Raw genomic sequence first — 141,245 nt, forward strand, 5'->3', positions numbered from 1 at the left:
TTTCTCTCGTCTCGAATCTCTTTAACTTCCTACTCTCCGTCGTCCTTAAGGTCTGGCATCGGCATTACAGACAAATCGTCTCCTTTTTAGCTGTACCACGGTTCCAACATTGATATAGGAAATACATTATATAAACGATCGTACTTATCCGGGAGTACCAGACGATAAGCCAGCAATCCGACTCGGTTTAGAACACGAAATAGACCGATAAACTTGGATACCAATTTCCTCGGTAACTTGAATCTCAAATTCCGGGTTGATAATAATATTAAACTTCTATTCTTAAACTCCTTTTTCGTATACTTCTCGTCGTAATATCGTTTCTGGACTGCCATAACTTCAGCCCAATTTTGTTTTAACTGTTTTCTCAGCTCAACAAGTCTTTTAATTCTTTTAATTATACTGGGTATCCTCCTCTCTTATATATCACCCTCGATATAGCGGGAAATCGGAGGTTAATAACCTATTAGTACTTTAAAGGGACTTATCTTGATTATGGAATTGACAGCACTGTTAACAACAAATTCTACTTCTAAAAGGAGATTTGCCTAGGTAATTTAGTTTTAGCATACGAAGCAACGGAGGTATTGAATGAGTGTTTAATTTACTCGCTCCGTTTACCCGTCAGTTTATAGGTAAAAAGCGGTCGAAAGCCGCTTATATACCTTTTGCAGGTAATACAAATCGCTTTAAAACTATAATATAAAAACAGAACCTTAATTACTGACGCAACTATTAATAGGGCTATACTTAAATTCAATCTCTTTATAAACAAGCTCTGCCAATTCTTAGCTAGTGATAGTGGTGGATACTAGGAAGAATCGGTTTATCTTCGTATACCGATCGACAACTACTAGAATTACGTCCTTCTCGGAGCCATTAGGACTCTTCACTATAGGAAAACCTACGATGAAGTCTATAGTGATTTCACTCCAAGGTCGTATAGGAATCGGCAACGATTCGAGCGATCTATACGGCTTATACCGTCTTATCTTATTGACTTAGCAGGTATAGCAGGTTCTACAGTAGTCTTTAACATCTTTAGTCATACTATACCAGAAGTATTTTCTTTATAACAGTTCGAAAGTCTTTTCGACACTAAAATAACCTACTAACAGATCGTTATAAAAAAGCTAGAATAACTTCTATTTAACGGCTTGCTCTACTAGGACAAACAATTGTCCTTAATACAGTAATTCTTACTCGTATCTAAATGCCTATTCGGGCGAAACTCTCTGGTTTCGGGCTGGACTTACCAGCCTTTCCTTGATTTTCAGAGTCACCGGATCCATAGCTTGTAGCTCTAGGATCAATTCTCTTATAGATTTCGATAGTTCTACAGTATAAACTGCTTCCAGTCGAACGTACTCTCTTATATATTAACAAGTAACAATCTATTCCCGTCTAAGCTAATCGGCTTCTTAGTAATCCTAAAGTCCTAGTAGGTAAATACTTAGCGATCCTATAGTAACTTCTGAAGGACAATCCATTATTTCGAGTTTCTAACTAGCTAGTTTACCAGGGTCCTATATACTGGCATCTTCGCCATTCTCTGGTACACAGTAGGCTCTCTTAACTCCTTCTGCAGTCGTCTTTCCGACCTGGGTACTAGCTGATTTACTAGGGTTTCTTGTACAAGCTAATTTACTCTCTTCTATGCAATAGGCAATCTTATTTCTTTCCGCGATCAGCTTTCTAATCCGGTTTACCCAAGCAATTTTACTCTCAAAAGTAGGCATCTATTCGAGTCTATTAGGACGTTCTTTATCCTCGTAATCTAGTCTTCTCGAGGGGCCATTAGCCGGATTTCGCTTCCTAGGCTAATACTTAATAGTAAAATCAAATCCTACTAGATATATATACTATCTAGCCTATCGGCCGTTCAATCGGTTTTACTTTATAAACCTTTATAGGTTATTGTAATCCGAAAACACAGTAACTTTATAGCGACTCCCTTCAATGTAGTATCGCCAATACTTAAAGGCTTCTACAATAGCTATTATCTCCTTATCAGGAGTTCTATAGTCCTAGGCCGGTCCAGAAAACTTCGCCGACTAGAACGCAATAGGACGTTTTCGGCCCCCTTTCGGGACCTACGATAGGACAGCTCCTATTACAAAGTCAGAGGTATCTGTCTTAATAATAATAGGGAGTTCGGGGTCGAAATAATACAAAACTAGCGTATCTTAAAATGCTCTCTTAAGCCGCACGAATACCGTACGCTCTTCGGCCTCTAACCGGAGGGTTCCCGGTTTTCGTCCGTTCTATAACCCCTTTAGCAAATTACTCAACGGTAATATAATCTCCGAATAACCTCGAATAAATCGACGGTAAAAATTGTAAAATCCTAAGAAAACTTAGATATCTCGATAGGACTGTAGTTCAGGCCAATCTTAAATAGTCTAAATTCGTACCGAATCTATACCGATACCTTCGGGAGTTAAAATATAACCTAGAAATTCCACCTTATCCTAATAAAATAAATACTTACTGGGCTTATAGTATAACTACACTTGTCTCAGGTAATCCAGGACTCGTCGGAGGTAAGTTATATAGGTTTCCCGGTCTAGGGAGAAAATTAAAATATCATCTAAATAACATATACAACAATTGTCCAGTAGCCTGCCTAAAGCAGTCTGAATATAACTTTAGAAGGTCGTAGGAGCATTTATTAGGCCAAAAGGCATAATAAGATACTTAAACAGACTGTATCGGGTACGGAAAGCCGTCTTCTATTTATCTCCTTCTCGGATGCGAATCCGGTAGTATACCTCTTTCAGGTCCAACTTCGTAAAATACTTTACTCCGGATACTCGGTCTAAGAGTTCTAAGATCAATAGTAAAGGGTACCGATTCTTAACCGTTATCCGGTTGAATCCATAGTAATCTACATATAAGCGTAGAGTACTATCTTTCTTTAGGACAAACAAGACAGGACTTGCAGCTGAACTCTGGGATAGACGAATACGGCCTTTCGCTAGGTTTTCGTACAGATATTCCTCCAAAATCGAAAGTTTATATCATAACAGAGGGTAAAGAGGTCCAACAGGAGGAACAGTATTGGGAAGTAGATCAATAGCATAATCAGTACTTTTAAAAGAAGGTAGAATATCTACGTTACTAGAGTTCATAACATCCACAAAGTCTGAGATTTCAGGAGGGATGTCTTTAGGTTTTCAGGGGGTATTCTCCTCTTCCTCCTCCGGAAAAAGCGCCTCCGATACATCTAGATACTACATCAAGGAGTAAATACAAGCTTCTCCTCGACATGTTTTTAAGAATTTCTTCGGGTTTTCAATCCGAATATACTCCGATTCCGTCATAAACCACTATAAATTCCCTTCTAGGTATAACAAGATCTTATAGGATATTAAACTTGGCATCCTAAGAAGAATAGGGGAATCGTTTATAATAAGGGGGTAATTGATAGCAGTATAAGAAATACATATTCTTTAAGTAATTCCTTAGCAGTCTGTCAGTTCCAAAGGAACTTCATAAACACCAAATGCTTCAACGATATAATAGTCTATAAACCGAATATAGGGTAATTGCATCCCGATCTATCGGAGTTTCCTTTACTTTACGAACTCTAGACTGACAATATCAATCTCTACTCTAGTATCGAGATCGACTATAATGGATTGAGGGGTATAGTTCAACAAGGTTACAGAAGTATATATTCGTTCTTTGACTAGAACCCCTAGTGCATTGTCTTCACCGACGTAATCGGGGTTCACATCCACCGGTATCTGCCGTTTCCCTACCGATTTAAGCACGATCCCCTACCTCGGCAACTAGGGTACCTAGTAGCTTTATTCACTGATACTCCTTTTTATAGGCAGTTGTTAGCGAAATGGATATTACTACTATAAACAAAACAAGTCAAAGGGTTTCCCTAACTATCTATAGGGTTCAGCTGATTGAAATGAGATGGAGTTGATATAGGGTAGTCATTAGGTTTCGTATATAACGTCGTTGACTACACATTTCATTAGTGATAACGGGATAATAACGCTCTTCGAGGATAAAATGACAATTTATAGGTTAAAGAAGAACGCGATAAAGGAGAAGAGTAAGAAGGATTTCGGGACGAATACTTAGGGGCTTCCTAAGGTTTTCGGTACTAGAAACCATACCAAATTTGAGTAGCGAGTTTAACTATCTCTTCCCGAATCTCTAGCTTATTATAGACGTATAAGTCGATATAGTTGCTAATTACAGACGAAAGCTTCGTATAAAAGATAAGAGTATAAGCCTTTTCGTCCTACTTCGGGAATTGGGCCTTAAGGGATTCCAAGTACTAATAAAAGTCCAAAGGAGACTGGTTTTCTCGTTACTTAGTATCATTAAGCTGCTTTATAACAGTAGATTCTTGATCTATAAGATCTCGAATACAGTTTAGTATCCAATCTTCAAACGTTTTCCAGTCGTTTTCGGCCTCTTATCGTACATCTATCGGAAGATTGTTGTAATGACTATACTATCGATTGCGAGGACGTTCTTCTATTTAATCCAAGGCGAAAAGGATCCAGTTCATACCCGTTTTGAACCGTTTCGGGTCTCCCATAAATACTCGCTATAGATCTTAGAGCCATTCCAAACGGCGTCGATAGGTGGTGTTATCAGGGAACTGAATCAGATGCTTTACCTTAATCGCCTTTCGGTCCTCATCATAGTCACTAGAATCTGCTGAAGGAGAACGATATCGCCTGCGTTTCGGTAAGGATTCGCCTAGTGAGATGCCTAGCTTCCGAAGTAAACCCTCTTCTTATTCTCGCAGTTGTTTCAGCGCTTCTAGTTGCTATATCCGAAGACGGGTTGATTCCAACAGGTTATCATGGTGAGGAGCTTGACGTGGAACCCGGGAGTCCGAAAGGGTATGCGAAGATATACGAGGTCGAAATCCTGGTGATTCCGACCGATGAAGGCGCACAGGATTTGTGGGTGATTGGGGGGTGTTTTCCCCTGGACTCGACTCTGCTCCCAGCTCACGGGAGGTACTCATCGTAGGTGCCATCTCGGCCAACGGTAGAACAGAAGGATCAGAATTGTAAAGGGGTTGTTCTGGGAACACGTTGAGGGAGATAGACCACGATGTCTTGATACCGAAAAGACCTGGACCAGCGGGCGATATCTTGGTGAACAGCCTCCTATCAATTACACAGAGACTGATCCTTGCGGATCAGAAGTGCCCCGCGTAAGAGAGTTCCCTCACAGGGTTCTTATCTATCCTATATCGTGACATCATCCAGCATCATTCGGCGGGTCCTCCTGACCTTCGTCTGGAGACTCTCGTTACAGACAGTTCTATAGTATAAACCGCTTCTAGTCGAGTATACTCTCTTATATATTAACGAATAATAATCTATTCCCGTCTAAGCCAATCAGCTTCTTAGTAATCCTAAGGTCCTAGTAGGTAAACACTTAGCGATCCTATAGTAACTTCTAAGGGATAACCCATTATTTCGGGTTTCCAACTAGCTAGTTTACTAGAGTCCTATATACTAGTATCTTCGCCATTCTCTAGTACATAGTAGGCTCTCTTAACCCCTTCCGCAGTCGTCTTTCCGACCCGGGTACTAGCTGATTTACCAAGGTTTCTTATACGAGCTAATTTACTTTCTTCTATATAATAGGCAATCTTATTTCTTTCTATAATCAGCTTTCTGATCCGGTTTACCCGAGTAATTTTACTCTCAAAAGTAGGTATCTATTTAAATCTGTTAGAACGTTCTTTATCCTTATAATCTAGTCTTCTTAAGGGGCTATCGGCCGGATTTCGCTTCCTAGGCTGATGCTTAATAGTGAAATCAAATCCTGCTAGATATATGTACTATCTAGCTTATCGGCCGTTCAATCGGTTTTGCTTTATAAACCTTTATAGGTTATTATAATCCGAAAATACAGTGACTTTATAGCGACTCCCTTTAACATAGTGTCGCTAATGCTTAAAGGCTTCTACAATAGCTATTATCTCCTTATTAGGAGTTCTATAATCCTAGGCTAGTCTAGAAAACTTCGTTGACTAGAACGTAATGGGACGTTTTCGGCCCCCTTTCAGGACCTACGATAGGATAGTTCCTATTATAAAGTCAGAGGCGTCTATCTCAATAATAACAGGGAGTTCGGGGTCGAAATGATGTAAAACTGGCGTATCTTGAAATGCTCTCTTAAGCTATACGAATACTATATGCTCTTCGGCCTCTAACTGGAGGGTTCCCGGTTTTCGTCCGTTCTATAACCTCTTTAGTAAATTACTTAACAGTAATGCAATTTCCGAATAACCTCGAATAAATCGACGGTAAAAATTGCAAAATCCTAAGAAAACTTGGATATCTCGATAGGACTGTAGTTCAGGCCAATCTTAAATAGTCTGAATTCGTACCGAATCTATACCGATACCTTCGGGAGTTAAAACATAATCCAGAAATTCTACCTTATCCTAATAAAATGAATATTTACTGGGCTTATAGTATAACTATATTTGTTTTAGGCGATCTAGGACTCGTTGGAGGTAAGTCATATAGGTTTCCCGGTCTGGAGAGAAAATTAAAATGTTATCTAAATAATATATATAACAATTGTCTAGTAGCCCGTTTAAAGCAGTCTGAATATAACTTTAGAAGGTCGTAGGAGCATTTATTAGGCTAAAAGGTATAACAAGATACTCAAATAGACTGTATCGGGTATAGAAAGCTGTCTTCTATTCGTCTCCTTCTCGGATACGAATCCGGTAGTATACCTCTTTCAGGTCCAACTTCGTGAAATACTTTACTCCGGATACTCGGTCCAAGAGTTTTAAGATTAACGGTAAAGGGTACCGATTCTTGACCGTTATCCGGTTGAATCCGCGGTAATCTATATATAAGCGTAGAGTACTATCTTTCTTTAGGACAAATAAGATAGGACTTATAGCTGAACTCTAGGATAGACGAATATAGCCTTTCACTAGGTTTTCGTATAGATATTCCTCTAAAATCGAAAGTTTATATTGTAATAGAGGGTAAAGAGGTCCAACAGGAGGAATAGTATTAGGGAGTAGACTAATAGTATAATCAGTACTTTTGAAAGAAGGTAGAATATCTATATTACTAGAGTTTATAATATCTATAAAGTCTGAGATTTCAGGAGGGATGTCTTTAGGTTTTTGGGGGGTATTCTCCTCTTCTTCCTCTAGAAAAAGTGCCTCCGGTATATCTAGATACTATATTAAGGAGTAAATATAAGCTTCTCCTCAATATATTTTTAAGAATTTCTTCGGGTTTTCAATCCGAATATACTCCGATTCTATTATAAACTACTATAAATTCCCTTCTAGGTATAATAAGATTTTATAGAATATTAAACTTAGTATTCTAAGAAGAATAGGGGAATCGTTTATAATAAGGGGGTAATTGATAGTAGTATAAGAAATGTATATTCTTTTAGTAATTCCTTAGTAGTCTGTCAGTTCTAAAGGAACTTTATAAACACTAAATACTTCAACGATATAATGGTCTATAAACCGAATACGGGGTAATTATATCCCGATCTATCGGAGTTTCCTCTACTTTATGAACTCCAGACTAATAACATTAATCTCTACTTTAATATCGAGATTGACTATAATAGATTGAGGGGTATAGTTCAATAAGGTTGCGGAAGTGTATATTCGTTCTTTAACTGGAACCCCTGGTATATCGTCTTTACCGATGTGATCGGGGTTTATATCCGCCGGTATCTGCCGTTTCCCTGCTGATTTAGATGCGATCCCCTACCTCGGCGACTGGGGTACCTAGTGGCTTTATTCACTGATACTCCTTTTTATAGGCAGTTATTGGCGAAATAGGTATTACTGCTATAAACAAAATAAGTTAAAGGGTTTCTATTACGGGACCGGCTGAGGGCACAGCCACGGGTACGTGATATAAGCAAGTGGTATACAGTGTTCAATTACAGAGTGATTGAACTGGCGGATCTTTTGGTTCATTGGCAAAGTAGTTTACTACGCACCCTCTTACAATTATTCAATCACTCCGTAGGTGCACTGGAGGTCCTACATTCAATTCGGCTAGGTGCCGTATATCGGCGGGCGAGATGCCCTTGAAAGTGGCGATTGACGTTAGGGTTCCCCTCCTTCGTTAGCGCTTACAGTGACGTATAATATAGTGGCAGCGCGCTTCGCCCAAGGCCCTGCGGGGTGTACGTGGTTTAGGTTCCTACCTACGGCGAGTTATACGGATTATTGGGGGTCTGACACTTGCCTACTATCCTTAGTAGTCGGAAGCCGCTGCGAAGGAGCTCGAGGGCGAGCTCTTCTAGAGGGGAGGATAGTTGTTACGGGACCGGCTAAGGGCGTAGCCCCGGATACATGATATAAGCAAGTGGTATATAGCGTTCAATCACTCTGTGATTGAACTGGCGGATCTTTTGGTTTATTAGCAGAGTGGTTTACTGCATACCCTCTTACAGTTTCCCTGACTATCTATAGGGTTCAGCTGATTAAAATGAGATAGGGTTAACGTAGGGTAATTATTAGGTTTCGTATATAGCGTCGTTGACTGTATATTTCGTTGGTAATAACGGGATGATAATGCTCTTCGAGGATAAAATAACGATTTATAGGTTAGGGAAGAACGCGATAAAGGAGAAGAATAAGAAGGATTTTAGAACGAATATTTAGGGGCTTCCTGAGGTTTTCGGTACTGGAAATTATACTAAATTTAAGTAGTGAGTTTAACTATCTCTTCCTAAGTCTCTAGCTTATTATAGATGTATAAGTCGATATAGTTACTAATTGCGGATAAAAGCTTTGTATAAAAGGTAAGAGTATAAGCCTTTTCGTCTTACTTTGGGAATTGGACCTTAAGGGATTCTAAGTACTAATAAAAGTCTAAGGGAAACTGGTTTTCTCGTTATTTAGTATTATTGAGTTACTTTATAACAGTAGATTCTTGATCTATAAGATCTTGAATATAGTTTAATGTCCAATCTTCAAATATTTTCCAGTCGTTTTCGGCCTCTTATTATATATCTATTGGAAGATTGTTGTAATGACTATACTATCGATTATAAAGACGTTCTTCTATTTAATCTAAAGCGAAAAGGATCTGGTTTATACCCGTTTTAAACTATTTCGGGTCTCCTATAAATACTCGCTATAGATCTTAGAGCTATTCTAAACAGTGTCGATAGGTGGTGTTGTTAGGGAACTGAATTAGATGCTTTACCTTAATTGCCTTTCGGTCCTTATTATAGTCACTAGAACCTGCTGAAGGAGAACGATATCGCCTATGTTTTAGTAAGAATTTGCCTAGTAAGATGCCTAGCTTCCGAAGTAAACCCTCTTCTTATTCTCGTAGTTGTTTCAGCGCTTCCAGTTGCTGTATCCGAAGACGGGTTGATTCCAATAGGTTATTATAGTGAGGAGCTTGATGCGGAACCCGGGAGTCCGAAAGGGTATGCGAAGATATGCGAGGTCGAAATCCTGGTGATTCCGACCGATAAAGGCGTATAGGATTTGTAGGTGATTGGGGGGTGTTTTCCCCTGGACTCGACTCTGCTTCCAGCTTACGGGAGGTACTTATCATAGGTGCTATCTCGGCTAACGGTAGAACAGAAGGATCAGAATTGTAAAGGGGGTTGTTCTGGGAACACGTTGAGGGAGATGGACTACAATCTCTCAGTACCGAAAAGGGTTCGATCAGTGGGCGATAGCTTTATGAATAGCCTCCTATTGTTATTAACTACATAGAGACTGATCTTTGCGGATCAGAAGTGCCCTGCGTGAGAGAGTTCCCTCACGGGGTTCTTATCTATCCTGTATTGTGACATCATCCAGCATCATTCGGCGGGTCCTCCTGACCTTCGTCTGGAGACTCTCGTTATAATAGGGAGCTGCTTACGCTCGTCGATACCTTCTATACCTGGTCTCAGTACCTCCTCTACACCTAAATCCCGATTATAGTCTTAACAGACTATCTTAACCTAGAGTACTGGAAGACCAAGAAGAGGCCGAGCCAGTAACAGCTACGTTAGAGCGACAACTTAGCTATATTTGACTTCGTTATTAAGTACCGCCCTGGTGTTCAGAACCCTGTTAACGGTCTCTTATATAGGCCAGACTATATAGAAGAGGAAGAAGTAGACGAAAACGCTGAGAACCTGCTACTTCAACTCCTATAGGATAGGGTCGAACGAAGGCAATAAGAGAACCCCGGTCCTTGCCCTATTATCGCAGTAGTCCGAGGACTGCTCCGACTATGTCCCGAAGCTGCGTTACCGCTGTGTATAAGGATAGCTGAAGATGAAGAAGCTATTGAAGAAGAAAAAGAAGAGTTTAAGAGGTTACTGCTAAACTAAGAAGGCTAGAGCGATATAGTTATCTAAAAGGTCTAGGACTATGGTAAGAAGCATAGCTATAGCTCTATAGATGAGGACGAGGGCGTTATATCTAATATTTATAAGCAGATATACGTCATTAGTACTAGCCCCTCTAAGGGACTGTATTATAGTTATTATACTACATTCGGTGTCGGAGGCCTCTACCGTCGCATAGGGAATGACTCTTATAATAAGGCTATACCTAATCACCGTATACCTATTGTAGGCACCTCTAGTACTAAAAACGGAGATCACGGGACCTAGACGAAAGGAGGGTAGCTCTCTTTAGAAGAGTTATTACTTAAAGAGTAACAGAAAGATCAATAGCTTTAGTCGGACGCTCGGAGGAAGTAGTACAGTAGTAGCGAAGGCTCGTAGAGAAAAGGAGAGGACGGGCTCGTCCGTTACTAAAGCAGAATATATATTCCCCTCTCCCTTAGGTACGAGCTGATTAAGAGCTATCATGATATACTAACTACGGGCTATAGAGGCTTTAGGAAGATGTAGGAGTGCTTAAGACGTAACTACTTTTGGCCGTCTATAAGAGAGGATATAGTAGTATATATTAACGGCAACTATATAACCTGCTAATATATGAAGCTACGTATATACTGCCCTTACAGCTTGCTTACAGCGCTGCTGGTATCCGACAGACCGTAGTAGATGATTATAGTGGACTTCATTATAGGCCTACCAATCTCAATTGACCTTCGGATAGGCAAGGTGTATAACACTGCCCTAGTTATAGTAGACAAGTTTATAAAGTACGTTCTCTATATTGCAATAACTACAGTACTTACAGCAAGTACCTTCATAGAACTGTTCTTCGACTACATCTACCGGCCCTTCGGACTTCCCTAGTCTATTGTATCCAATAGGGGTAGCCTGTTTATAAGCTCCTTCTAGAAGACCTTATATAAACTCTTGGGTATCAAGCGGTGCCTAAGCACCGCGTATCACCTGCAGACTAATAGGCAGATAGAGTACCAGAACCAAATACTCGAGTACTACTTGTATACGTTCTATAGCTACAATTAAGCAGATTAGGTATATTATCTATGCCTAGCGGAGTACGTCTATAACAGTTCCTACTATATAGCGATACAGTCAACCCCAGCCTTCCTTCTCTATAGGTTCTACCCTCGAGATCCCCCGGACCCTATAGCAATTCCTAAAAGCGCCGTCCCCGCTGCGGATAAACGAGCGAGACACTTATCAGCGAGCTATAGGAAGATCTACGATATCCTCGTCGCTACCAATAAGAACTATAAGAAGTGGTATAATTGCAAGCGGGAAGACAAGGTATTTGAGGTTGGCCAATAGGTCTAGCTCTTAACGAAGCACCTCAAGTAGCGGCGCCCGAATAGTAAACTCGCAGATAAGTATCTAGGGCCCTTCAAGATCCTTAAGATTATTGGCGATAGGAAGATAGTATACGAACTAGATCTACTACAGCGTTACTATATCTATCGAGTCTTCTCAATTACCCTACTCGAACTATTTAAAGGTAGTAAGGAACAAGCTCGAAAGCAGCGTAAAAGAGTCGATATCGGGTTAAAGGAGCAGCATTACGAGGTAGAAGCCATTATCGACTATAAGGGCCTAGCAAGGAATAGGTAGTTCCTAATTAAATGGAAAGAATATCCGCCTAAAGATAATACCTAGGAACCCAGGGAGTACCTAGATAATAGACCACTATTAAGGGCATACGAGGTAGAACTAGCGAAAGCGCAGAGGTAACGTAGGGTATAAGTACGTAAGGGTATACCAGGGTAAGGGAAAAAGCTTCGATTTATCTAAAGGATATTAAAAAACCTACGAAAAGCTATACATTAGTAGCGCTCCAACTACTCCTCCTTACTCTCAACCTCAGTATCCTCCTCCTCTATAGGGGCAAAATGATCAGCGATGTATGAAAGTAGCTCCTCTATATCGCCCAAGCGTTTCTAGATATTAGTTAGAACCGCAGTCTGCACTTCTAGCAGCAGAGGGAGCTCAGGAGCAGCGTCCGAGGATATAGGCAAACGACCAGTACTATTAAGAGAGGTAAGTAACAGGCTTTCAGCAACCCCACTAAAACGGTGGAGGCGTAGTATACAACTAACGCGCTTAGTACTGGTATAGTGGGCAGCGAGATCGGAGGAACGGGGTACGGGAGCAGTGAAATCCTTGAGTATGTACAGGGCGGTATTACCAGCTTCTTAGACCTCGATTGCGAGAGTATTAGTCTAGACAGGAAAGTACTATTAGCATAGGGAATATATAGCGAGGAAGCAGAAGGAAGAACTTATAGACTCGCTAAACTAGAGAACTCTATACGATCGAAGGTCTCTATAAAGCGAACTATAGTAGTTAGAGCATCAGGAGGAACCTAGAAGGATTAGATACTGCTACCAAGTGCTGTAGGAGTAATATAAACTAAGGAGGGAAGACCTACCGGCAGGTATATATGATTGTAGGACGCGTAGCGGGAGTAGCGGGCGCCGGAGTTCCTCTAATTCTTGCAACTGGCAGAGGGACCCTTCTTTAGTATACGGTAGAGGCACGTACGGTAGCTGCGTACAATTAGCGGGGAGCTAGCGGCAAGGAGAAGGATATTTATGGGATAATACGGCGGGCGCCTTCGATAAACTTATCGTAAGCTTTAGGGGTGCTAGTAACGACCAGGGAGGACAGGAGAGTATCGTCTTCGACCTAAGGGAGTAGGTTAGAAGCAGCGAGAGCGTAGAAAAGAAGGATCTAACCTACCGGGGAACCAGGGGACGCCGGAGCGACCTTGGACTTCTTGGAAGAGCTAGGAGGCTCTTTATTATCTTCGGCCTAAGATAAGGTCAGCACGTATAAACCCCCTGCTACAGCAGCGAGGGCACTATATATAGGGCGTTTATCCGATATAGCGGACTAAGCGGAAGGGGCGTAGAGAGCGTAGTAAGAGTAGTAGAGCGAGAGTAGCGTAGCGAGAGCGGTGACAGCTACTATAACCTACTAACAAGTCAGTAGACTAGCCTATAAGTATGTAGTACAAGCGATAAAGGAGCGTAGTAGGTACAGGTAAGAAGGAAGGAGATAGAGGAGTAGGAAAGGCATAACCTACGAGTACAAGACTGTAAAGAAGAAAAGAGGAAAGGAATTAGTAGGAGGGAAGGCCTATTTATACCTAAGGCCAGGGCTAGGCCCACTTTTCCTAGGACGAAGTAAAATTCGGTATAAAAAGGATAGCGAGATGGTAGATCGAGGATAACTACTAGGAACCTGGATAGAGTTGCCTCTACGCTACGACCATATAACCTAGGTGCAACTCTTCCGTATTACCAACTCCGACTTCCTTCTCTTAGTAAAAATTTAACCCTACCTCTAAGTCATTAACGTTGCGTATGCACTATTATTAAGCCTAGTAGGAGGGCAATAATAGGCAATTCCATTAACTACTGTGCGACTCGACGCGGCGATCCCGACGTGCTTGCGCCCGTAACCCGTAGCGTTAGCGCACCTGTAAATTCCAAGGACTGTAAGCGCCTGCATGACTAGCAGGTATAAGAGCTAGGGAAAATGCAGTAGTATAGGCGAACCTTCGGTTATTGGCACCTTGGGCGCTATACGGGAGGGGCAACTACGCAGCTCGCGCATACAGCTAAGGTGACCGGAATTCGGGCGGTGACCGCTTATAAGAGTATATGGCCCGGGCGGCTCCTGAGGGCAGGAGCCTGGAAGAAGGGAGGCTTTGTGAGGACCGGCTGAGCGGGGCCAGTGTAAGGCGCGGTCCGGAAGCCTCGGAGCCGCAGTGTAAGCGAGCCTTAGAAGCAATAACGGTATTAAGCTGGAATGGTATAAATAGCGTGTCAGATGAGCGTCGAAGGAGCGCACTAGCAAGGAGAACGATAAAGCAGTAGAGCAGGGAAGTAAGCCCTAGCGATACTATTACGGGCATAAGAAGGAGGGCGGGAGACAGAGCTTAGGGGAGAGGCAGAGTTCAATGAGACTACTACTCAACCCCTAACGAGCACTCTGCTCCTACGTTGCACGTGCACTGCTTGTACCCAGACACTCTGGTCTTACTACCCTTGGATCCTTGATCCTCACAGTAACATCATATTACTTATCGAAAGCGATATTTCTTCTACCTACGAATAGGAATTCTTAGAAGAAATATAATTTAAAGATTACCTAGATAGTTAGAAACTCGACTACTATATACTTAGATAGTACATTCAGCATTACATCAAGAAGGTAATACAATGTATTAGAAAGGCTAGATTTCTACTATAGCTTAAACAACTAGAGGAATCGACTACTATATACTCGAGAAAAGTAGTGTTAACCCTAAAAACACTAAGAACAGCTTTCTCAATATAATACAATACACTGCTACTAATAAGAACAATATAATTATTACGATCAGTAAGTTATTATAAACAAATCTATTGAACTGAACTAAATCAGAAAAGCTCTTCTAGAGATCAAATGCTAGCTATACTAAAGACGATATCACTACTAGAAAACCCTATTCAAAAGATATCTCTAGTATTCTAAACCTTTCTATTAGCAACTATATTAGATCCTAAAGTACTACTACCTATAAGAACAATATCAAGGTAAATACCTAGTGAGTTTCTACTAAGCGAATACGAGAGTAATCTCTGGCTAAGTAGATCTAAAACCCTGTTAACAACGATAGAAATCCTGTCGAGACGGACACCCTTGTCGTCAATAACTACGATCCTATAGGATTTAGAGGAACTAAGAACTTTGGCTCTAGCTATCGACAACAATAAGCTTAACCGAAAGGTTATCGAAATCGTTATAAAGTTACTTACTAATAGACTCTGAGATTTAAAGCCCATTACTCCTGACAGCTCTAGCTATATATGAGGGTCAAGGACTTAAGGGTAGTAGAACCAGAGTGCCTGGGTACGAGCAGTGCATGCGTAATGTAGGAGTAGAGTGCTCGTTAGGGGTGGGATGGTGGTCTCATTGAACTCTGTCTCTCTCCTAAGTCCTGTCTTCCACCTCCCTCTTTATACCCTACGATGACAGCGTCTGGGCTTACCTACCCTGCTCGCTACCCCGTCATCGACCTTGCTTATACGCTCCTTCGACGCTCCTCTGACGCGATATCCTCGCCCTTCTAGCCTAGCGTTGTTGTTGCTTTTACGACCCCGCCGGCGTTATGGCTTCGAGGCTTCTGTTCTGCGCCTACGCCGACCTTACCTAGCCGGTCCTCACACTATATCCTAACTTTAAGCACTCAACCTATATAGTTAGACTAGAAGATCACCGACATCAGTCTCCTTTAAATTGATATCGACCCCGAAAAGTATAGTGAGTTGGGGAAAACAGTCCCCAGAGGGCAGGGTCCCTCTGATCAGAGGGACACAGCTGCTAGGATGGTACCCAGGGGCTGGAACTTGCCGTGGGCCCATTTTTCTTTCGCACCATAAGTAGGGCCGTCCTGGCCATTGCTCCTTAGACAGGACAATCAATTCAGTACTTTTCTTCACACTTGTTGCAAGCTCAATTGACGAGCTCTCCTTGCGTGCAAAGCGATCTCCCTCTGATCAGAGGGAGCTCTATCTGCACATGTTGTTTTGACCTTGTTTAGGCTGCAGGGACCCGATTTGTGGTGGTGTCGCCTGGCCTGTCTTGTCTATCTTGTCTGTCGGGCATTTGGCCATCTTTGCCCTCCCCCTTGTTTTTGGTGGGTATGTGGGTGTAGATGTGTGTTTCTGCACTATTTCACTATGTATATCGCAATTGATTTAATTGACTTTGAAACAGGATCAGGAGATTGAAATCTAGGTCTACGGAACTAAACTGTATAAAACCTAACTCTATGGAACTAGATCCAAAGCATCTATACTATATTGGGTCAGACACTAATCCGGATCGCTGTGATCCATAACAGATCACAGTGATCAATATCTATGCTCATACGACAGTTTTGTATCTCTGTACCTAGAACCTAAACCTGAAACTATGGATCCGGATCACTGTGATCTGATGCGATCAAACGTGATCTATATGCCTGGACCTATATCCGTAGATCTAGATCCCAGTAGTTCAATATAAGGAAATAAGGATAAGAGGGAGTTTCGCCTTCGTCTCTAAATCCTGTAGTTAAGGAAGGAGTGACGTCTAACACGTACATACACACAATCAAAACGTACGATCAATTGTACTTATTTTGAAAAAACGCTTTGCACTTGAGACTTGAACCCTGAACCTCATCTTTACCAATCTTCCTACCTACCACTGTACTTGCCGACTGTGTTCTCTATTGCAAGAATCTCTCACTCTCATAGGTTAAGTAGTTCTATCCCAACCTTCCGCTTCTCACCTTACCCTGTACTAGATAAAAAGGAGGTCTTTGCCTCTTGACAGTATAGCCTTCTCCATAGATCTCGAGCTATCTATAGAGTACTAGATTCTCTGAGGTATAGCTATCATCTTGGAGGCTGATATTAGTTAGGTTTCTAATAATCAGCTAAAACAACGAACTGAGAAAAACCGTTAGTATTCTAATACGGAAAAACTTAAGTGGCTAGAACTTAAGATCGAAGCTAAGAAAAACCTAGGGTAGAGCGACTACCTAATAAAAGCTGAAAATAACTAGGAGCTAGTAGACTTTTAGAGGTCCTGAGATGATAGGGTTGAGGGACAAAGGCCTATTATTTATAACTAACTAGACTTTATAGAGCAGAGGAGCCTGAAATATCTGGTACAAGTGTAGATGTGTATTTCTGCACCATTTCAGTAGTAGTAGTGTAACGAGAGCCCTCTGGGCCAGACCAGGGGAACCGGCCGAATGACGGTGGACGATGTCACTGTACTAGGGTAGATAAGAACCCCGTGGGAAACCTTCTCACGCGGGGAACTTCTGATCTGGAAGGATCAGTCTCTGTGTAGTCAATGACAATAGGAGGCTGTTCGTGAAGCTATCGCCCACTGATCGAACCCTTTTCGGTACTGAGACATCGTAGTCCATCTCCCCAAATGTGTTCCCAGAACAACCCCCTTTACAAGTAGAGACGTCTGAGGAAGACGATTCCGAGTAGTTTCAATTGTTTTGAGCTGTTTTGGTAGAATTATCATGGTTTATGTTACGTAGGTGCGATTTTGTGGAACTTTCGGTGATATAGCACTTTCGCTGATAATATACGTTATGTTTTTATAGAATTATTACTAACTTTTTGTAATACAAGTCTGAGTTATATATCTAGAAGGTATAGTCTATTACTTATCTATTGCTCGGCGACATTGGTTTTATAAGCTAGTTAGGTACTAAACGCTGTTTTTTCAAGATAGTTAAGGAGGAGATTGCTGCTAATATAGCAGGTGAGGAGACCCTTGCTCTGAAGATTGTCTTCAAGTGTCTAGGGTAGCTGGGGCACTTCTCTACTTGCTAGCGGCACATGTCAAAAGGATCATGTGCCAGAGGATCAGGATCACAGGATCTAGTGCAGGAGTCAAACCCATGTACTCTATTGAGCTAAGGAAGACTGGCAGCTAACTGCGCCACTGTACAGACGTCATCCTGTACGTGTATCTCGTCTATAAAAGGAGTAAGCTCTCCAGCAGAGATAGAGGCAGGGGGAGACACACGAGCACACACACGAAAAACACAAGACAAGACACACAAAATCCTAAACTGTCATTTCCCAAGATTCAGAGGTGCCGTGTTTCCGACAGCACATACTTCATTTTTTAGGTTAATATAGTTTTCAAGGTCATTTACCCTTCACCTCAAAATGCTTCGGTAGCAGGGGTAAGGTCCTATAGCCAGTACAGAAGTGCCTGTCGGACTGTTCCCCAGGCTCGTTGTAATATGACTTTTCGACAAAGATCATTGCTGCACGTAGTAGAATAAGTTGATCTATTTTACCAAAGACTCTTGAAAAATCGTGACTTACATTGAGTTGAGGTCAAGATCTAGAGCAGCGTCGAGTGCGCCAGATTCCCCGACTAGCCCAACCACGTACCAATCAGCGAGAGACAGAGTTTCCCATCAGCATGGAAATTCGGATTGAACCGAAAGTTCCCGCTTCCAGCCGCCCGGAAATGCACCAGTTGGGGCTTCCAGAGGAAGTTTTTGGTATCAATATCGAACTCGAACCTATCATGCTTGTACGGGGTGTCGCTTGGCCCAACGATGAGAAACTTGAGTAGGTCGGGGCAACCCTCGCCATACCGGATATAGATATCTTCCGGCAGGCTTGTGTATAGAGTTGCAATCTGTGCAAAGAGCTTCTTCATCTGGCTTTGGACTCTCGTCATGTTTAACGTTGCCCGTGCCGGGACGCTAAAGTGGTAGCTTCCGAGAAGGACCTCGTCAGGCACCGTATCATGACTTTGATCCCCAGGTGTTGAGAATTGGCTGGTGTCACCTAAGCAGAGATATTCAAATACATATGACATTACATGCTTATAGAAATCTATCACTCTGTGAAAGCAAACTGAAAGAACGTCACTTGGCCAGAGGCATGTCCTAGGACCAGTGTATGATCATGAACCGCCGCATATGTTACCCGATATCGGCAGGAAGCCAAAGAAGGCTTTTTCCAATTCTTGTGACCCAATGCATCGCTGATGAAGAGAAAACCACTGGCTGGTTTCTGGTCTCCAACGCTGCTTGACGGCATCTAGGTTTGAGGCCATACTCCGCAGCCCTCGGTCTGTCTCGAGACACTCGCTGTCCGGCAAGAACGCCAATGCACTGATCCGGCCACTATGTCCCTCGAACGTCTGCCGGTGCGTGCCGGTCGCTGTATAAGTAGTAACTAGTATAAACAAAAACCGACTCCTTTACCATTCCTGGGCGGCCCTTCCGCAGGCGACTGCACAATGGTATCAGTTTCGCCCAGTCCCGTCGTCGCATCCCCAACATAAGGATCCCACTCGGGCGGGCCTCCTAGATCCTCTAGATCTCCCCCTTCTCCCCCTTCTCGCAAGAATTGCGGCAGTTCGTTTTGACTACTACTACTGCCAGTTTGGTACCTAGTAAGTTCCATGCCGGATGGCCGCACCCCCTGCAGCTGTTTGTTGTTGTTGGCCTTTTTCTTCTTCCGCGGAATGAAAATGCCCGGTTCGTACGTGACGCTGACCTCGTACCTGACCAGAATCATGCCCCATGCCTTCTCGATGATGGGCCAGAAGACGGGCAAGGCGGCGCACATGGAAGCCAGGCTGCTCTCGATCACAGCTAGAGCAGTCGGTGTCGGGCCGTTCCAGCTCGGGTCGCTCATGGGGTTCGGGACCGGCTTGAGTAAATAGATGAGGCGCGTGATGGAGCATAAGCTGACACTTTCGGGGGAGCCAAACAAGTCAGGATTGATTCGGCTGTGGGAAAGGTTGGCTGCAACAGGGGAGCAAAAACTCACACGAGGCCCAGTCCAAAGAGGCATATCAATGCAATGCGGGATTTTTGGTGGGTTTTTGGCTTAAATATCAGATGCAAGGGCAACAGGAAGATGATGAGGTCAAGCAGCGTCGTGGTAACAGCCTGGCTGATGTGGAAACCCAAGGACTGGGAAAGGTTGGGAGATGCGAAGCCCCAGCAGTGCCGCGGTTGGTTAGGAAAGGCCTCCCACAGAGATGCTACGGGAAGGCATGGCACCCAATTTGGAGCGGTGTAGAATAGGCCCCAGACCACGGTGAAGCTGATAAACCACTTGCAGAAGCGTCGTCTACGCGAGTCTTGGTCGAAAATACGCAGGTACTGAAAGAGGAGGGCGAGTTTGATGAACAGCAGGGCGAGGGGATATGTCACACAGCCAACGTAGAAGACCTTGGAAGAGCGTGTCAGAAACAAGAATATGGTATGGGCCGCTAGTATCTAACCGACGGGCATCGAAAGGAGCATAGAGGGCAGTGTCGGGGCATGGTAATATACCTTCATGAACTGTTTCCTCTCATCAAGTGTCAAGGTGCCAAAGTGTCTGCCCATGCCGACATTCTGGACTGTAGTGTGTATTAGCCGTCAGTCTGAGCAAAGTACCAAGTCTTGGTGAATGCAGATCATCGGGACGGAACTAACGAAGGCCGAAGACCACAGAGCAGCCGGTTGTTGACACCTGTGATCAAGAGATAATGATTATCAGTGAATAGATTCTGGCAAGACAAAGGTCGTCACTGGAGAGTAAAGACTGTCATACCAATGCCAAGACAGTGAAGACATCGTCCCACCATGGAGAGTTCAGAATGACAAGACGAGTGTAGAGTCTAAGTAGTGAGCATAGCCAAGCCAGGGCCTATTCACATAAGTGTCAGCATCAGCCAGGGAGTTTGTCGTGCGCTCATCCGTACCGTGAATGTGACAGTTAGTCCGATGGCGGCTCCGTGGTGGTTGAGCAGCGGGACATGTTCGTCCGGGGAGGAGGGTGAAATGCCACCCTCTCCCCCGTTGCGGGCAAGCAACATGGCGGAAGAGCGGGCAATTGCCGATCGCCGCTCGTGGGTGACTGCGGGGAGCGAATTTGAAGTTTGGCGGATGGACTCATCAGGCTCCCGCGGTGGTGGGGTGTGGGGGTATCTATGGCCTCTCTCCTCCCTCGGGATCGCTAATGACGGGGGTTGCAAGCTGCAAGCCCCTGCTGCAAGCCCCAGGAGATTAGGAATCCCTTCCTTCTGGCGGGAAGGTCGGGATCTTGCATTGTTGCGCAAAGCCGCCGAACCTGGTTCCCCCCCCCCCCCCCCCCCCCCCCAATTTCGACAGGGCTTATTCCGTACTCGTACTCTACCGATAATGCTAGAACTTTCGGACAGTACCTGCCAGCATGGGCGGAGATGCTCTCTTTTGAACTGAAGAGGAACTAATGTGTATACATAGGCATGTATCTTATTACACACCGGGCCAAACAAACCTCAATGATCTGTTTTCCGACTTTGGGACGTGAGATTCATTTTTGTTCGTTGGTACTTTTTGCAGGTGATGTGTCTCCTTGTTGGCGAAGCTTTTGTCCACTAGACCAGTTCTAGTCAAAGCTAGTGTACCAAGAGGCCGGCCCCGTTCGTTCGCCGGTCCGAGCGATCATCCCCACAGGTTTAGTTCATGGAAGTTGTGGCCCACGCTAGCCAGAACTAGTGCAACCCCGATCCAATGGGAAATAAGACTGGGAAGATGAGACTCACTGTGGAAATCATCAAAGTCTGTGCCCGAGACAGGGGAGGACGCCTGCCTGCACCGTTATACTAGTTCGAGCCTAGTACTAAATGGAGGCTGTCCAGGGGGCGAATAGCCTTGAAACCTCGTCGCGGTCAGATCCAAGCACCTCGTAGTTGCCTGGTTGGCTTGGAAAAGGGCACGCCAAGAAGTTTTCAAAAGTCGTTTGATGTGGGCAGCTTGTCAGATCCCCGACGTTTTTCGTGGCAAGATAGAGCTACCTGATAATCGGGCTTCTCGCACAGCTTGAAGGCGACCAAACGGGCAACAGAACAAGCATTGTCCGTCAGATTTATTCACTGACGTATTTCGCTAACTATAGCTTTCAGCTCGTCTCCAAGCTTCAATTCGAACTTTTTTTAGTATTAAAACAATAAGGATCTAGTGTGCTATCCTTCTTCTATAATACTTACCTAGTAAAACTTTTCTTAGGTTTATACTACTGAAATGGTGTAGAAACACACATCTACACCCACATACCCACCAAAACAAGGGGGAGGGCAAAGACGGCCAAATGCCAGACAGACAAGACAGACAAGACAGGCCAGGCGACACCACCACAAATTGGGTCCCTGCAGTCTAAACAAGGTCAAAACAACATGTGCAGATAGAGCTCTCTCTGGTCAGAGGGAGGTCACTTTGCACGCAAAGAAAGCTCGCCAATTGAGCCTGCAACAGGTGTGGAAAAGAGTGCTGAACTGATTGTTCTGTCTAAGGAGCAATGGCCAGGACGGCCCTACTTATGGTGCGAAAGAAAAATGGGCCCACAGCAAGTTCCAGCCCTCAGGCACCATCCTAGCAACTGTGTCCCTCTGACCAGAGAGACCCTGCCCTCTGGGGACTGTTTTCCCCAACTCAGCAATTGGGTATAGATGACGCAACAATGGCATAGTATAAGGTATGCACGTGAGAACTGAGATGTACAAGCAGGACTAGAATAAGCAATGGGCTAAGGGTTGTAGCGAATAAAGCACCAGAGACGTAGTTAAAACGTAGTATATAGTAAATAAGACGCTATCGAAGAGGGCGTACAGGAAGATAGAATGATTATAAGAGGAGAAGAGAGGTAGAAGGAGAAGAAGAGGTAGTTTAATATAACGAGTAAGGCTCCCCTACAGTATTGACAAACGTTTTATATTTAGATCTCGGCTACGAACTAGACTCTTCAGTGAAGAAGATGCCGGGATTTAGTTGTAGCTTCATTTGCCGGGCACAACATGCGGGCGGCCAATTACCTGATAGCAGACGACAAATTCCAAGCACTGCCACACGGGTGAAAGGCGTCCCAGGCCGCCACCGCTCGTCTCAACGAGAGGCTCAATTACAACGGTTCATTTATGGATAGTTAAGTGCCGCTTGCCTGAACTCTAGATTCCCTCAGTTCTCAGCCCCGTGCCCAACATGGAGCTCGTCCCTAGTCGACAGTGTCAGCATGCTGACTGGTTCGCAACCCAGGGCACCTCGATCGAATTTTGCAAGAGCTGCGGGCTCGCTCTGCTTAACTCCGCGGATCCGGGAGTCGAAAACATCTACGCAAAAAGCCAAGTCCAGCCACGTCCCGGCGATACCTTTCAGCCTGTCCAGCCCTCACTACTCGGCATCAAAGCCTACAGATATCTCCCTCTGGATTTGGAGAACGGGCGATACATCCGTGTTCTTGTGCTCAAGGCTGGATGGCCTGACGAGCCGCTCTGCTGTGCGCTGGAACACGTCAATCTACAGCAAGATCCCGTCTACGAGGCACTGTCCTACACGTGGGCAGACGAGTCGGGCGACGACTCCCTCTGCAGGTCGATTCAGTGCGGTGACGACGGATTAATCGCCATCACCAAGAACTGCGAGGCGGCTCTGCGGAGCCTGCGAAAGCGGGATATACATCGCCGGTTGTGGGTGGATGCCGTGTGCATCAACCAGTCCGATGTGCTGGAGCGAAGCCATCAGGTCAAGAACATGATTGCCATCTTTCGGGCCGCACTCCGCGTTGTGGTCTTTATCGGGGAGGGAAATGTCAAGACCAACCGACTCGTCGAGTACATTAGCAGAGACTCCGGTGGGGAGCTCCCCAAGCTTTGGGATATCGTCTCGCTGTTCCAGTGCCGATGGTTTCACCGAATCTGGGTCTTGCAGGAAGTAGCTGTGGCCAAGGATATTGTTGTCATCTACGGGCCGATGCAAATGACGTGGGCGGATATGGTGGAGCACGGGAATCTCTTCCTGAAGCTAATGGCGGCGAGACGCCATCTCGCGCCGCCGCCGCCAATGCTTTCGTATGGTCTGCTGCAGAAGAGCATGCCAGGGCATCGTACCACGAGGGTAAGTTCCTCCTGTTTAGCTGTGCTGGATGTCGTATTTACACATTCCGGTAGAAGTTGGATCTCCTGTCGTTGCTTCAAATCTCCAGGAACTGCTCCTGCAAAGACCCCCGCGACAAAGTGTACGCAATCACAGGCCTTTTGCGAGATGAACGGACGCTGCCGCTGCAAGCAGACTACTCACCTTCGACTACGGCTGCTTGGGTGTTTTTGCAGGTCGCGGCCTGGCAGATTACCACTTCGAAGTCGCTTGAGATCCTTTTGCACGCGGAGGGGATCTCGGCAATGGGTATGCCCTCATGGGTACCGGACTGGACCAAAGAGTCACCTAGGTCATTCCCGGAACAAATACAAACGCAGGGGCCCTTTAGCTACCATCCGCCCCTAATCAAATCCGGGAACGGCGACCTATTGTCCTCTGTGACGAAAGTGGACTATCCACTGGACTGCTTGTTGGAGGTTGTTGCGTGGAGTTGTGGGAGGATCTGGACGGATTCCGTGATATTCGGGGAGATAGGCCTAGGGGCGCCGGATACTACCATGGCTCGCTGGTTGCTGGATTTCTTGTATGACGGCCCACTTCCGAATTGCAATCAACGTCTAGAATTCTGGGATAAAATCCTCGCGGCCTATCCCTCCGCTCGTAACTCAAAACAAAGGATGCGGGAGACTCGGCGACCCGAAATCCCACCGGCTTTCGGGGGGCTTTGCCCCAACTGCAGTGACGCAATACTACGGCGCAACCACCGTCTATTTTATTTCAGGGAGACGACACTCTGAAAATGCCATTGTGACCAGTCATATTCCTTCCGTCACTACATGGAAGATGAACTCAAGGTGTTTATCGCGAAGCTTGCCGGGCACGGTACCAACCGCAGGATGTTCGGCACACCTCATTCTCTTGGATTCGGTCCAATGGAGCTGGAAGACGGGGACGAAGTCTGGATATTGCAAGACGTCGCGGTCCCCCTGGTACTCCGGCGTTCGGGTCGTGGCTACAAATTTATCGGTGGATGCTACCTTCATGCAGCAAGCCGAACTACGGACGCATGCTCTCTCTGTGGAAGAGTTGCAGACCGATGGCATGAATTGCTACTCCAAGGGAATGATAGCCAATTGGTTGAAGCCTGGCGGCCTTGGCTCCGGTGGCAAACATTGGAACTCCTCCAAATCTATTAGAAGAGGACGAATGCTATTAATTAGCAGCGTGTAGCCATCTGCATGCCTGCGGCAACGAATTGCAGACTCACCTGAGGATCCCCCCGCTATGTATTTCCCCACTTCAACATCCGTCTTAACTTATCATGTACCTTGGGGCCTGGATCCCAGGTTCTATAGACACACCGGCAAAGATCGTAGGTCCCGGATTCTAGGACACTATATATTTAGAGTGTTTATCGGGAACTTTGCAGAGCTAAAATCCCAGATCCCAGGGGCTGCAGCCCGCTTTACGCCAGTTATACATATCTTAAGGAAAGGAACACCTCGCTCAACAGTATAATATGGCGACTGACTTGTTTTGGGGGAGTTTTCCGTTGTCGCAAGAAGCCTGTGTCCAGCTTTGATCTGGTGAACGCGTTTTCTTAGCCCCGGGGGGGGGGGGGGCTGGTTCGGCAAAGAGAAGAAGCCCATACCTTACCACGGGGATGCCAAGTTGCGGACGCCATCACCACTGGGACTCCCAATGGGCCGCATTCCTTGGGTTGCCAAGAAACTCCAGACCACCAACGAAGCCTTCCTTGATTAAAGATCGAAGTGATAGGACATCAAGGAAACCCTCCAATCTTGATTATAGCTGCTGTCGACCAGCTTTCGAGAGGGGATACAAGCGGTTTCGCATCCGCTACTTTATCTGGAAGCCAAGGTACGGACATTGCAAGGGGCCAACGAAGCACTTTCTAAGCGCCGATGAGCCAAACGGACATGTTTACAAGGCGATGGGACTATTGATGGAAGCTAGGCCAGAGATATAATGACAGAGAAGTGCGCGGTTGAAGAAGGACGCGTCGGAAGGGGGGAATTGAAAGGGTGCCAAAGAGGCGTCTGACGGGTTTGCGACTCTGTGGTACCTGCTGCAAGACTGGGTATAATCCAAGGACATGCCCGGAGGCTAGAGAAAGAGATACTAGTTTAAGTGATTCCGAGTACTAAGTTACAATTGATTTATTCTGGGTTTGGTAGACTTTTAGCGGTTTATAGTGGTGAATTCCTAAAAAGGTGTTCCACTCGATGGTTTGCTCTACTTTGATAGTGGACTACGTTACCTGCTAACTAATAATTGTCTTATTGCCTCAAGCTGATGCTAAACAGTAGACATTAAGGTTTCTCGCAACGCTAGAGGAGAAGACGATTAGGGAACTTGGTATGCCTATAATTATGCCCTCGGAGTGTAAACACAACTGCGAGCCCGTGTATCACAACACCAGCAATACCACTCATATACTCGATGCAGAAGGCGTTGTTAGGCAGTTGGTCGTCTGTATGTCTTTCCTCGATAAACTTCCATATTAAAGCCAACTAAAAGACCCATATCAAGAAACATGCTATCTCCTCTCGCGTCATAAGCGTCAGACGGGCATATGTAACTCACCGTCTTATACACTTCAGATTGTTCTGGTCGTGACAGCAGAAATGCGAAGTGGAGATCGTCGTAGTGGCAAGGAAAGATGTTCTAGTGACAACCAATAGAACCACCTATTTCTCCGACCGTGAGAATCGCCGCACCAGTGCAGCATCGCTACGAGGCAGTCCAAGTAGGGGAAGGCTGTGCGCTGGAGCGGGGTAGGGTATTGCTGCGGCGGTCTGGATAAGCCTGCTGGCCACTTGTTGCATGCTGCCGGTAATATCGCTTTTCTCATCAAGGTGACCATGACCATGATACTACGAGACTGCCAGAGTTGCCCGAAACTTCGGTCAGCTCCCTTCTGTGTCCGTTCAGTGGTGTGATACTTAATTTTTGAATAAGCATGTGTAATCCCGTTCCATACTGCGGCTGAGTCTTCGGACTTGGGCCTGTTCGGTGTCGGTAAACCACCGGCCTGTGCAGCACACAAGGGTGCCCGAAGAGTTGGTTCTCTAAACAGGAAGTATTTGTGAGACTACAACTTTCCAAACCAACTTGGTCGAAAACTCTGAGCCGATAGTATGACAGACATGAAGTGAGCGCCGAGTCCCTGGATGGAGGTGGGCCGCACTCCTAAAGACGGGCGGGTTGCACATTGCATGTGGACCACAACGGTAGAAAATGAGGCATCCTTCTGTAATTCTCACCGGTTAGTACCAGGGTCTCCCGCAGGGGAGTGGTGTAGTGGTTGCTAGATCTGCATCGATAAGCGCCGAGCGATCCGTGTCTCAGCCAGAGTGTAACTGCAGCCTTTACCTGGTGCGCTTTTTGAGACAGTTACTCGGTATAAAAATATCAGGCATCCCCATCAACTTGCCTCAGTGGTATTCCCTCAAACAAACGCAAGAACTAAAGCACACCCTTTGATCCTGTCTTTCAAAGACTTCATTCAAAATGGAGTTTACCCTCGCCGCTCTTCTATTCGTCCCCCTGGTGCTCGCCCTCGGCAGCGAACCGCTGCCTGAGAAAGAGACCTCCGACAACTCCGTGGCCGCGGGCGTCGCTCAGTCCAATATCCCGAAGGCGGATGCCCTCAACGCCGCGGCCGTTTGTCCTATCAACTACCCCTACCTTTGCCCCACCGGCTTCTGCTGCCCGTACAGCACCTGCTGTAGCCTGGAGTGCTGCTTGCCGTCGGCGACGTTCTGCTACAACGGGCTGTGCTACCGTTAGATCACCGCCTTGTGCTCAGAAACGGAATATACCAGGCGCAAATGGTGAGATGCTACCGTCAACCCCCCTTGTGTTGTTCGCGACTAATATTCTTATAGAGTGAAGTTATCATTCCGTATTCGGCGGGTTGTTGGATGTCACTCCTTTAAGAGGATTACGCTCTGGTCGCTATGTAGTACGTCTGGTTTCCTAGAGGCAACGCTGCAGTCGGGGCAAACTTGAAAACGGGCAGGGTTCGTCAGGTGGATGTGTGCATTGTCGGGCCACTCTTTTTCTGGGACGATGCTAGTATTCAGCAATGTCACTATGTTTGAGTCTTACGGCCATCCAAACAACGCCGCATATTTCCAACCGAGACGACCGAGAACGTCCGACATCCCAAGCTTATACCTGGTAGCATGGCTAATCCCCAATAACTTTATAATAGTATAAAGATGATGAAATTCTAACTATCCCAAGCTAGCCCATCATTATGGCAGCCGGATTTGGCTAACATGCCTAAAGGGACCCCTTGGCGACAAATAGCATGACCGCTCGCTTAGCTACATACCTCCCTGGAAACATTTGTATTCCCACCCCCCAAAGACCTCCAGTTATCACTGCGTGTCAAGTTCGCCTTCTCCGAAAACCTCTCGGGCCGGAACTCGTCGACTGCAAGACCAAACACGTCCTCGTCAAAGTGCGGTTGCCGGTACGGAATCATGAGCCGGTTGCCCTTGCGCAGCACCTTGCCGCCGATGACGGTGTCCCGAGTGATAAAGCGCACTGAAGCAGAGTATGCCGACATGCGAATCGTCTCGTTCCACATGGTGTCGAGGGGCGGGCAGCGGCCATCGTGCATGTGCTTGGGGTCTATGGTGCCGTCCGAGTGGAAGGCTGGCTCGGTTTCAGCGCGGATGAGATCGATGAGGGCGGGGCGGTGGAGGAGGTAGGTAAGGAGCCAGAAAGCGGCTTTGCGAGTGTTTTATCGCTTGATGGCGCGCTGGATGCGGCATCACCGTCCAATCAAACAAACTCCTCCTCCTCTCCCAACAACAGCCCTGTCTGCCAACCGGCCTCCGCTATCCCTCACAAGAAATGATTTTTACTTTCGAGATATCCGAGCTAGTGAAACCGAAAAATAGAATAAATGCTACCGTTTGGGTGTGCCGTATCCTGAGTCTCTCCTCCAATCGGCATACCTGGGATCAATTCTTCCAGACTTCGCATGACGCTGCTCGTGCAACAGCTCAGACCATGTATGTTCTCCATCCGAGCAAGTTGAGCTTCAATGTGACAAGTCACTGGCCAATCAAATAATATCAAACAATGATCCTTCGATGACTAATGCTCGGAATCTGCTATGAATTTCATCGCGTCCGGCACGCGCATGCCCGCACCTTTCGTCAGCATTTTGTGCCAAATTTTCGCTCCCAGCAAATGAACCTCTGCGATGGCGACTGGGCTAGATCTCGACTTTTCTTCGACAAGGCCATTGCGCTTTTGCTCAATCTGTGGGAAACCATTCGATCAAGGTATTCCCCGAGCCGTCAGACTCTGCCCTTCACCGCCTAATGCGGATGACCATGCACAGACACATCGCATGCCCGACACGAGAAATACTGTCAACGAAAGGCTGCCGCAAACTTGGCGGCCAGGCCAAAGGCGTGCCATGCCTGCCGGAAGAACAAAACCAAGTGTGACTTTCAGCTACCCTGCTCGCGATGTGTCACCAAGCGCACGCCTTGCTCATATGGCAAAGACAACTTGTCCGCAAACGGTGGAAATGACATTCCCCTGGTCACCGAGAATCCCGGTTGGCCTGAGATTGAGATACCAGACTTGGCAAACTTGGCCCCCATGACTGGGTTTGTCACAAGCGAAGCGCCGCATGGAACGTTCCTCCAGAGCATCACCAACCTTGACGGTTCCGTTCCTGCTCCTGAGGTTCCAAGTAACTCGCTTGTAGGACTTACTCCACTCTTCCCACTGACGCCTAGCTCCGACTGCCGCTACACCCCCGACGTCAATGTCACACTTTCGACGCTGGAATCTTGGTCACAGCGCTACATCTCTACCAGTTGCCGCCAGCTCATCATCTCGTTAACCCGGGCATTTCCACGCATGATGGTCAAGCCCCAGAGTCTGCCGCCATTCGTCCACCGCGTTGGCTGTGGCCTGGAGTACAACGACCATGAACCGTGGCAGGTGGTTGTAGGAACAGCACCTCCCGCGTTCGCCCCACTGAGACCGTTGGCCGCCTGCGTCAATATCGCACACGTATTTGCCTCGCGGATGCCAAACTCGGAGGATTTCCTCTGGCAGACAATTGAGGCTGAACAGCAGCGGATCCGGGATGCCGTAAGTCGGTACACAGATTCGCGTTGCGCGATCTAACTTGTCGACAGATGCCGCAGCTATCCCCCGGTGAAACCTTGGCATCAATACAAGCCATGGTCATATATACGATTATGCGTTTGATGCATTCGGGGTACCGGTATTTTATTCTGAACCGCGAAATGCTACGGACGATGAAGGCGAGTTTGCTTTTGTATCTAATATGATTTTATCTAATTGCTCTCACAGGATCTGTCCCATCGATTCGCCCAAGTTCACCCTAGCCCCTTTAATCCACCACACGTCCGAGCCACTCGGCCAACTTGGGAGGAATGGATCTATGAAGAGACAAGGCGGAGGTAAAGGCCCCATCTGTTTCACGAGCTGGCCTCAGCTAACACCGCAGACTCGCCATCGTCTGCTTTCTCATGGCATTAGTTGTTGGCTGCGAAGCGTGCGATGTCATTCTCAACCCATACGCGATTCCCCTGCCTGGTAGTAAGGCGCTCTGGGAGGCCAGAACTGCTGACGAATGGGAGAGGGTTTATGATGAATGGTGGGCTGAGCTCAAGAGTGGAAAGCCACGACTAGATACCCTGGGTGACCTTATCATGGCCAAGCACTCCTCGGGGAGCTCGCAGGCATTGATGCACGGAATATTCGGGAGTGGCATGGATGATGTTCTTGACGATTGGCATGCCAACCTGGACGGGCTCGGGATGATGCTCGCTGCAGTATTGGCCGGGCTGTGATTGCTGTGCCGCATGGTTGCAAATCATGTGCTGATTCCCTCGGCAAATTTGGCCGGCCACGCAAACGGTCGCTTTTTGAGATGTCAGCGGGTGAGTCTCGCACCCGGGTCGGGGCTTGGCACCGGCGAATTTGGCCGAGATTCGGGTGCCAAGCCCGGGATTCGGTCTCGGTCTCAAAATCAATATTGGACACAGAGGACAACACCAATGGATTTCTAACGGTTACACATACCGAAAATAGAGGTTGATGCCTGAGGAGATACGTATAGCGCAGGAGCAGGAGGGTATAAGTGCGCGCTTGGAACCCGGTTGAAGTGGGAGCCCCTTGACTCTACACCCTTAAGCCTTACCATTTGTTATAAACACGCAAGACACGCAAGCCACATCCACAATGTCCACAGCGAAGAACCTCGTCGCGGTTGTGACCGCCTCAAAGTCACCGCTAACCATTGAGGAGCGTCCTATCCCGACCCCTGGACCGAACGAAGTCCTCATCCGCAACGAGGTCATCGCATTGAACCCAATTGATTGGAAGCGCTGGGCCTCCGGTTTCCTCATTCAGTCGTACCCAACCATTCTTGGCCAAGACGTTAGCGGAGTGGTTGTCGCCGCCGGTCCGGGTGTGACGGGCTTCCAACCCGGCGACCGCGTCATCGCCATCGCCGACGGCATCCACACTGGCGCCGTCACCCACACCGCATTCCAAAACTATACCGTTGCCCGCGCAAACTGCACCGCCAAGATCCCAAACAGCATCAGCTCCCTGTCAGCCTCTACAATCATCACGGGCGTCAGCACCGCTGCCATGGCCCTCTACGACGTGCTAGGCTTTCCGCTCCCCGATCTCACCGTTAAGCCGGATCAAGTTACCAAAACCGGCGAAGGCATCCTCATCTGGGGCGGCGCCTCGAACGTCGGGACCATGGTCATCCAACTTGCCCGCCAGGCTGGCATGACTGCGTTTGTGACTGCCAGCGCGAAACACTACGACCAGCTGCGCTCGCTTGGTGCCGACGTGCTAGTAGACTATAAATCCGCCACGGTGGTAAGCGATATCGTTGATGCTGCAAAGCAAGCCGGTATTTCCATCCCGCTCGCGGTGGATGTGATTTCCAAGCCTGATACGCTACAGCCATCATTGGAGATCTTGCTCAACGCGGGCGGGGGCAAGCCGTTGAAGTTGGCGCATACAACTAGCTGGCCGGAGGAGGTGCCTATCCCTGAACGCGTGAAGACGACTTGGGTATCTGGCGGTGATTTGTGGGGACGTCGACAGGACCTAAGTGCGTGGTTGTACCGGGAAGCAATCCCAGCGTGGCTGGCCAACGGGACGGTAGTTCCCGGGGCGTACCGGGTTATTGAGGGAGGTTTGGAGGGGTTGCAAACCGCACTGGAGGTGCTGATGGGCGGTGTGAGTGCGGAGAAAGTTGTTGTGAAGGTGTAATTTCGAACTGGCGATCGCTCCTGACCGCTATCGCCTCTGCTAGCCTAAATTACACCGAGAGAGACAAGGCAATTGATATCAAGACGGACGTGCTCTCGTGCCTATGTGGATTGATTGCAATCTCAGCATCCACGTTACGACGCTCTTCGCGACCTTTACCGAGCTGATTGTTGCGAACCCGGCCAAGCCTTGCATGATTGGCATATACATTAAGTTTTCCGATAACAAAACGACACTAATAGAAAAAGTGGCGACGAAGCCGGGGAGTATAACTTCATATTTTCACCCTACTTCCCTCCTCCTTACTTCCCTACTTCCCTACTTATAGTCTAGACACGTTATAGAGTATTCTAGGAATAGCTTCATTTATTAGAGCCAGATTCAGAACCGACTGGCCAGTCCGGACTGGCCAGTCTGGGAGGTAAAGCTCGGACCACTGACCCATTTTTTGCCCTTTTGAGCCCTCCTTAACAGCACATTTTCCACGCCCCAGCCAGACTGGCCACCCCCTCCCTGCTCGCGATGTATCGAAGTGGATACCGTCGTCGGCTCGCCCAGGAATGGTAAATAGTGGGCCAATTCTGCCCATTTTCTGACCAGTCCGGACCGATGGTGAGATGAGCGGTTTTGGGCAGACTGGCCAGTCCAGTGTGGGCCCAGTCGCCGTTGCTGTGGAAGCATGAAAGGGATTGTGGATGTCGGGGCAAGTGTTGAAGATGCTGACGAGAATGACTGTTGTATGGGTTTCCTACAGTAATATCAGTCCATACTGCATTGTCAATATGGATCAGACATACCGCAATGGGACTGTGGCTTTTGCGTATGCCGCCACGCTCGCCATCCACGTTATCCAAAATGCCAGATCGCCGCGCCTCAGTCAAGTCAATCCGACTACCCCAGAAGAAGCAAGAAAGCTAGCCACCTCTTTACTTGATGGCTCTGATCAGCGCTTCAGGGAGCTTTTTCGCCTGGATAAAAGCACCTTCAAGAGCCTCGTTGCGTGGCTTACAAAGAACGCAGGACTGCAACCATCTCGCTGTGTGTCATCTGAGCAGAAGGTTATGGTGATCCTCTGGATCCTTGCCTACGCGACGAATCAGCGTAATACTGCCTATAGATTTGGCGTTAGTCAGACAGCTGTATCGAGGATCGTTGGGGAATTGTTACCGATGCTTGTGTTGTTGCACAAGGCGTTCGTCAAGTTACCAGACGACGAATGGCTGGATCCCAGTATTGAACTGAACCCTAGGCGGAATGCCCTCAACGGTTGTATTGGTGCAATTGATGGGACGCATATCGCAGCGCATATCCCGAGGGATAAGCAGTCGCGATGGCGCGACAGGAAAGGCCAGATAACCCAGAACGTATTTGCCGCCGTCAGAACTGACTTTTCTTTCAGTTATGTCCTTGCCGGCGCAGAAGGCTCTATGAACGACGCTAGTATGTGCGCGCAGGCGTTTGGAAGGTCGTTCAGGGTTCCCAGGAACCGTTATTATCTAGTCGACGCGGGTTTTGGTAGTCGGGATGGTATTGTCGTGCCTTTCCCAGGTATTAGATATCATCTGGAAGACTGGCGTAACGCTGCGCGGCCGCCCAGGGAACTGAAGGAACTATACAACTTACGCCACGCGCGCGTTCGTGTAGTTGTTGAGCAGGTCTTTGGCCAACTGAAGAGAAGATGGAAGATCATTCGAGTTGCTGCAGGCGAATACAGTATCGAGAAGCAGGTACAGATCGTGTACGCCGTAACTGGGCTTCATAACTTTATAATCGCAGAGCAAGGGAAAGACGAATTAACTAGCAACTAGAGAGATCTAATGTCGTTAGCGAAGTCTCGAGCAGAATCTGTACTTGGGGGACGTAATCCTGATCAGATTCGCTGGCAGGCAGCTCATGCGATGTGGGAAAACTGGCAGCGATGGAAGAACCGCTTGGAATAAGATAGCGTTGATAGAGAGGTAGTTGAATCGAGCGAATTCGATGGAGTTAATAGAAGTAGGTAAAAGTGGTAGAAAACAGCGAATTCGATAGATTTGATGGAAATTGCTAAAGTACTAGAAAACAGCGAATTCAGCAGGGTCAAAGATAGGTAACTGTATCTAATAACTACTCTCCTCCCTTCCACTTTTCTATATACAACTTCTTTATCGCTGGACTCAACTTATTCCACATTACCGCCCGTATTGGATTCGCCTGAAGATACTCGATACAATTCAATAGTTCTTTGTCATCAATAACATCTGCAAATTGTGCCTGAATATCTTCAATCGCATGCGCAACGTTGTCAGCGCCAGGAAGCCGTGGCGCGGCCAGAACTGAAACCGCCTCACGAAACGTCCGCGCAAGTACCTGACTATTACGTTCTCTAACGCGCCTCTGTATGGATTGAGACGAGGGTATCTCCAACGCGGCAGGGCTGCTGTTAGAAATAGGCGTTTGATCCGGGTCAGTCTCGATTCGACGCCGTTGAACGGCTGTTAACCTTCGTGTAGGGACAGGCGTATGTGAAAGGAAATCGAGGTCGGTATCGGTATCGTTAGACTCAAGATCAAGACGAGTAGGATCGTCACGGCCAGAGTCGTCAGAATCTAGGTTCGTCGCTGCAGTTACCTGCGTATTCGCCACCTCGTCGACCTCAGCGATGAAGCTGCCGCTTGCGCGTTCGCGGAAGAAGACAGAGCGGTATACTGGGATATCGCCAAGCGGTAGCGATCTCAGCCAGTTTACACTCCTCGAGGAGGTATTATTCCGACGCGCAAACTGTTCCCAAGTCGCCTCAGATACAAGCGGCAAGCTAGTATCAGGATCAATCGAAACACCAGAGTATCCATCTACCAGCATCTTCTATAACTGGAAGCGTCTACGCTCGGTATCGTACTTTGTGCTGATGACCTTGGCATTCCATATAAAACGAGGCCATTCCTCCTTGCAACGCGCTGATATTTCCTCCCAGACAGGACGGTAATCTTTCTTCTTCGTGCTGTTGAAAAGCCCTCTTTTGCGACAGTCGTCAAACCATATCATCACCTGATCCGTCATGTCGCGACTGAACTGGGCCTTCTTCAGTGGAGTGTCTAAGCGCTCAGATGGCGTTACCCTCCTCCTCTTAGCTGCAGCAACAGGTATCTTGTATATGCCCACACGCTTTTGACTCGCTTGTTGGCTAACCGCCGGGGTTCGAGGTAGTACAGGGTCGTCAACGCTGCATTGAATAGTACTATCCTGATCGGCAGGAACAGTTGCCGCCGACGGCTCGCCTTGGAAAAGGGGGCAGGGTTGTAGGCAGTCGTTGTCGCTGATGTCGGTTGGCCCAGGCTCGAGGGTATCAAAGTCCACTGTACTAGGCAAGGGACTGTCGGCTAATACGTCAACAGTGTTCTTGACCGTTATCGTATCCTGTTGGCTTGCCATTGCAACGAGTTTTTGCTGGGAAATGGACCTTCAAGCCAATCTCGATAGACAGGGCAGCGGCTTTCGACATTGACGAAGTCTAACTACGAAGGCGGTGAGCCAAAAAGGCAGGTGGAAGACCCCTGAGCAGCCAAGACGCTAAAAAGCAGTACATCGTCGCCCAGACCCACCTCCAGAAGTATCAGACTGGACCAGTCCGGACTGGCCAGTCGGTTCTGAATCTGGCTCTTAAAGCATTTGGTGGTCCGTGCTCTTGAGAGCTAGCTGAGGTTACCGAGATCTATACTGAGCTCAACTTGTTATAGAGTTAGCGATCTTGAATATCAAGTTCGATTAATGTTAATCGTTGAGCCTTTAAGACCTTTATATAGCCTATAAAACGAAGATAGCTAGTAGTAGCTCTAATAGAGCTCTTAGTATTAGATAGCATCCCACTATCTAGATTGAACCTACTACTATATATACATTCTAATGCTAATGCTCTATCTCATAAGATAGCAATATCTAAGGAGGAATTTTAATGGCCATCGCAACCAGTCATTGGGGCACGCAGAGGGGAGTAGCGTCCCAGCGAGGTCACGGCAGCGGCAAAATCACGCCAAAAGTTGCGGGGCGTCTTTTGCTTTTGTGTGTCGCTGACGGTGCCGGGACCCCAATCGCCCACACTGACGACGCATGAAGTGTCCGACATGCGGCATATAGACCACCCTTTGCGGTCTAGGTAATATCCTATCCTGTTCGAGAAAACCCATGTTGCTACGGTGCTCAAGCTCATTTGAGTGCCATTCATATGACTTAATCATCACAGCAGACGACGAAACAGCCTTGAAAGATAAGCTAAAGCGTCTAACGATTAGTTCGACTGGGCCATCGGCCGTATTCTTGGAGGTGGCGGCAGTGAGGGTTTTATCACGCCAGCATCCTTGTTCGCTTTTCCAGCTTAACGGAAAAGGAGGACCATGGTTCACTACATTCGGCTCTTGCGTTGATACCTAGGTAGGCAGACTGAACGTGCCGATGTTTGCACTTGGAGGTTTCCTCAAACGAATGGCGCTGCCATCGTTTATGGGAAGCCATGTGAACCCTGGGCGGGGCATCGAGAGAGATTACCTGGGTAGCGTTCCATTGGAAACGCGGCAAGGTCGCGATAGGCGGGCGAGGTTATTCGAGCACCTTCGGGCTCAGGCAAATGGAGGATTGCTGCCAAGTGGCCGACAACTTTACGTCTTGGTCTACTCAATAAATTTTTACGCTGCTGCGCAGTAGTCCGAGCGCCAACCTGCTGGCTCCGCCACTCTCGCACTCCCATTGGTTTAGGTTTTGTCAAATGAACCCCACCGGGAGTCATGCCCAAACCACAAAACCGGATGGTGTCCCGGGTGGGTCCGGCTCGGGGTGCGCCAACAACGTATCGTATTTGAGGCTCTGCAATCTGTCGGGGTCTCCCTTCTTCCCCCAGCCCGGCTTAAATAACCGTCAACATCCTCCCGTCATTGTCTTCCAACCTGCCTGGACTTCTCCTAGAGCCGCTCCCTCCCACGCAAATACGCATTCCACTCATTCATCCATTCAAAAGCCCCGCTCTTATCTGCTCTTCTTTTCCTCACTTCTGTACATCTTGTCGGAGTCTTTCCTCTCCCCCATCCCAGCTTAAATACCGTCATTGCCTTGCGGTCTGCCTGAACCTTCCCCGGAAGCATCGCGGGTCGCTCACTCCCACGTACGCACACACGTTCCACCTCTTCATCCATTCTAAGGTGCTGCTCTTGTCTTCTGCTCGGGACTTTTCCGACCTGACTGTTCCCACTGAACCACCGCTGAGACCGCATCCGTCCTCCGGAGCCATCGAGCCCTTTTGCTCTTGATACAGGGCCACAATCTTCAATCGCATCTTTTTCGCTCTTCGGTCACGCCCCGGATCACGTGCGACGGGGTGTGATCCTCATTCGGCTTAACATCGGAATGTCCCCAATCTTGATGCCTCACCTCGGATACCAAGCAGCAACTTCCACGCCAGGGCAATGGTTGGCGAACCACTCGCACTTGCCGGCGAGGCAACGGGGCGGCTGTCCTCGGTGGGGATGAGCGGAAATCGCGCATCTTGACGGACGCGTCACACCAACATTTCGGAGTTTGGCGTGTCCGACCGGTCCCGATGCTCTTCCGACGCCTCAACGTGGTCAGACAGGATTGGCCGCCCGACTTGGCATTTCTCGGTCAGTACAACCAGCAATCCCTTCCTCCGGCCCTACAGCATGCACCTCCAGACACAACGTTGACACTCTCCTGCAGCATCGCGGGCTCATCACGAACTGACTACGAATTGGCGGTCCTGAGGCCTCTGACCATCCCGCAAGCAGTCACAACTGCGACGTAGGACTCGACTAGACCCGACTCCTTTCTTCTATTCATCCAGGCCCACCGGACCAATGCACCCCCTGAAATGAGACCGAGAAAGTCGATTCGGCGTATGGCGGCACCCTAGACACGTACCCCGGCAGGGTCTCGACCTCGGCGAATTTGCCCCATCGCCGGTGAAGGAGGGGCTCGACATTGGTGGCCTTTCCAACAACACTGTTTAAAGCTGTTCGATTCGATCAGCTTTCACGTTTGGGTCGCCAAATGCACGTTCGGAGTCGCGGAAGACGGGGCCCGGAGCTATTTCGGGCAGGATTCAGCGCCGCGTCCGCATAATTAGCAGCACGACACCGAGGGCACCTCGTTCACATTTTTCTCATCAAACGCGGTATGCGGGAGCTGCAAGCCGGGTGGGGTGGACTGTCTTGATTGACAAGTTGTGCTTGCGGCAAGCGGGAGAACTGGACAAAGCGAGCTCGTTGGATCAGGAAACACGTTGCCAAGGCGTCCCCCTTGCCCTGCAGCGTCAGTGTTATGTTGTTTTTGTCTCGATATGGCGGCAGCACAAGGGGCTCGTGGGCAGCTTATACCTCGGGTTTCTGCCCTTGTGGTTTTCCGACTGAGCTTTGCGGCCCAACAAACCTGGCTGGCTGGCAGCAATGGGGCTACCTTTAAATTCCCAGCAGATTAGCATAGCACAGCGCAATACCCTCACGTTCGAGGCTCAAATCAATCTGAAGCGGTATTGGTACTGCAAACACCACTTTTTTGAGATTATGAACAGATTTTGTTCCCGTGTCTTGTCCAAATTCACCGAGTCAATATCTCCCTCTGCCAGACTGCAACCGACCTCTCGATGTCCTCGCCGTACGCCCCTCAATCGGGCTCAGGGTGCGCAGAGTCTAATGCTTTTCCCGGTTGTCCTCGGGTGCTAACCACTCGCTAGCGGGGCACAAATCGAAGAGCAGCACGTCGTACATTCCGTCCAAGTCCTCCAAGAGTCGCCCCCTGAACCCTCGATCGCTCGCCGGCCGTCGGGTCTCCAGATACCTAGCTGAGCTGTCGACACTCGGCAACACGCTCGTTACCATCGCGGACGGCACGCCGGACGCCGCCGCTTCCGAAGCAGCCCACGAAAGGCGGATCGCCGAGGAGCTTGCGAAGTTGAAGGGATCATTACCCCGTACTTGACGCTACCCGCCCTCCAATACATCCTTCTCCAGGCCTCTATACTCTGGACATAACCATAATCGCTCTAAGCTACATCATCGGCGTTTTCCATGGCAACACACGGAGGGAATGGAAGAGCCATCGTCACGGTGGCGCGAGAGGAACCCGAGCAGAGCAGCTCCCCACCTAGGATACGGATAGACGGCGCATAGGGCTACAATGAGGCACCTAATACACGGGACGTTGTGAGAACCACATCCTCTTCTACCTCTTCGACCTTTCGTCGAACCCTTTGGAAACCTTTTTCGCGTTAGAAAAGTCCTGTCATAATCTCATCAGCATTTCGTTCCTGCTCTTGGTCCCAAAATGTCGTCCAGTCGATTCTCTTTCCGGTGTTCATGAATCCCAACTAAACTGTGCTATCAAATGCTCAGTTGTGCCTTTTTCCCAGAAGCGTTCATCGCCTCAGAATTGGCTTCGCACTTGCTTGACCAAATGTTCCTGTTGCCTCTTTTTTTGCTAGTCAAATCTATCCATGAGTTTTCCCCAGAATTAGCAGGCGCAATCATCATGGATCTACCCAATTCAGGGGTGATGTGTGGTCGTGGTGTTGTGGTTGCCCCTGGACGGACTTTTCTTCTAATTAGCGCCCCCTGTGCCGTGTGAGCCGCCCACTGAGCTTCCCGAGATGGCACATCCGTCCTGCTTACTCATCGTGTCAAAAGTAGACACGTGCACATCACATGTTGCATACTCCTTTCCCTCGCGAACCATCCTCCTTACACCGTGTCGACACTTCCGCAATCGTTCTTAACACTATGTCTATCATAGTAGTTAGGACAAACTTCCATCAAGAACCACCGGCGGGAGAAAAAAAAAAAAAAAAAAAAAACCGAATTCTACCTCGCCCAGTTGCCCTCCAAGCCGTTTCAATTTTTGTCCGGTTCCTTGACCTTGACGGAACCGTCGCAGCGGTATCAAACTTCTGAGGGTAGCTCCCCACACGGCATCGATAAGGGGTACCTCTCTGCGTAAGGGGGCCAAGCACAATCTGGGTTGTCTCATCTCGTTGTAGTCCCCAAAGCAGGTCACTGGATGACTTGTTTTTTTTTTTTTTTTTTTTTTTTTTTTTTTTTTTTTTAAATAAGCGCCCTTGAATCGGGGTGAGCGAATACTACCTACAACTTATTCCATAATATTTTCAGCAACAGCGTAGATCGTCGCGCTGAGATGCGCACTCGGCAGAATCGGGAGGATGCCCGCGTCTACGATTCGCCTGTTTCACCATCAAGTCAGCTCATATCCCCCTCTTAAGGCCAACTCGACTGGACCCAAGCAGGGAAAGACTTACAGCCCGGTCGCCCTATGCACCTTCAAATCCACTCTGACTACGCCTCCCTTTCCCTTGGCATTATCGCCGCCGTACAGCACGGATGCATTTACAACTGCGTGGCGGTGCTCCTCACGTAAGCCTCTAGGTCTTCATCGCTCTGTACCTCCAGTCCAGGAGCTGCCTCGATGGCATGAGAGTCCCTTGAGGGTCTCAGACTGTGGATTGTCTTTCGGATATACCGCAGGTGGATGATATGTAGCGTGAGATCCACTAGTTGGATGCCGAGCGGTAATCCAGTGTGGGCAGCTCCAGCGGGGTGAGTTGTGTTCAGACGGACAGTTCCTCGTGAGAAGGGGTGCAGCAAAGCGGCCGGGAGGCGGGTCCCCGTCGCGAATGCCGATTCCATGCTCGGAGCGTGCGAGTTAGCGTGGAAATCCTCGAGAGCGGGGAACTGGGCTCGGTAGCCTGCTAGAAGGGTAGGATCTGAGGCATAGACATGGAGAAGCTACAGAGTCGTATTGTTGGGGCTTGTGAGGGACCAGATTCGTGAGATGACGTTCGACAAGGTGGAGGGGGTTGTCATGTCTGGGAGGGAGGGCTAGATGAAGCTGTTGGACATGCCGAGCGTGTATGGCCGGTGGCGGGCGTGACGTTGAACCCTGCGAGGGCGGCGGCAGCAAAGGTGGTGTTGAATATGCCAGCCGGGACGGGGTCCGTGAACTTGGGCGTGGTGGTGTCACATCCGGCTTGGAGCTGCTGCCACGCGTCGTAGTCATGCCGCGATCCACGGTCAAGACCATCCTGTTTAACGGCACTGCTTGCACCAACGACTCTGCCGGCTATGACATAGGCCGTGGCGTTGCCCAGCTTGGGGCTCGGAGTTGAGGTGAGTTCCCATCGACTAGCGTACCCACCGGTCTCGCCCCTGACAAGTTTGGGCGGTTCAAATTGCCTGGCAGCGTATTCGATGTCGTCGTACTCCACAGCAAGAACGCTTTCTGTGTGATGGTTAGCTGTGTTTCCTGAATGGATCACGGTGGCGAACTCTCAGGGAACGCCTGAGACGATCTGCGACTGTTAAGCCGGCTGTCCCGCCACCGACGATGCGAAGTCGTAGGCATCGCGTAGCTCTGCTGCTTGGCGGTTCACGGTGTGGCCGGTACTAGAGTGAGGAATTGCATGTGCTGAGCCCGTCAAAGCGAGAGTTACAAGAGACTGGAGCTTCATCTTGGCCACCACTGCTGGCCCAGTCTATCTGGTTCAGAAAAATAATTCACGTTGACTATTTGACGTTGCTTATATCCATGTCGTGATTTTTGATCGTAATAGAGATCTACAAAGGGCAAGCCAATTCTTGTACTTCTTCCCTCTCCTTCAGATCGCCATCCTTAAACCAGGCCAAAAATATGAGCTGCAAAAAAAGATCATATGGGGATTTTGTCCAGTCTCGATACCAAACCAACCCTTACATCACAGGATTAACAGATTATTTGAGATATAGGCCAGGATCCGCAAGCAATATCGTTACTCTCGACTACCCTCGGAGCGGATAATCGGTACCAAATCCTCTAACTGTAGCTGAGGCAGATTTAACCAACCTGATCGATACTACCTCTACAACTGATAGGCGGATTTTGCTTGTAGAGAATATCCAACCCTATCTAATCTACCTTCTCGGGGAGATCTTAGATATAGATCCAATCTTCTTTACGGGCTATATCACTGTAAAGGGGTTGTTCTGGGAATACGTTGAGGGAGATAGGTCACGATGTCTTAATACCGAAAAGGTCTATTATATAGTAGGAGCCTAGATAGGCTAGACAGCTAAAATCTCAGGGGTTATGTAATCCCAGGATGCTGGAGCTTTCTCTGGGCACTAGCCTATTCCTGTCATATATTACTAGGCTTTTACACTCTTTAACATAGCAAGATAGAACACAACAAGATTTAAACTTTTTTCATTTTCCCACGCAACAAACTCAATCAACTCATAATCCCTTACCTTGTTCATAGATCATGCCAGTTTTCATGAAGTGCCTATCTCAGCGTCAAGGTTGACGCCCTTGAGGTCACCAGTTACGAGACTACGATGGAATCCCCTAACAGCAGTAGAAGGTCTAGCACACCTTATCTTAGGTAAAGCGGTGTAAGAAGAATAATAATAGATAGGGGCTTTAGTAACCATAACCTCACAAATTCTTGACTGAAGCTATTCCCATTAGAATAGCTGTCTGACATGTAGTTGGCTCCGCTCGGGCTCTGGCCGCTTTAAGCGGACCCGGTGAACTAATCTTGCTCACCCTGCGAAAGCTGGCCGCGAGCGAGGGTGAGCTGCTGTTGCGAGTCATCGCAGCCGGGGTACCTATGCTAGCTATGCGTACCGGTACGGTATCGGGTATATATATCACGGCCACCAGAGCCGGGTTCGACAGGTAGCAGTGGAGGATAATACACAGCGCCTCATTGGGTTTGAGAAACAGGCTCAGAAGGGACTTGCCATTGGAAGCGAATGAAGCGCCGGCCGATGGTGTTGGTATCAGTAGCTGGAGGGGCCGCAGCTGTTCGGCCGAAATGGTCGCCAGCAGGCCAAAGTGCCGGTCGGACCGGAGGGAGTCGTTGAATTGGGAGATCAGCTCCTGCGACGCTTTGGCGTATCAGTGATGGTTACAAGTTAGCAATAGCAAGTTGGCTCCGAGATGCGCGCATCTAAGATTCCGGACTGCATCGCGGGTTTGGCTGCCGAGCTTGTGGTTAATATAGAGTTGTGTTGGCCGGACTCCACCTGTCAGAAGCGCCGCCTACAGCGGAGATTGCCGTTTCTCGAACGACAACCGACCCTTGTCAAAAACCTAAATATATCATTGTCATAACTAGATTCATATACTAAGTCGCTACCTTTGCTAAGTTTTACGTTTATAGTTCGGCCCAGAATGGAAAACCGCCTTCTATTAACCTGGCGACGGTATTTTCGGCTCTTTAGCTTAGGAGGCGCGGGAAGCCGGACAAAAAGTCACACGAACGAGCCGATCACGCCCTCAACCTGACCACTGGATAGTAAAAGGTTGGAACGTGGGCGGGTTGACAACGGGCTGCCCATACGCATACTGGTTGGTGATCAAGGCACCCGACGCCGGGGTAAAAGCGTAGTTCACGATAAGGCCAGCGTTCAGATCGTAGTTCGTATTTGCCGTAAAGGAGTATAATGCCTGTGTCTGTGCTAGGAGGGTTGAACTTGGGAAGAAGGCATCCCCTGCCCAGATAGAACCGGGGGGAAAGGTCTTCCAAGGCGAACTCGGTCACAATGCCGAAATTGCTGCCACCATCCCTTAGCGCACGCTAGAGGTTCGGGTCCGTTATTGAAGAGGCTGTCACGATGCTTCCATTGGCGAGAACGACTTCAAACCGAACAACATTGTCGCAAGCGAAGCCCACTCTTGCAGTAAGGTAACCAAATCCGCCTTGAGAAGGCGTTAGCATTAGTCAACGTAGTTGGGGCCAGGAGCATGAGTTATTAGTCACTTACCACCAAGAGTAGAACCACCAACACCGACCGGTGCGTGTCGACCACCGGACACGGCGAGCCCCAACGGGTTGAGTTTTTCATAAACAGCGCCCCATGACTGTCCACCTCCAACAGTGACCGTCTTGCGGTCTAAAGAAACAGTCACCGAGTTCAGACCCCTCAAGTCAATCGTGACTCCATTTTCGATATTTGCGATGCCAGGAATTGCGCCGTGACCACCTCCGCGAACGGCGAATTTCCATCGCCGAGGCGCAAGCACCTTGAGAGCGGTCGATCCGTCCCGGGCGGAAGTGGCAGACAGGACGTATTCCGGGGTTATCATGGCCTCTTCCTGCGCCCAGTAGGAAGATATCGAGGCATTGTAAGCGCCTGTTTTTGGTAGCGAGACCTTTGACCTAAGCGTCGATGCAAGACTGCCGCACTAGAAGAAGTGGTGTCTCGTGAGTGTCTGGGCTTTTGAAGCAGACCCGAGGTAGGAACCTAAAGGGAACTATGGAGAGCATGGAGGGTATCGAATGCACACAAGAATGCGGCTAGGAGGCGCCGGATGTTAATGTTAATGCTGGAAGAGCCGGTGACGCCATGGAAAGGGGGACACATGCCGCCAGCGAGCCGTACGAGGCCAGCAGAAAGGCAAAGCGGTGCAACGCAAAAATAGGGACGTCCACGGGTGATGCCTTCAAGCAATTGTATGCTTGCTTGGGACATTTGCAAAGAATTAGATAAATATGTAGCCGAGGTTAAATATCAGCGAGGAAAAGCATATATATGTTTAATCCAGACTTAACCGTGCTCGGGGTTCGCGACGCCTCTGCCATGGCTGTTGCAAACGCGTTGGCACCAAGCAGGGCCGTTTGCTTGCAGGCACTAGAAGCTCCCGTGCCCCCTGAGCACCTTGGTGGTCATGCTCAAGCACGGGATTGGATAAAACTCGCAGGGTACCCCCGCAGCGGCACAGGAGCAACCACTGTTGCAATGTATGTATCCAAGGCTGGGTAGCCTGCCCGTCCAGGCATACCGGGTCACTTTCTAGACCTCCCGATCATGCCTTGTTCTCAGCTCCCAACTGCTGGCTTACAAAGGCGTCCCACTTGCCGCCCCTCCCCCCCCCCCTCCTTCCCCCCCCACCAACCCCCCCAACCACAACAGCCACAAAAACCTTGAAGACCCCTTGCATCGCTAGCTCCGTACGCCCTACATCAATAAGCAGTCGCCGATAAGCCAAGTAGGGGTCACTCGGAATTCCAATGGACCAGTGGATTATGTCCTCAAACCTTACAGAGGCGCAAAGCCTTAGCGGCGCAGGGGTTTGTGTAAGCACCCCGGGATCCCCGGCATCGATTTGGGAATATGAGGAACGCTCTAACAACCTTCTGCAGTGTTTCGCTTTGCTCTCGCTTTTGGGGGACAAGGTCGTCTTCCCCGGCAGTGGCGGCTACATCTCGTCAGTATCATCGTACTGGGCCCAGCAACAGGCCCACATCCAGCCGCTCTGCATTGTCACGCCAAGCTCGGCTGAAGATGTCTCGGTGGCAGTGCGCTCCCTCACTTCCACGGCGGAGTCACTTGCGGACCCTCAGGAGGCCTCTGCCTGCGATTTTGCTATCCGATCAGGAGGACACTTGCCCTTGGCCGGAGCGGCCAACATAGCTGGCGGCGTTGTTCTCGACCTGCGGTTGCTAAACAGCATTGAGGTGAGTCCCGATCAGGGCACCGCCTTGATTGGCGTCGGCGCCACTTGGGGAGAGGTCTATGCGATGCTCGAGCCGTTAGGTCTCAGCGTGGCCGGGGGACGGGTGGCTGATGTCGGAGTTGGTGGCCTGGTCACGGGCGGCGGCATCTCGTTCTTCTCGCCGCGCTACGGATGGACGTGTGACACCGTATCTAGCTATCAGGTTGTGCTGGCTGATGGCTCCATCGTGAAGGTTAATGCTGACGAAAACTCGGACCTGTGGTGGGCGTTGCGGGGCGGATCAAACAACTTCGGTGCGGTAACCGCCGTCTCGATGGACACATTCGACCTTGGCAAGATATGGGGGGGAAGTGTCTACTATTCCCTGTCTACCATCGACAAGCATCTTGAAGCATTTGCCGAGATAAACTCGCCGGATGCTTACAATGAATACGCCTCTCTAATTACAAGTTTTGGGTTTGCAGCGGGCCACGGAGCAGCCATCGTTAACGCCATTGAGTACACCAAGGCGGAGGAGAATCCGGCAGTTTTTGCGCCTCTGATGGAGATCCCAGCAATGCGTAGTACAATGCGGCTCGATAGCATCACGAACATTGCGATCGAACAAGGCTCATTTTCTAGGAAGGGCATGCGGTATTTATCCTCTCTGTTTGTAGCGTGGACTGCCACGAGACTAACCTCTGCTCAGCCAGCTGTTTGTCACGGTCACACATACCTCGACGTTGCCCATTCTCAAGTCGATATACACTCACTGGAACAAGAGCCTTGCGGCGATCGACACCGTCCCAGGCATCGTCTGGTCCATCTCTCTCGAACCGCTCCCGCCCGCCATCTATGCGCGCGCCGCCGGCTCGCGGCCCAATGCCTTGGGGCTTGATCAACGCTCGAGCGCACTTGTCGTAACTCTCCTGTCCGCCACCTGGGCAGAGGCGGCCGACGATGAGAGGGTGGAGCAGGCCGGACGCGATATGATGGCGGCCATCGAACGGGACGCCAAAGAGATGGGCGCGTACGATCCGTTTGTTTATCTCAATTATGCGGCACGCTGGCAGGACCCCATTGCTAGTTATGGAGAGGAGGTGGTGCGGCGGATGCAAGAGGTGCGCGATCGTGTGGACCCCAAAAGGGTGTTCTCACACCAGGTTCCTGGAGGGTTCAAGATTCCGAGCGCGATGAAAGAGTAGAGAGAGTATATGGGACCCGTAACTACCTGCTTAACCGTAAGTAAGATGGTGGTAGTCTAAGAGACGACCTAGCGCAGCAGGTTCCTAATTACTTCCCAAGGCTCCTGGACAGCTCGTCCAGACCTTGACCATTACTCATCATCCCATCCTTGAAAAGGGACATGTATGTTAGCGCCGGAGTTGCCAACCGGACAATTCAGGGAGAACGGGCACTTACGAGCATCGATGTCGGCATCCATCTGGACAAAAACTTGACGGTGCCGCTATTAGCCCCCTTCCACACCTGGACATTCTTGCCGTCGCCAACGATATCCTCGACGAGCGACTTGGCAAGCTCCTCAGGCGAGCCTCCCTTGGGGCCGACCTCCCCTTTTGCCCAGAGATTGATGGTGTCCCTGATGACGGCATACCGAGACGAGAATGGCAGAACAACGTCTGGCTCATTGGCATGGAAGGGCGTGGCTACGGTGCCAATCATGATGGTGACGACGCTGACATTGAACGGGGCCAGCTCGAGACGCAACGTGTCAGAGATGGAGTTTAGCGCCGCTTTGGCAGAGGCGTATACACCTTAATAGACCGAAGCATAGTCCCCTCAGTGTCAGCGACGGCGACGGCGAATGATGAATGGCAAGTCATGATACCCGGTTGCGCTTACCAACCCACGGAGTATTCACAGCGGTGCCGACGCTGCTGATATTCACAATACGCCCCTTGCTCGCAATCAAGAGGTCGGAGAACGCCTGGATGGACCTGACAGCACCCCAGAGGTTTGTGTCGTGGAGTCTTTGGGCATGCGCGATGTCGACGTCCAAAAGCGGCATAGTGTACCCATACCCAGCGTTGTTGACGAGAACGTCAAGCCCTGTGGTGGCGCCATTTTCGGCGACGGCCTTGACGGCTTCTCTGACCGACGTGTCGGAAGTCACGTCGAGCTGGAGGGTCGTGGCGTCGGGGAGTGCCGAGAGCTCGGCAGGCATTTTGGATGTGGTTCGGGCGGTAGCGTAAACGTGGTGCCCGTGTCTTGCAAGTTCCTAGACAATCGTGGCGCCGATGCCACCAGCTGAACAGCCCGTCACTAGGATACCCTTCTTAGGCGTCAACATTTGTGTATTCCTACAAATGAGATTCGCGTTGCTGTTGGGGAATACCACAAGGTCCAAGGGGTCTCGTCTTTGTAACAGAGCCAACCTAACTTCCTTAGGTGCCTTATTTCGGTCAAGCAACGCAGTTGGTGCACGAAATGTCGAGATTAATTAACCTAACACCTGTTGGCGATTGACCCAACGCCAGTTTGTGATGAAACACCACATTCGTGCTTTGCCGGCCCCGGGCATTTTAAAGTAGGGCCGGCGGATGGTCGCAACATCCTGCATCGTCATTTCCATTGTTGGCTGCAAAGAGTCGGGGATAGGCATTGGTGCGATGGAGGGAGAGTCATTTGTCGCGTAAGTGGTGTTGGCGTCCGCAACTTGACATCCCCATAGTAAAGCATGGGCTTCTTCTCTTTGCCGAACCAGCACGCCTCTCTAGAAAATGCCTATTGATAAACTAGCTAAGCCTATACTCTGGTGGGGCAGTGAAGACGAAGACTTGTAGATACACTGTGGTAAGTTTAGCTGGCTCCCTTTGTCGACAGCATTCAGCGCCGGGTCAACCGGCGAAAACGAAGTCATTATTGGAGTCAGCGGCTTCTCTGGCTAATAGGGAAGCATGAAGTTACGCCACAAGTGCCGACAGCACAATTTAACGCCGATAAGGGCGAAAGGATTAAATCTTAAAACTCATTCCTAACGTTTTACTTTATATCCTGTTATATCCTCGTATTTGAGATGGCAGCAAAGCCACACATTTTCCTCCTATTCTAACAATGGCGCCATTTGATCTGCCAGGTATTGGATGTCAGCGGTATTGGCATAGTTGGCATGTACGCCCGGCTCGAGTGCTTCGAAGACGGGGCAGCCGGGGACGTATTTGAATTGTATGCAGACGATAACGGCCGAGTCGGGAGTTTGCTCCCTCTTAACACTCGGAATCTCCCAAATTTATCGATGCTCTAGCCTATGACCGAGTTTCGTTGCGCTTTCCCGTCTTGGGTTCGAAGAATTGCAGCAATACCGGCCCAATTTCCCCCTGCGGTACATCTCTTTATAGTGCCTAATCAACTTCCCTATAGCCCGGAAACCCAATTCTCACTATTCATCCAGGTACCGGAGTGGCTTAGAACCTTGATCTGTCCGACTGAGCAGAGGTTCCGGTGTGGCACCGCACTCTAGAACTTTGATGCTTTCGTTCAGAGAGGGAACACCGGTTTCAGAAAGCCCAAGTCTAGGCGAGGCGACAAACTCGACAAACTGGAAGTTGGTATTGCGGCCCGCGGCTAGAGAAAGAGCTACAGTTCCTGACGACGGGGAATAATCGCTCAGAGCTGCGCTTGAAGCGCCGCTCTCCTGGGACAGAAGACCGCCTGCAGCTGACACATCCCATTCCCCACAGAGGATGTTGTCGAGATACAGCTGTACTCGGTGGTCTACTTCCACATATTCACTGTTTGCGGCCCGCATTTGCTGAACGTTGGAGGACTACTGGTTTTGCTGGGGTGGCTTCTCGATGGATGTGAACGATAGAAGTTGCTCGTGCAGCCTGTTCTGCAACAGTGAAGGAAATCGAAGTGAATACTCTGTGCAAATCTTACCTCCTAGCAGATGGCTCGTACGATACCACTGAGTCCATGCCAAATGTATCTGGAGTTTGCCTTCATCTAGATCAAACGGTAAATGTACCATGTTCTCAAACTATCCGACCGGGGGGGGGGGGGGGGGGGGGGGTTGTCATGGGGTAGAATGAATGACCCAGGAGGCGGAAAGAGCTTCGGGCTTAACCAAAGCTCAGCATCATCGCTCCATTCCAGCTCGGTTGTAGGGAGTCCCCAGTTTGCATCCAGGTTTTCCAGATGAAACGCCGCCATTTTGAGGGGATGTGTCTTTAGAGACTGGGATAATCTTTGCGTAAAATCGATGGTGGAGGTCTGGGAACGCCTGGAGACAAAGACCAGGCAATTCAGAGGGGGAACATTCTGCTAAAGGCAACTTGTGGCCCTCAATCCCGCCGCCCAGTGCGTGGACTCAACAAGGGGCCGGAGTAGCCCTGGCGTAACCTCAGCGACCATGTTCCCCAGGTTCGATATTTCAGAACCGGGCCACGAAAGCGAGCGATGTAGCGCCGTCTGGCGCTACCTTTGACTGGCCTCTGGGTCTTCGACGACAGCATGGCTAGATCTTTCGTCGGCGAGCCCGCCAAGCAGCAGCTTCGAAGCTCCTGGCTACCAAACCTCCTAACCCCAGAGCGCCGGCAACACATTTAACTTCGCTAAGTGACTTCGAAGACACACTGCACTATACTAACATGCTGTCAGTATGCAACTGCACGGCCGGGAATATCTTGGAGAGCTGTTGGCACCAGTGCAAGACAGCCGCTTGCCGGTGCTGCTGCAACCGGGACTACGTGATTTGCTAAGCTTCTAGGCAGCACGGTTGGGTGGCGAGACTAGATTACATGGACCTAAGCGCTAGGATGAAGACAAGAGAGATGCAAATAATGCTGTAGTCGTAAGATATTGGCTATTACCCTGCTACCACTCCCTCGTCCTACCTAATTAGTAGCGACCACATTGGCAACTGGCTTGACTGTATCTTAACTTGCGAGCTTTCTTCCCTCCTTTGGACCTTTCTCACAACCCCAACCTGATTCCACACATCCATGACAATCTTAATCGCGTCCCCACCAAGTAGCGCTTCAGCCGCGTCCCCGGTAGTGTCGGCAAACTGGATGAAGGTGCAGTTCGGCGGGACAATCCGCTCTAAAAGCACTTTCTACTAGATTCTACCCGCCTTTTCCCACGTATACCCGCCAAAGGCAACTGCAGCAAGGTGAAACGCGCGGTTGGGAATACCCGAGGGAGCGTATACGCTGCTATAATCGCGGTCCTTGATGAAGTTGCCGTACTTTTTCATCAGCTGGGGAATCTAGGCTGTATGTGAGGGCTGGAGGTCGCAACCCTGTCGTGGAAAGCAATCCATGCTTTATAAAGATGGAAAATTTATAGTATATATTATAATTGACAAGATAATAATATAGTTATAGAGTTGTGTCGTTCTCAATACCGCCGATGCTTAGAGCTTGGTTAAGGACAGAAATTCGAGCCCACCGGAACCTTAGGCTTATATTGCAGGCTGAGGTCGCTGGAACCTCAGGCTGTTAAGGAAGGTTTTGGGTCAGCTGATAGATTCAGGCTGCTTGATCGAATATAACCTAGCTCGGCGGCTAGGACTAGAGGCTGAAGAGGCTGAGGAAGAGGAGGAGGTAGTAGACGAATCCGAAGTCGAAGACTAAAAGCCTTCAGAGCCTTATAAGGTCTTCCTTTCTTTTGTAACTAATTGGTGTCTATCATTGTTGTTTCCTATTCTTTGTTGATGTAGGTTTTTCATCTGGCGTATACGGTACGGTTTTCACGAAGAGAAAACTACTAGCTGGTTTCTGGTCTTCAACGGTACTTGGCGTATTTAGGTTTGAGAAATATACATCTACACCTACATACTCATCAAAACAAAGGGGAGGGTAAAGGTAGGCAAATGCTAGACAGACAAGATAGACAAGACTGGCCAGGCGACACTACTACAAATTAGGTCCCTGCAGTCTAAACAAGGTCAAAACAACATGTGCAGATAGAGCTCCCTCGGGTCAGAGAGAGATCGCTTTGCACTCAAAGAGAGCTCTTCAATTGAGCCTGCAACAGATATGAAAAAGAGTGCTGAATTGATTGTCCTGTCTAAGGAGTAATGGCCAGGACGGCTCTACTTATAGTGCAAAAGAAAATGGGCCTATGGCAAGTTCCAGCCCCCCGGGCGCCATCCCAGCAAGTGTGGCCCTCTGATCAGAGGGACCCTGTCCTCTGGGACAGTTTTCTCAAATTCAACATGAACTCACAGCTTATAGTGATCTCCTCACCCGGCTCAATGTCGTGGGCGGACCAGACTGTGATGGTGAGGGTCGGCTCCGAGAAGAACCTGAACGAGCTGCGCGTTGTGTATCCATATTAGCCATCGCGAGGAGGGTTTTCTAAACAGCGGTATGGCTGGATGAACTCACTTTGGTTTGCACGCGTGGTTGATTCTCTACATGATGTCAGTATGCCAACCTATATACATCATCAGCTTACATCCGCAACCCCCTCTCAACCTCACTATCCTCTACCGAACCAAGTGAAGACAAAAGAAACTCACTGCTACGTCTGGAAACAGCGCTATATACTACCCCTTCCTAATCGTTACAGAAAACGAATTCGTCAACAACAAATTCTCCTCAACCGACATATCCTCATCACCTTCATGACCCCCCTCACCATCATCACCCCCCTCATCCTGGCGCGCCAGAGCATACGCCCTTCCCCTGATCCCGCAACTGCTGTACAGCCCTTCGCAGTAGATCTTGCTCCTCCTCGCGCAACAAATTGGCAGGGTATCTCTACCACAAGTACCGCGATATGATCGACTAGAATCAACCGATCCTTTTCTATCCACCGCGTTGCAAAAACGCCTTTACCCTTGCCTGGGACCTCAATAACACAATACAGCGGATTATTATCCAGACTGGTCCTAGCAAGCCTCTGCAGCGTAGCATTGTGTCTACGCAAGGGAAGATTATAGTTAGGGAAATCGACGTCCCCTCTCATTAGGGCAAGCGAAAGTCAGTTGTAGCCCGTTCTAGCCGACAACACTGAGCCCGTTGCCCAGGCGGTCGTTATTGGGGGCGGCGGTATTGGTGAAGACGCACCACAGCTCGTCGGCCGCTTCGAGACAGTACGACCGGTGTGTCTACGGCGCCTAGGCGGTCGGGTTGTCGGTGCTGGCGTGCTCGTCGAGGCAGTGGGGTTGTGTTGCCGGCCCTGGGGTGGAATTAGACAGCATTGGTAGGCATCATCTGTCATTGGTACACTTCCGCCCCTCAGTCCCCACGGCATGAAGGATTCCATCCAATCTCATAGAACGGAGCAGCCTGGTGACACACCAAGCAAAACCAATGCTTATCAGCAAAATGACCGTCTGCGGAAGGGAAGGGATAAAAAGCCTCATAAGGGTACCTGAGTAGTGTTCGGTCCGTTTCAGCCTGCGTCTGCGTCGGCTGGTTTTCCACATAACGGTACGCAGTCGCGCGGTCTCTGTGTGCAAGACTGGAGGCCGCAGAAGTGATTAACCTTGAAGTGGGCACCTAGTCTTGTCCCCGGAACCACAGACATTTACAATAAACTGTGATCAATGGTGTCTGCGCTATGCGATGACTGATGTTATATGGATGGGTAGGTAGGTACTCACAATTTGGCATTCCCCGATTTGTGTCCGGCAAGGCATCATGGGTTCGAAGGCTGGAGAGACTCAAGAATTAGAACTCGTCCTATTTGGCAACGATCATATATATTACTGCCGTTCCCGGCAAATAATTATTCGCTTACGAGGGAAACATGCATTTATGCAAATGCCGGCAGCAAGAGACTTACAGTAGGTAGAATAAAAGTAGCTAGTTCGGCACTGCGATGATCGAGCCACTTACACCGAAGACTTGTATAGCCACATACTCCTTCTGCAATGAACTAGCACGGCAGAGTGTTCATGCGTCATTTTCCTTGGACGTGAAAAATCCTTGATCGCAGCTCTGAATGGAAGAGGTCTTTGATGCAATCACACATCTGGCAGGATGGTGCGCAAGTCCATTCGGAGTCGGACCAAATTACGATAAGACGGGGGCAACTAAGAAGCATATGATGGACAAACATCAAAAGGGGGTGGGTGGCGCCGCGAAGTACCAATACGCGGCCTGGAGATGGAGTAATTGAGAGCATGGCACCGGCCGTCACTGCTGCAGGAACGAAGCTGGATGAGAGCTCCGAGGTCTAGGGAAGGGGAGAGATATGCCCAACTATCGACAAGAATATTGACGTCATTCGGGCTCGAAAGATGTGCAAATGAGGCGACCTACAAACAGGACCGTGCAAATACGAAGGTTGTCCTGTATTTTTAGGAAATTGATAAGGGGGAAAGCTTGGTGGAAATGAAATGGAATCACGGAAGACTCCTGCAAAAAGAAAGGGTTTCCTTGCCCCATGCCTCATACTGCTTAGTAGGGCTAGGGCAGTATCTTCTCTACATCGCAATGGGTCTTGTATCAACGTAGCAGGCTGTCTGGAGAAAGCAAGAGGCTTGTTCCAACATAGGAAGAGGGTTTTCGCACTGGCTAGATGACTCTTTTCTGTTGGCCGGAGCTTACGTATGCACAATCTCCTTGAGATACCGGGTCTTCGTCTTCAACTCGATTGACCAGAACACCAAGAAACCATTTCCGCAATCCTCTCCCAAACCAGGGCCGTCACCCCTCTGACAGCCCCCTATATATAAACGTAGCAGGGCCAATGGCGGTTCATGGTTTGGTTTTTTTGTTTTGAGGTGGGCGACCCTAACCCCTGGATTTTCTACCCCCCTGGGCTCAGGGTAGCTCTACGGAGGATAGTTCATCCGGCTGACGTTATAGGGTAGCTAACCCTGCAATCCTTGCGTCAACTTTATTTAGCTGTCAGAACGCCGCCCAGTTTGCTGTGGATGGGCAAGAGGCCACCTTCAACGGTTTGTGTCTTGACCGCCGTACTGAAACCTACAATAAGGTCCTCAACAGGATGCCGGGATACCAAGAAGTTTCCGAACGGGACGCGAAGAGCACTATGAGCATCTATGCAAAACCCATGACGCCTTTTTCAAAACCTCGTGATGCCACGGTTACCAACCAGGACCTCCTCGACGCCCTCGCCCCCACCGCAGAGATCACGCTTGCACACGCAAAGCGTATTGGCATCCAAATCACTTGGTGGGACGCTATGTCGGACGGGGCGTTTTTCTGCTCCATGTCATTCGGCAGTGGTGTCAGCGGCGGCCGACTTGGTCGCCCCCACACTCTCGAGGACGTCCCCGTCAGTTACTTTCGCGACAAGCTGATGGACTGGATCGCTGAGAACCTGGAAGGGCCCGAGGAGAGGAGGCATGCCGCGCGTAAGGCCATCTGCCTGGACTTGACGGACGCCGAGATAGAGGAGTATACGCGACTCTGTGCTGAAGACCGTAAGAGGTTGAATGAAGAGGTCGCACGCCCGTCGGCCCCGCCTACGCGTGAAGAGTTGGCGAGGCGAATCCTAGAGAACGGCGGGATGGTCAGAACGATCAATCAGGCGATGGAAATCGTGTTGATGGATGAGGCTGTCGAGGCAGTCAATGACGCAATTGACTGGGAGACCCCGAAGCCGATGGGTATCCGGCGGGGCCTGAAGGAGGTTGAGGGATCAGTGGTCACACCGTACTGGCCTCCGCTGGCATCTGAATACGGGCTCGTTCCGGATACCGACGTGGACCGGGACTGCGACCAGGTACGGGCTATGATCAAGACCTTTCTTTCGTCCTGCGACTGGTGCGCCGAGAGTTTCCGGATAGCGCTGGGAGCTAGCTTATCAAGGGATAAGTTCATTAAGTTCCTAAAGAAGTACGGCACCGATGCTGGCCAGTTGCGGTCTGCGCCGTACCTACTGAGCTGGGAGTTCTTCAATCGGCGCCAAAAGCTAGGTCTGTCCATCGTCGAGGTGGATTTTAGGGATGACCTGAAGACTCTTAAGAAGAACCGTCGTAACGAAAGCCTTTCGGAGTCGCAACGCGCCCTGCTAAAGACCCAAGAGGAAGAGCTTGAAGCTCTGGCAGAGAAACACTACAACGAATTGGATGCTCTGCGGGAGGCTCAAAATGAGCGGACGAAAGCTTTGGAGAAGGCTCATGTGGAGCAGCTGAGGTTTTTGAAAGAGGCCCAGCCGAGGAGGTCGACCCGAGGAAACAGAGCTCTTGGGCACGGTCTTCGAAATGAGAGACTGTCGAAGCATATGCGCATCCTGGCAGAGGTCCAAAAAAAAGAGAGCGAGGCTCTGAGCAAGGAACATAAAACTGAGCTAGAGGCTCTACAGAACGCTCAATACCAGGAGTCGGAAACTTTAGAAAGGGCTCACGAGGAGTCAATGAAAGGTTCAATCAGAGCCCAGCAAGGAAGTCCAAATCGAAGAAAGAGACCGTTGGAAGGCTTAGATGGTGGTAGGACCACGAGAATGTGCAGTTCCAGTTAAGCGCGCCTTGGGATATCGTATACTATATTTCACATTCTATGGATGGCATGATTGGCTGGGCTTACAGACTGATTCAAGAGATGGAGGTTCACTTTGTAACACTAGTTTTCCTGCTTCAAAAAGTGCCGATATACTAGGTCCGAGCTGAGACATAGGCAGATTGAAGAGGATGATTAGTCTTCGGACATCTAGATATCATTATGTTATTGTTACAACTTGTACCAGTGACCATAGTAGACCTCTTGATAATAGCTAACTAATTGATAAGACGTATTACGATAGGTTAGAAGAAACCTAGGGTATTGACTCCTCAGATCTCAGCTACTACCGTAAATAAAGATAGATCTAGTAGGCTGTTATATTTGTATCCGCACCTAGAAACCCAGGGGACAGGAACTATAGGTTCTCTAGAACTAGCCTATATAAATAACTAATTTAGATAAATAGACTTAATATATATTATCAGCGAAAGTCACACATCACCGAACGCCTTACCTATTACAAGGATTCAGTTGTAGTTTTGTAACTGATGACCTCAACGGCGTCAACCCTGACACTGAGGTAGGTACATCATAAACACTGGCATGATCTATAAACAAAGTAAGAGATGATGAGTTGATTGAGTTCACGTCCTCTTGGGAACAAATCTACAGGGTCTTTATAGACGTAAGTGGTGACCTCTTGGCTGCAGGCCCAAATATTGCAGGACAGTGCTGGCCTCTACCATGTAACAAGTGCTCTTCTTTCGAAGAGAAAGATAACTATCTAGTTGTTACTATTTACTTTATAAAGGTTAATTTCTTCCCCTATTGTTGTTAATCTGCCTCTAAATCGCTTTCTCGTAATCGTCATCTTTACCTTACTCGAGGTTAAATTGTTGCGATCTGAAAGTGTTTACCACTGCCAAGAGTTAGAGCGCAGTTAGCTGCAGGGGGTCTCTTTTGTATATATACCGCTCAAAGTCTCCTACATATTGGGATCAGAACAAGGCACACTGTAATGAGAGCCACGGGGCAAGACCGGGAGAACCGGCCGAATGACGGTGGATGATGTCACTGTACTAGGGTAGATAAGAACCCCGTGGGAAACCCTCTCACGCGGAGAACTTCTGATCCGTAAGGATTAGTCTCTGTGTATTGATAGGAGGCTGTTCACCAAGATATCGCCCGCTGGTCCAGGTCTTTTCGGTATTAAGACATCGTGATCTATCTCCCTTAACGTGTTCCCAGAACAACCCCTTTATAATTCTGATCCTTCTGTTCTACCGTTGGCCGAGATGGCACCTACGATCAGCACTTTGAACGTGTCGGAGCGAGGGGAGAGTTCCCGGGAGAATACGCCTCAATCGCCTGTAAATCCTGTTCGTCTTCATCGGTCAGAGACACCAAACATTCGACCTTATATGTCCTCCTATACTGTCTTAGACTCTCAAATTCCACATCCCGCTCTACACTATAATAACCTATTGGAATCGACCTGTCTTCGGATTTAACAGCTGGAAGCGTTGAAGAACTTGCGAGAACAAGAAGAGGGTTTGCTTCGAAGGTTGGGTATATCACTAGACGAGCCCCTTCCGAAAAGAAGACGATATTGTTCCTCCTCGGTAGAATCTAGCGATCCTAAAGAGAGCCGAAAAGCGATTAAAGTAAAGCACCTAATTCAACTCCCTGACAATACTACCTATCGACGTCGCTTAGAATGGCTCCAAGACCTGTAGCGAGCATTCATAGGAGACCCGAAGCGATTTAAAACGGGCATAAATCGAATTCTTTTTGCCTTGGACCAAATAGAAGAGCGTCCTCGCAATCGCTGGTACAGCTACTGCAACAACCTTTCAGCAGATATACAATAATAGGCCGAGAAGGACTAGAAGATATTTGAAGATTGGATACTGAATTATATTCGAGATCTCGCCGATTAGGAGTCTACTGTTATAAAGCAACTTAATGATACTAAGTAACGAGAGGCTCAGTCCCCCTTAGATTTTTATTAATACCTAGAATCCCTTGAAGCCTAGTTCCCTAAGCAGGACGAAAAGGCTTGTACTTTAGCCTTTTATATGAAGCTTTCGCCTGCAATTAGTAACTATATCGACCTATACGTTTACAACAAGCCGGAAACTCGGGAAGAGATAGTCAAATTGGCTACCCAAATCTAATACGGTTTTCAGTACCGAAAACCTCAGGAAACCCCCTAGTATTCGACCTAGTATCCTCCTCATTCATCTCGTTCTCCCCCAATCTACAAAACGTCATTTCGTCTATAAAGGGCATTATTATACAGAAATCGCCTCCGAAACCTATAATTAACGACGCTATATACGAAATATAATGATCACCCTACGTCAACCCCTTCTTACTTTAACCAGTTAAATCCCACAGACAGCTATAGGAATCCTTTAACTTGTTTTATCTGCAGCAGCAACACCCATTTCGCCAATGACTACCCACAAAAGGGAGCGTCAGTAGATAAAGCTGCTAGGTACCCCAGTACCTATAGCAGCAGATTCCGCTTATATCGCCGGGGAAACAGTAGAAGCCGACGAATATAAACCCCTATTATATCGGTAAAGATAATGAATTAGAGGTTCCAGTTAAAGAATAAATATATACTTCAGTAACCTTACTAGATTACATTCCGAAACCCGTAACAGTCGATCTGGATATAGGAGTAGAGATTAATATCGTCAGCCTAGAGTTTATAAAGAAGTATAAGCTCCGATAGATCGGGATATAATTACCCTATATTCGATATATAGATTACTACATTACCGAAGCATTTAGTATTTATAAAATTCCTTTAGAATTAACGGATTGCTAAGGGATTACTAAAAGGATATATATTTTATATACCGCTATTAATTATCTACTTATTATAAACGATTCCCCTATTCTTTTTAGGATACCAAGTTTAATGTCTCTAAAAATCTTATTGTACCCCGAAGGTTCCTTCTAGTAGTTTATAGTAGAATCGGAGTATATCCGAATCGAAAGTCCTAAGAAATTCTTTAAGATATATCGAAGAGAAGTATTTATTTACTCCTTGATACAATATCTAGATATACCGGAGGCACTTTTCCTAGAGGAGGAAGAAGAAGAAAATACCCCTCGAAAACCGGATAATATCCCTTCGGAAATCTCGGACTTTATAGACGTTATAAACCCCAGTAATGCAGACATTTTACCCTCTTTCAAAAGCACTGATCATACTATTAATCTACTTCCCAATACTACCCCTCTAGTTAGAACGATTTATCCTTTATTACAATATAAGCTCTCGATTTTAGAGGAATATCTGTATAAGAACCTGGTAAAAGGCTGTATTCGTTTATCCCAGAGTTCCGCTGTAAGTCCTATTTTGTTCGTCCCTAAGAAGGACGGTACCTTACGCTTATATATGGATTACCGGGGACTCAACTGTATAACCGTCAAGAATCGGTATCTATTACTATTGATCTCAGAGATCTTAGACCGAGTATCCGGAACAAAGTACTTTACGAAGTTGGACGTTAAGGACACCTACTACTGGATTTGCATCCGAGAAGGAGACGAATAGAAAATAGCTTTCTGTATTCAATACGGTTTATTTGAATATCTTATTATACCTTTTAGCCTGATAAATGCTCCTACTACCTTCTAGAGCTATATCTATACGGCCTTAGGTAGATTACTAGACGATTGTTGTATATATTATTTAGATAACATCTTAATTTTCTCCCCTAATCGAGAGACCTATATAACTTACCTCTAACGTATCCTAGAACGACTGAGAGAAATACAGTTATACTGTAAGCCTAGTAAGTGTTTATTCTATTAGGATAAAGTGGAATTCCTAGATTACGTTCTTACTCTAGAAGGTATTAGTATAGACCCAGCACGAATTCAGACTATCCAAGATTGGCCTAAACCCCAATCCTATCGAGACATTCAAATTTTCTTAGGGTTTTATAACTTTTATTATCGGTTTATTCGAAACTTTTCGGATATTGTATTACCGTTAACTCGTTTACTAAAGGGGTTATAGAACAGACGAAAACCGGGATCCCTCTAGTTAGAGGCCGAAGAGTATACGGCATTTATACGACTTAAGAAGGCTTTCCGAGATATACCGGTCTTATATTATTTTGATCCTGAACTCCCTATCGTTATCGAAATAGATACCTCTAACTTCGTAATAGGAGCTGTCTTGTCATAGGTCCCGAGAGAGGGCCGAAAATACCCTATTGCGTTCTAGTCGGCGAAGTTTTCTAGACTGGCTATAGACTATAGAACTCCTGATAAGGAGATAATAGCTATTATAGAAGCTTTTAAGTATTAGCGACACTATATAGAAGGGAGTTAATAAGAAGTTACTGTATTTTCGGATTATAACAACCTTCAGAGGTTTATAAAACAAAACCGATTAAACGGCTAGCAGGCTAGATAGTGTATATACTTAGTAGGATTTAACTTTATTATCAAGTACTAGCCTAGAAAGCGAAACCCGGCCGATAGCCCCTCGAGAAGACTAGATTATAAGGATAAAGAACGTCCAACTAGACTCGAGTGGATGCCTATATTAGAGAGTAAAATTGCTTGGGTAAACCGGATTAAAGGACTAATCGCAGAAAGAGACAAATTTGCCTACTATATAGAAAGGAGCGGAAGAGCTTATATAGAAGATCCTGGCGAATCGGCTAGTACCTAGGTCAGAAAGACGACTATAGAAGGGGATAAGAGAGCCTACTATATACCAGAAGAAGGCGAAGATACCTGTATATAGGATCCTAGCAAACTCGTTAGTTGGAAACCCGGAATAATGGGTTGTCTATCAGAAGTTATTGTAGGATCGCTGAGTATCTGCCTACGAGAACCTTAGGATTATTAAGAAGCCGATTGGCTTAGACAAGAGTAAATTGTTACTTGTCAATATACAAAGAGGTATGCTCGACTAGAAGCAGTTTATACTATAAACCTGTTAAAGTCTATAAAAGAATTGATCCTAGAGCTGCAAGCTATAGATCTAGTAACTCTGAAAACCAAGGAAAAGTTACTGAACTCAGTACGAAACCAAAGTGTTTCGCCTGAATAGGTACTTGGACGTAAGCAAGAATTACTATATCAAGGACAATTATTTATCCTAGTAGAGTAGGCTGTTAAGCAGGAGTTACTCCAGCTTTTTCATAACGATTCGTTAGTAGGCCATTTTAGTGTCGAGAAGACTCTCGAATTACTGTAACGAAAGTACTTCTAGTATAGTATAACTAAAGATGTTAAGGACTATTGCAGAACCTACTATACCTACTAAGTCAGTAAAGTAAAATGGCATAGGCCGTATAGATCGCTCGAATCGTTACTGATCCTAATATATCCTTAGAGCGAGATTACTATAGACTTTATCGTAGGTTTTCCTATAGTGAAGAGCCTAGATAGCTCAGAAAAAGATGCGATTCTAGTAGTTGTCGACCGGTATACCAAGATAAACCGGTTTTTTCTAGTCTCTATCACTATTACTAGCCAAGAACTGGCAGAACTCCTTTATAAGGAAATTGAACTTAAGTATAGCCCTATTGACGGCTACGTTAGTAATCGAGGTTCTATTTTCATATTATAGTTCTAGAGCGATTTATATTACCTATAAAAGGTATATTAACGGTTATCTACAGCTTTTTACCCGTAAACCGACAGGTAAACGGAGCGAGTAAATTAGATATTTATTTAGTACCTCCGTTATTTCGTATACCAAAACCCCGTTACCTAGGCGAATCTTCTCCTAGAAGCCGAATTTATTGTCAATAGTACTGTCAATTCTATAATTAAGATAAATCCCTTTAAAGCACTAATAGGTTATTAACCTCCGATCTCACGTTATATCGGGGACGATACTCAAGGAAGGAGGGTACCCAATACAACGGAAAGAATTAAAAAACTTGTTGAATTAAGAAAATAGTTAGAGCAATATTAGGCTAAAGCAGTTGCAGTTCAGAAGCAATATTACGATAAGAGGTATATAAAAAGAGAATTTAGAAGAGGAAGTTTAGTTTTATTATCAACCCGAAATTTAAGGTTCAAATTACTAAAGAAGTTAGTACCTAAATTTATCGGCCTATTCCGCATCCTAAATCGAATTAGATCCCTAGCTTATCGGCTAGCACTCCTAGAAAAGTACGATTGTCTGTATAACGTTTTTCCTATATCGATGTTAGAACTATAGTACGGTCGAAAAGAAGACGATATGTCTGTAATACCAATGCCAGACCTGGAAGACGACGGAGAATAGGAAATTAAAGAGATTCGAGATAAGAGACAATTCTAGGATAAAACTTTCTTTTTAGTCAAGTAGATAGGCTAGCCTTCGGAGTATAATCAATGGGTATCGGAGGAAGATATAGTGAATATATCGAAGTTAGTATTGTAATTTCGAAAAACATATAAAAACCAGCGAAAGCGTAGGTGACAAGACGTTAATTAATATCTACCTATATCAAGCTATATCCCAGGGTATTCTAGACGCCAACCCCAACCCAAACAAAAGAAAAACCTCCTGAAAACTATATAACATTCAAAAAATTGAGGTCGGTACCAATACCAAGTCCGGAGCCACCTCTACCCAAATCTACTAGACATCCTCCTCCACATTAGCAGCAACCTCCTCCTTCACCGCATTAAGGAAACGGCGTTTAGCGCCCGACCAGCCTACGAAACCAATATCGCCGAACGATAAACGAGTAATAGACTGTACTTCCTAGGTACATACCTCGGACTCGTACTACGAAAAGTCAGTGACAACGTAGTAGAAATATAGTAACTGAGACTGACCTCGATATTACGGCTGCGGTTCCGGCTAGGGCGGGACGACTACTGTAGGCGGAGTTAGCTATATAGCACAACTATAGAGCAATATACTATATAAGCTTGCTATCGAAATATTAGCGAATTGTATATAAAGATAAGTAAAACAAGTGCACTCATAGAAGACGGCTTAGTAGCGCTAGAAATACCGAATTGGCAGCGATAAGCGGTCTCGGCAGCGTCGAAAGCCCCGACTAGATCTTTAGTAGCGGCAGCGATCTTTTTACAGCTATAGCGAGACAGTATAGAAATTTGAAGGCGATTACCCTCCTTATCGAATTCACCTTCAGCGTCCTCTATACGATAGTCGACGATAGTACGAACTACGTCGACAAGAATTATAAGGTCGATAAAGTCGCTAACTATTCCGGTAACGGCCTACAATCGTCAATAAATCCCCTGTTAATCAGTTAAAAAAATGTATATAACTTACCGGCGTATACAACTCTTTCTTTACGTTGTAGTAAGAGCAACGTAAGGAGGTCGACTACTTGAAAGAGCAGTTAATCGTAAGGACCTCGCCGGAGCGAGGATTGGTGTTTTTAAGTACCGAGCGAATGCATTTTATATACGGCGTGACCTCGGCGGCGGAGGCGGTAAAAGTGTCTATCGCAACGGAAAAGTAGCCGAAGTGACGATAAAAGAGAGAGAGTGAGAGAGAGTGAAAGAGAGGGAGAGAGAGGCGAAGGCAGGTAGCGAACTATACGCAGGAGTAGGGCGAAAAGCAAGCGAAACGACGTATAGAAGAGGGCCTGAAGAAGAAAAGTTTTGGAAGAAGTAGGAGAGGAGAGGGGTATTTATACCCAAGCGAAGAAGGTCAATATACGTCTGTAATTTACAGTTGTATACAAGCCATACAGTTACAAACGCGTGTACACTGCTCAAGTTCTGCAAAAAGAGTGATATATAAAATCGGATAGAAATCCGGGCAATTTGACAATAATTCGGGACACGCACCGGAGCCGGAAAAGTGGAGCCCCGGCACTACAGAGCCGTACCCTACTAAACCCGGGCAGCAACCGAAATTTTACCGAAAACCCCTCGGGTACAAAACTTGTTACCCCTCATCAAGGTCACAATTCTTTCTCACCATATAACCTCCGAGGCAAAGGACTTTACGCAGTTCGAACAGTACTCGATGTCTACCCGATATCATCTCAACTTCTACCCTTCCAATTTCAAATATGAACCTGAGGACAGGTTCCGCGGAGGGGAGGATAAATTGTAATAAGAGCCACGGGGCAAGACCGGGAGAACCGGCCGAATGACGGTGGATGATGTCACTGTACTAGGGTAGATAAGAACCCCGTAGGAAACCCTCTCACGCGGAGAACTTCTGATCCGTAAGGATCAGTCTCTGTATATTGATAGGAGGCTGTTCACCAAGATATCGCCCGCTGGTCCAGGTCTTTTCGGTATTAAGACATCGTGATCCATCTCCCTCAACGTGTTCCCAGAACAACCCCTTTACACACACTTTCTCTTCTTTTCTCCCACCAACGCTCTATTCCTGAGCCGCCTTTTCGCTCCCTACAGTGTCACATAAATAGACCTAATAGCGGAGCTCTCTTCTTAAGCTGTGCTTCTACTGTAGTAGTACTCTATATGCGATTATATTATCTTTCTTTACCTTAGCTTTGGCATTTTTAGTGTCGCTAATATTCCTCTTCTTAAGCTATGGTAATCTAGTACTATAACCGTTGTCAGGGACCTTACGCTTGTTAGTTAATCTGGGCGCTTCGGGCTCCTTCGTAGTCTTCAGTATAGGCTTTACCTGCTCTTTCTGGGGCGTTGTTGTTTTCAGCGGCTAGACTGTTAGCCGTTTCGTTATTGAAATCTCCGACGTTAGATAACTTTCGAGGCTGCTAAAGTTCTTAGTTACGTCGGCCTTAGCGGCTTTAACCGATTCTGCAATTTTGAGATTAATTATTTTGCTAATTGTTTTATTAATGGCCTTGTCGATAGCTTTAATAACTATATTGTTAATATTCTTCTATTTTTCGGTAAGGGACAAAGCATGAGTTCCGGTTCATGGGAATTATCGATTTCGCTTCACCATTTGCCCTCCTCCCGCTCGACAACTACTGGGGGAAGCACGTTACTATGTATCGAGTACGGCTGGACACCGCAAGGAATTCACCGGGCAGCAACTGAGAAGATCATGACGGTTTGGCGGGTGTTTGCTAGAGCTCATGGAAAGTACAGAGAAGTTGCTGCCGGCTTTCCCACATGGGTCCCGGATTGGACTCTCCAGCTGCTTAGATATGAGCTGAAAGATTGCGGCGTACACTGCTTTCAAAGGGCGCGGAGACCCGGGACTTGCGAGGCTATTCAGGAGGGAATTGATTTTAAAATTCAAATGTGCCCAGTTTGATACTGTCATCGCAATGTCAGCTGGCTGTAAAATACGACGAGACTGTGCTATACAAGGCAAATACGTCCTCCGAATTCCCCACAGACCAGAGGCCTATCACAGGTGCCGGGACGGACGCGGAAGCTGCCTAAAGTCCAATGTGGCTAATATCCTTTTGTCCGTCGTTTCAACGGTCAAGCCTTAACCAATCTGAGGTCTCTAGGGATGTACGGACGGTAATGAGTACTACTCCTGGCTAAAGTACGCAATACAGGTTATATTGGCAATCAAGAGCAAGTCTAGTACCCGGAGCTCCACTCGTCGTCCACGCAGTACGGCTTTAAGGACATTAACGCCCAACTCCCGGGCTGGATTCAGGGTCGCCACCACACAGCCAAGCACGAGCCAAGAAAGCTTCGCCAAGCATCATCATGTTCTCTTCAAAATCGCTGTTGGGCGTAACCCTAGCCGCCCTCTCCTACATGACGGTCCCAATTTTCGCTGAATGCACCCGCGAGAGCCTCCTAGCAGCAGCCGACAGTTACATAGCAGCTATATCCAGCGGCAAGATCGACGGTCTAAAGCTCTCCACAAGCAACTTCACCTACCAGGAGAACAACAAAGAAGCCGACATTAATCACGGAGTCCTTAGCCAACCCCTCAAGATCGACCTCAACCGATCCACTGCCGATACGGTTGCCTGCGCCAGCTACACCTTAATCATCTCTGCTGACGGTCCCAAGCCCTACGTCCTCGCTACCCAAATTCGCCATCCGGGTAACGATACAAGCACTATCACCATGATCGATACCATTGCTGCTACCACGGGATCATTGTTCTTCAACGCCAAGAAAACGTTGGAGTACATTCAAAAAGAGAATTGGGGACCCATCCCAGAAGCCGAGAGACCGAGTAGGGAGCTGTTGAAGAAGTTTGGGGATGCGTACCTTGATATGTGGACGGACCCCCAGGCTGCAGATAGCATTGCGTGGGGGCCAGAGTGCGAAAGAGTTGAGGGGTCGCAGTATACGAATCCGTGTGGAAGGTCGCTGCCGCGGGGTGGAAGTGCGAAGAATAACGGGAATAGGAGATATGTGATTGATGAGACGGTCGGGTCGGTGGATATTCTGTGTTCGTTTGACTCTTTGGGGAGTTTGCCGGATAGCCATGAGCTGAGGATTGAAGGGGGTAAGGTGAAGTATGTACATACCGTCACCGTGTGAGGTGAATAGAGGGTTTGATTGATTACAATACGTAAAATGTCTCTCTGCAGCCAAGCGTTTTACGGCAAAGTTACCGGCGCACTCGCAGTCTTTGAAGAGTAATTACCAACCGAAGCTGAAAAAGGGGGGAACAGCATGAAGGCGCAGTAGCAAGGCTCAAGATACTCCCCAAACGTCAGATCTTCAAAAGTGTCTATTTCCCCATCCTTGACGCGAAGTTAGAAGACTGGACTGGAAGCCAGAATTGCTGATGGTCACAGTTCAGTTCACCGCGGCACCCAAATGTCAACATGAGACACAAAGCCCCTCGGTTTAGGATCACGCCCACGACAATGCAGTTGGCAAGTATCATATGTTGACGGTTGTCGTTCTCTAAGACTTAATCATCTTAGCTGGAATCGTTCTCGACGGCAGCCCTTGTCCTCCTGGGTCGCCCAGATCGACCCAGCTCCACTACAGCGATCAAAAGGAAACATCTCAATCTTTGACCTCATCCGAGTGAGAAACCCCGCTTTCATTTGACGTGAGGATATTCGCCATCTTGTCAGTGGTCCAGTGGCTTCGACTGTTGACCCCAAGCAGACCTTTAACTCGCCAAAGCCGCACGACGCCAGAGGGAAGCCTCGCCGTCACAGTCAACGACGCACTCAACTTGAACGCGTGGTCCTAATTCCTGCCCGATTACTACCCCATACATAACTCAACGTAGGTTCATACTTGGGCTGTTTCCCAAGAGCATTCACAGATGCGATGATGTCTCCCCACCCTTGTCCATGCCGCATCGCAGGCCAACCACGGCTGCCAAATGCCAACAACCAATGAATTGTCCGTGCTCCTCGCAAAACACATCGCTGCCCAAGATCACGATGCGTTCGTGCTCTGCGACCATGTTCAGCGTCCCCGGTGCAATACATAGCTGGCTCTCGCAGGTCAGCAATGACCGTCGCAGCGGCAGCGAGCACCGCGGCGACAGATCAGAACTTATCACTTCAATACAGTAAACGCCGATTGACCTGGCCCCTGGATCCCAATTCCGAGTGGCGTTTCTTGTCGATGGGCAGGATGCTCCCGGAAGCTTTCCCAGCAGTTGCCGACTCCTTTCCCATCCTGCCTTGGGCGAATACTATTCCCAGGGTCCGGCCCCCTGTCAACCATATCCTTCATCGTATCCCTCTCGGCCACCGAACTGTTCACCCTTACACGACCCTGGGTGCCCTTCCTCTCCTTCAGACTCGCCTGGACGGTCTTACGCATCCCTTCCCAGTTCGCATGCTTGAAGAGGAGTCTCGTCTCCGGTTCCGCAGACGTGACCCTTGTATCGAACTCCGTGGCTATAGCTCGGTGATCAGAGCCATATTCTCCAGACCACACCTCACAGCTCGTAACCTCTTCAGCTAGGCATTCTGATGCCAGCACGAGATCTATAGTGCTCTCGTGACCTCTTCTCTCAGATGTGATTGTGCCCCTCAGAAGGAGGTTCTGCAATCCAAGGTCCTCCATCATATTTATGATTGGGATCCCCTCTTCACTTTCATGGATACCATCTCCGCCCCATAGGGGTTCATGTCTGTTAAAATCTCCCGCTACAATGAGCTCAATTTCTTCGCGAACGGCTGCACGGGTAGTGCACACTACCGCTCAGATTTCGTCGACCTATATTTCTTAGGGTCGCATCGCTAGCCGATCGTCTAGGCTCCATATAAACTGAAAAAACAAGAACGTTCCTCCCTTGAGTCGAAACCAGTAGGCGATTGGTGATCAATCTACCCTCACAGGCAAGAAGACACAAGTATCAAACCAAGATAGCTGAGTCTATGTCGTTTTCAGCGTTGCTGCCAGTAGTTGAATTGTGTGCCCAACAATTGTTCGGTTCCCTGGCGCCTTGGAATCTGTAATCCACCGATACGCACCTTCTATTCTTGGCCCAGAAGTTCAAGGAAGCGCACAGTTCGATGCAGTGATTGAATGACTGAACGTAACCGGAGGCAATTGTATTGCCCGGGTGGCCAGTTGAACAGTGCTTCACGAAGTGGAGGCCGGCTGTCTCGGGCACAGCTCCTTGAGACCCAAGTGTGTACGCCGACTTGAAGGTGGTTCCGTCCGAATCGGGACAGTCCCTCGTGGGTGATGGTAGTGTGGTAGCGGAGCTTGGTGGGCTGCTGGTCGAGGCGGAAGACTGGCTGTTGCCGTTGTTCGCGGCAACCTGCATCGTGCCACCAACTGCACCACCGACTGAAACTCCGATGATAATGATAGACACGAGTCCTAGTATGAGCCAAAAGGTCGATTTCTTCATGTTCGCCAGGGTTCCGACGCGCTTTTGTTGATAATCTTGAAGTTGCTTCTGGTAGACTTCAATCTTTTCCGAGCCTTCTTTGGCCGTGGAAGGCTGATGACGGTCGTAGCTCCACTGGGCTACCTGTAAGCCATCTTGACCATGGCCACTACCGGTAACCGCTTGAGGCGCGCTGTGATACTGCGGACTCAGTCAGTACTAGGAATAGCGTAACGATGCAGCGAGCAGAGTGAGGGGTCGTACATCTTGTGATTGAGACTCTGGTGAGGCTCTCGTCGAAAACATTGTTGGTTGATGGTAGAGTAGTCGTCTTTCGGTTGCAATGCTGAGATCGATGCCAAGTTGGCGTTTTGATTGGTTTCGTCTAAACGGGCTCGTGGCTTGATATTTAAGCCTCGAGGTTTCAAACGTCTTCCAGAAAAGCACAGCGAATGACCCGCTGCTGCCGGTCTTAGTCTCATGCGAGCTGCGATTTGCTTGAAGGGATATGAAGAAAATTTGTGGAGACGGTCGATGACATGTCTTCAGAAGCGCTCGGATTTGATGCTCGGATTTGAGAAATGGTGTCTATTAATACAGCTGCCTTAAACCGGGCGAATCAAATATTCGGCCCCCATTGGTGGGCAAGAGACGATGCTGCAATTGGATGGTAACGACAAGGGGGCTGTCTGGTCCTGACTGCAGACCAGCCACATCCAGACGAAACAAGATGCAAATTCTCATGCAGCCACGGGGCGAGCCAGATTTGACCGTGTCTGACACAACCAAGCAATCCAGCCTCTCAAATCACCATGCTAAGAAAGCCGCACATGGTTGACAAGAGGTCCTGGCCATAAATTGTGTGCTACTTAGTGTAGTACAGAAGTACTCCTGTACAGTTGTTGGAAATGAGGGCTGGATCCTTGCAGCCTGGAGCACCCGTCAACAGGCGCCAAGATCACCTGACGCAACCACGATCAGCTTTTCCCAGCTCCCTGCCCGGGCGCAATCTCTGCAGAAAAACCACAAGCCCAATTTGTTGATGGAGAGCCACAGACTGTAGTTCCAATAACAGTCTCCTCGTCTGATACTGCGAGCCATGCGGACAAGTTTTAAAGCTTCTGGGGGGAAAGGACATGAAGATATGTTGGCCGGGCTTAAGAGAAGAGTTCACTTAAAGATTCTGTGCTTCCGGAGTTCAATACCTTGGAGATATATCGGTCGTGATTTGACTCATTTTAAGCGAGAGCATTCTTGTTAGAAATGAGTGCTAGATCCTTGCAGCTGGGAGCACCTGTTAACAGGTACCAGATCATCTGATGCACCTACAATCAGCTTTCCCTAGCTCCCTATCCTGGCGCGATCTCTGCAGTGTAACCTGTTGATATATAAGCTTAGAAAATAAAAAGAGCTATATATAACTCTAAGCTATAACTCTAACCCTAAGCTAATATATTGCAATTGATGTGATTGGTCTTGAAACAGGATTAAGATGTTGAAATCTGGTTCCATGGAACCGGATCTAAGGCACTCATATCACACTAGGTCAGACACTGATGCGGATCACCGTGATCCGAGGATACGGATTACAGTGATCAGTATCTGTGCTCATGTGACAGTTTCGTATCCCTGTGCCTGGAACCTGGGTCTGAAACTGTGGATCCGGATCACTGTAATCCGATGTGATCAAGTGTGATCCGAGAGCCTAGATTACTGAGATCTATACGCCCGGACCCATATCCGTGGATCTGGATCCCAGTAGTACAATGCAAGGAAATAAGAATAAGAGGGAGGTTCGCCTTTGTCTCCAATCCAGGGTTGTTGACAACTAGTTAGTGTGACAGACACGTACACACAAACACAATCAAAACACACGATCAACTGCACCTACTTTGAAAAATACGCTTTGCACTTGAGATTTGAACTCTGAACATCTACTCTATCTATCTACCTATCTACTACTGCATTTACCAACTGTTGCCTGGGATTGACAAAAGGATCAGAATCCGTTGTTATCTATCTTCTATGTCAAAGAGTGCGGGAGCCCAGTAATATATGACAGGAATGGGCTAGTGCCCAGGGAAGGTTCCAGAATCCTGGGAATCTTGGCCGTCTGGCCCATCTGGGCTCCCACCACGTAACACCAACCATACCCCTTTATTGTAGGAGTCTCCCGCTCTCACAGGTTAAGTAGTTCCATCCCGACCTTCCGCTTCTCACTAACCCTGTGCTAGGTAAAAAGGAGGTCTTTACCTCTTGACATTATTATATATATACTATAGTCGTTACTTAGAATATTGCTAAAGAGGTAGAAGTTCACTTTATAGTTAAAGAGAAAGTTACGAAGTACAGTTGTATTGGACTTAGTATATATAGGATAGGTAAAGGTTAGAGTCTTCTATATTGCTCTCTCTAAGACGACTATTCTAAGATACTAGGGTATTATATTTATAGAGTTTATAGGAGTAGACTTAGGAGAGGTTAAAAATGTTTTCTAAGAGAGATATACTAGAGGACTAGCTAGAGATTCTAGTTCTAACATAAGTTAGTTCTTATAGAAGAGTAGCTTAAACTCAGCTCTCTTGTAGTATAGTATAGCCCTCTAATATACGATAGCAATCTGTTTATTAAGCTGTCGTTCCTTATTAAGTAGTTACTACTATTACTTAAATAGAGACACATTTGTCTATATTATAGAAGAATGGTTAATAAATAGTTTATCTATCAATAGACATCTTTGGGTTATACTAAGGGAATTAAAGACCTAGATGTCAGGAATCTCAGGAATATCAAGAAGTTGTATGGTACTAAAAAGCTAGCTATTCGATGTAAATAAGCTTTCGATTTCACTTACAAACTAATTGAAAGTAGTATATTGATATATAGTGAAATGGTGCAGAAACACACATCTACACCCACATACCCACCAAAAATAAGGGGGGGGGCAAAGACGGCCAAATGCCCGACAGACAAGATAGACAAGACAGGCCAGGCGATACCACCACAAATCGGGTCCCTGCAGCCTAAACAAGCTCAAAACAACATGTGCAGATAGAGCTCCCTCTGATCAGAGGGAGATCGCTTTGCACGCAAGGAGAGCTCGTCAATTGAGCTTGCAACAAGTGTGAAGAAAAGTACTGAATTGATTGTCCTGTCTAAGGAGCAATGGCCAGGACGGCCCTACTTATGGTGCGAAAGAAAAATGGGCCCACGGCAAGTTCCAGCCCCCGGGGTACCATCCTAGCAACTGTGTCCCTCTGATCAGAGGGACCCTGCCCTCTGGGGACTGTTTTCCCCAACTCAATAGTACTATATCTATCTCAGATAGTCTAGTTACTTAGAAGGTAAAAGAGTTTAATATATAAGGATCAAAGATCTAAGGGTAATAAGATCAGAGTATCTAGATACAAGTAGTTGTCAGGTGCAGGAGGAGAATTGCTAGGGTCAGGGATACAGCTACCGGCATCGAGTACCGGGGAGCTGCAAAGGTCTATAAATTGCCAGCTTCGCCGGAAGTTTTGGAAGGTTCAGAGTTCAACACTGTCACCTACCACCTCCTTAGAAGCGATAGCTGTGCAGACGCTGCTCCTTCAATGCGAATTATCCTTTCACTCTCCTTTTCTCACCGAAACCCAATTTTCGATCTGACAGATATCGACCTCTAAAATCACAGCTATACCTCAGAGAAGTCAGTACTCCACAGATGGCCTAAGATCTATAGAGAAGGTTCTGCAACCTCTGTTAGTGGAATATGACTTTTTTAGACCCTAACAAAAGAGTTGAGGGGAGCTGAAACTTTAATATATCTTTTTATAGTATTTAGTTCTTTAGTAGACCGAGATTTGAGATGTCTTTATGTAGAGCTCTGTAATATAGGACTCGAAAATATTTGTTACATTAATAGACTTATTCTAAAGGTAATATCTAGGAACTTACACTTTACAACGCTCGGGCTACAACGACCTCTCTACTACTTCACCAAGTCGGAAGAACAAGGTTGTGTGCTAGAGACTAGATATATGGACGAAAATGCCAAGTGCCAAAGCTGTGGCTAGGAACCTGAGGCTACACAAGACGTCGCTCTTAGATACCTATTCAGCTACTATTTTAAATAGAAACAACCTATCCACAGCATAGAGCAACGTCAACAATTCCCTTAACTTCCTCTGTCAATCGCTCCTCTTTGAGCAGATTTACTCAGATGGCTTGTTGTCGATCAGAGTAACCAGGAAAGAACTAGGTCCCTTTTGCTCTTCCTTGAGTTGCTTTGGCCAGTTGTCATTCTCGACGATCTTGACCCCATTACTACCCGAATCCCATTGGAAGAAGACGGAGCCGACAGCAAGATAGCTGCCTGACTGTTCGTCGCGGATGTACAGGGCAGTAGTCACGGGTGGACCATCCTGGGGCATAATGCCCACCAAATGGTACTCGTCCCCGTCGTTAGAGTACAGGGTCACGCTACCTACATCGCGCGCGTCAAGTTTGAGCGAGTATTGTTTGTCTTTGCCACCCGTAGCATCCTTGAACAGGAATGCGATGGCCTTGGTGTTGCCATCGACGACCTGGAAGCGCGACAGACCGCCAATGTCAGAGATGTCATTGACAGCGCCCGTCCTATGAACATGTCAGCGGCTATAACGTTTTGAGAAATACACCGATCCCCCAATTGTTTGTTTGGGTGGAGGGAGGGAAACAGGAAAGGTAAATAGTGCTTACCACTCTTTGTATATACCCGTCGAATTGTAATGTTGCCAGGCAATCACCTTGGCATTGACACCGACATTGACGGAATGGAACTTGTCATTGAGTTCACCAGGCACAGAGACGTCGGAGCCGACCAGATACTCAAACTTGTCGCCCCCGAAATCCTTGCTTGTATAGAAGTTGGCTTGGGTAGGCTCAACAGAGGGCGCCATGTTGAAAGTTCTTGATAAGAAGCGCTGGAACATATAGATGCTAGAGTACGAGTTGGCAGGCTTTATTTTGTTTGTCTTGTGAGAGACTGAGAGCATAGCCGTCCTAGGATATCTCGGGGACAGCACCTACTTATACACCTTACCTCCGGCTCATATTCCAGTAATCACCCAACTCCAGCAATGCTTCTGCCCACCTCTCTCTTCCCCGCTCGTATCCTGTCATGACGTAGCTGGTTTTCAGGTAACATCCTGGCATTCTATACCCCCACGTAGATCGTCGTTGATCCAAATCATAGAGGCCTCTCGTCTCGGAACGTAGCGTCAGACTGGTTCCTCCGAACAATCCAATTGGAAGCGATCGTCCTCCAACTCGAAATGCGTATTAAACCTCGTCAATATTGGCTGGTGGATGTCACTTAGAGTATTGATAGGTTCTGAGTGACGCGGGAGGTTTCTTTGCGATGCCAGCTGCAGCCTCAAAATGGACGCATCATATATTCTGTCCACTACCTTACCATTTCTTATTACTAGCTCTGGCAGGTTTATCATACATATCTGTGAACTTTTACGTAAATCATTCCAAGGGCTAGCTAAGAAAAGGGAATATCATCACTCTCCCAGATCGGCCTGTGGATTGATTAACTCAAGAGAACCGTCTCCCCCGGTCAATCGTATACGTTGCCACTATCGGCAACGCCGTGGTTCATCTAGAACCGCTTATCTTAATTTGTGGTTTTAACCCAGATCTGATCTGTACCAGCGGGGCTAAGTGAAAGGCTAACAAAAATGGCGATCAAGCCGTCAACCGGCCCATTCCTTCCGGCTTCCCGTGTGCTGAACTGCAAAGTTCCGTGGGCCGCGGCGGCGGTGAGGGTGTTGCGCCACTCCCAATCACGGCCTGGATTGGATAGAAAATTGCCGCTATACATCTGCAACTGATCTCAACCAAGAGCCTCAAGAAATTGGGTATCGGATTGGACATGACGTGATCGACAAGGGAGCAATACGAGATATGTGAGGCCTGCGGGGGAACTCGCCGCTGCAGCTTGCGGACGAAGCCGATGGATCCATAGGCGGCCAAACACAAGGTGAATAAGACATTGCCAATGATATCATCGTAGATGCACGCGAGAGGGAAATGGTTCGTGTGTCGGTGTAAATGGAGACCTGTCGATGTGGCAGGCGGCAAAACGGCAGTTGTAGACCATCTAAGTGATCAAAATGTCATTGGGGAGGGTGCATTTACACCATTACGGGAGAGCCGTACGGGGAGTATCTCCCAGGTAGACGCGGGAGGACTCTCATTGCACCAATTGGTGCTTCGCAACTGGCCATGTGTGCTGTACCTTCCGCATTGATCAACGGTTCGCATCAAGCTTGGGGTGTTTGGTTGTTGGGGTGTCTGGATCACAATTGCATGGCTCAGTAGACAACACACCCACCTCCTTGAACAATAGCGGGGTTGTATTACACACCCTCCAGCACGGCAGCACGAGAAATGCACTGCAGCCGCTCGAAAAACGTTTGGCATGGTGGCGAACCTTATCGGAACAGCCAATGAACCGCGCGACGAGAGACACCAAACGACACCTGAGGATATCAAACTAATAGGGCCGGAAGGCGAAGGCTGCAACATCACCCGGCCGAGAACGGAAATAATTGCCACGAGTATGGCATAAATGAGGTAATTTTCTCCGGTGGCTTGCTTGGCCGGTTGAAATGGAGAGGTCGAGACGGGGAAGTAGGCGGATTCCGATCCACATAGTTCTCTTATCAAATTTCAATATCCGACCGACCAGCCTCCCAGCTTGCCATGACGGCAACCCAGGCCCTTGGCAGATAGACTATAAGAATGGGAGCGTCCAAGTACCTTGATGGCAAGACGAGGGGCTGTAGTCCTCTCATGGATGACGGACGACAAGACAACTTCACTTCCTAGATACTACAGCTTAGGCACCCACGGCATTCCCGCTTCAGAGAACGGCGCCTTTAGACAGTAGTGAGGACAATCACCCGCATGCCACACGTGCCTACTATCGACTTGATACTCGTTTATAGGCAAAGCCTATCTGAAAGCAAGACATCAGCAGTACCAAGAGAAGGAAAAACGGCAGCGTTTTTTTCCCGTATACGGCACCGGCGATTGGGTAACTTTGGATCGAACAAGGGAGCAAATTGCGGAAGTGGGTGTTATAGTTGTAATAGCTAGATTCCCGTCATGTCATGCACAGTCCGATACCGTTTGCTACAGCACACCGCCCATGTGGAAGTTCTTTTCCAACGCAATGCCCTGCGTTGACCCACACCTCCTATATCTTACGGGATTACATTTCCTATTTAGGGCGCCTTCAGTTAGCAAGTGGTGAAAATGAAATATGCAATCGAGATCCGAGTAAGTGCAGGAAACAAGGCAGACAGATACACCCTACTCCGTTGGGGGTGGATTGCAGAGCAATTCACTCGTCCAGTCGGCCGCCGCTCCGGCGGGGCCGTTCCGCAGGCCACTCCCCCCACAAAGCCGAGTGTGGAGGGTCCAGACTCCCCAACCGGAAACACCAGGCACACCGGGCAATCGTCGCTGCTACATTCTCAGCCGCACCGGGTATATTGCACCTGCAGCCGGCCAGAAACAGAGACCGAACCCCCACGGACATGCCGTGAATGCTTATGTAAGCTGGAGTGGCGCCAAACGGCGAAACTGCCAAGACAGTATACCTAGTTAGGGTGTCTCTTAACAGTCCTCTGAGAGACGTGCTACGATACGCGTGGCAGTTCAGTAGTCTATCCAGAAAAATAAACTTCTCTTCTAGCGCAATACCGTGCGTTGTTAAGACTCCATGAGATATCCTGTATAGCTCTAACACAACAGCTGTCGGCTCCACATCAATAGCTTCAATAATCCCCTACACTATTGTAGTCGGTACGAACTCCTAAACCAGCCATCACCTTGGAAACCAAGGTCACTAGTGTCTAGAGTTTCCAAATCTCCCCTTATATCAATGTCTACATCTCGGTGGCGTACTCGGTTAGCCACTTATTATGCCACATACCCCTCCGATCCATCTTCAGCTGTGTACAGACACCCTGAGCACGGAATAAAGGGTGGTATAGTCTGGTGTAAAAAGGGGGAGGGTGTTGACGTATGCGGCCGGGATTTCCGATGCTTCCCATTCCTAAGAGACAGATATTCGCCCCCCGTCTGCGTTTACCAGTCACAGCCCCAATTATGATGAACGCGGAGTCCTGTAGAATGCATCAAGGATACTGAGATATGATCAGCATATTGAAGGAGTTGCTTCGGTATTCGTCAGTTGGTCATGCACTACTTGCCTCTCGCAATGGATCCTGAATGGTGATGTGTGAGGGATTTCGACTATATAAGTTGCTGTCCGCCACGACCAACTCCGTTCCCTTCTTGCATCACAACAGCATCGCATTACACTTTTGGCTTATAAGATTACTTGCGACCCATATTCACCGAATTCTCTCATAATTCACTTCACAAGCCCTGTCAGACGTTACTCTGCATTCCATTATGGCACAGAAAACCATTCTCGCTGATGTCACCGTCGGAGGTGGTGCCGGCCAGTGGTACGGCACTCTTGTCGTCACCAACATCAGATACTCTGATGGCTCATCGGTCGCCGTAAACAACTTCTTGGGTGTCCAGTTCAAGTCGCCCATCACCACGGCGGACACGACTGTCAATAGCCTGCTGTCCCCGTGGCAACAGACTTCGTCTGAGGTTTCCACTGAACCGATTGATGGCTCCACGGCCAAAGTCACCGCCAAGGTCATAGTCGAACGGCCCCACACCTTCGTCGCCGGTGACACCATTACCTTCGGTATTAATGGCGACCTCACCACCAACCCGGACCTCTACACTCAGTCCTTCGAATTCTACGCCGATGTCTTGCCCAGCGGCGCCGTGCAAGTTAAAGTCCAGGCTGCCCCTGACTCGGCACTTGCCAACGTCCAGCAGGCCGTGTACCTGGAGGTGAGCGGAAAGGCGACCTCGTTCAAACTGTTCCCCGGGGAGACCACGTCATTCGATGTTCCCGCCGGCAACTACACGGTCAAGGCGGGAGAACTTGCCAATGCGGACGAGACCGTTGTTGCGAGCGCTCAAGCTTCTCCCGGTCAGATTTCCGTCGTGGTCGACCAGTCCACCGCCATCACAGTCTCGTACATCACCGTCAACAAGTACTCGGCTGTGGATGTGAACATTGGCCAGCTACCAACCGCCATCAATGAAGAGCAGCTCCATGTCACGGTGACAGACGCGGCCTCGGGGCAGTCGCTCGCCGACTTCTTCAGTCCCGGCAATCACACAACGCGTCTACGTCGGCGCCCGGCTTCGGGTACGGCCGTGGTCACCGCCGAGATCGTTCTGAACAATGTCAAGTACTCTGCTACCAAGTCCACGGCCTTGTCCAACAGCTTGATCCAGGTCCCGATCGGCTCCAGCGATGTCAAGACCCAAAACATCGACACAACGGGCTTCGTCGAGCTGCCTATCGTGGTCACCACGGATTCTACCACCCGCGCCGGACAATCGGTTCCTGTGCGTTTGCATTCGACTACCTCGGCCCTGGTCTACTCGCAGAGCGTCGACATCTCGGGCAGTATTGCCAAGTTTGGCGTTCCCGTCGCCCCGGGGGAGTACACCGTCCAGGCCTCGGGCTTCATCCAGGGCTCGGTGGTGTATGCCGTGCAGGCGCCCGCCAAGCTCAACGTCTCCTCCAACGGCACCAGCAAGCTGGAACTAACGGCCCGCCGCGGTGCAGACCTCAACGTCCGCGGCTTCCCAAGCTTCCTGAGCTTCGGCGCGCTAACCGACCTGTTTGACATGGACGGCCGAGATCTTGCCAACGCGCAGGTTTCGGCCATCTTCAAATATGCTGGCAACGACGGCGCAGGTGATCCGGGCACGTACCTGACCGACGACCCGGCCACGACCAAAACGGTGCAGCTTGCGGCCACCGTCGAGGGCAAGATTGGCGGGGGCCACACGGTCCTCCCCATGCTGATCAGCTACACCTGCAACCTGTCGCTCGGGGCCGTGGAAGACCAACTGGCAGACGGCACTCAGCATGCGCACAGCTTCGCCAACCTCATTCTGTCTCTCAATCTCGCTAAAAAGGCCGGCAAGCCCGACGTACCTGCGGGGTACATCGTCAATGCGGACTTCCTTGGCGAGGTTCAGAAACACCAGTTCGGCCCCGGCTACGCCATGCCTGTCCGTAAGCCGCTAGAGGAGGCACTTGCGCACCACGGCGTGTCCGCCGCTATCCCCGCGACCATCACCGACACCCTCAAGGGGTACGTGACGGCGGTTAACTGGCTGTTCCGCACCGTCGCGCCCGAGGTGACATTCGCGTGGCAGGTCAATCTCTGGGGCGGCGGCAGCTCCACCTGGATCTACTCCCGCGACGGCAGCGAGGCCACTCGCCCGGCCGTGGTGGCCAAAGGCACGGCCGACTACCTGAAGAGTCTCGAGGTCTACGGCGGCGAGTGGTCCCCGGACTTCTTAGCTGTGGACCGGTACGAAGCGGATGACTTCACTCAGCGCGCGTACGTCAACTCGTACTGCTACGGGCCGTACGAGTGGGCGCGCTTCTACGATTTCTGCGCGGCTCTCAGTCTCGAGCTGCAGATTCCCGTTGCGCCTTGGCAGATCCCCGCCAGTCGCATCCCCAACGCCAACGAGAACGTGACTAGCCTCGAAGTTGAGCACTGGGGCAGTGGGGGCACGTACCTCTTCGGCGATCCCGCCATCGGAAGCAGTGTGGACAACATTCACACCGCAATTCTGAACATCAGGCCCTCGACTCTGGTCACGCACCCTGACGTGCGCGACTTATTTACTGCCGCGGTGCCGTTTGACCTCAGCTACCCCCACTATATCGACTTCCCGCTCCGCGGCATCTTCTCGGTCCTATTGGGTGGCGGGGCTACCACCGGCGTCGTTACCACTATAGGAACCACTGGCCCCTGGACGCAGGAGAAGGTGGCTGCATACATGGCTGCTCCTGTTGGATTCTAAACGCCTTGACCTTCCGTCACTATGTATTGCGTTTGCTAGCTTCCTTTCCCCAGCTTTCTCCTCCGCTTTCCGTTCGCGCCGTATCCATTCCTTTTGCTTTCCCCCCCAAAAAATTATTTTATTTTATTTGGTCTCCGGAGCCTTTCTTTGATGTCGAGTAGGAGACCGGTACGGCGTGGTGTGGCGGTGGGGCATGCATCAAGACCAGGGATTAACCGTTTGACGGCGGGACGGGACAAGGGACTTGATGCATAACCGAGCCGCACCGCTCTCAAGGTAACTTCAGTCATCTTTGTCCAATCAAATTGATAACCGTTTTTGTTTCCGGCTGGTTGTCCCCGTTATGTGAGCTTTGAACCTGGAGCAATGCCCGGGTCATCCCCGTCATCAATGAGCGCCTCGGAGCGACAGTACTTTAACACGAGCTTAATTATTATTTTATGTTATTCCCACCCGCTTTATCCACACAGGTGTGCTAGTCCTTCTACTGCTATTTACATAGAAAAACCGTATGGACTTGGTGAGAAATCTATATCTGTCAGAAGGAAGGCGCTTCCGGGTGTGGTAGAAGGAACGCGCCTCTGGCTACTAGTCAGCTTTGCTGACTGGAAGCCTGGCACTAGTAAGCCAAAGCCACCACAGTTACGTAGACTTGATCCTACGAAAGAATCTATAAGATACGGCTCTCTAGCTTGCCAGAGAACGAGACACACGGAGATCAAGCAATACAATCACCTTTGCAACCCTCAATCAAGCAGTGCAGTGTTTCTGACAATATCAACTGTCGGAAAGCACAGCACCTCTGAATCTTGGGAAATGACAGTTGAGGTTTTTTATGTGTCTTGTCTTGATTGTGTTCATTTTCTCTGTGTGTCTCCATCTGTGCTAGAGAGCTTGCTCCTTTTATAGACGAGATACCCGTATAGGATAACGTCTGTTCAGTGGCACAGTCAGCTGCCAGCCTGCTTTAGCTAACTAGAGTACATCGGTTTGACTCCTGCACTAGATCCTGTGATCCTGATCCTTTGGCACATGATCCTTTTGACATCAACAAGTAATAGAAAATCAAGGATAAGGAGTGATAGTTAGTTGCAACCCTAAGTCTTCTATACTCTTCTATAACTCAAGAACTTACTCTCTCTTTTAAGCTAATTAACGTAATATTGATATTTAAACTAGTTGATAAATATTACAAGTATCTAACTCTTTCTATTAGGAGATAAATATATATACCTTTAGAGTCCTAATTACATAAATAGTCTTTAGTCTCCTAGTTAGTAGTAATGGCGAACACGCTGTCGCACCCACTGGGAATAGCGCCCTTCCTAATCAGGTATAGCGCTACGCCCGAACTACCCCGTTCGTACGGCTCAGCGCACCCGCAGCAGAAATAAGAGCCTCTTCTCTCCGACATCTCTTTCTTGTACTCTCGATTTCCTCCCTCCATCCCTCGATCCTTTCTTTCGCTTGGTCCTTGCCTCCTCAAATGCGCTCATCACCAACGCCTCTCTGACTCCTCAATTTGCCAAGGCAGCCGTATCCTTACCTACCTCCTTGTCTTTCCTCTCTTTCTAGCGCCTCGAACCCGTATATCATCTCACTGCAGTACTTACGCTCTTTAGCAACTGTTTCCCTGAGCCCTACTCTTTACGACTTGGCCAAGTAAGGTCTTCTGACATTCTGGCTCATTTCAATCACGATTTTTTTTTCTCTACTTACGCTGCAGCTCTAGCTCGAGTTTGAGTTTTATCTATATAAAGCGATTAAGATCTACCTACTTTCCTTGCACTATAGCATATTACCTCGTCCATTCCCTTACTCTACTAGCCAAAGCGTACCTTTTTGTCTATAGTATGTAACTCTGCATCTACCTAGTAGGTCCTCTGTAAGAGTGATTTACAATGTATACTAATTATAACTAATCCTAAAAATACTGTAGATATCGACTATATCCGATATAAAGATACTAACCTATAGCTAGAGATGTCTCTAATACACTAGATAAGAAGAGACCTCTTGGATAATCTTGTATTCAAACTGAATATCGGTACCACTATAGCAGAGCTTGTAAAAGAGTAGTTACAAGAACAGTATATTCACATTCTGATTTAACTATAATCTATTTCTAGGTTATACACTACAATTCAGTTTATAGCAAATAAGGATAGGAAGGCTGAGCTAATAATAAGCTTTTAACGATATAGCCTAATAGAGACGAGTTCTAGAAAGAAAGAGGAGGGTAGTTCTAGTATAATAAGAATAGGTAGAGGAATAGAGAAGGGAATGAGTGTAATGAGAGCTACTAAGCAAGACCGAGAGAACCGGCCAAATGATAGTAGATGATATCACTGTACTAGGGTAGATAAGAACCCCGTGGGAAACCTTCTCATGTAGGGAACTTCTGATCCATAAGGGATCAGTCTCTATGTAATTAATAGGAGGCTGTTTACCAAGATATTACTTGCTGGTCCAGGTCTCTTCGGTATTAAGATATCGTAATCTATCTCTCTCAACATATTCCCAGAACAACCCCTTTACAATTCTAATCCTTCTGTTCTACCGTTGGCTGAGATAGCACCCACGATCAGCACTTTGAACGTATCGGAGTGAAGGGAGAGTTCCCGGGAGAATACGCTTCAATCGCCTATAAATTCTATTTGTTTTCATTGGTATGAGACACCAAATATTCGACCTTATATATCCTCCTATACCGTCTCAGACTCTCAAATCCTATATCCTGCTCCATACTATAATAACCTATTGGAATCGACCTATCTTCGGATTCAATAGCTAGAAGTGTTAAAGAGCTTATAAGAATAAGAAGAGAGTTTGTTTCGAAAGTTAGGTATATTACTAAACGAGCTCTCTCCGAAAAGAAGACGATATCGTTCCTCCTTAGTAGAATCTAGTAATCCTGAAGAGAGCCGAAAAGCGATTAAAGTAAAGTATTTAATTTAGCTCTCTAACAATACTACCTATCGACGTTGTCTAGAAAGGCTCTAAGACCTGTAGCGAGTATTTATATAAGATCCGAAGCGATTGAAAACAGGTATAAATCGAATTCTTTTTACCTTGGACTAGATAGAAGAGCGTCCTTGTAATCACTAGTATAGCTACTATAATAACCTTTTAGTAGATATACGATAATAGGCTGAAAAGGACTAGAAAACATTTGAAGATTAGATACTGAATTGTATTCGAGATCTTGCTGATAAGGAGTCTACTGTTATAAAGTAACTTAATGATATTAAGTAACGAGAGACTCAATCCTCTTTAGATTTTCATTAGTACCTAGAATCCTTTAAGGCACAGTTTCCTAAACAAGATGAAAAGGCTTGTACTTTAGCCTTTTATACGAAAATTTTACCAGTAATTAGTAACTATATCGACTTATACGTTTATAATAAGCTAGAAACTCGAGAAGAGATAGTTAGATTGGCTACCTAAATCTAGTACGGTTTTCAGTACTAAAAACTTTAGAAAACCTCCTAGTACTTGACCTAGTATCCTCTTTATTCATCTTGTTCTCTCCTAATCTATAAAACGTCATTTCGTCTACAAAGAGTATTATTATACAGAACTCGCCTCCGAAACCTACAATTAACGACGCTATATACGAAATATAATAATTACCCTATATTAACCTCTTCTTATTTTAACCAGTTAAATCTTATGGATAGTTATAGAAATCCTTTAACTTGTTTTATCTATAGTAATACCTATTTCGCTAATAACTACCTGCAAAAGAGAGTATTAGTAAATAAGGCTACTAGATACCTCTATATCCGTAGTAGTAGATCTCGTTTATAAGTGCTAGGGAAATAGTAGAAACCAATGGATATAAACCCTAGTTATATTAGTAAAGATAATAAATTAGAGGTTTTAGTTAAAGAACGAATATATACTTTAGTAACTTTACTGGATTACGTCCTAAAACCTATAACAGTCGATCTTAATACTAGAGTAGAGATTAATATTGTTAGCTTAGAGTTTATAAAGAAGTATAAGCTCCAATAGATCGGGATACAATTACCTTATATTCGATATATAGATCATTATATTGCCAAAGTGTTTAACGTTTACAAAATTCCTATAGAATTAATGGATTACCAAGGGGTTGCTAAAAGAATATATATTCTATATACCGCTATTAATCATCTGCTTATTATAAACGACTCCTCTATTTTTCTTAGGATACTAAGTTTAATGTCTCTAAAAATCTTATTATATTCTGAAGGTTCTTCCTAGTAGTTTATAGTAGAATCGGAGCATATATGAATTGAAAGTCCTAAGAAATTCTTTAAGATATATCGAGGAGAAATATTCGTTTACTCTTTAATACAATATCCGGATATACCGGAGGTACTTTTCCTAGAGGAGAAAGAAAGAGAAAATACCCTTCGAAAACCAGATAATATCTCCCCGAAAATCTCGGACTTCGTAGATATTATAAACTCTAGTAATATAGATATTTTACCCTCTTTTAAAAGTACTGATTATACTTTTAATCTACTTCCTAATACTATCCCTCTAGTTAAAACGATCTATTCTTTATTACAATATAAGCTCTCGATTTTAGAGGAATATCTACGTAAGAACCTAGTAAAAGGCTATATATGTTTATCCCAGAGTTCTACTACAAGTCTTATTTTATTCGTCTCTAAGAAGGATGGTACTCTATACTTATACATAGATTACCAAGGACTCAACTATATAACTATCAAGAATCGGTATCCGTTACTATTGATTTCAGAGATCTTGGACCGAATATCTAGAGTAAAGTACTTTACAAAGTTTGATGTTAAAGATACTACTACCGGATTCGCATCCGGGAAGGAGATAAATAGAAGATAGCTTTTCGTATTTGATATAGTTTATTCGAGTATTTTATTATGCCTTTTAGTCTAACAAATACTCCTACTACCTTATAGAGCTATATCTATATAGTCTTAAGTAGATTACTAGATGATTATTATATATATTATTTAGATAATATCTTAATTTTCTCCTCTAATCGAGAAACCTATACAACTTACCTCTGATATATCCTAGAACAACTGAGAGAAGTATAGTTATACTATAAACCTAGTAAATATTTATTTTATTAGGATAAGGTAGAATTTCTAGATTACGTTCTTACTCTAGAAGGTATTGGTATAGATCTAATACGAATTTAAACTATCTAAAATTAGCTTGAATCCCAATCCTATCGGGATATTCAAGTTTTCTTTCCTTTGTCAATAGAATATACTTTATTGCTTTCTATTTACGTAAGTTATGAGTACAGATGTAAGAGGGCGCGCAGTAAACCACTCTGCCAAGGAACCAAAAGATCCGCCAGTTCAATCACTCCGTAATTGAACGCTGCGTACCACTTGCTTATATCACGTACCTGGGGCTGCGCCCTCAGCCGGTCCCGTGACAACAGAGACATCGTTTGATAGTTGACGGTGACATTTTCTTACCTACCTCAGATATAAGGGCTTTTTTTATGATTTGGCGGTTCCTTTCTACAAGCGACACGATATATCGCTTTTACCGTCGCATAAAAACCTCTGGTCGGCCTTTTCTAACGTTGGAATCGAAGGTGCATTGATCTTTCCAAAGTTGAATCGCCTTATATACTGCCCCGCGGGAAACGTCGAAAAGGTTTCTTAGCTAGTAATAGTAACGGAGACTAGAAAAAACTAGGTTATCTTAGTATACTAGTCAATAACTACTAGAATTATGTCTTTCTCTAAGCTATCTAGGCTCTTTACTATAGGAAAATCTACGATAAAGTCTATAGTAATCTCGCTCTAAGGACGTATTAGGATCGGTAATAACTTGAACGATCTATATACTATCTTACTTTATTAATTTAGTAGATATAGTAGGTTCTATAATAATCCTTGATATCTTTAGTTATACTATACTAGAAGTATTTTCGTTATAGTAATTCGAGAGTCTTCTCGATATTAAAATAGCCTACTATAAATTGTTATAAAAGCTAGAGTAACTTCTATTTAATAGCCTACTTGTGAGGACCGGCTGGGTAAGGTCGGCGTAGGCATAGGATGGAAGCCCCGAAGCCGTAGCGCCAACGGGGTCGTAAAAGTAATAACAACGCTAGGCTAGAAGGGTGAGGATATCGCGTCAGAGGAGTGTCGAAGGAGCGTATAAGCAAGGTCGATGACGGGGCAGCGAGTGGGGTAAGTAAGCCTAGACGCTGTTATCGTAGGGCATAAAGAGAGGGTGGAAGACAGGACTTAGGAGAGAGATAGAGTTCAATGAGACTACTATTCTACCCCTAACGAGTATTCTGCTTGTTACGTGGTGGGAGCACAGATGGGCCAGACGGCCAGGATCCCAGGGGTCATATGATCCTAGGATTCTGGAACCTTCCCTGAGCACTGGCCCATTCCTGTTATATATTACTGGGCTCTCGCACTCTTGACAGTGAAGATAGACAACAACGATTTTGATCTTATTCTTTCCTTTCCTACGTGACACTGCTCCTACGTTGCACGTATACTGCTCGTATCTAGGCACTCTAGTCCTACTACCCTTAGGTCCTTAACCTCTATACGTTGAACTCTTTGCCTTCTGGGTGACTAGACCGTCTGGGGCGAGTATAGTACTAAGGCGTCAGCGCGCTACTTTCAATTAGCTTATAAGCGAAACAGAAGGCTCGCTTACGTCGAATAGCCAGCCTTCTAGTATCGTATAACTTCCTGATATTCCTGAGATTTCGGATGCTCAGATCCTTAATTCCCTTAGTATGACCTAAGGGTGCCTACCTGCGGACGAGCCGCTTATTAACCGCTTTCTCGTAGTGCAGACAGACATACCCCTGTCTGAGCAATAGCAGCGACTGCTTGATGAGGAACGACGGCTCGACGAGTAGATTGTTATTGTACGCCGGGAGGCTGTACTACGCTATAAGAGAGCTGAGCTTGAACTGCTCCTCTATTAGAATCAACGTATGCTAGAACTAGCGTCTCTGGCTAATTCTGTAGTGTATCTATCTCGAGAGACCCTTTTGACCTTTCCTAAGCCTGCTCCTACGACCCCCGCGAGTATAGCGCCCTAGCAGCTTAGGATAGTTATATAGGTAGGAGTGATGTAGAAGACTCCGACTCTCACCTATCCTATATATAATGGGTCTAATATAACTACTCTTCGCAATTTTCTCTTCGACTATAAAGCGAACTTCCACCTTTTCAGTAACATTCTAAGTAGCGACTACGTTATATATATGGTAAGCTGCCTACGTAGAACCCCTAAGAACACTTGGGTTAAATATATTACTGAGTAGGAAAACGACCTTTCCTTCGACTCTACCCTAGTAACATAGGAGGAATTCATTGAATTCCTTTGTAGTCAACTCTCAGATCCGGAGATATATACCCTCTCTGCAGTTATATAGCTTGATAACCTATATTAATACGATGACGAGACAGTAATAGAATTTGTAGATCGATATATAACTATTACTACCGACCTCCCCTACTAGATAAAGGAGAGTTAGCGGGTAATTAGCCTCCTCCCGAAGTTCTATAGGGAGATTCGCCTAGCAATTACTTACCAAGCTACCTTACCTACTACTTACTAGTAGCTAGTAAGTACCGCCTATCGGATTGAGGACAGTTAGCAGGTTAAAGGGACTTCGGGATACCGCTCCTGACTACGACCTCTACTAGAACCCTCTATAGTACCAGAGTCTATCGAGAGAGGTGCCTAAGTTCCGCTAGTACAACTAGAGTATAATATCGTCTGCTATAACTATGGAAGGGAGGGTTATATCGCTAGGAACTGTCTGTTAGGGCTGTCCAACTCCCTAGTGCCGGAGAAGGTAGATAAATAGTAATAACACTACTATATCTATAACCAGCTAGGGCACTATTTAACCAATTACCTTTAGGCGGTATACCGGCATTGCAATTAAGTAGGGTATACGTTACTTCAGTGCTTTAGCGATGACCCTACTACCAGTAGCAACCAGATCCCTCTATAGGAACGTATAAGAGCCGTAACGATAGAGAAATAGGATAATACCGAGGACATCTCTTGTTATATAGAGTCTGATATAATAGTCAGGATATAAGGAAGTTGGAAAAAGGCACTTGCGATACTCGACTTAAGAGCAGATTATAATCTGATCAGCTACAGTTATCTTACTAAGTACTCTCTCCTTAAGTACTTCAAGCTATCGGTAGGGATTGCCGGTATCGGAAATCAACCTATACGGACCTACAGAGTATATCCCCTTTATATAGGTACCGTCGACTGTAAAGGTAGAGCTCAGATATATCTCCTATACTTTGTTATCGCAGATATTAAGCCCTTTATCGTCCTATTCGGCTAGCCCTAGCTTGAAATAGCTAACTCCGATATCGACTTCTAGGCTAAGATATAGGTTTACCTATCTAAGGTGCTACGAGTAGGCTTATACATTGAGTCCAGGTAATAGTAGGTCGGATCGGTATTTGCCTTCGTAGCTGTTATCCCCTCTAACGAGGACCCTGCTAACGTAGTATATAAACTGGAGCAGTTGCAGCTCCTAGAGGCTTACCGAGTATACGAAAAGCTGTTCTATAAGTCGGGGATCCTGCTCTTCCCTAAGACATCAGTAAAGTACTATATTGAGTTTATAGACAACGTATAGCCGCCTTAGGGACCAATTTACCTATTAAGGGTGATAGAACTTAAGACCCTATACGAGTGGCTTAGGGCTGCTACTGAGAAGGGCTAGATATGACTCTCTATAAGCCCTACAGGCGTCCCTATCTTATTCATCCTAAAAAAGGGGGGCGAATTACGCCTTGTTATCGACTACCGAGGGCTAAATGCGGTAATATATAAGAACCGCGTACCTATCCCACTAATTAGAGAGATCCTTAACTGTCTGTCAACAGCTAAGATCTATACTAAGATCGATTTGAAGGATATATACTATCGTATTAGGTTTAGTAAGAGCGACGAGTAGAAGACCGCCTTTCGTATACAATACGGCTACTACGAGTTCCGTATAATAGTAATAGGGCTAGCTAACGCCCTAATGACCTTCTAGATATATATCAACTAAATGTTATCTAGGTTAGTAGATGTTATATACATCGTCTACTTAGACGATATCCTGATCTATAGCGATAATAAAGTAGCGTATAAGTAGTATATAAAGGAAGTTCTCGATCGATTGGAGAAGGCTGACCTCTATACTAATTTCAAGAAGTACCAATTCTATACTACTGAAGTCGAGTTCCTAGGGTATATAATCTCACCCGAGGGGATCGTTATAGAGCCGTCCTATATCGAGTCCGTTATATAGTAGCCGTTTCTTTATAGCGTATACGATATTCAAGTCTTCTTAGGATTTATAGGGTTCTACCGTCGCTTTATTAGGAACTATTCGAAGATTTATACCCCTTTGACAGACCTCCTGTATAGTGACCAGAAGTACCTATTCGAGCTTACGAAGGAGGCAACTGAGGCGTTCGAGCTACTCAGATGCAAATTCGGCGAGGCTCCTATTCTTAGACACTTCGATCCCTCCCTGCCTATCCGTATGGAGACAGATGCCTCGAAGCGTGTGATTGGAATAGTGCTCTTACAGCTCTATAAGGATCGTTAGTACTCTGTCGCTTTCAGATCGAGGAAGCTTATACCTGAAGAAATGCATTACGGTACTGGAGATAAGGAGCTACTTACGTTCGTCGATACGTTCCGAACTTAGTCCTAGTATCTCCTTTATACTTAGGTTCCAATTATAGTCCTGACAGACTACCTTAACCTAGAGTACTAGAAGACTAAGAAGAGACTAAGCTTACGGCAACTACATTAGAATAACAACTTAGTTACATTTAACTTCGTTATTAAATACCGCCCTAGTACTTAGAACCCTACTAATAGACTTTTATATAGGCCAGACTATATAGAAGAAGAAGAGGCAGGCGAAGATACTGAGAACCTGCTGCTTCAACTCCTATAGAATAGGATTGAGTGTAGGCGATAGGAGAACCCTAGCCCCTACCCCATTGTCGCTACGGCCCGAAGACTACTCCGACTATCTACTATAGTTACGTTACTGCTGTATATAAGAATAGCAGAAGATGAAGAAGTTATTGAGTAAGAAAGAGAAGAGTTTAAGAGGTTACTGCTAAGCTAAGAAGGCTAGAGTAACGTTATAGTCCAAGAGGTCTGGGACTATAGTGAGAAGTGCGGCTGCGGCTCTATAGATAAGGACGAAGATGCTATATCGGATATTAACAAGCAGATACGTATCGCTAGTGCTAGCCCCCCCGATAGACTGTCCTGTAGTTTTCGTTCTACATTCGGTACCGGGGGCCTCTGCCGTTGTATAGAGAATAACTCTTACGATAAAGCTATACCTGATTACCGTACGCCTATTGTAGGCACTATAGGTGCTAAAAACGGAGATTACAGGACCTAGGCGATAGGAGGGTAGCTGTCTTTAAAAGAAGTGTTATTCGAGGAGTAACTAAAAGATCAATAGCTTTAGTCTAACGCTTGCAAGTAATAGTATAGGAGCGGCGAAGGCTCTTAGAGAGAAGGAGAGGACGGGCTTGTCCATTATTAAGGCAGAGTATATATTCCTCTATCCCTTAGATATAAGCTGATTGAGAGCTATTATAATATACTGACTACAGGCTATAGAGGCTTTAAGAAGATATAGGAGTACCTAGAACGCAATTACTTTTAGCCGTCTATAAGAGAGGATATAGTGATATACGTTAATAGCAACTATATAACCTGCTAATATACAAAGCTATATAAATACCGCCCTTACAGCTTATTTGCAGTACTACTAGTATCCGATAAACTATAGCAGATAATTATAATAGACTTCGTTACAGGCCTACTAACCTCGATCGATCTTCAGATAGACAAGGTATATAACGCTGCCCTAGTCGTAGTAAATAAGTTTATAAAGTACGCCCTCTATATCGTAACAACTGCGATACTTATAGCAAGTACCTTTATAGAGCTGTTCTTCGACTACGTCTACTAACCCTTCAGACTTCCCTAGTCCATTGTATCCGATAGGGGCAGCTTATTTATAAGCTCCTTCTAGAAGACCTTATACGAGCTCTTAGGTATCAAACAGCGCCTAAGTACTATATATCACCCGTAGATAGATAGGCAGATAGAGCGTCAAAACCAGATACTCGAGCATTATTATTAGGGATAATATAGCACCTCAGTCAAGGGTACGGTACCCGGGACACGGCTACAACGTCTGGAACAGAGCTTCGGCATCTGGAACAGAACTCCGGCACCCGGAATAAGGCCACAACGCCTAGAACAGGGCTCTGGCACCCGGAACAGGGCGTTGGCACCCGGAACAAGGTCCAGCATCTCCAAACGCACTATAATCTCACCTGTGGAGCGAAGGAATCTCGTATTCAAATTCCGCCACCATAATCTTACGTGAGGAGCGAAGGAATCTCGTATTCAAGGAGATCTTCAAAATCAGCCCTATAGTAAGCAGGTGATCTACAATAAGCCCCCTTTCCAATTATCCTGAAGGCTGAAACGGCTGACAAGATCAAATCTATAATAACTACGGCTTTCCCTCACTTAGATAGAATTAACAATCAAGCACTTTGAAGTCTTTTCTTTACCTTCCTTCTTTTCTATTATCTACTGTGTGCCTTACATAATCAACACCAAAGTATTGCAGGAAATTTAGTACCGGCTCGCATTACCCTGATCTTTTCTATAATCACACCCCCTGAGCGTTCGGCGCCCCCATTTTACGCTGGCGTATTAGGTGCCGAAGGCTCGACCTTGATGAAGCGTCGTATGAAGACAGCCTTGATAACTGGCTAATAGAATTCGTTGTCGCATTCTACTACCTTAGGCTATAGTTGGTATTGTTGCTCTAGGGTACTGAAGAAATAATCGAGTACTGAAATAATGGATTCGGCCTCTCTGTCCTAAAGGTAGTAGTCCCAGGCTAACCCGGACTATCTATCGACTATCAACAATAGATATCGGTAGCCGTTATACCCTTCTTTGAAGTCGAAGAGGTTAATTGCAAAGCGTATACCTGGACCTTCGTCGTAGATTCTAGGTTGTCGTCGGATTTGAAGCTTGGCCTTAGAAACTCTATACACCTCACATTCGACTGTAGTAGGCCCCTTGATTCGTATGTCTTATATATGTTGGACCAGGTGTTCCAACGCCTGTGGGCTAGGATAGCCGAGCCGTAAGTACCACAAGTTAGCAATCGCTTTACTGGGCCGTCTTTTGGTATAGGTATTGAACCTATTGCGGCGTATAACGAAGGCTACATTAGAGAAGGTACGAGGTAGGTCTTCTAGAACAAATTAGTCGTATCGATCTACTAGGTAGCCAAGGACAAAGCCGTTGGACCTCCGTAGGCAGTTGTTACTAGGACTTATATCCTACCAGATACCTTACTTTCGCAGTTGCTGCAAAGATACTAGGTTACAGACAAATCTAGGGCAGTAGGCCACGTCTCGAAGCCGTAAGATATAGGTAGTTTTTAGTCGGCATTGCCATATCTGTTGCCATCGAGGTCGTAACGGCTAATGCCCCTGAATCTGGATATCTATATCTCTATACCCTTAGATAGATACTGAGCTGTCGCCGGCCTATACGTAGTCGCCAGGCTCGGCCTTCTTATAATTATTAAACCTATATCTTTGGTTAAAGATATAAATAGTAGTTCCAGAATCTAGGATAGCTGAATTTTTCAAAGGATACTCAGCTGTTAAGAAGGTTGTCTTTACAATCAGAAAACTGCTAGAGCAGCAGCCGATTTTTCGGCCTAGTCAACTCTATAACTCTATCTAATGCCTCAGCTTCTCGACTTCTTTTTGCAATATTAGATCCTTCAAGGTCTCGTCGACCCTGATCTGAATATAATCTCTTTCAGTAAAACCTTCAGGTACTAATTCCGGAAAAGCATAGTAGCATCTCTGCAAATAGTAGAACTAGCTATAACAGGGACATATAGTTATAGCTGTACCTAAGGCCTTCTTTGGCCCTAATTTAGGACTTTTGCCCTCTAGGATCTCGGCCTTACCCGGAGCTTTACTCCGCTTTTTAGGCTTGCTACCGTTAGAGCTACCCTGTTACGTTCGTTGACCATTATTTTGTTCCCCCCTATCACTACCAGGGCCGACTTTACTATCAGAAGCGTCCTCCTAATGGGCCTCTTTACCACCTTTTGTAGCAGCGAAGGAAGGGCCAAACGCGCCTTTTGCTATCCGGTGGCTACCCGGTCTGTAGGCTCTCGTTAACTGCTTTACCTCCTCCCGAAAGTCGTTAGCTACCTCTCGGTAGGTTAAGGTTAACTGCAATGCCTTTACTCCTTTTACTAGTTTATAGGCTGTAACCTAGTGACTTATGATCGGCTTTACTATATCAGTGAAATCCTGGAACCAGGTGCTTGTCGATAGAGCCTTAGGAACTTTCTTCCTTTGGGCGTTAGAGAGCGCTTGCTCCCAATTTTCGGACCATCTAATTAGGTCCTTGGGGACTTGTATGAGGGGTTTGACGGCTTGTCGATAGACCTCTCGAGCGTCTGAGAGTGCTTTTTCGTTGTTGATACCGGCTTGGGTTTGAAGAGTTGAATACCACTCCGAGATTGTTTCGGTCGGGTCGTAGGAAGTAAGCTGGTAATGTGGGCTGACTGTCTTCAGAATCCACTGCTTCAGCCGCTCGATCTTATCAGCTTGTTGCTTGTACTTCTTAAGCTCGGCTTGGTAAATAGACTATTCGAGCTAGAAGGTACGAAAACCGTCTGCTGTAAGATCGCTGATTCCAATTGCTGACGTAGTTGCAATTACTAATGTAGTTGAACCTGTAGCCGGGGTTGCCGTCTGGTCGTTCTCAACTACAGATTCAGTACGGCCTCTAGCCGTAGTAGTTAACTGAGTAGGGTTCTTATGCTTGTGACGTGCTGGGTCCGGAGCCGTAGGCTCGTTAAGGAATGGGGTTAGGCCTTGAATCTGGGCCTACGTATTCCCGGCAACGGCCTGGGCTTAGAACTGCAGGTTCTAGGATTCCCAGTCGTCAGAGCTGGTCAGGAAAATAGTCTTATCGTTATTGACGGTTGTCATCTTGAATCAGATTCAGGGATGCTTTTGATTGTATTTCCTTTGTTGGCTTGCTAATCGGAGGTTGAGCGAATGAGACTCTTAATTGTCGGAAACACGGCACCTCTGAATCTTGGGAAATAACAGTTTAGGTTTTTGTATGTCTTGAGTTGATTGTCTTGATTGTCCTTCTTGTCTCCTGTCCTGTCTCATCTATCTTTGCTAGAGAGTTTGCTCCTTTTATAGACGAGATACACGTACAAGATGACGTCCGTACAGTGGCGCAGTTAGCTACCAGCCTGCTTTAGCTGACTAGAATACATGGGTTTAACTCCTGCACTAGATCCTGTGATCCTGATCCTTGGACTAACGCCTGACCCTTTTAACACGGAGTAGTATTCGGCTCTTTAAACCCAAGCTGGTATCAGTGATGACAAAGTACTCTCAGACGCTCGCGAAGTCTATCGATAAGCTGTTAAACCTCTTGTATGAGTCTCTAAAGACCTATTCAGATGGTTCGAAAATTGGGAGTAAGTGCTCTCTAACGCCTAAAGGAAGAAAGTTCCTGAGGCTCTATTGATAAGTGCCTGGTTCTAGGATTTCACTGATGCGATAAAGCTGATTATGAGATACTGGGTTATGGCCTATAAGTTAGTGAAAGGAGTAAAGGCATCGCAGTTAACCCTGACCTACTATGAGGTGGCTAACGACTTTCGGGAGGAGATAAAGCAGTTAACGAGAGCCTGTAGACCGGGTAGCTACCGGATAGTAAAAAGTGCGTTTGGTCCTTCCTTTGCTGCTATAAAAGGTGGTAAAGAGGCCTATCAGGAGAACGCTTCTGATGGCGAAGTCGGCCCTGGTAGTGATAGGGGGGAACAAAATAATGGTCAACGAACGTAACAGGGTAGCTCTAACGGTAGCAAGCCTAAAAAGCGGAGTAAAGCTCCGGGTAAGGCCGAGATCCTAGAGGGCAAAAGTCCTAAATTAGGGCCAAAGAAGGCCTTAGGTACAGCTATAACTATATGTCCCTGTTATAGCTAGTTCTACTATTTGCAGAGATGCTACTATGCTTTTCCGGAATTAGTACCTGAAGGTTTTACTGAAAGAGATTATATTCAGATCAGGGTCGACGAGACCTTGAAGGATCTAATATTGCAAAAAGAAGTCGAGAAGCTGAGGCATTAGATAGAGTTATAGAGTTGACTAGGCCGAAAAATCGGCTGCTGCTCTAGCAGTTTTCTGATTGTAAAGACAACCTTCTTAACAGCTGAGTATCCTTTGAAAAATTCAGCTATCCTAGATTCTGGAACTACTATTTATATCTTTAACCAAAGATATAGGTTTAATAATTATAAGAAGGCCGAGCCTGACGACTACGTATGGGCTGGCGACAGCTCAGTATCTATCTAAGGGTATAGAGATGTAGATATCCAGATTCAGGGGCATTAGCCGTTACGACCTCGATGGCAACAGATATGGCAACGCCGACTAAAAACTACCTATATCTTACGGCTTCGAGATATAGCCTACTGCCCTAGATTTGTCTACAACCTAGTTGTCAGATCGAAAATTGGGATTGCTGTGAGAAAAGGAGAGTGAAAGGATGATTCGCATTGAAGGAGCGGCGTCTGCGCAGCTATCGCTTCTAAGGAGGTGGTAGGTGACAGTGTTGAACTCTGAACGTTCCAAAACTTCCGGCGAAGCCGGTAATTTATAGGCCCCTGACCCTGGCAGTGCCCCGCCTGCACCTGACACCCTCCTGCACCTGACACTAGTGTCTTTACGGTAACTACGAAAGTAAGGGATCTGGTAGGATATAAGTCCTAGCAACAACTGCCTACAGAGATCCAACGGCTTCGTCCTTGGCTACCTAGTAGATCGATACGACCAGTTTGTTCTAGAAGACCTACCTCGCTTCTATTCCAACGCAGCCTTCGTCGTACGCCGTAACAGGTTCAATACCTATACTAAAAGACGGCCCAGCAAAGCGATTGCTGACTTATAGCATTTACAGCTTGGCCATCCTGGCCTACAGGCGTTGGAACATCTGGTCCAGTACACCCAAGGCATACGAATCAAGGGGCCTACTACAGTCGAATATGAGGCGTATAGAGTCTCTAAGGCCAAGCTTCAAATCCGACGACAACCCAGAGTCTACGACGAAGGTCCAGGTATACGCTTTGCTATTGACCTCTTCGACTTCAAAGAAGAGTATAACAGCTACCGATATCTGTTATTAATAGTCGACAGGTGGTCCGGGTTAGCCTGGGACTACTACCTTCAGGACAGAGAGGCCGAATCCATTATTTCAGCACTCGATCATTTCTTCGGTACCCTAGAGCAACAATACCAACTACAGTCTAAGGTAGTGGAATGCGACAACGAATTCTATCAGCCAGTTATCAAGGCCGTCTTCACACGACACTTCATCAAGGTCGAGCCTTCGGCACCTAATACGCTAGCGCAAAATGGGAGCGCCGAACGCTCAGGGGGTGTGATCACAGAAAATATCAAGGCAATGCGAGCCGGTGCCAAATTTCCTGTAATACTTTGGCCAGAGATTGCCAGAGCTGCAGTCTACCTATACAACCGGACCCCTAAATACGGGTACAACTGGAAGACCCCGTACAATCGATTCCATACCTACCTTGCCTACAGAGACGGCGTGGTAGTAGAAGACAGGAAGCCAGACCAAGCTCACCTCCGAGCTTACGGCTGCAAAGCCTTTGCTTTGATAACAAGCGCTCAAAAAGGGGTATTCAATAAGCCGAAAAATCTTCGGCAATGGAACCTAAAGCTGGATCCAAGAGCCTAGATCGGATACCTTATCGGATACAGCTCTTCAAATATCTACAGGATCTGGAACCCGGTAACCAATAAGGTGATCAGCATAAGGGATATGATATTCAACGAAGGGGAGATCTTCAACGGGGACATCCAAGCCCTGAAGGACGACTACCTATATCTCCAACTCGACGAACTGAGCCACCTTCTTGTATCTATATAACTACCTGAACCAGAGATACCAAGATCTACGGCACTAGAAGAAGTTATCGAACGGCCGATACTAGATGCCGACGAGGACCACGAAGACGAGGCAACTGAAGAAGCGGCTGAAGAAGAGGCTGAAGAAGAGGTGCAATTTCCATATACGTCCTCAAGATTTGAGCCGTATCCTACACCTCCTTTAACGCCACCGGCCACATTACTTGCAGCTTCGATCCAATAAGCTGATCGGCAAACCGTACTGGATACAACCTTCAAACCCTAGATGGCTGCCTTTATAGCAGGACGGTTACAGCAACCAGTTGGCATACGCAATAGTCAGGCACTTACGAAGGCAATAGTACAACGACTTGCCAGACGGCCTTACAGTCTACAGACCCTCCACAGCCAAGATCTACCTCCACTGCCGAGATAGCACCACCAACTCAAAGACCACCCATTCAAGGATCAATTTATCCAAGCCGAAAAGGATTACCTACAAGTGAATACCGAAATGGATTGTTAGACCGAGGTCGACCGGCAAGAGCCGCAGAAGGAAGATAAGTACGTATTAGGTTATATATAGGTATATACCTACAAGCTCAACTAAGACAGAACCTTCAAGAAGTGCAAAGCAAGGCTAGTTGTTAGGGGTAACCAACAAAGACCATCGGCACAGGAGACCTACGCGGCTACCCTCGCTACTAGATCATTTCGCATTGTTATAGCTATTGCAGCCAGATTCGACCTCGAATTAAAATAGTTCGACACAGTCAACGCCTTTGTCAACGCTACTCTAGAAGATACCATCTATATACAGATGCCTCCCGGCTATAAAAGTCCTGGCAAAGTCCTACGGCTAAAGAAAGCCCTGTACGGCCTCCGTGAGTCAGCACTACTTTGGCAAAAAGAACTTAAGACGACTCTCTCGACCCTAGGGTTCCAGGCCGTCCTACACGAGCCCTGTATCCTAATCAAAGACGGAATCCTGATTTTCTTCTACATCGACAATATTGTCTTAGGTTATAAAAGAGAAAAGGCAGCCGTTACCCAGACACTGATCAACTTACTGCAACGCAAGTACCAACTTACAGGCGGGGATGACTTACGGTGGTTCCTGAGTATCGAAGTTATAAGAGATCGATTAAAAGGATTGATCTGGCTATCGCAAACGGCTTACCTTGACAAAATTGTTAACCTAGCTATAACGAATCCAACGGCCAAGATCCTAATAGCTATAGCCGAATTGTTGCTATACGATAGTAAATCAGAGTATTCGTCAATTACTAGTTACCAGCGGAAGACTGGATCCATCTTATACGCCGTTGTAATTATAAGGCCCGATATAGCTTCGCAGTATCACGGCTAGTCAGGTTCAATACGAACCCTGGGCCCGAGCACCACAAAGCCGCGGACCAAGTCCTCCACTACCTATACCACACGCGTAAACTGGCCTTGCAATTAGGGGGTGGCGACGACTACATTGTTGCTAGCGACGCCTCCTTCGCCGATAACAGCCTTAATCGAAAGAGCTCTCAGGCGTATACCATAAAGTTGTTTGGTGGGCTTGTAGGTTGGAGGGTCAACAAGCAAGAAACCGTCACCACATCTACTACAGAGGCCGAATTACTAGCCTTAGCACAAGCTGCCAAAGAATCTCTCTTTATAAGCCGACTACTAGCCGAACTGTCAGTCAAACTGGACGACTACCACATCAAGATTCAGTATGACAATCAGCAGACTATACGACTTGTCACGGCTGAAGTGGCTACCCTCCAGACCCGACTACGGCACGTGGATATTCACAACCACTGGTTGTGCCAGGAAGTGGCAAGCAAGAAAATCAAGGTGGAATATACGCCCTCAACCAAGATGATGGCAGACGGGTTAACTAAGGCTCTTAACTATCCTTTACACCAAAGATTCATCAAGCAGCTAGGACTGATACAGATACCCAGTCTGCAAGAGAGAAGTCCAGATTCAAGCTCCTAATGGGTTGAATCTGAGGGAGTGTATTAAAAGGGTCAGGCGCTAGTCCAAGGATCAGGATCACAGGATCTAGTGCAGGAGTCAAACCCATATATTCTAGTCAGCTAAAGCAGGCTGGCAGCTAACTGCGCCACTGTACGGACGTCATCCTGTACATGTATCTCGTCTATAAAAGGAGCAAACTCTCCAGCAAAGATAGACGAGACAGGACAGGAGACAAGAGGGACAATCAAGACAATCAACTCAAGACACACAAAAACCTAAACTGTTATTTCCCAAGATTCAGAGGTGCCGTGTTTCCGACACTCCGTAATCGTTTCGGTCGGATTGTAGGAAGTAAGCTGGTAATATGGGCTGACTGTCTTCAGAATCCACTACTTCAGCCGCTCGATCTTATCGGCTTGTTGCTTGTACTTCTTGAGCTCGGCTTGGTAAATAGACCATTCGAGTTGGAAGGTACGAAAGCCGTTTGCTGTGAGATCGCCGATTCCAATTGCTGACGTGGTTGCAATTGCTGACGTAGTTGAACCTGTAGCCGGGGTTGCCGTCTGGTTGTCCTCAACCACAGATTCGGTATGGCCTCTAGCTGTAATAGTTGACTGGGTAGGGTTCTTGTGCTTGTGACGTGCTAGGTCCGGAGCCGTAGGCTCGTTGAGAAATGGGGTCAGGCCTTGAATCTGGGCCCACATATTCCCGGTAACGGCCTGGGCTTGGAACTGTAAGTTCCAGGATTCCCAGTCATCAGAGCTGGTTAGGAAAACGATCTTGTCGTTGTTGACGGCTGTCATCTTGAATCGGATTCAGGGATGCTTTTGATTATGCTTCCTTTATTGGCTTGCTAATCGGAGGTTGAGCGAATAAGACTCTTAATTGTCGGAAACACGGGACCTCTGAATCTTGGGAAATGACAGTTTAGGGTTTTATATGTCTTGTTTTCATTTTTTGTTTATTGTCCTGTTATCCGGCTCCCGTCTATCTTTGCTGGAGAGTTTACTCCTTTATAGACGAGATATACGTACAGGATGACGTCCGTACAGTGGCGCAGTTAGCTGCCAGTCTTCCTTAGCTCAATAGAGTATATGGGTTTGGCTCCTGCACTAGATCCTGTGATCCTGATCCTTTGGCACATGATCCTTTTGACATGGACCACGTTTGATCGCATCGGATCACAGTGATCCGGATCTATAGTTTCAGGCTTAGGTTCCAGGTGCAGAGATACGGAACTGTTGTATGGGCACAGATACTGATCACTGTGATCCGTAACGGATTACAGCGATCCGGATCAGTGTCTGACCCAGTATGGTATAGGTGCCTTAGATCCGGTTCTATAGAGCCGAGTTTTATATAGTTTGGTTCTGTAGACCCAGATTTCAATTTCTTAATCCTGTTTCAAAGTTAATTAAATCAATTGTAATATATATAGACTCACTTATATTGCCAAGAGGATATTAGCTTAGGGTTAGGGTTATAGCTTAGAGTTATTGTTACGTGGTAAAAAATAAGATAAAATTTTGCGCTGTCTAAGAAAGCTCTGGGCAAAGCGTACGGGAGCACCGAAATATATGATAGAAATGGGTCAGTGCCCAGGGAAGGTTCCAGAATCCTAGGATCACATGACCCCTAGGATCCTGGCCGTCTGGCCCATCTAGGCTCCCACCACGTAACAGTTATATATAGCTCTTTTTATATTTTCTAAGCTTATATATTAACAATATCTCTAGGCTAAAGGTGATGTTAGTATATGTTAGAGATAAGGACTAAAGGTATAACATATTTTATAAGCGAGTGGCCCATATAAGCGAATGGCCTACGCCCTACCACTTACAACAACTATCTATAATTATACCACCATAACACTAGGAAATAACAATAACCGAACCAGAAATAGATGAATCAGACAATTCTACAACCTCTTGACAGGTACGTGCTTTATGGCCAGGCTTGCCGCACAAGCCACAGCACCGAATCTTCGTACGAGATCCCCTCTCACTACTACCATTAAGCTGTATTTCTTGGCTTTCTAGCTCATCTACGGCTTTCTGAGCTAGTAAATCCTGTACCTCTTATATAGTAAGAGATCTTTCAAGCTGTATACGAATTTTTTTGGCCCTCCGTCGCTTACTGAGCCCCTCATTGGCCTTTCGAAGTGCCGAGACTTCTGTACGAAGAAGGGCTACCTCGTGCATTATAGCCACGTACCTTTGGCCAACTGGTCTACAGCAGCCAGTATAGGTGTTAGGGAACTACCTTAGTAGTTGGATATCCGGCCTTTAATAAAGTCCTTCTACGAGGTGGCCTCTCAGGGGTTTTATAGTGTCTGAGATAGCCAAGGTAGTGTTGTACCTGGGCTTGAGATTAATAGAGTTGGAGTTTGGAGCCGTATATCCATCTTTGAAATCACTCTTTCTAGATTGTACGGCACAAGGCCAGCTCCGGCAAAGGCTCCTTATATATTCTTGTCGGTAAAAGAGGCAAAAAATGCCTCTCTGAATGTACAAAGGAATTCTAACTTAGTGATATATATGATATGTATACGCATAAGTTCCTCGATTTGATAGCCGTAAGCTTTCTTCAACAGCCCAAAACAACTAACATCTAGTGGCTGGACTAGATGCGAGGAATGCGGAGGTATACAGAGTGTAATAATATTGTGCTCTTAGCAGTAGACCTCGAACTAGTTGGAGTGGTAGCTCTCGTGGCCATCGAGGATTAAGAGCCAGTATTTTCCTTTTGTACGAGATGCCATATAAAGATCGAAATGCCGGATCCAATCTAGACCTTTCTCATTGGTAGTCCAGCTGTTATCGGTTATACTGATATACCAGGTAGCCGGAAGACTGCATTCTTGATACCAGCTCTCCTACTAATATTTCCTTTTAAAAGGATGAATGGTAGAATCGTCCAGCCTTAAGCATTTACTCCTTGGATAACCGTAACCCACTCACGATTACCAGGTTAGACTTTTTTGACTTTTCCATAGCTATCAGAGGTAGTAACAACTATCCCAGTGGTAATCATACCTATCATAAACCCGGTCTCGTTAAAGTTGTACATATCTTCGTTAAGGATACCGTATTTGGCTTTGGTATTATATACAAGGGCAAACCACTCGTAAATAAGCTTTGGATCTTCGCACTTAGCTCTCTAGTAGTCGTATCTACGTATAAAACGCGTCCGGAGTTCTAGTTGGCGTTTAACGAAGTTATAAGCCCAGAGTTTACCGACAGAGGGCATATCGCATTCGTATAACAATCGGTTAGCCATATCTTCTACAAAACGAAGCTGAGGAGGAAATGCGCGTGCACATAACTCAGTAATATACTGAACAATCGTATACTCCTCTAGATTCGTAAGTTTCAGTAAATTGGCTGGTGTATCGCGTCGTGAAGGCCGGCTGGCACGTCGGCGTTCAAGGGTCTTACGACTGACGTTGTAGATAGAGGTAGCGGCTCGGATAGATAGATTTATATCCTTTTGGAGAGCTTGGAGAACTAAGATTAGCCTACCTTCTTTTGATGGCGACGGTATACTGAATGGTGGAAAAAACTAGTATTATGTGTAGAGGTATTGTTTTGTGTGGAGCGTGGGCCATTCGCTTATATGGGCCACTCGCTTATAAAATACGTTATTATATATTAAAGAGAATTAATAAGTCATCTACTATACTAATACTCTCTTAGATACAGCCTAAAAGGTTGAGTATTTTAAGCTAGTAAAAGAGATAGCTCTTTAGTAAGCTATAGATAGAGTAGCTATCCTATATAATACCTTTACTCTTCTTTAGATAGTAGACCTAGTACTAATATATATACTGAACCTTGGGTAGTAGAGTAGTATTGATAATTTGCTAGTTAACTTCTAACTGCAGTTTTCTTAGTACTTATAAACTATAAATACCTCTTTTAAGGTATTAGTTTATAAGTTGAATACATTTATCTATAAGCTTCTTATAATATTTTATCTTATCGATATATAACTCGGTAATATATTTATTTAGATCAACTAGGAAGTTATAGAAGGATAAGTTAAAAAGTCTAATGGGAATATCTATTCCCAGCGGAATATTTAAAATAGAATAGAGAGAACTAAGCTTCCTCCCGAGGGCCAAGGTGCGGCAATTAGAAATTTATATCGGAAGAGAGTGTGCAATTGCTTAGTATTAAGTGATCAAAATTGTTATGGTAAAGATGGGAGTAAATATAGCAATAATAATAGTATTAATACTCACTAGGGTTAGAAGACCTTAGCTTAGATACTACTATATCATGAAATGACTACTGTATTATGAAATGACACAGGGGAACATATCCATGATCCTTATATCCGTCTGATTGAGGGGAGGGCAAAAGAGAGTAAATCAGTGGACGAGTAAGGCCAGGAAACTCTAACATGCCCTCAGTTCGCTCTCTACATGGTTTTTGAAATGGTCCAAAGGCTTTAAACTTCAGTGCTTCGTTACTGCACTTGGGATGCTTGCAAGATATCCGTCTTGCCACTCCGCAGTTCCTTCCCGTCCTCGCTATCAAAGTGGTCGTACATCACGGTCGGCCGGCAACACCTAAATGCACTTTCCGGATAGGATTGTCTGTCATAATCTAACACGACAAAGGGCACTGCGTCCTTTCCATCAGGAGCGGGAAAAAGTCCGCTCGGGGAAACACCTCTTTCACCCGAATACCGGCCAGCAACTGTACAGTGCCATGGGCAGCAATGTAGTAGTCTTCGGATGAACGACGAATGAGCCATTATCTGATTGGGACATTCTCGACTTCCCAGACCTACGCAGCTACATGGGTAAAAGGAAACAGATACATGCATCGTCATTGATTGCCTTACATCCATCGCAGCTGCCCATACGCCATTCCATCAATCCTGAACACTCTCATCGCATTCAGTGGTGGTGGTAAATCTCTGCGGACAAATACCACGCATTCCATCTGTTAACAGACACCCACCTTCTTCTAGCCATCTGCTCAATAGTCAACGGCATGGCAGACAACCTCGAAGTGAACAATCACTGTCGAGCCTGTTGATGTCGATGCAACACCAAGAGTGCGGTCCAAAGCTCTGGTCCGAGAATACCTCCTAGAACGCCTCCAGATCTACCGCGAACTCAGTGAGCTCCAGAGACGGGGTCGCCGTCTGAGATGTTGAAGGTGCTGTGCAGTTGTCCGGCGTGAACTGAGAGAATGACCTAGTCCACTTTTGGGTATTGTCACTGTGAATGTAGAGCTCTGAAGTAAGAGGCTGACTGCGAGGTATATAACAGTGAATAACTTTGGTAAGGAAAGTCGGTTGACATGAGTAAGCCTAAGAATCGCAGATACGAGCTAGTCCCTTGCTGCTAGCGCCGATGAAGCCTAATTATGGTTGTAGCTGGGAGAACGGTAGTCTACCATGGTGCCAACCCCCCTTTCACCTGAGTAAAGCTGAGAAGAGTGCCTCCGTAGCTGAAATGACTGTGAGCAGAACAGTGGGAGAGAGTGGCCAGAAGGATACAAGATCTCCGCCAGAAATCTTAATCATAACCCTCGCCGCTGCTATAGAAGCTACGAGTCCTAGGAGGGAAAGAGGGGCGCGACTGGAAGTCTTTCAAAAACCCGGGGGTGCCCACGTCTGTTGTTGTTGTTGCCGAGGAGTTATATCAGGGTTCGCCTGATGTGAACTGATTGGAGATTAAATCAGTGACGCAAACTCGATTGATGACATTGCGGTGGAGTTGTAGTTGAAAGGACGTGGTTTGCGTAGAACACTGGTTCGAGTGGAAACGGTTCTGGGCCGCGTGAAGCTTGTTGAAATGAGACGAGTCCCATAAGTTAGCATACCCCCCATATGTTATCAGAGTGCTACGCTTACTTAGTCACCTCCCTGTACCTCACTCGTCAGCGTCAATGCTCTCCCAGACTTTTTCACCCAAGGCGCATTCCTCAACGCCGCTGCCTGCGTTGCGAAGATCGGTCCCGTCATCCTCACTAGTGCATTCCCAAACTCCTCCAACACAGCCTTGGCCTTCTCCTCTTCCCCACAGCCAAACAACTCTCCCTCCCCCTTCCCAACCTCACCCATCCCAAAGGTAGCCTCTTTCCACTGTGCCTTCCATCCCTCCACCGCCTGCACCGCAGCCTCACGTCCCGGCCTCACACCTTTTGCAACCATGTAAACGAGGATCGCAATTTGTGTCCACTCAGCGGCTTGAACAGCTCTACGCAATCCGCGAAGCGACTGAACATGTGAATTAACTTCACGGACGGCCAGGTATCGGCTCTGTGGAGAAGGACGATCATCGCTCCGCCCGAGCGTATGCGCTGGAGTGCGAGGACAAGTTGCTACGTGAGGAGGCGTGTGCTCTCGAGTTTTTCGCGGTCTAAGGGGTTGCTAGGTGATTCTCATTTGGGATAAAGGGGGGCACCTCATCTATGAGGTTCAAACGGGGTAGAGGAAGGGAGAGAAAGGAACAGTCTTGGGCTCTCCGAGGAGATAAACAAGGGGAGGGGAGCCTGAGACGTACGCTCCCCCCTCTCGTGTGTACGTAGGACCTGGCCATCGCAAAAGACAAGATCGAACTTTCTCTCTGCGAACGGCCTGTCGGACGAGAACAACGCCGCGTCCGGATGCTCTGAAGGAATGCCCGACCTAGGGACGCCCATCTCGTCGGCAAGCAGCGTGATATCGCGGAAGTCCACGAATATCCGGGCGTTCGAATCGGTGTCAGACCACTTGCGGAGGATCATCTCGTGGCCGCCCTGCGTGGGAGGCAGGCTAATACCACGGAGGATGGCGGACGGGTTTCGGTGCAGGGCGGCCATGGAGAACCCACCGGGGGCCATGCAGAGATCAAGAATGGCATGACGGGGCTTATAACCGCGGCAGATGGTAAGGCCTGATGTGGCGGTGTCGAGCTCTAGGCCAATGGTGCGCATCAGAACGACGAATGCCTTCTTTGTTTTGGCTTTGGCATTGTCGGCGCGTTCACTTTGTTTTTGGAAGTAGATGTTGCCTTCTTCGGTGGTCGAGACCTGATGCTTATCGTCAGATGCCTGTCTGTTGGGAGGAATACAATGAAAACTGGTTCAGTACTCGCCTCTTTCTTGATATCGCAGAGTTCGCGGTAGACTTGAAGGTGCTCCAGGAGGTACTCCTTGACGAGGGTGTTTGGCTGCACCGCTGGCGTGGTTTCGACATTAATAACCCTGGGCTGGACAGAGATCTTGGATCCCGAGATGCTCATCATGCTGTCGACTGTCAACTAAAACATGTGGTATCTGCCCGGAGCACAACTGTTATGTTTCGCACCGATACCGAATGTGACGATAAGGTCGAGGACAAGGAACAAGATCTGACAGCTGCGATGGACTTTTCCAAGCAGAACAAATTGGAAGAAGTCAGTCGAATTACGTAAGCCTTTTTTTGTTAAAGATCATTATCCATCATTTTCTGTTGTGTGTGCCACGAGGGCTCTGAGCCGGCCCAACAAGAGGCGCCGTTGCAACCATCCTAGGCTGGCGTCCACTCAGCACCAGCGCTGCCCGTGTAGGCCTCAGAGACATCGACAGCGCCAGCGAATCAAAACTGATCGCTCCGGCAATGCTACTCAAACACTAGCCCCGACCCAGAGAGGGGTAATGTCAAAGGCAACTTTCTGTGCAGATCCTCACTCGCGCTAGTCACGTTACAGAACAGCAAGGTACCTCAGTCTTGATCACGGCTTGGATCCGGACCAGCCTGGCGCGTACGTCGTCTGAGGGATCGATGATGAACTCTAGTGGATAACCCTCCTATAAAGGGAGAGAATATATTCCAGTGGTGCCACTGCGTTCTTGCCGCGAGGCTGAACTTGGTGACAAACTCAGTGATCGTGGGGGTGGAGTCCTGAAGTTTCAGGATAAGCTTGGGAAGCTCCGCGGTGATTCCGATGGAGTTGAGGATGTTGTCGACGTGGTACCTCGCCCGCTGAGATTCGAGGTCAAGACGCAGAACCGCCGACGTCAGCGGGGCTTGTCTGCAGCTGTTTCAAAGGTACATCCAGCGGCAATTACCGGGATCACCGGTCCATTCCGCATACCTACCCAAGACAAGTCGACAGCAAAGTTCACGGCAAGGCCGTAAAGGTAGGCGTTTTTACTTACTATTTTATTTGTCCTATTACAAAGTTGAAACCCTTAACAGATCTTCTTTCTTGATTTGGTCACCTATATTGTGTTGAACACTCTGTTTTTCTGGGTCTGCGCAATGGTGTGCATGCTAGTGGATGGAGAACTTGACCCCCTCCTCTGGTGAGCCGTTTGTCCCCGATGAAGTAGGAGAAGAATATGCTCGTAAACAGACCAATCGGTCATAATCCGCATGCAAACACCCCCAATGTGGACTAGTTCAAGCCCGTTTTGAAGAGGGCTTGCAACACAGGGTTAGGCGACCATGGCACGCATTTACTGGACAACTGCTGCACTGAGGCCCGCAGCCACATGGGTGTTGGTGGACTTGACTTGTTTAAAAAAGTGAAAGTTGGGCAACCGCACTTCTGAGCATCTACCGGACACCCAACTTCGGGCGATCGGCGGACACTGTAGAGATCCCTAATTCATTTATCAAGTTAGCTTACCTCGGAATGCACTAGATATTAACTCCCTTCCGTTGTCCAAAGATGTCCGGCTCGGTCTCTCTCCCTATAACCACGTCCTCGTTTACATGTCCGCCTACGGAGCCGTGCGACTACACGGTAGACCCCGAAGGCGATGTTGTCATCACCCTGAACAACCCGATTACAGAATTTGCAAATTGGGACCAGGCGTCTACATCCGTACAAAGCCTGGACTCTCCAGCGTCGAAACCGGCTACATTCCGCGTCTCGTCCCGCCACCTAAAGCTAGCTTCGCCCGTGTTCAAGGCTGCTTTTACAGGAGTTTGGCTCGAAGGAGTCGTAACAAAAAATGGTTATCGCCAAATCGACACCAGCAATTGGGATGTCGAGGCGTTCCGAATCGCCCTCAACGTCATCCACGGCTGCAATCGCCACGTCCCACGCACCATTACGCTCGAGATCCTTTGCAAACTCGCTGTGATAGTCGACTATTACCAGTGCTACGAGGCCTTCAGTTTTTGCAGCTTAGTCTGGGTTGATCATATTCGGGACTCCTTCTCAGAGACATATGACAGAGCTCTCATTCTTTGGCTATGCGTCTCCTGGGTTTTTCGAATTCATGACATCTTCAAAGCTGCAACGAAGACTGCAATTGAGAAGAGTTATGAAGAAATCCGGACGCTACAGCTCCCTATTCCTGAACAGGTAACCGGTACGTTCCGATCGAATGATCTATCATTGTACCCATTAGCCAACCCAACAGGCCGAATAAACGCACAGAGAAAGGGGGCGGTCACTGCTCTCAGTGATTCGTTACACTCTATCAAGCGTGAATTGATCGATGGTACCAAAGGATGCCGCTTCGAATGTCGGTCGATGTTTCTCGGGGCACTGGTCACTTGCATGGACAAGCAAAAGTTGCTGGATGTAACCACGCTGCCGTTGGATGGTATCAGCATCAAGGCTGCTATCGAGGGCATTCGAGGTATGGATTATATATCTCCACGCTGCTGCGGCTATTGCCGCTTTGATAAACTCAGAGTCGATACGCGGGCTTCTATCAACCGGGCTATGAAGTACGTTTATTCCCTGGGCTTACAGGACTGCACCCCTGTCGGTGCCGAAAATAAATGACTTTCTCCAGAGGTTTAGTGGCGGTAGTTGATGCACGCCAACAGACCAAATCTTTGGAACTACGGGTCGCGTATTGCATGTGATGAAGTCCCCATGCCAGGTATGCCATTCGGAAAACTTTCACAAGCGAGAACCCCGCCGCATCTCCAGTAAATCTGTTAGCGACAAAAGGGAAGGGTATACGGCGAGAGCTCCCGCTCCTGCGAGACCTATCCGCGTCGGTTCAAGAGTGCCTTATCTAGGATAGGACCCTCACGCCCCCTGCCACCAGCGGTGAGTCCCCTCCCGAGGACAACCTTCGCGTCTAGGCCGATTTTCTAATGGGAAATTACACAATCCTTGCCTCAGGAATATCTCCTTGAAGGTAGCACCGCTGACCAATATCACAAGCGTGTAAGAGGTTACTAGCTTCTAACGGGATATTCCGTTACTAAGTTTAATACAATCTTAGCCCACTTTGCGAAAAAAAAGTATAGCTCATTTTATTGCGATCAGAAAGGGCTTAACGGTGCTAAGAGTTAGAGCGCAGTTAGCCGCAAGGGATCTCTTTTGTATATATACCGATCAAAGTCTCCTACTTACTGGGATCAAAACAAGGCACACTTTTCTTTCCTTTCTCCCTACCTACGATCTATTCTGAGCTTCCTTTTGCTCCCTGCAGCGTGACACATTTGGAATAGACACTAGTTACTAAGATAGCTAGAGTTAGATGTAGCTAGATTTGCACAGTGAAGAATTAGGGCTTTACAACATTCTAACCAGCAGCATGAGCATCTCCCACGAGCTTGTAGAGATTCTCAACATCCCCTTGGATCCCTAATAGGCAGCTACTAGGGCATCTTTATTTTATTTTCTCTAGTGTATATACAGCCGAAGTTAAAAAGTCCCGCTAAAGATGCGTAGAGGATTCTGCCACGAAGCACATCATCCTCTGACCATTCTCGTCGGTTTGTTAAGCGCATTATCTTAACCTCATCCCTCGTCAACCAGGGACCCTACTCCTACACCTCTGGTCAGCCAGAAAGCCCTGCTTCCACACCTTTGGTAAATCCGTAATCACCCGCAGCTGTGCCACATGCTACCTGAAACCAGAAGCAAGGCACAGAGAAATGGCAACCAGCTAGCTGAAAACGGTATCCTGGACCAGAATCTGGACTAGAATCTGGGATACGGAGAATACATCGAGGTGACCCAGTTGCCTGCTCTGTCCGAGCATTCTCTAATTCAGCCATGATTCTGCTTCCATGATTGGTTCAACCTGAAGACAGGCATATGTGCCAATTTTAGCGGTTGCACAAGATGTAAGCTAAGCGGCATTTATTGTATGTATTACTTGTTTACTACATCAAGACATATTCATTGTCCTTGACGCCTCTTATAGAGCGCTATTATTAAATTTACATGTGGCTGATGGGTAGAACTTAAGCTCACCGTAGTATGATCCCAAGGACCTTACACTGAGGCAGAATAATTTGTTTGCAATGACCGCTAATTCATATTCAACGTCGGGGGTCTGCCGTTACTCTGTTCATGTGGTGAAAGGTATTGGACGGAACTGGGACTCCTCGCCGCCGGCATTGACGTAGTGCAGTCGCCTATGTCATAACGTTGATCCAATGTTAACCCGTTTGTTTAAAGACTGTTAAACGGTAAAAGTTAGCAGGAGACCGCACAGAGCTTAGCGGGCATAATGAGATTATACCTTGCGGGTTTAATTATGAGCTGCGACTACATGTTCCAAGGGCAGCCATAGAGCAAAGGTGTCCATCAATGTTTAGCCTGTCTAGTTGTCTTTGCGTCCATGTTATGATATTGCCTCGAACATTTAAGCCGCTAATCTTATTCCGTTCGTCACTTGCTCGGTCTTCTATTCTCCCGATGAGAGTAACCCCGTCCCTATCTCTTAGACCGTTCCTAAAGTTCCACTCTCCTCGCTTAACGTCATTTCCACCTCCCCTGCCGCCCGTTACAAACTCACGGGACTCACCCCTGCCCCCCCCCCCCCCCTCCCCCCCCTTTCTCCCAAACGCTCGCGACAGTCAGACAGACTGTTGCCCTGCTGAGAGGAATCTGGCGCGGTAATAAACGATTCAGCTTCATAATCTCCGAGCGCAGGAAAATGCAGCTGCCGCTGCCGACTCTCCTACCAGTTGGGACTCTGTTGGGAGATCAACCGATACTAACCCGGTGATGGGGCTTTCGGTTTGATAAGGACCGCATCTATACCACTACCTATCGATTCTCTCGCAAACACCTGAGGGGAAAATAGCGCCCAAGAGCAAGTTCTCCTCGCAGAGCAGCTAGCCATTGTTAAGAACAGCATATCAACGTGAGACTTACCCCCAGCTTCAGGGACGTAGATATCCATGCTAGCATAAGTACACTATTTCCAAACATCCAGCACCCCGAACAACTCTTCGATTTCCCCTAATGCATCGCCGACTTAAGCGGGACACATCTCATCCGGCACGCTGACACCGGTTGGGAACACGCGGCCGGACAGGACGAGCTTGTTGCCGGTACCCAAGGTGATCGTGATCTTGGCCACGTTCTCGTCGCCAGCATTGCCCGCCTCGACTAAGGCCTCAATGAAGGCATCGGCCTGGAATTGCCCGAGCACCTGGCGAGCTCGTCGTTGTCTCGCGCAGTAGCGACGTCTCCTCCCGTTTTAATCTGAACAAGCCCGAATCCAATCACAGCACCTCCGACCCAGTTGCCAACTAGGCAAGTCACAGTGTGTCGATGGCAGAAGTCATGTAGCGTGGTTCCAAATGACTTCATCCGGTCGGCGCATTGAACCGTTTGCTCCCACCCCTGCCTGATCTTAATGGAGGCCCCGCCGGCTACGTCTCTCACACACGTCAGGAGGGAACGGCAGCGCGAATAGTCCCATCTTTTCTCATGGCTGCCTCTCTCGCGCGGCTGAAGGTCGCCGTAAGGCACAAACATGTCGCTCTTGACGTGAATAGCATCGTCCCATTCGTCGATTGGTATATCTACCGAAATACCGAGTGCGACTTGCTGCCAACGCACCTTTTGGCCATCCATCATGGACACGTTTCCGTGACCGAACCCATTCTGGGCCATAAGATCCGGATCGAAATATGGCGACAGCGAACCAAGGGTTGTGGCTTCTGATACATTAAGACGCTGTCGGTGCAGCGCCTGCTCGACAGCCCAGGGAGCATCAGCCCACAGCCCGAGTTTTCTTGGCCTGTGAGCGAGTGTTTACGGTGCGTCCAGCTCTGGAATCGATCACAGAGTCGGCTCTGGCCTCAACACGGCTCTTGACTGCCTCAGAGGCTTCAGATGAAGTGAGGTGACGCTTGCCAGGGACGGTGTAGTCGTCACGGACGGAAAATTTGGTCGCTCTGAGAAAGTTGACACAGTTGTCGTCACCGCTGGCTAGAAGGTCCTTGCCGCACTCTCTCCAGAAGGCAACGTCTATTGTGGTTCGAAAATGAATAATGATATCCAGGCTTTTGCTCAGGAGTTACGTTCATGGAACGGGTAGTGTATGGCAAGACGGAAGAACGGGGCCAACACGAAGTAGCAGAGAACATTGATGTGAACGATCAAACTCACTGTAATCTTAATTATCATTTGGCTCCTTCTCAATCGTTGCTGAGACGGCATTGATGGGGACGTTGTGGCAGAGCGGGTATCCAGGGTAACCATAGTTTCCCGTGCCCCAGCGGGCGCCGCGGCACTGGGATCCTAAGTAGAAGGTGACCCTGAAAGCTCTGACTTGTGTAGCTAGTAAAAGAGAGACGATGAGGGAGGAGGATTTGAAATGCATGGTGGACGATGATGCTGAACCAAAGCAGAATTGTGTGGAGTATGCTCAGATGATATGATGCTCTGTGCCATGCCCGTGATACGATATCGACGGAATGCCGGGGCGATTCACCTCTCTTATACCCGCCTGATATCACCGTCACCTTCTCTCGGTCTTACCGACCCTCCACTCTCGTTCCAGACCGTTGGTCCTCTTGAGCCTTCCCATGACTAACGGTGTGGGTTGCATGACATGGCTTTTGGAGCGTTAGTTCCTGCTGAAGTTCAAATCCAACCACTTACACCACACTCTGGCAGTGTCACAGGGTTTGTCGCTCTATTTTTTTATCATTCCCATGCAGGGATTCGCCACAGCCTCGAAGAACAATGGTTATCGCCTTCCAAATCCAGTGCTCAGAAGAAGCAAACAGCATATAGGCCCGGTAATGGAAACGCATCTGCGCATCCAGGCGCGTAGGAGCTCCGAGATATTGGCTGCTCTTACTCGGACCAGCTCATCCGTTTTATTACTAGTAGAGTCAATTCTCGTGTAATCATTGCAAAGCCGACAGCGACCCTGCGAACCAAAGTTTGGAAAGGCTGGCTCAAAAATCTATCACCGAAGCTGGCACGGAGGTAAGGTACCTAAGGAGATGCATATAGGTACCAACGCATTTAGCACCAGTGGCATTGAAGAGGTTCGTTGATCTATGGCATAGTACATTGATACGGAACAGCAGCAAGAACAGTAAAGCGATGAGAGGTAGGCACAGGTTGGTTATAGCGGAATAGAAGGTACCTAGTGGAGTGCGTCAGCCTTGCTCACGGATACTGATACTGTAGGAGACGCAGGCGGGCACGGACGCACCCGTTTTGGGGCAATCAATATCCAACTGTCAACGCTGCTCTCGCGGCATCTCCCGGTACTGTAAACGGGCCAACAGGTCTTGGCTGTTGTGTTTTCTGTCTGTTGGTTCTCCAAAGCCGGATAACCGGCAGTGTCTGCGGGGTTGTTAGCCGGCAGTCGACACCGCAAACCCATTGTCAAATTCAACCCGCGAAATGGTTTGCAATATGGCCTCCCAGGTTGTGAGCCATCTAGCTACCCCTCCCTTGACCTCAGCCTTCATCCTCATCCATCTTTCAGCTAAAGTCCCAACATCATCTCACTCAGACAGACGGCAAAAATGAGCGACGAAAAATTGGATACGATATCAAAGCAGATAATGATACAACCGGCAGTTGCACCCCCGTCGAGCGCCGTTTGCTACTGTCATATTGCCTCCTCCACACACTAGTGCTCAACGCCATCTTCCGCTTATATTTCTTGCCGCACTTTTCGACTAATCCGTATATAATATTCATTGTCGCCGGCACCCGCATCGTCGCGTCGATCTCGTCTTTGAAGCTATATAGCTACGTCACGGGAGATAAAGGCATAGAGCCCTGGGTCCAAGCGACTGTGGTATCTACCCGCCTTCATCATCGATATCGCGCTCGGGAGCTGTTATTATAGCTGCGACGTCAGGGGAATTGCCGAGGAGTATTGCAAACAAGCACATAGCCTAGCTAGGGTTGTACGGATAACCAGCTTTGTAACGGCACCGCCGGTCACAGTCACGGTCACGGCCTCGAAATAGTGAATTATTATTTTTTTTTTTTGGGGGGGGGGGGGGGGGGGGGGGGGGGGGTGGGTTTGGGTCCCGCTAAACCGGGAACATTTTCATTCAGAGATTTATACCTTTGGCTGTTAAGCTATACAAAAGACTGCGCTTGGAGGAGCTATAAATAAGAGTATTGGTGGCAAACTTTTCAAACCGTACACAGGAAATGGATAGGTACAGAGTTTAGCTGTTCCGTATAGCTGTATTGTCACTCTTTACCAAGTCATCTGACATAGAAGCTGCATGTCGCAATGGTTGAATTATCACTAGGTAGTATAGCATTATTATGAGAAATAAAACCTCCCCTTCGCCCCAGCCAGCTGCGAACTAAGTTGACGTACCCACTTATAGGACATCCCACTTTTGGGACAGTCTATACACTTACACCCAAAACCACACCCCACTAACTACCTCCTTTTGCCCCGGACCAATATACAAGAAAGTATAGCAGCTGAAGCCTATAAAGACATCCCGATCAGGAACATTGAGACGGAAAACTTGACTTGGATTACACTCCTAGACCTATAACTCAACAAGCGGCTTGCAGACTTCGAAACCCGACCACCGACCCCAACCCTACAAGCTGACAAGGACCAGAGGCTCCAAGCTCCAAAGCGGCCTCGGGGCTCGCAAGTTCAGGAAGCCTGTAATAGGTTATACCAGAGTTTCCTGCGCCAGTCGAGGGAGGTGGCTGTAGGTCCCTCTAATCTCAAGGGCCTACAGCCAGTGGGTTAGGCAGGGTGACGAGGAAAAATCTACTGTTAACACGGTTCTAATTGTAACGGGAGACCCCAATGGAGTTTTGGATGACTAGTCGAATGACCTAGGATGGTGTCATAATATCTGGTGGATACTTAAGGATCTCGTGTGAGACTGCATGCATGGGAGAATGCTAAGCTTAAGGATCAGTGTCTGTAAACATAAGGGACTTGCCGTGTGAAGGTCGTTACCTTATCATAGCCTGAAGGTAATGATCAATTCCTGTGGAGAAGGGAGCTCTGGCTTAGGTCAAGGCAATGACCATGGCGGGGCATAGAGCCAGGATTATATACACAAGCCATTATACAACCTGTACCCCCACTCTATCTAATTTATAAATCTTATCTTACAGGAGAGTTTGTGCTAGCGTTACTAAGAAACTATCCTCCCTCTCTATTATAGTAAATATCAAGGTATAATCTATGAGGACTAAGAATGAAAGAAGGGACGCAGCAATGGAGTATAGAAGATGCAGCAATGATACAGCATAGGGTAGTCACGCGAGAACTGGGAAGTACAGATAGGACTAGAATAAGCAATGGGCTGAGAGTTGTAGCGGTGAAGCACCGAAGCTGCAGTTATAACGTAGCATGTAGTAAATAGGACGTTAGACGCAAGCCATGTCATCCCGGACTTGACAGAAGTTGTGGTAGTTTCTTTAACCTGTTTTGGAATCTTGGAGAAGGAGCTCAACAGTTCAACAACCAATGATGAACGCCGCGACTACTCCTCATCCATGCAAACAACATTAGCCATGTTCTTGCAGTGATTAGGCGTATCTACCAGAGTGCGATAGCTTTTCCATGAGCCCAGTGACAACCTCATTGCAATTCTTTGACATCAAGGTGTGGACAGTTATCATGAGGTAGAAGGTCTGCATATACCGAAGAACTGTGTTCATGTGTTTCTGTTGAGCAGCCAAGTAAGGGTATGAAATAGCCTTGACAAGCGATGCTTCCCATTCAACTTTCCCAAACAGAGTGACAGTTCAGCGAGCTCATGTTCGCAACCCTTCAAGGTATGATAAAGAGTTGTCGACTAGCTGAAAGTGCCCCCCGTTGCATTCTTGGCGTCCAGAAATTCCCGCAGAACTTTGAGGTGTTGAGAGAATAGATACCTCCTCTCCAAGAAGATTGCATCGCTTCTGGCATCTTTGACGCCGGCAGTGTATTTGTGTATGGCGGGGTAATTGGGCTGGCGGCGGTGATTATCACCAGAATCGAAGCGGGATCGATTGGTGGGGATCATCGGCGGAAATGTAGTTTGTACGTAGATTTCCAGTGAACGGATGGCTCAAAGTTGCGTTGCTAAGTCAAAGTTTGGCGAGATATTGCCCAGATTAAGTGTAAATTCTCACAGATTGGCAACCATTCCCACGACCGGAAGTGTCAGGCGATGTGATGATTTGATGATCATGGAACCGCAATGGAGATATTTTCCCACTGTCGGCATCTGGTCAGCCACATGTGCAGTTAGCACCAGGATGTCAACTCAGCAAGCCTCAACTGTCGAACTTCCCCCTCACGCCACGCGGAATGGGATGATCGAGCCCGAATTAGGGTTATCCGAGCTGTTAGGTTTCACGACCTGGCTGTTAGCCCGTATTTGGGTGGAACTGTAGGATACACAACAGTGATGACGGTTTAATCGCTTTCCCGAAATCGCATCCGGAGTCTAGGCGCGACCAAAACCGCCCAATAGGCCGGAACGCGCCTGTGTAGTCCTGGGCCTCTTCCAAAGCAGAGCTTTGACTCGATTCCAGTTATACCGAACTGCAAGGGAGTAAACACGAAGCGACGCGGTATGGCCAGCCTTGTCCACTCCTGGAATTTTGACGTCGAGATAACCTCGCTGTGGCCAAGTAGACGGCCTTGCTTCATCTTCGGGGCTCTGGTTACCCACGCCGTCTAATTGAAGTTTCCCCCTATTATAGTATAACTCCGCCCGTTTCATGGGACCGCGTATAACAAAGTATCCCGCATGTACCGTGCCAAAAGGCGCATTCTGGTTTGCTAGCTCCACCCCGTGTGCGAGAACCTCGCACACCGCTTTTTCGTCCGAGGGATTCCAACGGTGGGATCTTTCATAATCGATAATTCCATACCTTTTTCTACCACAGCCGTGATACGCTTACTCATCCACCCCATGCAGCGAAGACGGATGAAGCGATCAATATCATAGCAGAGCTTATACGGTCTTCCAAGAGGGTTTACAACCCTTTGAGTAGGAATCAAGTCACTCGTCCGGGGAACCAGGGGTACCTTGGTTTGCCGTACCACGGTTGAAGGCCGCGTGGCTGAATGACCCCCTCAAAGATGTCTGATAGAGTGGAATCGTCGGGAAAAGCTTGAATAGAGGACACCCACCGCCTGCCGCTACGGCTCCTTGCTCCGGCGAATGAGGCAACTTCACCTCTAACAATTCGGTCAAAGGCACCGCGTAGATGGGTTTGTATAGTCGGATTGCCTGGCAACGCTTGCGCTTGTGAGGAGTATTTGTCACTGCCGACATGCTGCGCAACAACTGAGTATGCAGAATACAAGTGCTTCGGGAATGTAGAGGAATGGGAACTGCAAAGCGCTAAGCTAACGCGAATGGAGATTGTTGGAATTTTTGTTCTTAGACTTAGGGTTTCGAATAAGAGAATTATGGCTCGGCTCTGGGGTGTGATGTGGAAGGTTTGAGGAGGAGCAGGGGGGAGCATCCGACATGTCTCAGCGCGGTCAGCTGCACAAATCAAATGATCAAGCGGTGTGGCTCGCATGCGTGTTCACTGTTTCCTTATTTCCTGCAAAAGGAGCAAAAGACATTTTGAAAGGCTCTCTTCGTGCATTCACCGCCAAATTACGGGGTGTTCGATCAAGTCAAATATTTGAGGAGTGGTTTTACATTGCGTTTCCATGATGGGGCCGGAACCCTTCACCACTCCCGACTGCTTTGCACGATCTGGGTACACTTATCCGCAGTTTCAGTCGCCTGCACGAAGGATTGGTCCACAATACAGCTTTTAATGGTGGAGAACTATCCTCCGAAGGACATGCATCACTTCAGTACACTGAACGTCTGGTCCAAGAGCCATCCTCTCATACGTGGATGTTCTGCTCCCGGGCTTTTCGTTCTACTTGAGGACTCAGCGGGGTATGTCCAAGGCTCCGTCCTTCAACCGCTCCGCCTCCCAGGTCAGAAGATGATCTACTTAAGTCTCCAGTATCGGGACAAATAGATGTTTTCTAACCAGAAAAGGGGCGGGCGGGGCGTTACACTAGAAGAAACCCGAAGTAAGCTGGGGAATAAGTGTGCAATTAGTATAGAATTGGATGTCCTACCACGGGACGGTAGCCTGAACCGCCAAACTCGATGTACGGAATTAAGAAAGGGACCCCAGCAGGATCCAGCCACAACCCAGAAGATAAAGAGAACTAATGATTCTATACTCGGAAGATGAGCTCAATCCGAGGCTGGCACAAATGGGCAACAGTCTCGAGAACTATACATGATGGGTCTGATATGCCTGCCTTGCCTTTTTCTGTTCTGTTTCCTGTCGCGCCCCGTGGCTTCCTCCTCCCGTTCAAATCTGCTTAGTTCTCTGGCGATCGTCCCTTCCTCACAGCTTGTTGGCTGATTCCTCAAGGCAAATGGAGCCCCGGCTCATCCGCCCCTAGGAAGCGGCATAGCGCTGTACGTCCTCTCAGCCGGGGATTCTTGACTGCGTAATTTGATGATGTTATGGACCTAGGTCCACCGTTGAGGCTTTATAGGGCACAAGGAATTGTGCTTATGGAGCCTCCCGGCGTTTATGCGAATCCATATTGTACTCGGGGCCGGGGGGCGGTCAAATGTTGGAGCTTCTCGGTCTATTGGAGGAGGATACGTAGGATGACAGGCGATTCTGTGGCCAAGGGGTGCTTATGACTGGAGCCAAGCCGTGGTTAGTGGATTGAGCGAGCGCGCATGCGATGGCATCGCCGCTGAGACGAAGCATACTGGTGAAAACCTCGGGCGGCCGGCGCCATTGGGCCGCAAAGCCCTCTGCTGTTGCTACTACTGTTATCGTAGAGGGTGTGACTAAGCCGGCGGCACGAAGTGTGACCCAAGAGAGTTGCGCGGCCGTTAGCGGATTTCAAAGTTTATAGGCGATGATAAAGCTGAGTGTTGGCATCTGCTTGGCGCGCGAGAGTTGACCTGTGTTCAAAGTTCATGTGCCGCCAATAGATTAGGCTACCGATGGGTCAGACGGTCGAGGGGAGCCTAGGGGTGTTGGGGGTTGGGTGGGTGTTTCACGCAGTCGGGCTTCAGTGATATTCTCTTGTTGATATTGACGGTCGACACCATTCAACTATCTGCGACTATCGGCGTTAGAGACTTTGTGAGGACAAGCATCAGCTCTTACTCATACTGTTAGAGAAGCCACAAAGATTGCATCAACAGTCCGTCTTCCAATCATTGGTGCACAGGCCGTCTCGAGGGGAAGCTCGATGGCCTAGTACTAATGAGCCAATATGTTGATGGATCAGTATACAGACTGCCCCTCCTCCATCTCCCACTCAAACATGGGTAGGTCTCCGTCCTTTACGCCGAGATCCCTGTATGGCTGCAGCCGCTTATTCTCGTTCTTCTCCTTCACCTCAAAAATCCACCATCCGATATGCGGCTGCACTGTGTCAAAATCTGGGTTCGTTGGTGGCTGCGCATCCGGAGAGACACGTGGTCGTCCCGCCTGGCGTCGGCCGCTATCCGGGGGCGTCTCGCGCTCCGCAGGAGCCGGTGCTGGCCCATCCAGGCGAACGCTCATCTCGGTGTGCTTCCCCGGCCGCATACCGATCGAGCCAGCAACCATGCGGCACTTGCGTTCCTCAACAATCACCCCTTCGACCTCATGGGTGACCTTGACCGGCACAGCCGCCCAGCCGGCGACCTTTTTGTCGTCCGAGAGCCCTTTGTACTCGACGCCGTCGAGATACCGCGAGAGTTGTTCGCCGTATGTCCCGCCAAGTTGGTTTCGATGACCCTCGGCATCCCAGAAACAAAACGTCGTGATCCAGCCGGATATCTGCGCAGGGATATCTGGGCCACTGAACATGTAGCGAGGCGGTTCCCAAGACGCGATGAGGCGCCAGAACTCGAGCACGGCAGTCGACTGCGGCTCGTCGAAGGACAGTACCATATGACGCGCGATAGGCTTCAGTAGGCGATGGAATTCGACCGCCTCGCCCCCGAGATTGGGGATCTTGTCGATGCGGGCCTGCAGCTCGGCCCAGTCATCGCGGGTGCCGAGCAGCGTGACGGACGGGATGCCGCAACTCGAGCAGCAGAAGTTGTAGCTAAAGTATTTCTTCATGGCGCCCATGAGAACCACGGAGGCGGCGACGCGGTCTGTGTCGGTTGTGGTGGAGAAGTTGGGGATGATCCAGGGGACAAGCTCCGAATCGTTGACGTTCTTGGAGAGCTCGTTAGCCATGTTGGTCGCGAACCGACCGTAATCGGCATTGTCCGGGTGCGCGAACTGCTTGACGGTTAGCTCTCTTTGCCCTCCGTGCGCGACAAAGAAGGAGCGTAGCTCCTCGGCGTGAGCGTTGACGAAGAACCCGAGCTGCGAGATGACGGCAATCCAGATGTCGTCGGGACGAAGGACGAGATGGTGGTGGTTGTTCCAAGCCTCGACGACAGCGGAGACGAGGCCGTTCGTCGAGGGGGTTACCGCGGGTGTCGATTTGGAGAAGGAGCTATCCATGAAGCTTTTCAAATTCCTGGCTTCGACGGATGCTGCGGAACTGAGCATGGCTTCCGCATCATTGCTTGTTGCATTGCGCCATGGCTCTCCCTCGATGGGATGGGTGCGAGTCGTGATAGGCATTGCGGCAGGGGTAAGGTGAAAAGGCGAGTAAAGTTGGAGAGTGCGGTGGCACGTCTGGCATGGAATCCGGCGCAGAGTCAAGCGAATAGATTAGCCGGGTCAGTCGCTGCCTAGTACTACGCCGCTTTGATCCAAGGCATCTTCCTCGGCGGGAGACATAGTTATCGAGGAAGTGCATCACACTGTGCAATATGTGAACTGGGCAAACAGCTCGTGTAATACGGCAGGTGGCGGGGGCTCTAGCCGAAAGTTCCCAAATTAAAAGATTCCGTGTCACGTCATACGTTATCCGGCGACTAGCGTCTGCCTTCGTTGGAAACAACCTGGAAGCGACGATGCGTCGTACTATATACAAATACGTACGGCTTCCATAATTTGCACAGTGAACTTGTAGAATATATTGTCATGTTGCTGGAGGGTATGCTCTGCTTTGTCAGCACATTGTTTCTTGTTGGACATTCCACGCGCTAACCCTTGGGTGCATGTCTTCTCGAGACGACTGTGTGGCAGGTGGACACCACAGTCGGTGCCACCTGTATTCACTAACCAGGCCAACACCTTTGTATTTAGGAGGCCGGTGGAGGGTTCAACCCTCCACCTCCCACAACACATAATAACACAACCCTCGATATACCATATTCCCACAACACTGTGTCTTTGTTCAAGATTTTGCAGCCGCACTGTGAGGTACCAATCGGAATATTTTGACACTGTCGTTTCACGACCCTAAAATCGACGAAAACCAATACTCATAGTCACGTGACTCTTCGTCACGTTTGATCAGTCCAGATCAGCCCCGGCTCAGCTTCGGCTAATATCTGCCATTGAATAGCACAGCCTTTCGAGAAGGTGTAGTTTTAGCCGAAGGGCCCAAAAATGGACCCGTAAAAACAAAGGGTCTAGAACTGGAACATTCGCACCCGTAATAGCCACTACCCAGAACTTTAAGACAATTTGTCTAGCCTTCTGCTTGGGAATACTTATTGTTAGAAACGTTGTACGTTGGAATCTGTAGAATAAAAGGGGTTGCAACTGCTTAATTGAATTTTTTGTGTGGCTCTCTGGTTTCGCTAGAGAGCTTCTATTATAGTACTGCGTAGTAGTAATAATAGTAGCAATCTGTGGTTCTGGCCAGCTGAACTAACCATATTAGTTTAGCTCACCTAAGCTCCATTCAGTTCGGTTAGCCACACTTTCCTCCTGTACATTCCAACTAAAGGCCGGAACCCCTTTCATTTTGAAACGGGTTTCCTAGGAGACACAATATATAACAACCTTTGGACCTCGGGTATAGGCATTAATATAAAGTCCTACCTATTATACAAAGGGGCTACCGACCAATTCTCCCTACCGGTTAACTACACCTTTATCAACCTCCAGGGCACGGTCTTTAGCACTATCGTTAATATAATATGCACCAATCAAATGGAAAACTATGCCCTCACCTAGGTCCGAACGGACACCAATAACCGGCTCACTACTACCGCACGTACCAATAAGTCCCAACCTAGCAAATATAATGTTACTGTTATTTCCTATACGCCCAGTAACGTTTTATAGAGCACGCTCGCCATTGGCTCCAATACTACCCTGCCTAGTAGCAGCGGTAGGAGTAGTAGCCAACCCAACACAGTCGAAGCCGTACACATCTTCCTCATCACCAGTTTCTACAACCTAGAGGGCACTGTGCCCGAGTACCGCTATTCCGGCCGCGAGATATTAGTCCAAGTATCAATAGACAAGCTGGACGAGCCGCTTGTCGTGGATGGCGCGTCAGCAGTGCAGAGGCATCACCTTCAGGCTGGCCGTTAACCTCCTAGTGGCGAGCAACTTACACCGAATTTTTTGTAGTGGGGGTGGGGACGTGCTCGCCAAAGGGGCTTCGCGATGCAAAGTACAAGGGATAAACCTGGTCTCGACATCGAGTCTTAGGCAGCTGACAACGAATAATGGGACGCACTACCCAAGGCAGTGCGCCGTCAAGATACAAGGCGTTAAAGTTGTCATCATTACTGCCAGAAACCCCACCACACAGATCCTCGTCCGCGGCCTAGCCTGTCCGTGGAACTCTACATCTGTTACCGCGGGGCGGCCTGCCACTGGTAGCGGCAACGACAACGATGATGCCTCTCACCCCAGGGAGGGTAATCGACCGGCTCAGCAAATAGCCGCCCTCTGGGAGAAGCTTGCTACCTGTGCACACACACACCTTAACCAAGGCAGCCTACATTCAAGCTCCTTAACACCGCCTTTGACACTCCCCTCTACGACCTTCCCACGATACTCAACGCCACTCCTCATTTCTTTCCGCTCTCGACCTTCCCTCAGCAGTCTTGCCTCACTCAGCCGCGATGCTTGACGAGATTTGGCATAATGGTTAGAGTACATCCCCCTCCTTCCCCTCTTTTTTTCGACTAGCCCTGTTACCATGATTCAACAGCCAAACCTTCTCCTTATACATCCCGCAAACAGGCTCAATCCCACACCATTGCTCTTCGGAATCAGGTGGCAAACTTTGTTATTATGGTTAGAGTACAAACCCCCTTCCTCCCTCTTCTCTTCACCACAATGACTAACCACCCGATCTAACAGCCAATCGTTTAATTCTTACTACGATGGAACTTTACTCCTGTCCCGACCAACCTTAACTGCCCTCTCTTACCACTCAATACCGAGAATCCCTACCGTACCCAAGCTGAGCGAGAGCACCAGCGCGTCGGCTTTAACACACGCGAGAAGCGTCACTGCGGGGCGGCCCCGCCACGCGCAGCCAACGAGAAGTACAGGGGCAAACTGGGGAGAAGTCTTAAAGTGTGTAGAGCACTCAACCAAGCTGCTAGCTCGTCGATCTCGTGTCCAGCAAAGCCCACAAGCAACGATAAGTGCTTTCTGCCATGTCCTGCTCAGAAACAGCTCAAATCTACGGCGCTCAGCGGCAAGCGGGAACTCGGCCACATCTTCCCAAGGCGACAGATAGTGGCCGGAAGCAGCTGTCCATTCTGGTCATGACCTCCTTGTCGTGTGGCGCGTCAGTGCTAGGGGCAGCCGCGAGTGCGGGGCGCCTGATCGAAGTCCGTAGGGACGCAGGCTCGGGGAGGCGCGTCGAGAATAGCCGAGCTTTGTGGACCTCTTCGGGACCAGAACTTGGCATAATTAAGGAACAAGAACTGGGCCACACAAAGAGGCGGGAGGATACCCCAACTAGCACGTATGGCATGGGTGGCAACCGACGTATCCGTCTCAAGGATCTTGTGTATTCTGCCGTTTCGATGCTAAAACTTATTAACACATTCATACTAAGAGTAACGTATTTGATAAGCGAGTCGTACAGATAAGCGAGTCGTACAGTCCCCACCACCCTACAACAACTATCCTCAATTACAAAACAATAACACTAGGAACTAACTATAATTACATCAGAAACAGCTGAATCTGACGATTCAGCCTCCTTGCAAGTACGGGCATTATGGCCAGGCTTGCCACACATACCACAGCACCGTATCTTCGTATGACCCCCCCCCTGTACTACTACCACCCGGCTATGTACCTTCAACTACCTCCCCACCTCCATCCTTCTAGGCCAGTAGATCGTGTGCAGCCTATACAGTAAGTGATCCTCCAAGCTGTACACGTGTTCTTTTGGCTCTCCGGCGCTTGCTTAGCGCTTCGTTGGCCTTGCGGAGCGAAGAGACCTCTGTACGAAGAAGAGCTACCTCGTGCATTACAGCCATTATACTCTTTGTCAGTTGGTCTACTGCAGCCAACATTAAAGTAGGGGAGCTGTTTTGGTGGTTGGCAATACAGGTCTTTATAGTTGTAGATATCGTCATCTACAATGCCGTACTTAGCCTTGGTATTCTATACACATGCAAACCACTTGCCAATAACCTTTGGATCCTCGTACTTGGCCCTCTGGTAGTCGTATCGATGTGTCCAACGTATATTGAGCTCTAGCTGGCGTTTGACAAAGTTGTAGGCCCATCGCTTACCGACAGGGGCGCGTCGCGTACGCGTAACAGTTGGTTGGCCATATCTTCCACACCAGACAGTCTAGGCGGAAATGCACGTGAAACTAGCTCAATGATATATCGAACAATAGCCTCCTCTTTAGAATCAGTGAGCCGGCGTGAGTTAGCTGGAAGATCGCATCATGTAGGTCATAGGCGGTACATCGTAGAACGCAGCTGCAGCTCGGAGGCTTAATTTTTCATCGTTTTGAAGAGCTTCGAGGGCCAAGAGTATCCTGGCTTCCTTTGAAGTAGGAGGTATATTGGGTTGTGGAGAAAATTGATGTTAGGTGAAAAGAGGACGCGTTGTGGTGGGGACTGTACGACTCGCTTATCTGTACGACTCGCTTATCAAATACGTTAACTGGACTAATGTGCTAGAAAATGCGTACATGATAAAGGGAATCCCCCTTCCCCCTCTTGACAGTGCACAGCTGGCCTAGATGCAGGACGTGGTTGATGGTTTGCAGACAGACGGCACGGATCGAGAGTTCGTGGAAACCGGCCCTGGCGAGCGCCGTTGTCCTCATCCACCAACAAGACCGTGTGACTGTCGTCATAAGGCGAGCATGGAGGGGCCAAGGATGGGGGGCGCACACGATAGCAAGGCACCGGCCGAGAATACGATGCTGCCCGGTCACAGCGGTAGCAATGACGAGGCAATAAACTACTCTTTCGAGCAGAAAGACGGTGATACAAAAGTACAAAGATAATAACAGCGACTCCGATATCGACACAGGTACCATCTATTACAACACGGGCTTCCTAGTGCTCTCGACACAGGGGCGGCCGGACAGTGGTCGGGGTAGCACGATTGGCTGAACGACCCGGAGCGTCCCAAAGGCCAGTGCCGACACTCGTAGGAGCCAAGAACGTTGGGCCGGTTTCCCCTTAGCTCCAAGTTAACACTAGGTGGAAAAACACATCCGTCCCACACCACCTCAGAGATCAGCGCCTCAGGCCCTCGTCAAGACTACCAAGCCTCTCTTCACCATCTCCTTCTCGGCTCGGCAGCTTTCCTTAACGATGCGACATAACTTAGTAACAGCCCTGCGTACGCTACATGGTGCAGCTAGCGTATCCCTACTTCGCAATAATGCCGACGACCTCAGTAGCAAGACGAGGCGTCACGCAGAGCTTCAGCGCCTCGCGTTTGCGGCTGCCTCTCAGCACCGACGCGCCACACACCATAGGCATCATGACGAGAAAGACAGTAGGCAGCACCAGATCAGAGTCTACAAGCCCACAAAGGACAGCTGCTTCTAGGTTTACCCCTCTAAAGACAGCTCTGGTAACCGCTTACAGGAGAAAAGCAGGTACGAGGCTATCGAGGGAAGACAAGTAGGAGGCCTGCCTGGTAGAAGGCATTAAGTGCAGTACAAGGGGTCGAAGGACAACGCAGTATGCCGCGACTCGACAAATCTGTTATGTTTGACAACCAGGCGGGCGATATGCACCTAAGCCACAGGATTGAGTACGCTGCATGGCGGCGCTGGCGCAGATTTTGGCGTCAATTGGAAGTATCAAAGACTTCAGTGTGCTCACCATACTGCGAAAGAGATAAGCCCTCTCATCCTCGAAGTCCCGCTGCCGCCACTGCCGTCCCAACCCCTTACCAAGGATCGAGACGGCAAAATACACGAGACGGGTACGCCGGTTGCCGCCCAGCGCTAGGTGGGGTTCATCCCACCCCTTTTTAAGGCCTAATTCTCGATTCTGTGCCATATTTTGGTCCCGAAGAGCAGCGCGCCGTCAACGACCGAGAATTCGTGCGACGTTGCTGCCCTGCATGCATGATACGGATCGGCTGGAGCCAACAAAGAGTTCCGCAAGGGCCACCAACATTTACAGCCTGCTGTGCGTGACGACGCTCCCTGTGCCGCCGATACTACAGCCCGGTTCCTGCAGACACGACTTAGACGTGGTTAACGCCAATGCTGGTCATGGCCGGGACCGTCCTCACCGTAAGCGCGGTCTTTGTGCGGGCGTTGTAAATTAAGTAGGCAGCAGCGTCATCTCAGATGAACTAGCAGAACCTTCACATGCCCAAGCCTTCGCTATTTTCAGGTAGCCGTTACTGAGGCCAGCATCTTCTCCGGCAGCGCTAGAGGCCTCACCATCCTCGTCGTATCGTCGTCGCTATCCCACCGCGATCAATCTTCAGGACACTCGCAATCCGGAACAGCGCCGCGTAGGTTGAGCGAGACACCCCTTATCACGTACCGGAGTCCTGTGGGGGAAAATGCAACAAGTCCATTGCCCAGGGCCGGGATTGCACACTTGAGTCGTCTGGTTAAGATGAGGGTGCTGTTGCCGAGGGTGCTGAGGATGAGGCTGGTGATGTTTGAGTCGTCACACTCGGATAGAGTTAATTAGTTTGTTTCTCAACTCTTGTGGGGGGCGTGGTACATGGTGACTAGGAGTAGCTTCTTTGTAAGAAACCTAGAGTACTTAGGCACGAAACATAGATTTTGGGGATAGAATGGAGAATGGTGGCTGCGTACGAGCCATGGGCTGGCGAACTAGATTGACAGCCTCAGACGAGATGGAACCGGGGCCTGTGATCTAGCACAAGGTGACACATATTAATTAGGATGAAGGCTACTGTGCCTGCCAGTAAGCCTATGACGCTGCTATCTCTCCGCCACCTGCCACCACGGAGAACCACGTCTCCAAGTCTAAGCCAACAACACTGCGGGGGTTGGCCGGATGATCCCTATTTTGGTTTCGCGAACATTGAAATTTCACATTATAACTCTAAATCCCAAGGTCCTTTAACCTAACAGAAACCCACCAACTTGGAAGGATGTAGTTATAGGCAAAGATACCACTTGTAATAAAACGTGCTAGTAAGCGCCTGACAGTCAAGTCCCTATTACACTAGCTCCCTCGATAAAAAACCTATTCGGAGGGTACGAACCCGTGAAGATAAAAACTTAACACCACTCCTCCATGCCACTAGTCGAAGCTTCACTTGGACCAGGTCGCCGTGATTTACAAAAGGGTGGGCTGGGCCTTCGAAGTCCCCAGAAGGTCCGAAAGGCGGCGCTATTTGCGCATGTGTCCACAGCTGATCTTTCAAATACATCATGCTGTTCGGATCAGTTGGCAGTTGGCCCTCTAGCAAAGATGCCGATGGTGTGCTCATCAATAGCGAAGATGTCAACGGTTGATCTATAAGGAGTAGCTGGGTGTCTGAATATATCGATACTTCGCTTTCTAGATACCACCCTAACGCTTTTGGTGTTGGGGATACAAATGTGGAATGTTGCATAGTCTCAGTGTAATCTTCAGTCGAGATTCCGTTTATCATAGAATCCAACATTTTAGCATCTACACTGCAATTTAGTGCTCGGTTTCTTGCCTGGTTTTTTCCTGTTAAGCTGTTAACCCGGTATACTTCCTAATAATGGGCTACTCACGACGATTGCGTTGGGAAATGCGGTTCTGTATCCGACGGCGCTCGTGCCATATTAGTAAGGAGTGACATCATCGTTTATTCTTCCCGCTGAAACTACCTGAGAACAGGGTAAGTTAGGTGGTCTGTCTTTAATACGTATGGTTATTGTGGGCCCAGATAGTTCTTGATCCTTAGATTATCTAGTCTCTTTCAGATTAGATCTGCACTAAGAAAAACACATGAACAGGCCACACCCATGTGGACACCTTATCAAGGGGTGATGATTTTGGCACCACGGCTACAGGCGCTAATAAGAATTGCCTTGTTTTGGAGGTGCGCCACCGAATCAAGTTTCCAGCCATGGTTGGGACTGTGGGTGTTCTGATGCTGCCAGAACATTCTATCTCCCGAGGACGCCAAACTAGCTGGTAATGCGATACAACGCTTCAAGGTCAAAATGGAAGCTCGTACGAATAACTATCTCGGGGACACATGACACATTCTTTTCTTCTCTCGAACCTTTACTCCCGTAAATGCCAGTTATGGGATGGTAGACAAGCCAAGCTGGGTATTCCAGAATCTACGCCGATATCTCGTGTTTCACCAAAGCCCGGAGCTTAATCATTTAGACGATGCAACGATCCAGCTTCGCGATTGCCTGACGAACTGGAATGCATGTTGCTGGGCGGACCTTACGGAACCGCCTTCGACCGATAGTGACCCAGCTGAAGTCGGGAAGCGACATCTTGTCTTTTGCCAATACTACAAAGGACTATTTGCACTGTATCGACGGCCTAGAGTAACGGAAACATCTTTAAGAAATGAGGATTGCTTAGAGTCAGCGAAGGCCTTATTAGAAGCAAGCAGCCGCTTGGTCCTGGGACCTGCAAGTGCCCACGTGTGAGCCCAATCACTTAGTGACTAATTGGACTGGGAAGAAACTATTACTTCCCCTCCAAACTAACAACGCTTTCTTGAAGGAAAAATCGTTTATTTGAACTTGTCTCATCGACAATTTGCATTGTCTTTGATGCGATCGTTCATGGCTTGACCGGATGTAATGGGCTTCCGTATATCGACATGGGCTGTGGACTTCTTGCCGTGTTGGCCGTCCGGGATGACCGTTTTAGTGCCATTCCCCGAGGCAGTATAGATTTTGAGAGTATCAGAGGTTATTTTGAGGAATCAGGCGGCCCTCAGAGAGCGGGGTAGATACTTGATTGACTCTGTTTGGTATTTGTTCAATGTCCGTCATAGACACCTGAACCTATTTTCCAGCGAACCCACTCCACTTGCCGCTGTGTTTCAACAATAACTGGTCCCAAACCCATCCAGGTAACTAAATGATGAAAGTATCTATTCTCGTTTCTACCCACACCGTAATCCCCAGCTCCTGGTGACAAGTGATGTTCCCAGCACTTAATCCCCTCTACGCTCAGCTATCACTTTTTAGCTTTCGGGATCCGTGTCAGTCTCACTGCTGCTATCCCAGTAAAACCCCGAGGAATCGCTGCCGCTTTCATTGCCCTCTCGGCTGGACCTATGACCGCCCTCGTACAGCAAGTCCTTGATTTTCTCCAATGCTTCGTCCGGTCGGGATTCTTCGGGAACACAATGATTTCTAATGGGTGGTGCTTCCATGGGCTGTATGGTATAGCCAAACTCGGCAAACAGGGCAGCAATGCACGCCTCGTTCTCTTTCTTATAGTACTTGGACTTGTACCTGTCTATCAGCCGCGGGTTCAGCTTAACCTCACCGTCGGCCCCGTTCTCGAGTAGCAGCTTGACAGTTGAGCAGCGCCCGAGGAGGACAGCCCAGTTAAGCGCTGTATCTCCGCCCTCGTCACGGGCGTTGATGTCGGCGCCCCGCTCGATTAGCTCGCGTATCCGGACATTTTGACCCTTCGCAGCAGCCGTCCGCAGGCCGATGCAAATTTCCGAGAAAGATTCGAGTTGGAAATTCTCGATGGCTTCGGCAGCCTTGTTAGTATTGTGGAAACGGATACAGTCCCTCGCTGTGTATCGTCCCCTAGCCTTGACTCCCCTGTCGACTTGATTTTCGATCAACCACTGGACAAATTGGGCTTGTTTCCTCAGAACGGCGATATGGAGTGGCGTCCACCCGCTCGGCCCCTGGTTGATCTCGGCTCCACGCACTCGCAACGCCTCGGCCACATCTACCAGACCATAGAATGCGGCCCGGTGAATAGGCCGCCAGCCACTCTTGACTGGGTGTGAGACGCTAGCCCCGGCCTCCAAGAGGCACTCGACCACCTCGGTCCGGGCACCGGTTCGGATGGCCTGGTGCAAGGGCGTGATGCCTCCGTTACGTTTGTTATCGACGTCGATGCCATGGTCTATGAGTATCCGGATGGTAGACAGCTGCTGTTGCACTGCCGCATAGTGCAGCGCCCCGCCTTCTTCTAGAATAGACTTGTCGTGCTGGGCGAGGACCCTGACGACGTCGTCGTAGCCAGCGGTGGCCGCCTCGTCGATCGTAGTCCAATCCCCGTAGTCCCGTGCCAGTGAATCCGCCCCGTGTGCGAGAAGTATCTCGACAACACGAGCGTGGCCTTGTGCCGCGGCCTCCCACAGTGGCGTCCGGCGGCTGCCGTTTTCGGGGCCGACCGCTTCGATGTTGATGTCCCGGTGCGCCAGCAGCAGCTCCACAACCCTACCGTGGCCATTATAAGCGGCGCCGTGCAGGGCTGTATGGTGCTCGACCCCTTGGGCATTGATGTTGGCGCCGTGCTCCAGCAAGAGCCGCACGCACCCCTCGTGCCCGTAACAGCAGGCACCAATCAAGGCTGTGCCATAGTCGCCACCGAACTTGTCAACATCGACCCCATGGCGGAGCAGCATCTGGACCACGCCCTCATGGCCCTTGCAGGCGGCTGCCTGCAGTGCGGTCCCATACCGGCCCCCAGTCAGATTCACATCTGTGCCCTCCTGCTCCAATAATAGCATTACCGCCTCGGTCAGGCCGTAGAGAGCGGCGTAGTACAGTGGCGAAGCGATGCTACCAATGCTTCTGGAAACCAGTGGTGTTTCGATCCACGGCAAGTCTGGATCATAGAACCTGAGGAGTGTTGGCAGCTGATCATCTCGAAGCAGCTCGAGGCACAGTGTGCTCAAATCACCCCAATCCTTTTCCCCGCCGTCCAATCCGTATTCTCCATCATGCTTAAATACCGCAGCTCGGACGTGCCGTGCCCAGTGCCTCGCAGCGTATTGGGCGAGGGCGTAGCATTTTGAGACCCTTGGATCGTCCGGCAGCTTCTCGGCATCGACGCGAGCGAGAAGGCAGCACACATGTCGCAGGTACGCGATGCAAGACTTGGCAACTTCGCGGTGTCCAGGTGCTGGAGTGATGGAGAAATAAGACGCCGGTGACCCGGTGATGGTGTTCGACAAGAGGTAGTCCCTGACCGAGAGGTGAGCGAATCGGAGTTCCTTGTACATGGCCTGGCCTTTGCATTTCTTCGCAGTGACGGTTAAAACTGTCACAAGGCTGCTATAGCGGGAGAAAAAGCCCTCGGCGTTTTCCAAGTGCTGGTCAGGATCGTACTGCCGTTTCCCGCTTCCGCCACTTTTGTCGTCACGGGCACAGCCGTTGCTGCCTAGGTCAATGCCGTAGACTGCGGCGATCTCGTCAAGATGCAGCGGCCGTGCCGAAAAACATAACCACTGCAGCACGTGGCGGAACGCCTGGGCCCTTGGCTTGACCACGGACAAGAGAGTACGCTCATACGTTGTTTCCAGCGTTGGAGGCAAGGATCGTAGAACCTGGCTGAGCTCTTTGCGGTTACAGCAGCCCTGGAGCGCCTCTAGCTGGCAAGCGACCCATCGAAAACTACAAGTGTCAGGTAGTGCTCGCAGGAACAAGTTTCAACATAAGGGTCACGGACAAAGGAATTAGATGCTTACTTTCCATTTGCTTTGGCAATTAGTGACTCGGCTACAATCTTTTGCCGCGCAGGGTCCCACCGGCCGAGCTCCTCGTTCTTATTACGGAGCGTAGCAAGCACATGACGATGCACGTCTGCATCGACAAAACGCCCCTGGATCCCCATGGAGGCGGCCCCGCCCCAACTACGATCCGGTAGCTCGGCGTCCAGCTCAGTCCTGCTAGTTAGCAGAAAGTGTAGTTGTGGCAGCTGCCACTCACCGACGACCTGGTCGAGCAGGCTGAGGAGCTTTGGCTTCTCCTTAACTTCGTCGACCGCGTCGATGACGAGATAACATGACGTTGGGAACGCTTCGACGATGATTGCGCGCAAGGTGTCGATGAGATCGGCCTCAGTCGGCTGTCGAGTTCCCTCCAGGTTCTTTGCGTACAGCTTTCTCAGGGCTGGCGGCACGGCCGTGTCGTCTTGGTGATGCTGCTGTGCCGAGAGCTGCTCGACTAAGGACCGCAGAAACCGGCTGTGGTCCTGAGACGTGGACTTGTTTGTCAAGTCGAAGTAGAAGTAAGCGATCGCGTCTGTGGGACGCGTCACACACCTTTCAGCTAGATGGTCGATGAGGGTAGAGCTGAGACATCGAATAAGTTTTGTTTCGCGTAGAGGAATAAAAGGGAAAAGGAGATCTGGGCTGAGATACCTACCACAGAACTGTCTTGCCACTTCCAGCTAAAGCCAAACAATGACGCCCCGAAATCAGTCATATTCTCGTCATAAGCATGTAAGAACAACAACTCACACGCTGCTTGGATCCACAAAACAGAGTTGGATGTGGTCTTCCATGACTGAAACTTGGCATCCTGTATGAGCCAGGTGCCCGTCTCTGGGGCGGTGCGCTTCAGCCGAGCCGTCTCATGACTGTGCGTAAAGTTCGGAGCGTCCAACCACCGGAAGACAGCCGCCGCGATCTCTTGCTCGCACAATCTGTTCACTGCTTTGTTTATCCTCGTTCCTTGCTGAATCAATACCGTGCTTGCCGCCTGCTGTAGCATCTCGTTCACTTTGGAGACCCTGCCGCGGAGCTTTTCCAGCGTTTTTTCCTTGAACGGGTACTTGGCTCGCTTCATCTTGGACTCGATCCTTGCCCACAGATAACCGTGTTTTATGGAGACGCGTGCAAGACTTGACAACTCGGAGGCCAACTCATCTATGCAACCTTTTCTTGCGGTACAAAAGAGGATGATGTTAGCGTGTGACGCCAAGTTGGGATACAACTCTCGCCCAGCGAGTTGCTGACCTTTGCATTGCTTGAAAAGCGATTCCTCAATGTCTAGTTGCGCCTTTTCCTGCCGAATTGCTTCCTCCAGGTTCTGCAACGTCTTGTCAGGGCCGCTCTAGCTTGGGCATTGCCTGCTTTTCTTGGTGGAATTCGGGTAGGGGCGCCACACTTACTTGAAGCGTTTGTGCTACATTTTCAATGTCGTGACATAGACACTCAATTTCGGGGTTTGCGCTGCGATACGAACTATAATAACCGACCAACCCTTTCAGAAGCGACAAGCTTAAGGACACCAGTCCCGCCAAGCTCGCAGCCACCTCCATTTCCTGGTGATTGATGCGACGAATACAGTGTTTTAGGGTGCGGGAATGTCCCAATGAGCATTCGCCTAAGAGTTGAGCTCTGTGAAGAATTGAGAATAGGGGCAGAAATCGAGAGGGCAAACTAAGATGTCAAACAAGTTAGGAACTGAAGTAGGTTGGGTACCGATCTTCCCATGCATGGCCCAGGCAACAAAGTGTGCTGAGAGTTTGCAGGGAATTCCGTGTGATTACGTGTTCATGCTGGCAACCAATCGTTTCGCATAGTCAATTATCACTTTCATACGTGCATCCAGCCATACCTGCCCAAGGATAAACCCACCCCACGAGCTCAATCAGAAATCCCAGCAAGCGCGGGCAAGTGTTCTAGGTTACCCATTTTCATTGAAGAGATAATGGAGCCAGCATCCATGACTCCATTACCAAGTGCCCTATGCGTGGGGGCGGCCGGCACATGGCGCGATTGAAGGTGAATGGTGAGGTGAGGGGCAAGGTGAGCAGGTGAAAAGCCAACCAACTGATGCTGCCGAGAGAGAGTTAAGGACCAATCAAATACCCGTGGGTTGGCGAGTTGCAGACGTGGATGGGATGTACGAGCATTCGAGGAAAGACCTGAGGTGATGGGTACTTTAATTTAGGATAGCCCAAATTTCTGGCAAGCTGGAATATGATCCAGAATTGGGACTACGGGCATATACTGGCACATGGTGTGGGGATAGTACATAGTATCATGGCTCCAAAACTGGGACAGTATTTAATATACCAGTATATAATATGGTATAGTACATCGTATACTGGCACTTAGAATATACCAGTACATGATATACTAGCCCAGAACATATCAGTACATAATATATCATATACTGGTGTGTGTAGCATACTAGTATATGATAGACTAGCTTAGAAGCTGTCCGGTGCCAACAGCCTCGGCTCCCGCCATAGCCACGTACTTCAATTTTCGGGCGCTGACGAGTGGTCCGACGCAGCTCGGCGCTCTGGCGAACGTAGCCTTGCAGATAAGCACGTAACAGTGAGTGGATGGGTGCTCAGCGAGATCAGGAAGGTCGCTACAGTGGGCTTAGAAGTCGTTGAATGTCGTAGCACTTAGTGCACGAGGTATCTAAGAGACAGGACAAGCCAGGAAAATTAATTGCGACACCCTACATTGGTGCTGAGCGTGAGCACAAGACCTGGGCCCAATTCTCGGCTCCAACAACTGCTTCACTTCGTCGCCCAAGGACTGGGCAGATAGAGCACGGACTGGCAGTCCCAAAACACGGCCTCTGCCTTTCAGCCAATCATAGTACGAATTCTGTCTTTCCTGTCCGTGCGGCTGCCAGGTGTCCACAGCTGCCGGGCCTGTGCTAAGCGGAGAGACTTGAGCGCTGCCCAAGACTCAGCTTGCACTTGGAAAAATATTTTCCATTAGTACAAATTCTGATACTTGAACAACGGACCGAAATACTTAATTAGGAGACATTTGCCATACAATCGTTGTTGCAACCCCAACTAGCAGTGCAGTACTTCTGACAAAGTGGACCTGTGTGGCAACAGCGAGTCATTAGCCCTGTTCTGGTACTAGGCGTATAATAACGGCTAGACCCTAGCCTATATTACTGAGTGGATTAGCACGCAGCCCTTTATTAAGAATTAGAGTTAGCACCACTACACTGCCTTAACACTTACCTCAGACCTAAAGATATGCACGCTCTTCTACAGCTTTAGCACAGCCATTATAACGGGGAATATCACTTACGCCGACGGTACGCCTATTCACATCCTGCTAAGCCCGCACCCTGACAACCTATCTAGGAACAAGTTTATCAAGCTCGGCCCATGGGACCACTTATACCTGCTGCCGTATCTGGCGGCAGAGCCAGGGTGGTGCAAGATGTGGAGTCTCCAGAGTTTAACAAGCTGGAGGTGTAGTTGTGGACTGTCAGTATGGTTAACCTGCCGCTGCTGCCGGGCCAGACGTGGGAGGTGACGATACAGCATAGGGACTATGTGATTAACGTAGATTCAAACGTGCTAAGGGAGGAGAACCCACGGAGAGCGCTAGAGAGTAACAGGGTTGATAACGCAACCATCTGTGAGGACGTTCGCTGGTCTTATTGGTGTTAGGGCAGACGGGCTTGACGAGCGTGCAGGAGTCTGGGGGGACAACGGTGATTTCGGTGCCAGCGACTGCAACGCTGATAAATTGTATACCGAGGGATAGTAGGACCGTGGCAAAGGCAGCGAGGTTAGAGTTGGTGGTAACTTTGTACCGGAGTTATTATAGGGCGCCGTTGGAGTTGAGAATGGTGAGGGTGTCGTGACGAGCTTGGTGACTTGTGGGCTCACATGTATACTGCCTGGCTGCCAACCTGATGGGCTTCTTTTGGTGTCTCTTTGTCGCTTTTGGTCGTCGCTTCCCACGTCTGTGAATTGCTGCCATTCGGCCACCCGGCAGTGGCACCTCCCCAGCACAATCGCCAGACCCAAGCTACGCGCCGTGACGGAGATGGCACCCGGGACCTGCGCGGGGGCGATAACGGTGGCGAGCGCGAAAGGGGAGCCCCCTACCAGGAACAGCGAAAGCGTCACGGCAGGCCTGAGTTGGCCGCCCGAAAGGCGGAAGAAGGCCCACACGTTGGCGGTGAGGGCGAGGCCGAAGGATAGTGCGAGGGATAAAAAACTGAGGATCGAAGAGTGAGAGAGTGCGCCATGACGAAATGCCTCGGAGCGCGCCTGCCTTGTCCTGAGCTGGGTCAAAGACTCTTGCCAAACAAGACAAGACGTGCGTCGGATGTGCCCCAGCCTGAGAGAGCTCGGTCCATACATCGCAATTCTAAAGCCTCGCATCAAAATGTGATGCCGACTTCATTACACATCAACTACCCTAACCTCGAACTCTGCAGGATACCGGAGTGTTAACCCCTCGATATTCTCGATTGCTCTGCTAATTTGGCTGTATGGGTCCGTTTTTGTCATAGGCGCTGTCAGAAACGTTTGCACACTGGTAATTGTGGGTTGCAGCTGATTGATTGAATTACTTGTGTTGGTTCTGGCTTACAGCCAGAACCCCTTTCTCTTATAGACCTATTCCCAGACTTTAGCCTTCAGCCTGGCAGGGGCTGTAGGCCACTAGTGTTGCGGCAGTGCAAGCCATTCTGCCAGCCACCGGCTCAGGTTCCGGCGCGTTCCGGCCAGAGGCCGGAACCCCTTTCTTTCTAACTGGCGCTTGCTGGTAGAAACCTTACAGATAAATGACACTACCGCTACAAGGCTTACCAAACCCCTTTATGCAACACAACCGATTTCTCCAAGTATTACCGACATTGAAAGTTCTGCTAGAGAAATAAATGGGCCCTTAGCTAAGGGACACCGCGTGGGTATCTACAGGAAAGACCCTAGTTCTAAGGGATACGCGCCTTTTATGGTCGCGGTAGATTGGGAAAATGGGGACGTCGTCCGATGCTTTTGAAAGGAATGCAAGATTCGGCATACTTAAGACGAGCCTGAACATGTTCAAGGTAGCAAAGCTTGCCGCCTCGCACGGGAAGCGCGTCAAGATGTTGCTGTTGTCACGGTTAAGGCTACATAGATTGAGAAGTGGTAATCAATTAATAGAACCTAGATTATATTAGGCTCGTGTGAAGGGAAAAGAAAAAAAAAAAGACTGTAAGGTGTGTAGAGGTTTAGAGGCTTATACAGAGGGTTTTGTGGAGCAAAAACCATCTATACCTTCTGTTGACTGGTTGTGTTTATCACGGCCTGATCCGAAACCGATCTTCCTGCAGCCACGGTGGGGCTGAGGCTCGAGGAGCCATTATAACCAATCACTGGGCCGGGGTTGCTCTGTGCCAAGGCCATGGCTCTGCATAGAGCAGAACGATGACTACAGATTACTATTGTATATCGCCAATGCGTCTCCTTTGTCCCCCTCTTCAGTAACGATAATAACACTACTTTGCACTCCTTGCACTGAGAAATCCTTTGACTATCTGCGATCCTGTGATCCACTGTAAGGAAATACCCCTGGTACACCACACACCAGACATAACCCCTAGCACGCCAATCACCACTTTGTATTTAAACTACGGCCCTCGCCCACCTCTCGACTCAGGCCAGGTTGAAATCTTATACCTTAGTCAATTCTTGCTCGCTGCCATTGTGACCACCTTGATCCGGCGTACCTGCCTTTCCTCACAAAGAATTTGTAATCAGAATACAATATACATGATTTGCCGATGTGTTAAAATTGTAGGTTTTTTTTTCTCCTGTAGTTGGTGTGAAGGAAAACGCAGCTAAGTGGTAGTGGTGAAGGTCCCAGAACTGGGTCCTCGTAACTCCAACGCCATTTTAGACCTGTGGAAACTGTAGCCGAGGCAGCCCAGAACTATGACCCCCTCGCTCAGTCTGCCTCAGTCTGCCTCAAGCCAAGGCGGCAACCGCTCAGTTCCGAAGATGGAAAGGGAAATTTCTGGTGTCGATTTTAGGGTGGTGAAATCGGTGTTTCATGAAACTTCCTTCCATTGCTTCGGCCCCCGTCGCAACAACCAATCTCGGCCTTAACACATCAATAGCACCAGTAGCACTGCCTAATGCGTCGCTGCTTGGCTCTCCTTTGCAATGGGGCCTTCAGCAATTATCCCCGCTTCCTGGCAAAGTAACACATTCGCTGACGCTCTCCTCAACCAGCTCCTTCTTTGGGAGAGGATTGATAACCTTCAAGACCTCATCAGCCCCCCGAGTCCTCAGATTCTCGCAGGGATAGTCCACCGCCGTCTTGGATCGAGTGTCCCGGAGTGATGAATCGCCTCCATGCTTAAGAATCCAGCGAATGCCCGGGATGCCTCTCCCGCTCTCTTTCATGCCCAAGCACAGAAGGTGGAGGAGATTCCGCCTCTCAGCGTCGACGCTGTTAATGTCCATGTCCCGCCGGAGAATGTCTTGCAACAGGTGGACTGCGACGATAACCATTTGCTACGTTGAGAACTTCCTCCTCAGGGTAACTGGCATGATGCTGCTTCTGTTTGAGACGTTGCCAGCGACGTATGCTGGGTTAATGTTTGTGACCCCTGTAACCCACGCCTGCATTGACTCCTCTCCCTCCCAAGTACCGCCCTGCTCCAAAGAGATCAAGAGCAATCTTGAACACTCCCTGGTTGAGTGCATCAATGTAGGCCCTCTAAGATCACTGACGTTTCTTTAAAGGAAGCGTCTGACGCGCCAGGTATACTGTTTTGAATGAGCTCTTGGAGATGGGCCTCCCCGGCCTTTTAGGGAACCTTGACACAAGTTGCGGCAATAGTTCTTGAAACGGGACTTGTCTTGCCCAACCACGCGCAGGCTTGGGCCACAATGAGGATTGCCCCGCTGATGGGGTGTCTAGAGAGAGTAGACACCATATTGGTCCTATTTGGCGACAGGCAAGAGAAAGTGGCACCTCGCCTGCCATGTCGGTGATGGAACCAGACTCCTATGGCTGGAAGATCTTTACTGATGCTTAATGGAAAACCTTAGGCCGCTTTCCTTCCATCCATGTCTACCAGGTCCGCCTTTGCCCCGCCATCTCCTCGTGTTAAAGGGGCGCATATTAAGACGGTGGAGTCTACAAGCGTAGCTTCTTGACTAGTCGCGCTAACCGCCATTGCTTTCAAATCTATTGTTTGGCCTCAGGGATTGGAGACAGCGCCTAGGCTATGGGTTAGAAGATATCGTAAGGAAATCCGGTTGCCTGGCAATGGAGGATTGCTGGCCATGGTTTTTGGTAGTGGAATGTAGTAAGTAGGTAGGGGTGGCGCGTCGCGTCGAAACGTGCGCCGCTCGCTTATCACGCACATTAACGTTACTCATCTTTAAAGAAGCGACACAAGCAAAATTCATCTTGGCCCTACCAAGTGACGCAGATCTACTGTTGATTCAGAATTCGCAGCAGACCTAGGAGGTTGAGTCACGAATACTATTTAAAGGATATCCCTATAGGCTAAAGCGAGGGGATGCCTGGACAGTCACGAATTTTTTCCTATGAGCAAACTCACCCAAGTTAAAACATTGCCCTTTGCGTCAAATTTTTTTTTAATCACGTTTGCAAGCAAGTTATTAGGCACGTGACCGCGTCCTATGGTAGCGCTAACGACTACGGACGCCCGTCAAATGTTCGCTAACTTTGCTGCTAGCTTTTGTACAGGGTTGTTCCATTCATGCATTACATTGCTGGTGCCTTGGTGAGAAGGCCTCGCCTTTCATTTTCCCTTATTTGAACCAATTCTGCTTTGTGCATCCATGGACGGTCGCCTCGAGCGGGAAGTCCATTCGAGTCAACAAACCCCCGCGTCGCCGGATGCGGCCGCGTTCTCCGTTGGACCTTAGGTGCAGAACAACGATAAACGTGTCGATGACATCTAATGTCTCGCCACGCCGGTTGTGCGTCTCCTTCTAAAATATCAACTGGGAGGACATGAAGAGCCATATCAGATACGTCCACCAGCAGAGATTCGATACCTTGATTCGCAGTACTGATGCATGCGATCTGTGCAAGTTGATCGTTAACCTATTCAAAAGATGCACGCTCGCCCTTGAGAAGCACCTCCTCGAAGCCGGACCGCAAGACCAGCGTTGCCGGTAGCTTTCCGAATGTCTTACCGTCTCCCTGGCACAGGGGAGGATGGCGCTGAGGTTCACGGTGGAGCGGCAAACGGGCGCTTGAGACTTGATAAAAGTAGTCGGGCGTGAATATGGCGAATTCCCGAACATACCTTCAACGGCGCGAAAAAAACAAAAGCGCACTCGTCTAGGAACATTGAAGGCGGGGCGTTGCAGAAAGAAATGCGTTCGGGAAAGGGAGGAAACGGCTGTACAGCCCGGCAGCCCAGAACTCAGGGGCTCCCGGATGAACCAATGATGTTGCATATCTGCGCCCCTATATTCGGCGGTTATTTTCCGACCAGTGAATGTAGAGCTCGCCTGCAAACAGGAGACGCAAACCGCCTGCGGTTTGTCAACAAGAGCTTTGAGGAAACGAAATTAGGCAACCTTGGGACTCTTGGGTCATTGGTAGTAAAATGCAACGGACAAAGTGGGTTTGAGGAATGTTGAGGTCGACGGCCCTTGGTGACGGTGACTGATGTCCCTGACCGGAGGCGTCATTCCCTAAGTATCACCATCGCTCTTGCTACACACTGGAATGTGCGGCACTGGAGAAGGCGTGGTCCATGGAGGATTGGGCGAATTGGACTACCCGAGCAAGTGCTCTGATCCTGTGGCGAGTTGCTTTGAGGGGGTGGGCCTTTGCGTCTTCAGACATTTTCCAATTTTCAAAGCCAGGCACAGTTTCATTTTCCAAGGCATGATTTACACATTCGCTTTTCATGGATCCTACCTTCAACTTCATAAATTTCGAACGAATATTCCTTCCATCGCTAAATGTGCCACCAGTATCCAGGTAGTGCCAGCCGTCAACACCACTTGGGGCCCCCTCCGACGTCTTGCGGGCCGCCTTGGAGTGCCAGGCTGTGCGAGAGGAAATACGGAACATTTAAGCGGAGGTTTTGAGGGACCTCGTTGTTCTTCTCTTGGAGCCAAGTGCTTCCCTGTTTCGTCGGGCGGTACCCTTGGAAACGGAGGTGGACAGTAGCTGAAAAGTTGCCATGCCATCCACAGCCACGCGTTTGTGCCTCGTCCTGGCTGTAGTTAACGGTAGGCAGGTAGCGAGTTGTCCTCGGCGTATCCTGCACTGACTTGCAAGTGTCTCGAGCAGCCCGGTCTTATAGGGGCCTCTAAGCATTCCCCGCGTCGGCCCGGAAGTGCATTCCGGTCTTGCCCTACACCGGAATGTATCTCCACGTTGATGACGAGCTTGACTAGCTAGATTCAGAAGCAAT

At 48.2% G+C, this 141,245-nt stretch overlaps 22 protein-coding genes across 22 annotated transcripts; 8 read left to right on the forward strand and 14 right to left on the reverse strand.

Moving 5' to 3' along the window:
- Window positions 1–19,136: 19,136 nt before the first annotated feature.
- Window positions 19,137–20,775, reverse strand: MFIFM68171_01971 (Rhodopsin domain-containing protein; the record flags this gene model as incomplete). The annotated part of the gene is made up of 6 exons (XM_071057393.1): window positions 19,137–19,659; window positions 19,737–20,143; window positions 20,249–20,316; window positions 20,393–20,429; window positions 20,511–20,606; window positions 20,662–20,775. The coding sequence occupies 6 exons, from the start codon at window positions 20,773–20,775 to the stop codon at window positions 19,137–19,139; spliced, it is 1,245 nt and encodes a 414-aa protein (XP_070913494.1).
- Window positions 20,776–22,918: 2,143 nt separating this feature from the next.
- Window positions 22,919–24,200, forward strand: MFIFM68171_01972 (Heterokaryon incompatibility domain-containing protein; the record flags this gene model as incomplete). The annotated part of the gene is made up of 3 exons (XM_071057394.1): window positions 22,919–23,830; window positions 23,887–24,118; window positions 24,190–24,200. 3 exons carry the CDS (start codon window positions 22,919–22,921, stop codon window positions 24,198–24,200), a joined length of 1,155 nt encoding a protein of 384 aa, XP_070913495.1.
- Window positions 24,201–27,346: 3,146 nt separating this feature from the next.
- On the forward strand, window positions 27,347–27,625 carry MFIFM68171_01973 (uncharacterized protein; the record flags this gene model as incomplete). Its single annotated transcript, XM_071057395.1, has 1 exon — window positions 27,347–27,625. The coding sequence occupies one exon, from the start codon at window positions 27,347–27,349 to the stop codon at window positions 27,623–27,625; it is 279 nt and encodes a 92-aa protein (XP_070913496.1).
- A 538-nt stretch (window positions 27,626–28,163) lies between these two features.
- Window positions 28,164–28,834, reverse strand: MFIFM68171_01974 (uncharacterized protein; the record flags this gene model as incomplete). The annotated part of the gene is made up of 2 exons (XM_071057396.1): window positions 28,164–28,576; window positions 28,807–28,834. 2 exons carry the CDS (start codon window positions 28,832–28,834, stop codon window positions 28,164–28,166), a joined length of 441 nt encoding a protein of 146 aa, XP_070913497.1.
- A 223-nt stretch (window positions 28,835–29,057) lies between these two features.
- MFIFM68171_01975 (Zn(2)-C6 fungal-type domain-containing protein) lies at window positions 29,058–30,693 on the forward strand (the record flags this gene model as incomplete). Its single annotated transcript, XM_071057397.1, has 5 exons — window positions 29,058–29,139; window positions 29,199–29,965; window positions 30,013–30,141; window positions 30,191–30,300; window positions 30,348–30,693. 5 exons carry the CDS (start codon window positions 29,058–29,060, stop codon window positions 30,691–30,693), a joined length of 1,434 nt encoding a protein of 477 aa, XP_070913498.1.
- Window positions 30,694–31,084: 391 nt separating this feature from the next.
- On the forward strand, window positions 31,085–32,137 carry MFIFM68171_01976 (Zinc-binding alcohol dehydrogenase domain-containing protein cipB; the record flags this gene model as incomplete). Its single annotated transcript, XM_071057398.1, has 1 exon — window positions 31,085–32,137. The coding sequence occupies one exon, from the start codon at window positions 31,085–31,087 to the stop codon at window positions 32,135–32,137; it is 1,053 nt and encodes a 350-aa protein (XP_070913499.1).
- Window positions 32,138–40,261: 8,124 nt separating this feature from the next.
- On the reverse strand, window positions 40,262–40,815 carry MFIFM68171_01977 (uncharacterized protein; the record flags this gene model as incomplete). Its single annotated transcript, XM_071057399.1, has 3 exons — window positions 40,262–40,352; window positions 40,428–40,460; window positions 40,520–40,815. 3 exons carry the CDS (start codon window positions 40,813–40,815, stop codon window positions 40,262–40,264), a joined length of 420 nt encoding a protein of 139 aa, XP_070913500.1.
- A 173-nt stretch (window positions 40,816–40,988) lies between these two features.
- On the reverse strand, window positions 40,989–41,636 carry MFIFM68171_01978 (uncharacterized protein; the record flags this gene model as incomplete). Its single annotated transcript, XM_071057400.1, has 2 exons — window positions 40,989–41,403; window positions 41,512–41,636. 2 exons carry the CDS (start codon window positions 41,634–41,636, stop codon window positions 40,989–40,991), a joined length of 540 nt encoding a protein of 179 aa, XP_070913501.1.
- A 2,109-nt stretch (window positions 41,637–43,745) lies between these two features.
- MFIFM68171_01979 (uncharacterized protein) lies at window positions 43,746–44,435 on the reverse strand (the record flags this gene model as incomplete). The annotated part of the gene is made up of 3 exons (XM_071057401.1): window positions 43,746–43,867; window positions 43,933–44,353; window positions 44,400–44,435. The coding sequence occupies 3 exons, from the start codon at window positions 44,433–44,435 to the stop codon at window positions 43,746–43,748; spliced, it is 579 nt and encodes a 192-aa protein (XP_070913502.1).
- A 744-nt stretch (window positions 44,436–45,179) lies between these two features.
- MFIFM68171_01980 (FAD-binding PCMH-type domain-containing protein) lies at window positions 45,180–46,809 on the forward strand (the record flags this gene model as incomplete). The annotated part of the gene is made up of 3 exons (XM_071057402.1): window positions 45,180–45,245; window positions 45,312–46,258; window positions 46,314–46,809. 3 exons carry the CDS (start codon window positions 45,180–45,182, stop codon window positions 46,807–46,809), a joined length of 1,509 nt encoding a protein of 502 aa, XP_070913503.1.
- Window positions 46,810–46,897: 88 nt separating this feature from the next.
- AYR1_1 (NADPH-dependent 1-acyl dihydroxyacetone phosphate reductase) lies at window positions 46,898–47,915 on the reverse strand (the record flags this gene model as incomplete). Its single annotated transcript, XM_071057403.1, has 4 exons — window positions 46,898–46,957; window positions 47,027–47,379; window positions 47,468–47,843; window positions 47,889–47,915. 4 exons carry the CDS (start codon window positions 47,913–47,915, stop codon window positions 46,898–46,900), a joined length of 816 nt encoding a protein of 271 aa, XP_070913504.1.
- Window positions 47,916–54,598: 6,683 nt separating this feature from the next.
- MFIFM68171_01982 (uncharacterized protein) lies at window positions 54,599–56,011 on the forward strand (the record flags this gene model as incomplete). The annotated part of the gene is made up of 1 exon (XM_071057404.1): window positions 54,599–56,011. The coding sequence occupies one exon, from the start codon at window positions 54,599–54,601 to the stop codon at window positions 56,009–56,011; it is 1,413 nt and encodes a 470-aa protein (XP_070913505.1).
- A 9,614-nt stretch (window positions 56,012–65,625) lies between these two features.
- Window positions 65,626–66,417, forward strand: GAR1_1 (H/ACA snoRNP pseudouridylase subunit; the record flags this gene model as incomplete). The annotated part of the gene is made up of 1 exon (XM_071057405.1): window positions 65,626–66,417. The coding sequence occupies one exon, from the start codon at window positions 65,626–65,628 to the stop codon at window positions 66,415–66,417; it is 792 nt and encodes a 263-aa protein (XP_070913506.1).
- A 1,792-nt stretch (window positions 66,418–68,209) lies between these two features.
- Window positions 68,210–68,998, reverse strand: MFIFM68171_01984 (uncharacterized protein; the record flags this gene model as incomplete). Its single annotated transcript, XM_071057406.1, has 2 exons — window positions 68,210–68,893; window positions 68,957–68,998. 2 exons carry the CDS (start codon window positions 68,996–68,998, stop codon window positions 68,210–68,212), a joined length of 726 nt encoding a protein of 241 aa, XP_070913507.1.
- A 3,887-nt stretch (window positions 68,999–72,885) lies between these two features.
- MFIFM68171_01985 (Abundant perithecial protein) lies at window positions 72,886–73,611 on the reverse strand (the record flags this gene model as incomplete). The annotated part of the gene is made up of 2 exons (XM_071057407.1): window positions 72,886–73,309; window positions 73,412–73,611. The coding sequence occupies 2 exons, from the start codon at window positions 73,609–73,611 to the stop codon at window positions 72,886–72,888; spliced, it is 624 nt and encodes a 207-aa protein (XP_070913508.1).
- Window positions 73,612–77,146: 3,535 nt separating this feature from the next.
- On the forward strand, window positions 77,147–79,657 carry MFIFM68171_01986 (Hydroxymethyltransferase; the record flags this gene model as incomplete). Its single annotated transcript, XM_071057408.1, has 1 exon — window positions 77,147–79,657. The coding sequence occupies one exon, from the start codon at window positions 77,147–77,149 to the stop codon at window positions 79,655–79,657; it is 2,511 nt and encodes an 836-aa protein (XP_070913509.1).
- Window positions 79,658–105,026: 25,369 nt separating this feature from the next.
- On the reverse strand, window positions 105,027–105,931 carry MFIFM68171_01987 (Ribosomal RNA methyltransferase FtsJ domain-containing protein; the record flags this gene model as incomplete). Its single annotated transcript, XM_071057409.1, has 3 exons — window positions 105,027–105,064; window positions 105,209–105,716; window positions 105,767–105,931. 3 exons carry the CDS (start codon window positions 105,929–105,931, stop codon window positions 105,027–105,029), a joined length of 711 nt encoding a protein of 236 aa, XP_070913510.1.
- A 4,924-nt stretch (window positions 105,932–110,855) lies between these two features.
- MFIFM68171_01988 (uncharacterized protein) lies at window positions 110,856–111,463 on the reverse strand (the record flags this gene model as incomplete). The annotated part of the gene is made up of 3 exons (XM_071057410.1): window positions 110,856–111,032; window positions 111,269–111,367; window positions 111,446–111,463. 3 exons carry the CDS (start codon window positions 111,461–111,463, stop codon window positions 110,856–110,858), a joined length of 294 nt encoding a protein of 97 aa, XP_070913511.1.
- Window positions 111,464–111,599: 136 nt separating this feature from the next.
- Window positions 111,600–111,975, reverse strand: MFIFM68171_01989 (uncharacterized protein; the record flags this gene model as incomplete). The annotated part of the gene is made up of 2 exons (XM_071057411.1): window positions 111,600–111,856; window positions 111,957–111,975. 2 exons carry the CDS (start codon window positions 111,973–111,975, stop codon window positions 111,600–111,602), a joined length of 276 nt encoding a protein of 91 aa, XP_070913512.1.
- A 29-nt stretch (window positions 111,976–112,004) lies between these two features.
- MFIFM68171_01990 (uncharacterized protein) lies at window positions 112,005–112,211 on the reverse strand (the record flags this gene model as incomplete). The annotated part of the gene is made up of 1 exon (XM_071057412.1): window positions 112,005–112,211. The coding sequence occupies one exon, from the start codon at window positions 112,209–112,211 to the stop codon at window positions 112,005–112,007; it is 207 nt and encodes a 68-aa protein (XP_070913513.1).
- Window positions 112,212–119,122: 6,911 nt separating this feature from the next.
- MFIFM68171_01991 (uncharacterized protein) lies at window positions 119,123–120,391 on the reverse strand (the record flags this gene model as incomplete). Its single annotated transcript, XM_071057413.1, has 1 exon — window positions 119,123–120,391. One exon carries the CDS (start codon window positions 120,389–120,391, stop codon window positions 119,123–119,125), a length of 1,269 nt encoding a protein of 422 aa, XP_070913514.1.
- An 8,931-nt stretch (window positions 120,392–129,322) lies between these two features.
- On the reverse strand, window positions 129,323–133,377 carry MFIFM68171_01992 (NACHT domain-containing protein; the record flags this gene model as incomplete). The annotated part of the gene is made up of 6 exons (XM_071057414.1): window positions 129,323–131,726; window positions 131,801–132,406; window positions 132,480–132,504; window positions 132,575–132,991; window positions 133,073–133,145; window positions 133,228–133,377. The coding sequence occupies 6 exons, from the start codon at window positions 133,375–133,377 to the stop codon at window positions 129,323–129,325; spliced, it is 3,675 nt and encodes a 1,224-aa protein (XP_070913515.1).
- Window positions 133,378–141,245: the final 7,868 nt, after the last annotated feature.

Source organism: Madurella fahalii, assembly GCF_045866475.1.
Source record: "Madurella fahalii IFM 68171 DNA, scaffold_1, whole genome shotgun sequence".
NCBI lineage: Eukaryota > Fungi > Ascomycota > Sordariomycetes > Sordariales > Madurella > Madurella fahalii.